The sequence below is a fragment of the Mycena indigotica genome (assembly GCF_014461135.1).
Source record: "Mycena indigotica strain 171206Taipei chromosome Unknown Mind.scaff0003, whole genome shotgun sequence".
Lineage (NCBI taxonomy): Eukaryota > Fungi > Basidiomycota > Agaricomycetes > Agaricales > Mycenaceae > Mycena > Mycena indigotica.
The window spans coordinates 351,557-488,512 of NW_023503002.1; the positions used below are offsets into that span (position 1 = coordinate 351,557).

General features: G+C 50.8%; 19 protein-coding genes across 19 annotated transcripts; 13 read left to right on the top strand and 6 right to left on the bottom strand.

The window, feature by feature from the left end:
* Window positions 1–909: 909 nt before the first annotated feature.
* Window positions 910–2,822, bottom strand: MIND_00296800 (uncharacterized protein; the record flags this gene model as incomplete). The annotated part of the gene is made up of 5 exons (XM_037359830.1): window positions 2,670–2,822; window positions 2,363–2,615; window positions 2,049–2,315; window positions 1,888–2,000; window positions 910–1,842 (listed from the first exon to the last, which is right to left on the bottom strand). The coding sequence occupies exons 1-5, from the start codon at window positions 2,769–2,771 to the stop codon at window positions 910–912; spliced, it is 1,668 nt and encodes a 555-aa protein (XP_037222715.1). The 5' UTR covers window positions 2,772–2,822.
* Window positions 2,823–30,861: 28,039 nt separating this feature from the next.
* Window positions 30,862–32,031, top strand: MIND_00296900 (Secreted protein; the record flags this gene model as incomplete). Its single annotated transcript, XM_037359831.1, has 5 exons — window positions 30,862–31,075; window positions 31,124–31,428; window positions 31,481–31,813; window positions 31,856–31,918; window positions 31,966–32,031. The coding sequence occupies 5 exons, from the start codon at window positions 30,862–30,864 to the stop codon at window positions 32,029–32,031; spliced, it is 981 nt and encodes a 326-aa protein (XP_037222716.1).
* A 75-nt stretch (window positions 32,032–32,106) lies between these two features.
* On the bottom strand, window positions 32,107–33,137 carry MIND_00297000 (uncharacterized protein; the record flags this gene model as incomplete). The annotated part of the gene is made up of 3 exons (XM_037359832.1): window positions 32,107–32,147; window positions 32,196–32,953; window positions 33,004–33,137. 3 exons carry the CDS (start codon window positions 33,135–33,137, stop codon window positions 32,107–32,109), a joined length of 933 nt encoding a protein of 310 aa, XP_037222717.1.
* A 67-nt stretch (window positions 33,138–33,204) lies between these two features.
* MIND_00297100 (BetaGal-dom2 domain-containing protein) lies at window positions 33,205–37,388 on the bottom strand (the record flags this gene model as incomplete). The annotated part of the gene is made up of 15 exons (XM_037359833.1): window positions 33,205–33,352; window positions 33,400–33,453; window positions 33,508–33,955; window positions 34,007–34,037; window positions 34,086–34,185; window positions 34,233–34,287; window positions 34,340–35,382; window positions 35,435–35,652; window positions 35,699–35,728; window positions 35,773–35,859; window positions 35,902–36,056; window positions 36,105–36,521; window positions 36,596–36,767; window positions 36,819–37,041; window positions 37,096–37,388. 15 exons carry the CDS (start codon window positions 37,386–37,388, stop codon window positions 33,205–33,207), a joined length of 3,474 nt encoding a protein of 1,157 aa, XP_037222718.1.
* A 464-nt stretch (window positions 37,389–37,852) lies between these two features.
* Window positions 37,853–38,886, bottom strand: MIND_00297200 (uncharacterized protein; the record flags this gene model as incomplete). The annotated part of the gene is made up of 3 exons (XM_037359834.1): window positions 38,709–38,886; window positions 38,511–38,658; window positions 37,853–38,444 (listed from the first exon to the last, which is right to left on the bottom strand). Exons 1-3 carry the CDS (start codon window positions 38,872–38,874, stop codon window positions 37,853–37,855), a joined length of 906 nt encoding a protein of 301 aa, XP_037222719.1. The 5' UTR covers window positions 38,875–38,886.
* A 683-nt stretch (window positions 38,887–39,569) lies between these two features.
* MIND_00297300 (uncharacterized protein) lies at window positions 39,570–40,535 on the top strand (the record flags this gene model as incomplete). Its single annotated transcript, XM_037359835.1, has 4 exons — window positions 39,570–39,732; window positions 39,781–39,928; window positions 39,980–40,239; window positions 40,288–40,535. The coding sequence occupies 4 exons, from the start codon at window positions 39,570–39,572 to the stop codon at window positions 40,533–40,535; spliced, it is 819 nt and encodes a 272-aa protein (XP_037222720.1).
* Window positions 40,536–41,073: 538 nt separating this feature from the next.
* On the top strand, window positions 41,074–42,185 carry MIND_00297400 (E3 ubiquitin-protein ligase hel2; the record flags this gene model as incomplete). The annotated part of the gene is made up of 4 exons (XM_037359836.1): window positions 41,074–41,316; window positions 41,373–41,697; window positions 41,743–42,011; window positions 42,060–42,185. 4 exons carry the CDS (start codon window positions 41,074–41,076, stop codon window positions 42,183–42,185), a joined length of 963 nt encoding a protein of 320 aa, XP_037222721.1.
* Window positions 42,186–42,649: 464 nt separating this feature from the next.
* Window positions 42,650–45,116, top strand: MIND_00297500 (p-loop containing nucleoside triphosphate hydrolase protein; the record flags this gene model as incomplete). Its single annotated transcript, XM_037359837.1, has 9 exons — window positions 42,650–42,813; window positions 42,865–42,908; window positions 42,955–43,003; window positions 43,049–43,391; window positions 43,439–43,687; window positions 43,732–44,088; window positions 44,135–44,250; window positions 44,297–44,477; window positions 44,526–45,116. The coding sequence occupies 9 exons, from the start codon at window positions 42,650–42,652 to the stop codon at window positions 45,114–45,116; spliced, it is 2,094 nt and encodes a 697-aa protein (XP_037222722.1).
* A 5,996-nt stretch (window positions 45,117–51,112) lies between these two features.
* MIND_00297600 (uncharacterized protein) lies at window positions 51,113–52,657 on the top strand (the record flags this gene model as incomplete). The annotated part of the gene is made up of 4 exons (XM_037359838.1): window positions 51,113–51,219; window positions 51,271–51,541; window positions 51,604–52,302; window positions 52,352–52,657. 4 exons carry the CDS (start codon window positions 51,113–51,115, stop codon window positions 52,655–52,657), a joined length of 1,383 nt encoding a protein of 460 aa, XP_037222723.1.
* Window positions 52,658–53,426: 769 nt separating this feature from the next.
* On the top strand, window positions 53,427–54,947 carry MIND_00297700 (uncharacterized protein; the record flags this gene model as incomplete). The annotated part of the gene is made up of 9 exons (XM_037359839.1): window positions 53,427–53,528; window positions 53,579–53,730; window positions 53,780–53,864; window positions 53,909–54,040; window positions 54,088–54,151; window positions 54,199–54,225; window positions 54,276–54,411; window positions 54,458–54,746; window positions 54,798–54,947. 9 exons carry the CDS (start codon window positions 53,427–53,429, stop codon window positions 54,945–54,947), a joined length of 1,137 nt encoding a protein of 378 aa, XP_037222724.1.
* Window positions 54,948–65,519: 10,572 nt separating this feature from the next.
* MIND_00297800 (Succinyl-CoA ligase subunit alpha) lies at window positions 65,520–67,531 on the top strand (the record flags this gene model as incomplete). The annotated part of the gene is made up of 3 exons (XM_037359840.1): window positions 65,520–65,921; window positions 65,968–66,353; window positions 66,397–67,531. 3 exons carry the CDS (start codon window positions 65,520–65,522, stop codon window positions 67,529–67,531), a joined length of 1,923 nt encoding a protein of 640 aa, XP_037222725.1.
* A 3,300-nt stretch (window positions 67,532–70,831) lies between these two features.
* On the top strand, window positions 70,832–72,690 carry MIND_00297900 (uncharacterized protein; the record flags this gene model as incomplete). Its single annotated transcript, XM_037359841.1, has 3 exons — window positions 70,832–71,259; window positions 71,310–72,309; window positions 72,364–72,690. 3 exons carry the CDS (start codon window positions 70,832–70,834, stop codon window positions 72,688–72,690), a joined length of 1,755 nt encoding a protein of 584 aa, XP_037222726.1.
* A 6,040-nt stretch (window positions 72,691–78,730) lies between these two features.
* Window positions 78,731–79,504, top strand: MIND_00298000 (uncharacterized protein; the record flags this gene model as incomplete). Its single annotated transcript, XM_037359842.1, has 2 exons — window positions 78,731–78,880; window positions 78,941–79,504. The coding sequence occupies 2 exons, from the start codon at window positions 78,731–78,733 to the stop codon at window positions 79,502–79,504; spliced, it is 714 nt and encodes a 237-aa protein (XP_037222727.1).
* Window positions 79,505–81,408: 1,904 nt separating this feature from the next.
* MIND_00298100 (Cytochrome P450) lies at window positions 81,409–83,543 on the top strand (the record flags this gene model as incomplete). Its single annotated transcript, XM_037359843.1, has 12 exons — window positions 81,409–81,679; window positions 81,728–81,860; window positions 81,915–82,103; window positions 82,155–82,300; window positions 82,350–82,456; window positions 82,510–82,638; window positions 82,689–82,878; window positions 82,931–82,995; window positions 83,044–83,060; window positions 83,110–83,223; window positions 83,278–83,421; window positions 83,471–83,543. The coding sequence occupies 12 exons, from the start codon at window positions 81,409–81,411 to the stop codon at window positions 83,541–83,543; spliced, it is 1,578 nt and encodes a 525-aa protein (XP_037222728.1).
* Window positions 83,544–91,513: 7,970 nt separating this feature from the next.
* MIND_00298200 (uncharacterized protein) lies at window positions 91,514–93,234 on the bottom strand (the record flags this gene model as incomplete). The annotated part of the gene is made up of 9 exons (XM_037359844.1): window positions 91,514–91,534; window positions 91,587–91,777; window positions 91,835–92,080; window positions 92,132–92,193; window positions 92,250–92,303; window positions 92,357–92,647; window positions 92,702–92,810; window positions 92,866–92,969; window positions 93,023–93,234. 9 exons carry the CDS (start codon window positions 93,232–93,234, stop codon window positions 91,514–91,516), a joined length of 1,290 nt encoding a protein of 429 aa, XP_037222729.1.
* A 232-nt stretch (window positions 93,235–93,466) lies between these two features.
* On the top strand, window positions 93,467–94,852 carry MIND_00298300 (uncharacterized protein; the record flags this gene model as incomplete). The annotated part of the gene is made up of 1 exon (XM_037359845.1): window positions 93,467–94,852. The coding sequence occupies one exon, from the start codon at window positions 93,467–93,469 to the stop codon at window positions 94,850–94,852; it is 1,386 nt and encodes a 461-aa protein (XP_037222730.1).
* Window positions 94,853–95,000: 148 nt separating this feature from the next.
* MIND_00298400 (uncharacterized protein) lies at window positions 95,001–96,804 on the top strand (the record flags this gene model as incomplete). The annotated part of the gene is made up of 3 exons (XM_037359846.1): window positions 95,001–95,362; window positions 95,412–96,405; window positions 96,457–96,804. 3 exons carry the CDS (start codon window positions 95,001–95,003, stop codon window positions 96,802–96,804), a joined length of 1,704 nt encoding a protein of 567 aa, XP_037222731.1.
* A 4,281-nt stretch (window positions 96,805–101,085) lies between these two features.
* MIND_00298500 (uncharacterized protein) lies at window positions 101,086–101,673 on the top strand (the record flags this gene model as incomplete). Its single annotated transcript, XM_037359847.1, has 2 exons — window positions 101,086–101,321; window positions 101,373–101,673. The coding sequence occupies 2 exons, from the start codon at window positions 101,086–101,088 to the stop codon at window positions 101,671–101,673; spliced, it is 537 nt and encodes a 178-aa protein (XP_037222732.1).
* A 17,779-nt stretch (window positions 101,674–119,452) lies between these two features.
* MIND_00298600 (Ferric/cupric reductase transmembrane component 1) lies at window positions 119,453–121,473 on the bottom strand (the record flags this gene model as incomplete). The annotated part of the gene is made up of 4 exons (XM_037359848.1): window positions 121,113–121,473; window positions 120,089–121,064; window positions 119,644–120,044; window positions 119,453–119,580 (listed from the first exon to the last, which is right to left on the bottom strand). Exons 1-4 carry the CDS (start codon window positions 121,465–121,467, stop codon window positions 119,453–119,455), a joined length of 1,860 nt encoding a protein of 619 aa, XP_037222733.1. The 5' UTR covers window positions 121,468–121,473.
* Window positions 121,474–136,956: the final 15,483 nt, after the last annotated feature.

The window sequence follows — 136,956 nt, forward strand, 5'->3', positions numbered from 1 at the left end:
ATTTTCTGTGCTCATAGTGTGCAGACCTACCATATAAGGCAGGAGACCATATCAAAGTTGGCTATTTAGTATTGGCTAAGTTACACATTTCTGCCACAGGTGTCACAGGTAAAATTGAACAAAATACTATAGTATTCGATTCAGTTATTCTGTCTCAAGCATACAATATCTGATGTCTGCCCAACAAAGATAGTGACAATTGGTATCATTACCAAGGAATGGCTAAAGGCCAGTTGAACAAATGGTAATGACTCCTTAGAGCTCACATTCGAGATCACTACATTATATTTGAATATATATTCATATCATATTGAATATCTCAGAGGAAATATGAATATAATATACTACAAATATAATATTCTTCCAAGTATGCAAGCAGCAAATATGATATGAATATAATATAATATGTCAATTCCATATTATATTTGTATTTGGCCAACAGGTACCTGGAAATCCGGTCGTCCGGTCTCCTGCCAGTTACTGTTCAAGTCCTCTGGATGTCCAAATGCAGCTAGATCCAACTCAAGAATATCATAGGATATTTAAGCTAGTTACAGATGTGCCGAGTAGGCAGTCACGTGAACCATCACCCGTCTCTTCTTTGCCCTCATCTCGCGTGTCGTCTCTCTTTTTCAGCTCGCCTCAAACCGCGACGGTCTGCGCCCCGCAGTCACTCTTCCTTCACAAACGGTCACTTTGCGCCTGCTAGAACACACATGCTCCCAAGGAGGCTCGAAGGAGCTCAGTGCTCAAGTCTCTTCCTCTTAACATTCGGCTAGCTTATAGATCATTCTACCTGCCCTTAGACTTACAACACAAAATCAAAAGCACTTTTGGGTCATTCAAATCGATTCAACGTCAGCGCGAGTACTAAACGCGTACTATACTATACAAAAACCAAGCCATTACTCAAACCTTCTCGTCCGCATCCGTCTTGACATCCCTGCCTGCATCGAGCGCCATTTCCCGCTCCGCAATATGCGCCTCGCGGGCCTCGCGTGTCGTCGCGCCAAATATGACGTCCATATCCTCGAGCGAGCGGCCCTTGGTCTCGGGGATGAGCAGCGAGAAAACCGCCATCGCGCCGATGTTGATCGTGCCGAAGAGCAAAAAGATCTTGTACCCGAGCGAGGTGATCGCGCCGGGCGTGACCTTGGCCTGCGCAAAGTTCCACAGCCACTGGCTGCCGCTGGCGACCGCGAGCCCGTAGTGCCGCGTGCGGGTGGGGAAGATGTCTGCGGAGTAGACCCACGGGAGGGGACCCCACCCAAGCGAGTAGAAGCAGACGTAGAGGTAGAGCATGGCGGCCATTGCTTTTGAGGCGGGCGGCGGGTCGGGGTTGGCCACGGAGCTGGTTGCTGGGGGAGGGAAGCTTTTCAGCAAAGCGCCGATGATGTAGAAGAAGATGCCCATGCCCATCGCGGACACGAACAGGCAGATCTTGCGGCCCCAGGAATCGACAAAGCCGAGCACGAAGATGGCGGTTGCGACGACTTTAACCACCCCGTAGATCCCACTCGCGAGCAACGAGTTTTTGGGGCCAATATATCCAATATCTGCGAATATCTGCGGAGCATAGTAGCCAACCGAGTTCTGTCCGCCCCATTGTTGGAGGAAGAAGATGAAGAAAGCGATTAGGAAGCGGATGAAGTTGCCTTTGCCGAAAAAGGCCTCGCGCCACCCTAGTCCACGACGGGCATCCCGCTCTTCAGCGATGGCACTCTCGATTTCGGCGAGCTCGTGGATCACGGCGTCAGAGGTGGGGGGCAGGCGGCGGAGGTACGCCAACACCTGAAGCGCTTCTTCGTTGCGGTCACGCGTGGCGAGGTAGCGTGGGGACTCCTGGAAAGGCTTCAACAAGAAAAAGCTGCGCGGAAAGATGCATACCTTGACGGTAAACAGACCGAGGAGCATGAGCCCGGCGGGGACAAGCTGGAAGCCAAAAGGCAGCTGCCACACGGCCTTGGAGTTGGCGAGTTTCGTGTTCAGCGCAATTCCATCTGGCAACCCGTCAGCGCAGGCAAAAAGAAAAACAAGAGACAACGCACAGTTGATAAAGTAGGAAATCATGACGCCGGTGGCCACCGTAATCTGGAAGAGGCCCGTAATGCGGCCTCGTGCTTCTTTAGGGCTGCACTCGCTGACATATGCGGGTGCGACGGCGCTAATCGCGCCAATCCCGATGCCAGAGATGACTCGTCCGGCGTAGATGAGGGCGAGGCCATTGGAGGGCTTTGAGGCAACCGTGGTTAACACCGCGCCAACAGAAAATATCACGGTGAACACCACAAGTGTCCACCGACGGCCAATCCGGGCTTGGCAGCGTTAATATACCGGTCGGAGAAACAACGGGAGGACACACCAGAGATTGGCGCGCTGCCTAGAGCGCCGAAGAAAGCACCAGCCTGGAGGACGGAGACGACGTTGGAGGAGATGGCGTTGGTCTTCGAGGTGATGGGCTTCCCATCGGGGCCGAGCAGCCCAAAGTGCGCCCGGAAAAACTTCTGTGAGACGACACCGCCTGCTATACCGCTTGGGGTCAAGTCCAGATGAGTACAACGGAAGGAGCAAGCAAGGGAGGCGACATACGTGTCATATCCGAACAGCACGATGCCCTGCAAGTCCCAGCCTCGTCAGCGTTTTCTCCCAGCTTTCCTCCAGCTACTCACCCAATAGACCACAAACGCGCACCAATACACGCGTATATTCTGGAACATCCCGCCCCCGCCTGCCGACGTGGGTCCCTGCGCTGTTTTTGTCGCGTCTGCCATCGCGCTTCTCTTCTCGTGCGTCGTGCGTGGGGGGACGTGGGGAAGGGAAGAGTGGGGCGCGAAAAAAAGGACGGCAAATCTCCGCGTCTCGTGCCATGGCGATTTATATAACGCTGATGTCAGGCACCGCTGATCGCTCTGATCGCTGCCACGGGGTAGGGGAGCGGATGGCGCGGGCCGCCCGATGCGCGCGGCACGACGGGCCCGCGCGGGCAGCACAATTAAATGTTTCCTGGTAGCGACGCGGTCCGGGAAACCCGGTGACGTTTAGGGCTTAGACAATACAGTGCTAGCATGCGCTTGGCCCGGGAATACCCCGCGGCAGAAAGAGGTCAAACATACCAAGCACGGTTATGATTTATTTAATTGGTTTAATGTTAGTGTTAGGGTAGAAAATTCTCATGTGTCATACAGATTTTCCTGTTCCAAGTTAAAAGGGGGTAATTTTATGTTTCTTTTTCTGTCTCAAGTATTTTTAAATCAATGTAACATTGTATTGACAAAGGTTCATGACAATCTTTAGCACACTATAAAAGAGTTCTGGGTGCTGCATTCAGTCTGGGAACCTCCCTTTTTGCCCCGATTCTGATTCTGCCCTCCCAACGGTCGCCCTGGGACCTTGTTGCTGCATGGCCTTTGCAACTGCACCTAATAAACTTATTGCTTCTAGCCAAAACCATGCCCTAGTTGTCAAAAGGTCCTGAATATCAAATAGGAAGTTCTGAGTATCTGGTGTGATATGTTTGATCCAGTATACAGTACAGTATCTGAGATATGATGGGATATGATTCATAATATCTAAGTTTAGTTCCTTATTTGATTTATATGATGTTGGAATTTTACAGATATTGAACTTGAGCTCTTTCAATAATATGCGTACAACTCTGTGAAGAACATAAGCTTGAGCTTTTGTTGAGCTACAGCTGAAATCTGGATTGTGAATCATGTGTGGTAGTTGTTGTGCAAACTCCTTGAATGAGAGATGATAAACCTGCACAAGACTGGTGGTATCCTCCAAATTTGGAACAGATATCACAGCACTCAGGCCCATCAGGCACCTGTAAACTTTTTCCTCTCTCATATCCAGTAATTTGGCCAGGCTCAAAAATATTAAGTACCATATAAAGGATATTGAGTTCTCTTTCATATTGATCCTTTCTCCAGTCTTCTGTCTGTGCATCTGGTTGCTTGATAGCAGATACCATAATATTTAAATAGAGTGCATTGAGATCTTGCTGTCCTGTTTGCATATTGATCAGATATTCTGCTTGCTCATCCCAGCTATTTTGACTGTCATAACCATCAATGTATCTAATGAAGGTGGCTGCATAAATGAACAGCCCTGCAGAATGACTTGATATGTAGGTGAGAGTGGAAGCTGCCTTTGACTTGTCATACCAGTTGGCTGATGCAAGGGGAAGTGAATGGTGAAGATACTTGTCAATATCTGCTTTGACAATATTCTGGTCAAGCTGATCAAGTTTTATTTCCAAAGCAGATTGCCTTAGAGGACCAGACATGATACTTGCAGGCACTTGTGGCCTTCCAGTGAGAAGAAAGCGGACATTGCTAGGAATATTGTCTCTTGCAGATGTCAGCCAAGATACAACTACCTGGCCCTGATCTTGTCCACACTCATCAAGAGCATCTAGACAAATAATCCAGAAGGGCTGAGGGGCAGGCAATTGTAACTGGTTTATAAGTTCTATAATCAACTTATTGAACTGGTTCTTAGGATCTTCACTCAGAACCTGAAATTGATTCTCCTTGTCAGGGGAACCTCCCTTTCGGCCCCTCGGAGACGCCTCCGATTCCGGTCCGATTCCGGTCCGACTCCGGTTCCGACTCCGGTCCGGCCCTCCATCTCGCCCGCACAATCACCGATCCGTCAACGCCCTCCCGACGGTCGCCCTGGGACCTCGCCTGCGATGCCGCCCAAGCCTTCTGTGCCCGACAGCGGCAGCTACGGACAAGCAGTATATAGTCAGCTACCTAGCAGGCGGACCCTTAGAGTTTCTTCTCTTTGGATCCTCCCCTGCTAGGTCAGCTTCATTTGTATTCGCTACCAATGTTCACGCCTTTGGATCCTCCCCTGCTAGGACCTTGATCTCAGGCCTCCGGGGTTGCCCTTACAGCAGAAGAAACTCTCTATGGGATCAACCGGACAAGATTGCCAGGTTCGGGCGCTGACTCAGGCTCGGAGTACGAGTCCGTTCCGCCCTCGTCACCGCCCCTGCCACTTGTCCCCATCCTCCTCTACTCCTGTGGTCCCCGCACCCGTTATGCCGTCCGGAGTCACTCCTACCGCAGACGCCCGGCTGGACTCACTCGAGGCGAAAATCGATAGCCTAACTGAGGCCCTTGCTTTACTCACCAACCAGGCTTCCGCTGCCGCTGCCGCCGCCAATAATGCTGGCGGACCCCAAACACCATCGCCGGAGACGTCGATTCCGACTCCGACTCCGGTCCAGGGCGACTCGAAGCCCTTTTTGGCGACATCAACCTCGCCTCAAAATTGGTCTTGCGACCAAACCCCCCGTTCACCTTCAACGGCGACCGGAAACGCCGCGCGTTCCTCTACGCGGTCCGCACCTACGCCCGCCTTGCCCCTGAGGCCTTCGTGGTCAACGGAGAGGCGAGCGAGGAAAAGGCTGTCCGCTATGCCATGTCGTTTATGGCAGAAGGACCCGCTCAGCAATGGGCGGAGCGCCACGGAAGCAAAGCCCCGTTTCCGTTTCCGTCCTGGGGCTCGTTCGTTTCCGAGTTCCGACTCCGGTTCGTCGAGGAGAATGAGCAAGATCACGCTCTCTCCAAGCTGGAGACTTCCGCCTATCACATGGGTACAAAGGATGTCTACCAGTACACCGACGACTTCGAGGACCTGATGGACCTCGCCGGATTGAAGACGCGCTGGTCAAGGTGACCAAGTTCCGCCACGGACTTGACCCCCTGATCAATAACGGAATCACGTCCTCGAACGACCCCCCGGACCTCCGGGATTACCTTAGCTGGCGCACCCGGGCCTTCCGTCAATACGAGGCCCTGGTCCGGGCCAAGCTGATCAAGTCAGCCGCCCCCAAGACGCCTGGCGGTTTGATTCGGACTCCGTTTCCGGTCAACCGCATCCCGGCTCTGGCCCCTTTCCGCCCGGTGGCTCCGGTCGTGCCACCTGCGGCCCGCGCCCCCGCTCCGGCGCCTCCAGCTCCCGTCCCTATAGAGTTGGATCGCACCAGGGCTCGGGGTGCCCCTCGTCGCGCCTGCTTCAGGTGCGGCGACCCAAACCATCTCGCCCGGGATTGCCCCCTCCCCGCCGATGTCCGCTCAATGGACATCCTCGACGAGGTGATCCAACAACTCGGTGACGAGATGTTAGCGGAGTTGATCGCCCGCTACACGGACACAGCTGCCCTGCCGGAGACGGCAGCGGAGTCGATGGCCGGAGAGGATTTTGTCCCCCCGACGAGTGACTGGTGTGCCCTCGTTCGCGTCTATAATTCGTTTTGCCTCTTTGTATGATGAATGCAGTTCCTTGCCCTACAATGAGCCCGAAACGAAAGACACACCCTCTCCTCCCCCCGCCTCGACTCCGTCTCCGACTCCGCCCGCGACTCCGGTCATCGTCCTCCGCCGCCTCACTGCCTGGGAAAAGAAACTGCCCAAGCAGTACACCGTTGCCGCTGCCCCTGGGGCGAACTCCCTCCACCTCCCGTTAGAGCTCGAGTCCACCACCAGCGCTGAAGCTCTCACTCTCTGGGCTTGTAGACTGTGGTGCCACCTCCGACTTCATTGACACGAACTATGTTGCTCGGAATGGCATTCCAGTCCGCACCCTCGATCAGCCGATTCCGGTTTTCAATGTCGATGGCACCCCCAATGACACTGGCTCCATCAAACAGATCGCGGACTTGGTCCTGCGCTACAAGGGCCATGCCGAACGAGTTCAGCTGGCCGTCACCCATCTTGGCAAGCAAGACCTCATCCTGGGGTATTCCTGGTTGCGGAAACATAACCCAGAGATCAATTGGGAAACCAAGGAGGTCAAGATGACACGGTGCCCCCGCAATTGCTCGACCTGCCGTGAGGAAGAGCGGGTCGAACGGACCAAGTTGCGGCGACTCCGGTCGCTTCAGAAGCGTCTCCGCTCCGGCCCGTTCCCCTCGGTCTGCGCCATGGACCTTTCTGGGTCTGATGACGGAGACGATTCCGTCTCCGGTGACGACTCCGGCCTGCCTGATCTGACGCCGGACTCCGACGACGACGATGACGATGGTCAGCTTGAAGATGGTGACCGCATCTTCTACACCTCGTTCCGCCCCTCGGAGGAGATACCGCTGGCAGTACTGTCTCGCAACGCCTGGCCGAAGCCTTCGCCAGGAACTCCGCCCCTCCGCCCTCCGAGATCCCGGACTGGGCTAAGGAGTTCCAGGACGTCTTCAACAAGGAGTCCTTCGACACGCTACCGGAGCGGAGAGCCTGGGACCACGCCATTGAACTCGTCCCCGACGCTAAGCCCACCAACTGCAAGGTGTACCCCATCTCGCCCCTCGAGCAACGCGAGCTCGGCGCGTTCATCGAGGAAGGGCTTTCGACGGGCCGGATTCGCCCCTCCAAGTCTCCGATGGCGTCTCCGGTCTTCTTCGTCAAGAAGAAGGACGGCGGACTCCGCTTCGTCCAGGACTACCGTGCTCTCAACGCGATGACTGTCAAAAACCGGTACCCCCTTCCGCTGATCAACGACCTCATCAACCGGCTCAAAGGCGCTCGTTACTTCACCAAACTCGACGTCTGTTGGGGCTTCAACAACGTCCGGATCAAGGAAGGTGACGAGTGGAAAGCGGCTTTCCGGACTGACCGAGGCCTGTTCGAGCCCTTGGTGATGTATTTCGGCCTGACAAACTCTCCCGCGACGTTCCAAACGATGATGAATGACATTTTTCAGGACCTCATCCTCTCCGGAGACGTCATAATCTACCTTGACGACATCCTGATCGCCCATTCCGACCTCCGGAAACACCGGCAGATCGTCCAGGAGGTCTTACAGCGACTCCGGGAGCACAAGTTGTACCTTCGAGCGGAGAAGTGCGACTTTGAAAAATCGTCAATTGAGTACCTCGGAGTCATCATCTCCCACAACCACGTCGAAATGGACCCCGTCAAGGTCGCAGGCGTCTCCGCTTGGCCGACTCCGGAAAACAAGAAGGACATTCAGCAGTTCCTTGGGTTCGCTAAGTTCTACCGCAGGTTCATTCGGGACTTCTCGACCCTTGCGCGCCCTCTTTTCGTGCTCACCAAGAAGGACCAGCAATGGACTTGGGGCGACGCGGAGGCCTCCGCGTTCCAAGCGATCAAGGACGCAGTCACCTCGGAACCGGTCCTGGCGATTCCGGACGACGCACGGCCTTTCCGACTCGAGGCGGACAGCTCTGATTATGCGACGGGGCGGTTCTTTCACAATCCGCCCCGGACGGGAAGTGGCACCCTGTAGCATTCTATTCCAAAAGCTTAAATGATGTCCAGCGCAACTACGAAATCCACGACAAGGAGATGCTCGCGATCATCCGCGCACTCGAGGAGTATAGACACTTCCTCGAGGGCGCCGCGCACCCTGTCGAGATTTGGACTGACCATAAGAATTTGGAGTACTTCAGGAAGACGCAGCACCTCAACCGGAGACAGGCCCGGTGGTCTCTGTACCTCTCCCGGTTCGACTTCACGCTGCACCACAAGCCTGGCCGCGATATGGGTCGGCCTGACGCCCTCTCCCGGAGACCCGACCACGGAGTCGATTCCGACAACTCCGATGTCGTCCTTCTGCGGCCTGAACTCTTCCACGTCCGCGCACTCGAGGGCGTTTCCGTTCCGGTCCCGGCTCTGAACTCCTCCGTGACATCCGTGATGCCCTCTCCGGTGAGCCTGACCTGGAGGAGCCCATCGCACTAGCGGCCCGGCAACTTCTTAAGGTTCAAGGTCAAGCTCGAGGCCCCCGCTCCTCACGTTCTGACGAATGGGCCGTCTCCGGCGGTCTTCTCCATTTCCGAGGAAAGATCGTCGTACCAAAAGACAAGGACCTCCGGAGACGCATCATCGAGCTCTGCCATGACACCCGAGTCGCCGGACACGCAGGTCGTTTCAAGACCCTGGAGTTGGTCTCCCGGAACTACTGGTGGCCTCAGATGTCTCGCCATATCGGCCGGTATGTTGCGACCTGTGACTTGTGCTGTCGCACCAAGGCACTCCGGAGACTGCCCCACGGAGAACTGCACCCCACGGAAACGCCCCGAACGGCTGGCATACCGTCTCCGTCGACTTCATCGTAGAGCTTCCCGAAGCCCATGGGTACGACGATCATGGTCGTCGTTGACACCCCTGGGAAGCGCGCCCACTTCTCAGAGTGTCATACGACGGTCGATGCAGTAGGGGCAGCCCGCCTCTACTACCGGAATGTCTGGCGGCACCACGGGACTCCGGAGAAGTACGTCTCCGACCGCGGCTCGCAGTTCATCGCGGACTTCACCCGAGAACTTTGGCGTCTAATCGGCATCAAGCCCGCCACGTCCACCGCGTACCACCCGCAGACAGACGGTCAGACAGAGCGCGTCAACCAGGAGCTGGAGCAGTACTTGCGGATCTTCACCAACTACCAGCAGGACGACTGGGATGAGCTGATTCCGGCCGCGGAGTTCGCCTACAACAACCACGTTCACTCCTCCACGCAGCAGGTCCCCTTCATGACGGACACGGGACGGCTCCCGCGCATGGGCTTCGAACCCGGAGTCCGTTCCGCCATGGAGTCAGTGAACAAGTTCCGCGACCGGATCGCCACTGGTGTTGCTGAAGCCAAGGCCGCGCTCACTAAGGCCAAAGAGGAGTACAAGTGCTACTACGACCGGAGACGGACTCCGTCTCCGGAGTTTAAGGTTGGCGACCGTGTTTGGCTGGATGCCTCTGACATCAGGACGACTCGCCCCTCAGAAAAGTTCTCCCATCGCCGCCTTGGACCGTTCAAGATAGTCCAGGAGATCAGCAAAGGTGCCTACAAGCTCGACCTCCCTCCGCGCTACTCGAAGCTCCACCCGGTCTTCCCCGTCGTCAAGCTCGAGCTCGCTCAGGACGACCCCCTTCGACGGACGCCCCGGCTACGACCAGCCCCCTCTGGACCTCGAGGACGGAGTCCCGGAGTGGGAAGTAGAGGAAATCCTGGACGCAAGGGTGAGGTATAAACGGCTGAACTACTTCGTCAGATGGAAAGGCTACGACGCATCGCACGACCAATGGGGTCGCTTCGACCCGTCTTCGCCCGGAGAAAATTGCGGAGTTCTATCGTAAGTACCCTGGGCAAGCCACGACACATCGCCTCCGCGACCTTCGACTCGATTCCGTTCCGGTCTATGCGTCGGGACGCCGCATTCAAAGGGGGGTGATGTCAGGGGAACCTCCCTTTCGGCCCCTCGGAGACGCCTCCGATTCCGGTCCGACTCGGTTCCGTCTCCGGTCCGGCCCTCCATCTCGCCCGCACAATCACCGATCCGTCAACGCCCTCCCGACGGTCGCCCTGGGACCTCGCCTGCGACGCCGCCCAAGCCTTCTGTGCCCGACAGCGGCAGCTACGGACAAGCAGTATATAGTCAGCTACCTAGCAGGCGGACCCTTAGAGTTTCTTCTCTTTGGATCCTCCCCTGCTAGGTCAGCTTCATTTGTATTCGCTTACCAATGTTCACGCCTTTGGATCCTCCCCTGCTAGGACCTTGATCTCAGGCCTCCGGGGTTGCCCTTACACTCCTCCAGAAAGTTCCCTAGGAGTTTCCTGAACTCTGAACTGTATTGTGCAAGTTGACAAGCCAGAGCAATAGGTAAGCCTTTATGATCAGTGATCATAAAGGCTTACCTATCGCTGGCATTGATCACTGCGTCCAGGAAATCTATATGAGAAAAAGAATGAAGCAGCAAGCACAGAATGCATTTTAATCAATTTGGCAGTCACACATTACACTGCCCATGAAATGCCAAAATTTTTTGGGCGGTCACACACAATAGGGACAAACACCGAATTAACCTGGCAAATCAACCATTTTCAGCTAGCGTGGCCCTGCAGGCTACGCCGGAATACACCAAAAATTTTCGGCAGTCACACACGGAGGCCTTGGATGCTGAAAATGTCAATTCGGCGCCGATGTCACACACATTGTGGGCACCGAATTGATTGAAATGCTACAGTATTCCCGAACTCCTGCAGTGATGTGACCGCCAGGTAGCAAGGTGATGTGACCGCCAGGTAGCAAGGCCATCTCGGCGGCGATCGGCCTAGCCAGCGCGAGCATCACCGGATCGTTAGGAGTCGGGACCTGACCAGTATGACCGTGTTGTCCACATTTGAGTGCAGTCACTGCTCTTTGGCATTGACCGCTCTGATGCAGTCTTGTCCCACACTCCCTCCGCGCTCAATAGAGTTCAACATAAGTTACTTGATCATGGAAGAAACTCAATCTTATGTAATGCATCTCAAGATTAGGTCAGGTAGGCGACATTTAATTTTATCGACCGTGATTGATGGACACAGCCATGCATGAAATTCTCAAGAGAGATTTTGAGACTGCACTGTAATAGCCAGAAAACACCAAATAAACCATTAAATTTTTGGGGGCCAAAATTATGACGTGTGAGCGAGTGATGTAACACTGTCAGCTGGTGTGACCTGCATGATAATCAGTCGGAAACACATTGTACAATGCCTCCAGTCCTCACATTGGCCCAGACAACAACAGAAAAGGCACGATGGGTGGTTCTAATGCTGCTAGCCATCATCCAATATGTGGTTTTTGGCATTGCCCTCTATATTCATCCACAATACTGCAAGACAGAGCTACATACCTCAGCCCTTACTGGGCGTGCATGGCTTGATGAGCTGCTAGAAGGACATCCTGACCGGATTTATATATCTCTTGGCATGCGTCGGCATGTATTTCTTGCACTAGTTCTCAAGTTACAAGCCATGGGCTATCTGGAATCAGAACAGTCTCGTATCCAGCTTAATGAATCTCTGGCAATCTTTCTTTACACGTGTAACTGGTCTTGGGGTAGATCATGTTGCTGAACGCTTCCAGCAATCCCACACCACAATATCAGAGTCTGTATATTTTTTTTGGTATCAAATAATCTGATTTATCTGTTTTAGACACTTTCGGAAAATACTTGATATCTTATCTGGTTCCGTGTTCTATACAACCTATGTCCGCCTCCCCGGCATCAATGATGAGCCACCAGATGCCATTCGCAACAATCCCAAGTGGTGGCCCTTCTTCAAAGATGTTCTAGGAGCCATCGATGGGACACATATTGCATGTACACCATCAGCTGAAGATATTCATGCTGCACGAGACCAAATTGAATGTGTTTTGACAAAGTCATGCCAAGCAGCCAAGTTGGAATCGTTGACACTAAAGCCATGCTCATGGGAGTACTTCCAGCCTGAGGCTCCAACATATGTGCCTTGCATGACAGCGAGAATAGCATTGAACAGCTTCCGAAGCTAAACACAATGGATCAGTACCGACAGCAGCTATCAATAGGTAATGAGAGTATACATACAGCTTGCCATTGACCAGAGACAGAGGATGGAGTCTTTGGAAGCCCATGTGAAGGAGGACCAAAGCTGTGAATGTATGCGACACACTCATTGAGCAGTGTCTTGTCCGGATTGCTGCCGTGACCAAGCCGTTTCCTCTCACGATAGAAGAAGAAGACAATGTGTGCAATGTCCTCGGGACACTTTTGCCATTCACACTGGCCTCTGGCCATGTGGGCTTTGAGGACGAAGAGAAATAAGGGAGAAACGGAATATTTCGAGGCGGCTGACAGTGTTACATCACTTGCTCACACGTCAAATCTATTTGATTTGGTATTTTATTTGAGCTGCCGGAGTGGCTCTAAGTTCTTTACAGTCTCATGTATGACGGCTATTGACAGGGATATCACGTCGGATGTGATTACATATACATGACAATCAGTCATGTGATGTGACATGTAACGCGCGAATATTTTCAGATCCTTAAGATGAAAATGCTCAGAAAGCCAAATAACAGCCAGAAAAAAAAATAAGGAATAATAAATAAAAGAGGAAGGTATAACTTCATATTGGGGACAGATACAGCAAATCTAAAACCTACAATCTGCTCAGGCTACTAAATGCTTCATTTTCTAGGTTTTAAAATTTCTCTAAGTTATTCCCTCATGACAGAGTGAGGATGTCATGGATTTGATGCCATCACTTGATGAAATCAAATGTCGCCTACCTTAGGGCTAATTAGGACCAATCATTAAGCAACCCCTTTTTAAAGACTACATTACAGTCATATGAGCTTAAATTTAAGGGCATAAAATGATTAAAATCCTATAACTTGGTGAATGGTCATCTGGATCATATATAGATGTTAAAATTATATCAACTGATCATCTGAATTTACTTGATCCGACTAAGTACTCCTAGTATCCCAAGGGGATTTATTCAATTTTTTTTCCCTAATCATTGACCAAATCCTAAATTACTGTACTATTTTGGTCAAATGTGAATGTTTTGACTTTGAAACTTTCTTTGAATTGAGATGATTTTTCACAAGGAGTTTTCTGGTAAATATAACATATAATGCAGATGCTTGATTGAAATACTGGTAAGTAGTACAATATATTTTTTCTTGTATTGGATGCAAAAAAAAAAACACAAAAAGAAAAATCTATCAAAAAAGCAGTCTTGCTCGGGTTGTACTTTAACCTTGTGTGTGGAACTTGTCCTTGCATTAGTTTTTGCTGCATTGAAACAAGTTTTTTTTTTTTTGATGAGGCCGAGGTAGGGGGAGCTCCCTTGATCCGAACCATCATGTCGCGTCGCGACCAAAGACATGACGGGCCAAGGGAGGGCTCGTCAGCTTGACGTAGCCAGCCAGCTGCACAGGTGTCCCCCCACCCAGCTGTGCTTAAGCCTTTAGAAGGCGATGGAGGCATACATTGCTCTCTTGCGGCCCCCGAAAGGCTCGCCATTGCTTATTAATTGTGTTATGTCCCGGCGTCTCCGAGGTATTGTTTGTCTTAAATTACCTTTGAGCTTCGACATCTCGCCGACTGACCCTCTTTCGCCCTCTCCCATGTCAACGCAAACAAATGCTCAACTCGGTCCGACTATGACATCGACCCTTGGAGAACCAATTGTACCTGGGTGGACTACAGATCTCCTTCTCGAAGGACACCCTCCTCAGACTAAGCAACTGGTCATGGATCATTGAGGTGCGCAACGACTAGAGAGAAGGAGCTGACTCACCTGAGAGCCCCCTTGCAGATGTAACCATAGCGGCGGTCGTGGTTATCAGCGATCGCCACTCTCGACTCCAGATGCATGACGCCGTAATTGACGCATTACTGGAGAGGTCCCTTTTTCCAGGCCATGACTACCAACTAGTGGGCGACTCTTGCGATACCAACGACGAACCTTTGAACCCACCCCTCAGCATCTTCGTCTTGGGCCTGAACGAGAGAGTGCGACATCAGCTCCTCCATTCAGTGGTGTCGACATCCACACGTCACTGGAACCCGACAACTATGTTTTTCCTCCCAGCAAACCCCCAAACTTCGACCTTCGTGGCTGCCTTTGTCCATGTTGACTCGACAGTGCCTGATAGCGACTTTCGCCAGGCGTTGCAGACCGCAATGCTGAACAACAGGGCTCTTGTTCAACTACTCCAGGCAAACTGCTCGGGCGCGGCACATCCCTGATTGGGCTGTCTCACTGCCATGCCGACCACAAGACTTATCCGCACGCTGGTTCGGCTTGCAAGCACAGACACAATGCGCTTCGCTCAGCGATTACATGGACAAAACAGAGTCTCAGTTTCTACACAGTATTCGGCACGACGACTCTACATGCCCTCACCGAGATTCGTTCTTCCAGAACATGCAAATCGATTTTACGACATCCTTTCGTCGCCAGACTTCCGTCTCCGATTGCCTGGAGGTTCTGTGGCTAGGCCCTGGTGCGGGAGTATACCTCATCGGCATAAAAATATGGTTTGCTCCGAATGTCTGGGAGACGATCATTACCGTCCCCAATGTCCGATAACGGGTTCTTTGGAGCACAAACTAACACATGCATAGCCAAATTTCCATACACAATAGTACTCTTGCCAATTTGGACGCGTTATTTTGCGAAATCGTAGCAAAATTGTAGTGAGTAATTCAAAAGTGAATCACATTCGCCTGTGACGCGGTGACGCTGCCACGTCAGACACTCACCATTACTGAGACCTTGCCCCGGAATCGAAAAAACACCAGCTGAAAGGCTCGGCGAATGCCCCTAAGCGAGATCCAGTTAGGCAGAGCACAAAGTCTATCAGGCACGATGATACGGCCAGTCTCAGCCGTCCATATACACAAGCAAAAAAGACAAAACAAGGAAAACAAGATCGAGTCTCGGCCGAGGAACTCAAGAACAAATGGAATAGGGAAACAATATGGGCGCGTCTTGTTTGACCTGTAGCTTATTGCAACTGACGCAAACGAAAGCAGGACCCGAAGTCCGTTACCTTTCGACAAACCCTTCATGACATCCACTCCCAACTCTGCTCAGAGCCCGTCGATGCTACCCCTCAATGGGCTCACTATCTCTGATGCCTTAACCCTGCTGTCCCCCGCACCGCCTCCCTCAACCGCTGATATTCACATGGACGCTAGTCTCAACTCGGCAGCGAATAGCATCAAGCCATCGCAAATGCAGTCTTCCTCGACCAACCCATCATCCCAGTCTTTTGCGTCGACTAATCCGATAAACACCGCTTCCTTGCCTGCTATTCGTACAGCGGAAATGACCAAAAACCTTCCTCAGCCTTCAGAAGGACCAACCGCCGCTGCCGAAAACGAGAGCACAGACATGGACGACACAGCGGATGCTGACAACGACATAGTCAATGACGTCGACTTCATGTACTTGTACAAGGGCGAACTAGACGCGCCAATCGAACGCCCTGGTGGAACTCTCGTCACGGCCGACCTTGAAAAACAGCAGCCGGTCGAGAATCTTGAATTGATGAGAAACTTTCCTGGTACGCTCTAACACTTGGGTATGTTATGGAAGCTTACTTCCTTCCAGAGACGACACTGATGGCGCGCATCACCGGACCTTGCTGGGTCTCGCGTCATGAAGGAAGTGATCGTCTTCAGGAAGTACTAGCCACCTACCCCGGTGGAGACAAGGCCTTTGTTCTGACCCCCTCGTGCCCCTCTGACGACCAAAGTGATCTTCGTCGCCCGCCTTACTTCTATCCTATCGGCGACGTCGAACCTGAGCTCCGAGACCATCTCATTTCGAAAGGTCCCTCCAATGCGTGTCTGGGGCCCTTGGGCACAACTGCCTCAGCGGGTTACGGAGGCGATGTTCGCTCATGCGCTAACTGAGGAACTACTTCGAAATCCGACCATCACCAATCGCCTGTTCGCCATTATCACGTCTAATAATTCACTGCTCGAAGGACGCTACACCGTCCGTGGCCTGGTTGACAACCTTATAGCCCATACTCCCATTCGCATCCGCACCTATCGCCCTCATGAATCCCAACAGACCGAGCGTCTTTTCTTCGCATATCCTCCGGCTCTCACGACTGACCCCGTTGTGTGGCACAAGCTAACGGCTCTTATCTGTCCCTTGAAGATCTGCGTCCCCCGTTGTGGTATGGCTTGTCCTTGGCGCGGGACGGGCCATGTGCAACGTATGCGGAGAGCTGGATCATTACCGACAAGATTGCCCGGTTACGAAACTGGAGGCCTACCAGACTATCCACGATTCGGCAGAGAAAGAGCCTGATGATTTTGGTCTCACAACAATTCAGACCGAAGCGCTGGGTACATCCACTAGTTCCGGAAACTGAGGCCGTGGTGCCCCGGCTTATCGGGGAGGCAATGATCGCCGTGGAGCTTGAGCTGGTTTTAGCGGTGGAGGTTATGGTGGCCGAGCAGACTATGGGTATGGAATCAAAGGACGTGGTCGTGCTTAGTATTTCTTGTCTTCTTATGTGGCCTGTGTGTTCGTTCTGCCCTTACTATTACGTTTATCTCAAATTGTATTTGTATATATCAAGCCTACTGTCCTAAAATCATATTCATAACCAACTCATGTTTTGCTGTGACTAAGACTTATCTAACATATCTTCTGTGTATAAACAAGGTAAATTATATATTCATGCTTGTACATATGGTTTATAAACAGAAGCGAATAGCTTAGCTGCTATTCTGGACGGCGGTCCTAAATCACAACCCCACCAACCATGCAGACACAACAAAAACAAACAGAATTTGGTATAAGCTGTCCTGATGAACTAAGTTTGGGGGACAGTCACCAGGGCGTGGTACCACCCTCGCGCGAGCGTGGCGTGTGGCTCGTTGGACTTGACAGGTGTGAAGGCACCAGCACGAGTCGGGGAACCTTGGGGTCAAGCCCCAACTTCCCAGACCCCCCCAGTGGCAGTTTCTCTGCAGCTCGGGCTGTCCTGAACCAGTTAGAGCAGCAAATACCACACCCTCTGCAAATATATTGACAGATCAGATTACACCTAGGTTCACCCAAGGAACCTTGATGTTTCCAGATCAGCCAGATAACTTTGCAGATGGTTCTGAGACTCCAGAAGCTTCTTGGAGTGTGTCGGGAGTTGCAGGGGTGGCAGATAATTCCCGTACGAAAGGAAAAAAGCGTGTTTTTGATACTTTATCAAATGATGATGACAATAGTCAGCAGCACTCAAAAAGAGTTGCAAATTTTTCGGAAAATTTGAATCATGTATTAGCCCAAAATGACATTGGTATTTATGATTGGGAAAGTGAAAATATGGAAATATGGAGGAAAAATAAGTCATGTCCCAAAATCAAATCAAATAAATTCACATGGTCTGCAATTGTTATTGGAACTTTAAACATTGATGGACGTGAGGCTTCTAAATCCATGAGTCATCATAATCACAAGTTCCGGCATGTTAAGCATCTTATAGATGAGAAAAATATAGCTGTATTAGCTGTACAAGAAAGTCATATGGACAGTGGAGCTGAAAATGAATGTCAAAGTATATACCAGAGGTGGTTCAAAATATTTGCCTCTAGTTATTTAACTAAACCTTCCTCAACGGCAGGAGTGGCTTTCTTCTTGAACAAGAAATATATTGACACCGAAAATGTGATCAAATATGACCTTATTCCAGGACGTGCTTTACTTCTTATCATACCGTGGCATGAGGACTACCCGTTGGTAATTTTAAACATATATGCACCTAATTCTAATGCTGAGCGGGCAAAGCTATGGTGTGACTTATGGAATATTTGGAAAGCAGATATCTCCTTACCCTTTCCTGATATGTCATTAGGAGATTGGAATTTTGTGAAAGATCCAAATGATAGAAACAACAATACTTGTGATGCAATTCCAAATTCTTTTAAAAGACTAAGTGACCTTCTCCGCTTAAACGATGGCTGGCGGTCCACTTTTGAAACTGAAAGAAAATATACTTGTACTCAAATTCGAACTGATAAAATATCTGGGGAAGTACATATATCATATGCTAGATTAGATCGAATAGAAATTGATAGTATTTCATTACTAAAATATCGAAACTGGAAAATACAACCTACTGCAATCAGAACAGACCATTGTTTAGTTACTGTCCAATTGGTTTCCAGAAATGATATCAAACATGGGAAAGGCAGGTGGTGCTTACCTACATACCTATTAAGAACATCCAAGTTCATGAACTTTGCTAATAGGTGTGGAGTGGAAATAGAGAAAGAAGGAAATGATTTGAATCCACATACTAGAGACCCTCAGGAGAACTATCAAACATTGTTGGAAAGATGGAAAGATGAAATTATAGAATATGGTAAAGTATGTACACAGAGAAAAGTAAATATAACAGATAAAAACATTAGACATTTGCAAGTCCAAATGGACTTGATCTTACATGATGAATCTCTAAACCAAGATGACAAATCTTTATCAGCAGTAGTTCTCCAACAGAAGATTCAATTGCTTCTACTGGAGGAAGCAGAGACAAAGAAATTACATAAAGAGGCTACATACCATGCCACAAATGAAAATTTGAGAACTTCTAGCTGGACTAAGTCCTTAAAGGGATATGAGCAGAGAGATGAGATATATGAGTTCAGGAAATTGAATTCTCAAGAGGAACCAATTGAATATGTGTCTGATCCTAAACTTATGAGTGAAATGGCAAGGGATTACCATAATTTCATCCAAACTGCTGATATTGATTTAGATGATAGAGGTTATAGTAAACTTATGAACACAGATATTGTTCTGGAAGATTGCACAGTACATCTTTCCGAGGATGAGTATAGCAAAATGGATATAGAATTTAATAAACCTGATGTCAAACTAGCTCTTAAACTCTCCAATAACAATAAGTCACCAGGTTTAGATGGGATTCCTTATGAGCTCTATAAGATGTTAGATATTAGATATGAGAAACTCAAAGCTAAAAGTCTTCCAGCCTTTGATATAATAGCCTTCTTAACAAAAGTATTTAAAGATATTGAACAAAATGGAGTAAATAAAGGTTCAACTTTTAATTCCGGATGGATGTGCCCTATTTACAAGAAAGGTGAACGCTCTATTATCTCCAATTATCGCCCTGTAACTTGCCTGAATACTGATTATAAATTAATGACTAAAACTTACTCTTTAAGGCTGATGAATGTTGCAAGTAATCTAGTCCACCCAGATCAGGCTGGATTTATGAAAGGGAGAAGAATTGAAGATCAAGTAAAATTAGCCAAATTTTTATTAGACTATGCAGATATAGCAGCAGAAGATGGAGTATTAGTGGCCCTGGATCAAGAGAAAGCATATGATAGAATTGACCATGAATATCTTAAAAAAGTCTTAATTCATCTGGGCTTTCCTACCCGGTTTTATAACTGTGTTCTAAATTTATATACTAGAGCAAAGACAATGGTAATAATCAATGGAGAATTGAGCTCACCATTTATTGTAACACGAGGAGTAAGACAAGGCGATCCCCTATCCTGCTTATTGTTCAATCTCGCAATTGAGCCCCTAGCATGTATGTTAAGGAATTCAGAGTTGGAAGGAATTAAAGTGCCTGGAACAGAACGTAGATTACTAATCTCATTGTTTGCAGATGATACAACTATATACTTATCTAATCATGACTCCTGGACATTACTGTGGAGAATCCTGGATACATGGTGCAAAGCATCAACTGCCAAGTTCAATGTTGCCAAAACTGTTATTGTGCCATTTGGTCAGAGTAAATATCAAACAGATGTGATAAATGAAAGAAGAATCAATTCAAATTCACCAAAAGGTATTATCCCAGGATCAATGAAAATCTTGCAAGATGGCGAAAGCTTTAGGATGTTAGGTGCACATCTTGGAAATAATCTGAAAAGCTCTAATCCTTGGCCACTAGTACTAGAAAAAATTAGAGGCGATTTAGGTCGTGCTATATAGGCTAGTCCCGGGCTGGAGGGTAAGCGACATATAATAAATATGAGTATTGCAGGACGGACACAATATCTCACACGTGTTCAAGGAATGCCAGATGAAATTGAAGCAACATTAGGCAGGATGCAACATGCATTTCTATGGAATGATGAAAAGGCAAAAGTGGCTCATGATACAATACGGCTACCTATTGAGGCAGGAGGCAGAAATATATTTGATCTGGAAACCAGAAATGAAGCAATTGATTTATGGAATCTCAAAATATATCTTTCTCAAGGGAAAGAAAGACCATCCTGGTATTTCTTGGTTGATTGTCTAATAGATAATGTTTGGACAAAAAGTTACCTTCAGAAACCTGAAGGGACTATGATTAATCTATTTCTACAATCAATGAACTTACCTATTTCTAAATCTACAAAACTACCTGAAGAAATAAAAAGAATGATCAAGTCTGCAAAGAAATATAATTTTAAGATAAGTGGACTACAAATTGATATGGAAGTGAAATTACAGATGCCTCTCTGGTATCATATTTCTCTGGATGAAAAGTCTTATAAAGCTTTATTACGACATTATACTATAATTGATTGCTTAAAATTAAACCATGGTGTGCAAACTGTGAAAGATGCATTGATGTTGGCAAACAGAGAGACTATCACCGGTGGAGTGGGGCAAGATGGAGAAGAGAGAATAAGATTAGATAGCACGTGTAGAATCAGCCCAGCGGGCGCCTTGAGGCAATAGCACTCATCATACGACCTCCATCTACCTTCAGTCTGACCTATTCAGCCGTCTCCATCTTGGTGACGAGAGCGAAATTCGAACCCAGACAGTGAACGAAGTGACACTGAAAGACGGCTCCCAGAGTTAAACACCGACCGCTACATTGCACCAACACCGAAACACACGACAAACACGAGGCCAGCGAGGAGGCCTATAGACAAAGTGCCGCCAAAAACAGTGCAACCAAGAGGACCAGACGGTCGATATCTCCCGAGAAGTCGTGAGCCAACAGGACTCACAACACCACCGGCGACAGTATACACTGGAATTGGAGGAGGTTGGGATTCAATCTCGGCAATACGCTTCACACCAGAGTCCATTCCGCTACCACCATCACCCTCCGCAGACTCCGAGCCATCAGCATCGAGCCAACTTCCACTTCCACTTCCACTTCCGCTCCCAGTACCGCCACAACCCCGACCGAGAACAAGGCCACGACCAAAACCTACAGCAGACGACGACGAGATGCCAGACACAGACGTTGTGTTCTATGGCGATGCCCGACCGGGGGAGAACCCCCAAGATTTTTTAAAGGCGATGAAGCGGTTTTTTTTTGAAGCGCACGACCGCGTTCACCGATGCGCAAAAAAGTAGAGCACTTTGAGCTCTCAGTTGCATCAGCAAGCCAGGCGGAGGACTGGTTAATGGCGCAGAAGGCGACAGCTGCAGCGGCAAACCCGCCGGTAGCACTTTCCTGGGCAACGCTAACAACCGAGTTCGAGAAGCGCTGGCCACCACGCGTTCACGTCAAGGCGACGGGTGCGCAAGCAGTCAGGGAGCTTATGGAGGAGGCTGCGAAACTGAAGGCAGAGGACATCGGGGCCAAGATCCAGGATGGAGGAGTTGAGCAGTGGGGACACGTTGTGTGGGCGAGACGAATGAGGGAAATCGCAGAAAGAATCCCAGACACGGCGGGTCTATTAATTGACCAAGTGCGAACGAAACTACCACTGGTAATGCAAGAATTGCTGGAACCAGGGACAACATACGCAGATTGGCAAGCGTTCCAAACCGCGTGTAATGCGCTACCCATCGCCAAAATCGAATTCCTGAAACAGAAGCAGCAGCAAGGTATTCCGAAAGTACCTACGACAAGAACATATTCGACGCCACCAGCAAATACACTACAACGAATAGTTCAAGCCCCGTATCCATATGTCTTCGCTGGGCCTGTCAATGGGGCGCCATATGCACGAACTGGAATGGCGCAACGGCCAGTGGTGATGGCACAACCACGAGTCAATCGGCCAGCAGCGGAGCGGCTAGCGGATCTGGAGAAGAACGTCCCGCGACACCACGAGAACGACGAGGCGGGTCGGCAAGCATACCAAGCGCAAGTCCAGGATTGGCAGGCAAAACATCCAAACGGACGCACGAACGAATACCAACCATATCCCCTCCGTCCCGGCTCTGCTGCCCTAAACGCACGCGGAGCATGCTTTAACTGTGGGTTCACGGGACACCTGGCAACAAATTGCCAGAACCCATCGATGCCGGAGCTAGAAAACAAGTGGCGAAGAATTGCAGGCAGCATATATCGAGACGCAGGGCAAGCGCAACAGGAAGGAGGTCGAGAGCCAGTCCCGGTTCGGTACATTGCGGTACCTGAACATCACAACAACGCATATCCGGCCCAGCCAGTGTACATGTTCGCACCGCCGGGCATGATACCTGGCATGTATGATACCTACGGCCAGATTTCGGGAGAGATGTACGGAGAGCAGGGAAAAGGGGAAGGGCCGTCGGCTTAGAGCGTGCTCAGCCGGTGGCCCAAACCATAAACATTGCTCAATGCTCACAGGTCCCCGAGGTCACGGAGGCTCGTCTCGGGGACGAACTGGCGCCCGATTTTCTTAGTCCGATGGAAACTATGTACTCACGCGCGAATGACAACACAATTGACTTGTACGCGGTGCGGGACGTAAGTGTGGAGAAGCAAAATTCGGTACCATTCGTTTATCAAACAAAGCTGGCGGGACCTCAGGGGGAGGTTGTACGAATCAGGGCAGTATTCGACGATGGAGCAATGATAAACGCGCTCGACCGTGGAGTTTTTGAACAGGTGAAGCATCGGCTTCATCCAGCAACAACATCAACACGAACATTGCGCATGGCTGACGGGAGGATAGTCGCCTCCAACGGAATGTGGCAGGGGATGGTCGAGGTGGAGGGGTTGAAGCAGCATGGCACTTTCGAGATCTTCGATAGCAGGGGCGCGTGGGCCATGTTGTTTGGAAAACCATTGCTGGAAGCATTTAATGCTATTCACGACTACGCGACTGATGTCTTATGGCTCAAGAACGATAAGCAAGAGCAACAATCTATCAAGAATCAGTTCGCAACTTGGAACGCAAGCACCAAAAGTCTCGTTGGATATACAACAGATGTCAAACAGCGCACAATGCTTCCGGGGGGTCTTTGCGCGCCCCCCGCGAGGCAAGTCTCATACAGTACATGCATTGTCGAACCCAATGATAAAATACTGGCAGGAGTGCTGACACGTAACAAAGGGGAATCAAAAGCGAACACAATAACGAGTTTAGAACTCGAGGGGGACAGTTGTGTGTCCCCCGCGAGGCCAGTGGAATTTTACGGCACACAGGACAAAACTGACACTCAAAGAGAGCAGGAGCATATAGGGGAGTTCAAAACGCACAAGATACGACAGCGCGTGAAACCTCAGGGGAGTCAACGCGCACTCCCCGTGAGGGAAGTAGAACACAACGCAACAGAGATAATGAGTACCGCTGATGAAGAATTAGACAAGGTGCAGAGTACCGCCACAATACAAGAGCAGGAGCATGAAATATACCAGGGGGACAATACGCAGTCCCCCGCAAGGGAAGTTCCTTATCGCCCGCCGGCCAACACTATCCCTCTCGATATTGATTCAGCATTGCATAGTGCGGCGAATCAAGGCGATGTATGGAATGTAACCGAGCACGAGGGAGATATTGGGCAAGAGCAACCAATTCGGCGTCGATGTTCAAGACCCTTCTATCCTGACACGGAAAACAGACCCGTTCAAGCCTGCGCGTGTCGAGGCGATTATGAGTCAGATCCGGATCGGCAATGACCTAACAGCAGACGAGCACAAGCGTGTGGAAGATGTTCTACGCTCATTTGCGGATTGCTTTGCTCTATCCATGAGCGAAGTACTGCCTGTTGAGGGTGCGGAACACCGACTCAACATACCAAACCGTGACAATGTCAAGTTCCGAACCAACCCGCGTCAGCGACCATTAACAACACCTCAGCGACAATATCTATACAAGGCAGTTGACAAAATGCTAGACGCTGGGATTATAGAAGCTATCAACCATCGTGACGTGAAGTGCTGTGGAATGACGACTCTAGCAAAGAAAGCACATGATGGAGGGGGATTAACTCTAGAGGAACTACAGCAGCGCGTCAACGATGAATGTGTGGCGAATGGATACCCCGCCATCTTCGAGGGCCTACCTGAGCGCACGGAACAAGACGCAACAGTGTCGACAGCCGCAGCCGAAGACCCAAAATGGCGTATATGTCAAGACTTCAACGACCTCAACAAGGTGACGGAAGTGCCGCGGATGCCACAGGGAGACATCCGCCTCAAACAGCAGCGTCTAAGTGGCCATCGATGGCTCAACACGTTCGACTTCACATCTGGGTTTTATGCATGCGCAATCGCGCAGGAAGATCAACCGTATATCTGTTTCTATATTGAAGGGCGAGGGTTCTTTAAATATCTTAGAATGCCTTTCGGCTTGACAGGAGCACCTTCAACATTTGCGCAACTCACAGCAGATGCAATGGGCGATCTGGTAGGACTGTTGTTTGAGTTGGTGGTTGACGATGGCGGTATGGCGGGCGACGACTTTGAGCAGATGCTTCAAGACACCATGACACTGTTGACACGCGTACGCGAAAAGAACTTGTCACTTTCGGCAGCAAAATCTGGGTTCTTCCTATCGAGCGCAGTGTTTGCGGGCGGGAGAGTCAGCCAAAATGGGATCGCACCAGACTTCAAAAAGCTCACAGCAGTCGTAAACTGGGAGCGTCCGCAGAATATTCAAAATTTAGGCGCTTTCTTGGGGCTCACAGGATATTTCCGCACCCTTATTAAGGGCTACGCGGCGATCGCGCAGCCACTGACCGACTTATGCAAACTGGTCCAAATGCCAAAGCATGGCAGCCAAAATGCGTATCGAAACGCAATGCAGCAGTTCAAACTAGATAGCATCTGGCAGCGACAACATACACATGCATTTTTGCAATTAAAAGCGGCACTCACCAGTGACCCCGTATTGAAGGGCCCGAAGTTTGATGGCACTCCCTTCATTGTCACGACAGATGGATGCAAGACCGGCTTTGCAGGAATGCTGTCGCAGCGGTTCGAGACAACGGACAACAATGTCAGGGGAAACCCTGATGCCGTCACTTGATCCCATCAAGCGCCGCGTCTCCGCTCGCGTCTCCACGTCTCCGCTCGTGTTTCCGTGTCTCCACACCCTGACGCTCTCCCTCCACTGCCCGCACCACATCCCACATCCAGTAATCCCTAGTCTTCGACTTCCCTGGCCACCCCTTTCCGGGAGCCTCTCCGGAGTCACCATCAGGGATCACTAATGCCATCGGAGACCTCTCCGGATGTGGATGCACCACTTCCCTCTAGACCTTGAGCCTATGGCCTGCCAGCCTCTCTGGGCTGTCACTTATCAAGGTCTCCCTACGATCTCTAGCTGCTGGACCTCTTAGGTGTCTCCAACCTATGTCAGCGTTCGGGCTTACGTTCGGATGGCTGAGCCTTGCCATGGCTCCGCTTCCCACTCCGCCACCACGGCCCCCGTCATCGGGTCTCCCTTTGGGTGAGGCCTACTGCCGTTAAGGCTCGTGCCTACCGCAGCGCCCCAGGCTGCACGCCCTCACACCCACCTCTCTGGAGACGTCCGGGGACGTCTCCGAGTGACCCTCCTGTCGCTACCCTCCAGTGGTCATGGCTGGCCGCCATTCCCATTGGTCCTCTCCGACACTCCCCGGCCCTTGGGCTAGACCAGACTCCTTCCCTTTCCGCTCCACGCCTTCCCTCTCTGTTTCCGGCCGTCACGTCACGGTCACACACCCGGAGTCGATTCCGATTCCGGTTCCGATTCCGGTTGTCACGGTCACGGTCACAAGCGGAGACGCTCAGAGGCAGCCTGGACCTCCCGAAGCCCTTCTTAGGCCTTCTAAGGATGCCTGGGCTCCTCCCTTGGCATCACGGTCCCAAACCTGCCTCTCCGGAGCTTCGAGGGCTACTCGACACTCACCTAGGGTCCATTAGCGACACCTGACTTCTCCCATGCGTCGTTCGTCGCTATGCAGTCACTCTATCATTACTCTGGTCACTAGTATATAGTAGTGCACCTGAGCAGAGGGCTCCTTGGCTTGTTCTCTAAGGATTCCCCCTCTGCTCAGGTGAGTCTGTAGCGTCCCTTCCTGTTGTAGTAGTTCACTAAGGATTCCCCCTCTGCTCAGGACTCTGATTTCGAGCCTCGCGAGGTTGCCCTTACAAACAAGGGCAGAACAGTTACCCGAGCTCATCCCGTGGCATTTGCGTCTAAGAGAACGTCAGCCAGCGAAGAGAAGTACAAACCATTCCTGCTTGAGTTTGCGGCACTCAAGTTCAGCCTCGACAAGTTTGCAGACATCATTTGGGGCTTCCCAGTGGAGATCGAAACGGACTGTCGTGCCCTACGAGACAATCTGCTCAACGAAAAACTCAACGCGACCCACGCACGCTGGAGAGACGGAGTTTTGGCATATCACATCATCGACGTGAGACACCGACCAGGGCTATTGAATCCAGCAGCAGACGGGCTCAGTCGACAGTATGCAGATAAGGCGGTAGAACAAGGGGATGGTCACGAGTGGACAGTGGCAGAGGACTGGGAAGCACGCACCCACCTTCAGCACGATATATTTGCCATCGCGACAGAGGCACTCACCGCAGATCAGCAAGCACTCCGCGACCGCTTCAAAGACGAGAAGTTATTTGCACAGGTCATTGATTCGATCCTGGAGGTGGAGCGTGGAGACAGTTTGCAAGAGAAGAAGCGGGCGCAGCATCGGGCAAAAAGCTACGTGATTATGGACAACAAGTTGTGGCGAGTACCAGGGTACAAGTCAATTAGAGCGGAGTCGCGGCAGGAATGCATCACGCAAAAAGAGGCCAAGGAGATGGCCTGGGACATCCATCGCAAAAACGGTCACTTTGGCCGGGACTTGATCAAGATTCAAATGCTCAGCAAAGTCTCGAGCCCAAGGCTCGACCAGTCAATCATTGCCGCAATCAGTGAGTGCGGAAAATGTAAAGGGTTTGGTCCGGCGCATCTACACTCACTACTAGAGCCAATAACGCGAAGACACCCCTTTGAGTTAATGGTAACGGATACACTGTCCATGCCAAAGGGCAAGGGAGGTTTCACAAAAGTCTCACTGTTCATCGACGTGTACGCGCAGCGCGTTTGGGCAAGAAAACTCAAGACAGCAGCATCGGGGCGAACTACCCGGGCAGCACTCGAACATTTGTTCACGGAATATCCAGCACCCGAAACACTAATGTCTGACGGCGGGCCAGAGTTTGACAACATAGAGGTACGAGAGTTCTGTGAATCAAAAGGGACAGTGCTACATATCACCCCGGCGTACTCTCCCTGGGTAAACGGACTGGTCGAAGGGATGAATGCGAAACTCCTGGCAATCTTGAAACGAATGTGCGCACCTGATCTTGGGGAAGACGCAGGATGGGAAGAACTCCCCGAAAAATGGCCTGAATACCTGGATGGGGCGGTAGAGATCCTAAACAATAGGATACTGCCGCATTTGCGATACTCCCCGAATGAGCTTCTATTTGGACTAGTGGTCAATACTCACCGCACACCAACAGATATCGCTGGTCAACCGCCTAGCAACGAGGAAGTGGAGATCCAGATGGCCTACGTAGACCAGCAACGACTCGACGGATACAGCCAGATAGTCCAACATGCCGAACAGAGGAAAGCGAAGTTTGACGCACGCGTCCAGGCAAGAGCACCACGGGAGGTCATCTTTGGCACGGGCCAACTAGTACAGGTCTATCGGAGCGACCTCGAGCACACGGTCAGTGCGGAAAGGAAGATAGTGATCAAATGGTCAGCACCACGACGAGTGAAGGACCGAATCAGAAACTCTTACATCCTCGAAACCTTGGAAGGATTGCCGATACCAGGACGGTTCCACGCAAGACGGCTACGGAGATTCATACCGCGTACAGGAACAGCGCTTGCAGAAGTCCAAGCAGCAGTTGAAGAAGAGCTGGGTCTTGCGGCTGAAGTGGGAGACAAGGAGGCGGAAGAAGGGGAGTTTGTTGAGGAGGAGTCGATTTTGCGCAACGAGGACGTTGCGATTTGAAAGGGTGGGCAGATGGAGTGGGGCAAGATGGAGAAGAGAGAATAAGATTAGATAGCACGTGTAGAATCAGCCCAGCGGGCGCCTCGAGGCAATAGCACTCATCATACGACCTCCATCTACCTTCAGTCTGACCTATTCAGCCGTCTCCACCGGACAGAAACCACATACAATGAATCTTTCTGGTATCTCTAGACAAAACTGTGGTTGTGATGCATGTTCATATGATAGGAAAACACTAAGATGTGATCATCCAGGAAAATGTATTAATATATGTCAAAAATTATTGCTATGTATTGATGATAAATGGAATCCTCTCTGTGACACAAATGATAATTTCTCTCTCACAGAAGAAGAAAGATCACAAAATTTGCTCCCATTCACTACTGAATATAGCAGAACTTTTGATGTGAATTACAGATCTAATAAATTGACTGAGGTGTGCCAAATCTTTGTAGATGATGACACCTTTATATCCTCTCATCCAGCAAGAAGACAATATAAGGAGAATAATAATACTTTAGATATTGTTAATATATTCATAAATACTAAGGTTGTCAGTCCAGGTGAGTATAAACCTAGATTACTAATTGCATTGAGAATGGAATCTACTCAAGAGTTTGGTGATAATAAGAAATTTGAAATACAATTTACCAATTCATCAATACCATTGAACTTTCAAACAGCCTGGTTAGGTGCACTTATGCTGGTGCTTGAACTTGTTGGTCTTCATTGTATTCTGAACATTTGCACTGCTGACTCTGTGTTGTCTGATCTGTTGGTTAAAAAATGTGCTATGCTTGAAAATGACATGTCAAATCCTATTTTTTCTTTGTTTACTTCTTGTCTTTCTTATATGAAGGAGAGGACAGAGAAAACCTACTTCACAAAAGCTCTTGAGAATAAAGCCAGTTTGGGAACTGATGGTCCTTTTATTCCATGGTTGATAGAAACACAACCTGATATCACTTTTCACATACCAGGTATGACACTACAAAGTGGCTCTCAAAGGATATTTTCAAAGATTATTAAATCAAGATATAAAATACCTATACGTAAATCAACTTTTATCAATATAGAAAGAACTCGAACAACAATAAAGGAGATAGCACATTACGAACCAACAGATGCTGCTATATGGAAATCAATTAGATCAATGAACTTTAGTGTTAAAATAAGAGATCTACTATGGAAAACAATGCATAATACATTCAAGGTAGGACTATTTTGGGATAATATTCCTCATCTACAAACCTTTGGTGAATGTCCTCTGTGTAAGGTTCCTGAAACTCTAGAACATATTATGCTAGAATGCATAGCCATAGAGAGAATATATATTTGGAAACTCACTGAACTACTGTGGAGTAAGAAATTCAATAAATGGCCAAATATTGAGTGGGGGTTGGTACTGGGATGCAATCTAACCAAATTTCATACTAATAAAGGTACTCCCCAACCTCACAAAGATCGGCTGTTCAGCATTTTAGTTTCAGCTGCATGGTATATGATTTGGAATATGAGAAATGAAAGACGTCTAAAAAGTCCTGGTAAGATATTCCAAGTTCATGAAGTACATAATCGATGGTTAATGATGATAAATTTGATACTTCAACGGGATAGAATTTTAACTAATAAAAATAAATTTGATAAACTAGCTATTGACTACCAAGTAGTACTAAATACTTGGAGTGGACTTCTGCTGGATGAAGACTCCTTGCCGGATAACTGGATATATGAAAAGGGGGTTTTAGTGGGTATTCTACCCTTGAAGAAAGGTGTTGGATAAATCACACCATTGTAGGAGTCCCACACTGGTTTTAAATCGTGCATAAAGGCATTTCCCCCTGAGCTTACTTCCCGGCATTTTACTGGCAATTTCCAGTGTACCCAGCGGATGTTCTTTGGAATGCTTCTGCAGACTGAAGTCCATTACTTCAAATGCTACAAAAAAAAAAAAAAAAAAGATAAGGCCGAGGTAAGATCGGACTTATCGGACACCGACATCGTGACTGATGATCGCACAGCCAATCGGCGGTTGTCTCCGTTCCATCATCTTCTCGACCATTGCTGGCGTCTGGGTTTGTGGGCTCTTGGGAACGATGTGCAAGAGAAACCTTCATCCCAATTGTCAGTCCCACAGTGAGCCCCACCCGATCAGAATTGCTGATAGGAAACGCTGCCAGTGAATAGTTTCTCCGCCGACTTAGATTCAGAGGCAGAAGCAAAAAAGACTCAAAGTCGACGGGCACGGGACGTCCAGGAACGTATGAGCCACGTGAAGGCCCCGTTCATGACAAGGTTTCCTGCCTCTCATGGGACGAGCAAGTTGGCTACCACGCCCACCAATGCCGCCGGCGCCACCTGAGGTCATTTGCCCCCACAGAAGCACACAATATGAACGTATGGAGGCATATCTGTCAATCGGTTACCAAATGGCTTCTGCATCCATGGCGCACAAATAGGCATCGACGATCACCGAATAGCTCAATGCTTCCCCACATCCTCCCCCTCCTGCAGCTGAGCGCTCTATTTCTCCCAGCATATGGGCATAGAGGGCCTCCCGCTTGGTATACGCGGAACAAGAACACAATCCAAACCATCTACAACTGTACGTCTCCCATCACCAGTCCTTGCCCTTCATTCTGAGACCTACCAGTAACAATCTATCCCGCAAACGCTGTTATTATAACCCAGGGCGCTGCCGCCGTCCCTCCGGGGCTCTTTGCCACCAATGCTACAGGACGTGTGGCTCCCGTCGGCGAGTTCGATGGATTTCAAGATTCCATAGAGTACTTTTGGGGTCTTGCACCTTTACCCAACACCGGCGGCGTCATCGTCAGCGCGACACTCCAAGAGTTCACATCCGGCTGCCCCGAGGTGGCCGCAAGCACCGTCTACCTGCGAATCAACTCGGTCAACGATGATGGGTCTGATGCTGGATTTCTGACCACCCTCAAACAGGTGAGCGCGTCGGTCAACTGTCCCTACCCGAAACGATGACGAGCTGGTATAGACTGCGTTTTGGAATTTCGACTCTACGGGTGCCGTCCAGCGGTACGATGCGTTCATTCCCAATCTCGATCCATTGGCCAGCTTAACCCATGGGTTTGGAGATAACGTCGACGCTGGGGTCGGCTTGTTTAGCCCTGCCGGGATGGCAAAGCTTATTGGGGCTGTTTGTGAGGCGCAGGCGCAGACCTGCGTTGGACCAGACCAGGTCTACTCAGACGCCAACGACTGTATCGCAACGCTGTCTGCAAAACCATTTGGACGCTTCGACGAAGCATGGGGCGACAACGTTGCCTGTCGCTCAATCCATGTTCTCCTGACCTCAATTCGCCCAGATGTAAGCTTCTGCTCTTCTAGAACTGCACTAACCATGCAATAGGTGCATTGTGCGCATGTGGGACCCACGGGCGGAGGAAAGTGCATCCAGAAGCACTACACAACGGCGAGTTTCATTTATTTCCATGATTCTGGGATACTAACCGTATGTAGGATTACTTCGATGATACCCAACTATTCGGACCCAAGAAGGTTTTCAGCTGCGAAACTTACTGGTAGTGCCAATCAATATACGGTACAGCCCATAAACGCGAATACTTGGAGTGTTTCTCGGGCCCCCCTTATGTACTTGATTCAAATTATTGGATGAGGTGTATAAAGTGCATAATTGTCTTCTGCGAATTGTCAGCGCGTCCTTTGTCTTCTCGCTGGCTGTAACTTACTGTCAATTGTACCAGCAATGCGTTTCTGGACGAAGTCTTCCGCTTGCATCCAATAATCGCCGCTTCTATTCATCGTAGTTCCGTCGCTCCAGTTTCGTGCCCAGAAACCTATCCCATCGGCCAGAAACACGAAGCCCGGATGCCTTCGAAGGGCAAGACCCAATCGAAGCTCCTTCGATCCTCCACCGGCAACATAACGGATTAGTGCAAAAACCTGAAGCCCGCCCGCTGGGAAGAGGGCGGCAACAACATGGTCTGACATCTGCGATGGGAGCGCATTCCATTGGTTGGTTGAACAAGCGAGATGCGTGAGCGACGGCAGCAAAAGAACGTCCTGCCAAAGGCGTTCGTTATCTGCGGAGGATAATGAAACTTCGTCGAGGAATTCGGCATGGGTCAGATGCGCAAGACACGGACGATGTGAGATTTGGTACTGCAATGCAGCCAGGTCAAAGAAGTCGCTCAGGCGCCCCTGGAAGACCCTGAGGCCGCTGACCGGATCGAGCGCCCCATGGAAGGAGGCGACTGCGAAAACCATGATGCGCCGCAAACCCGTGCAGATTTGGAGCACCTTGGTTATCTCTGCCGGACGCAGACTGCTCAAGAGAAGATGTTGTACAGTGCGAGCAAGCCACGATCGGCCTTTCAGCTCGACGACACGATCGAAAGTCTCAAAAGTGATTAGCGGGATGGTTGAGGAGATGCTTCCCAGTGGAAACGGTCCAATAACGATGGCACGGTAGAGTAGAGGCTCAACCCTGAATGCAATGCAATATGAGTCTGCGTCATGGATAGAACATGAATTCACCAGTCTTTGACGCGCCACGCGACCAGCATAAGTACGCGGATGCCGTCCGGGTTGCTGTTGACTGCAGCCAGTCGAAATATCAGCCGCTCCAGGTCGGGCGGAAAGTAAGGCTCGTGAGCTATTTGGTCAGTCATGGCCGCAGGGAACAAGACACGGTGTGGGAATGAGGTATGATTGTGATCGGATAAGCACTAATCACATTCACAGGTATTCTCGGCCTACATTCGACCACGGTGGATTGTCGCTTGTGATGCCCTCTAATGCTGAATCGTACACCTGATCGACAATGAGCCTGAGCTTCGGCCGAACGGGTACATCCTCCATTGCCCATAATGCTACGGCGACAGTGCTGTAACAGTTTAGATCAAGACGACATGAGGAACAAGGCAACCATACTTTTGCCCTTGGTAGTCAAGTATTCCTTGGTGAACGGGGAACTTGGCCTGCGGGCTGCAATGCAAACACTTAGCGTGTTCTGCTGAAGAAGTTGAAGGAGTGGCATACCCTAAATTCGCAATTCGTTTGCCCATCATCCACCCATTGACGAACAAATACGCGCGGTACGGCTGGCCCAGTGTGTCCTCGAAGTGGAAGGACAGGTGCACATCGAGGAACGGCTGGATGCTCAGCGTGAAATCCGTTATGAAGAAGGCAATTCCAGCTACATCTCCCGGAATGCCCAGATCGAGTTCGCGCGCGAGCCAGGAGGACGTATCGAAGCCAGGAAGATGCCAACCACGCCGCTCACCGAACAGACCGCCTTCGTTGAAAATGCCGCGTGTTTTGTCGGGAAATCTATCGGTGGGTAGTTTGAGCACCGTCCTCTCTTGTCTTGGGACTACTTGCCCTGTGTATCCCCCAACTTTCCCTTGCACCTTCCATGAGCCAAACTGTCCTCGGTCGAGGGAGAAGCCGCGAATGCCGCGCGGATTTCGGGAGCTATCAGCATTATCTACATGGAAACTCTCAGTAATTTGACGGGAATCCGGCGTCACATGCATACTGCCGTCAGTCTCGTTTAAACCCATGTTGTCCTAGAAGATAAGTAAGTATGAAACACAAGCAAATGAACTACAGCTTACTTGAACAACGGTAACGACATTCTCCCCTGCTCTCAACGAATTGCCAGGTAGAAGGAATTTGTCGTCTGTCTCTTCTATCACATTCATATTGTTCGTCGAGCTGAGATGCGTTTAGAACAATGAAAGCACCATGGAGAGCACACTTACTTTCCGTATGATGTCCCCAAGAAGTTTTCATTTAGCCACACACTGGCCGCAAATGCTAGATATTCAAATAAGATTCTGGTGAACAATTAAGTGGTCAGAGTGAATACCTTGGCCGCCGTTGATGGATAGATTAAGATGCGTAGGTTCATGGCCTTGCGCAACGTTGAAGTGTCCGCGCCATAACACAATATTCTCGCAGCTGACGGCGATCAAATCGACAGAATAGGATAAAGTAAGGCACCCACAAACCGTAATCGCATCCGTACAGAATGCGCCCATCGCCATACAGCATCTCTTTTGGGGGACGTTTGTCTCGGTCCTATTCGCCACAGTCCACTTGGTATCGTCGAAGTTAATGTCTGCCTCCGGAAGGCTGTCTGCATATCGCCATCCGGTCAGCTCCGGGACGACGACGGAGGTAGCCGAAGCACGGATTGGGAGACGATATGACTTGATGCTTTCGTTTGAGGTTAGAGAGTCTGGCGCTCCGAGTGGGATCCCATTCCATGATATGCGTCGGATGCTAGGCGGGAGGATAGCCGTGAAGCGAACCTCTGCCGCCAAATCGCCCCTCAAAGCAAGACTTGTTCCGTTGTCCCCCAGAGTCGCGCTACGAACGAGGTATGGTCCACCAACAAGTACACTCGAGTTGGTGCCAATACCCCAAAAGTTGCCGAATGGATCGGTGTTTGAGGAGAGACCAGGAGCCCAGAAGGTTTGTGCAGTCTCGCTATCCGCGAAGAGGACGAGCTGAGTGTCGGAGTCGTGGATCGTTATGAGACCTCCAGCCGTTCCCGAAAGGATTGATATCACCGTCCCCAAACGGCCATCCGCTAGAACGACATTATATTTTGCCTCCGGCGCATGGAACCACGGATTTGGCACCCCAGTCATCGTCATCGCAAACTCGTGGCTTTGGTCGGCTCTGCCATGTAACAAGAGCACATCTCGATTGCCGATGGTCCCCGCAAAGAATATTCTAGCGGTAGAGTAAACGAGCAACGAATCTGGGCGTGTGCCGAAGTGGTAATCCGTGACAATCGTCTTGGCTTCGCGGCCAGACAGCGTCAACGCTGGCGCAGCTAGAGGAACCCATAGATTTCCTCCAGCGGTCAGCGTTTCAAGCAATAACTTGAAATCGACGGTAAGACTGCGAGATATCAGTCGATATTTAATGGTAAACAGCAAGTTTTGACGCATACTTGGATATCGAGTTTGTTTGTCGTGCTACCCAAAATCCGGCACCGGAGTCGGGGTTTTGGAGTTTTGTGACGAAAACAGCGGGGTTGCTTGACACGGTCAAACCAGTGCGCGAGTCCGCTACCCACTCAGTTTTCGCAAACTCCGGAGATGAGCGAATAAACATCCCTTGCAGCTTGAGCTCGTCGTATTTCGACGTTAATGCACGGGACTCAGATATCTGCTGATGATTGAGAAACAATAAGAAACAAGCCACAGCTATTTACCGCAGCCCCATAGTCATACGAGGTATAAACCTAGTCGAATGAGTGGAGAAGGCAAGCTGACAATATATACTGACGCCGCTAACATCAGTGTTGTTAGCAGACGGAGAGTAAGTGAGACGGGAAACACTCACGGGAAAGGAAGGCCACCCCAACTCGTCCCACTAATTGTTGCTTAGCTCTTTAAGATATTGTTACCAGTTTACATACCCGTAGAGCATATAATAATTGATCAGTTTCGCGTTGCTTGCCCAAAGATCCATATTGAAAACCGATTGAAAGTCCGGTCCAGTAAGAACACCACAAGGTCCATAACCGGGAGAATTGGGTCCCCAGGCGTCAAACGAACCTGCTTGGAACTCTGACGCAGTGTCAGAGGGGAGAGATAGAGAGAGACGCGAAAGCCCACCAGGAATATACCATGGCTGAGATGGATTCACTCGCTGGTGGTATTCATGATAGTTGTCCACAACAGGTCGCCAAGTTGAAGGATGCGAGCAGTCGAATCGTTGAGGGTATGAGTCAAGTCTTGCCATCCAGTTAGATAATAGCTGACAATATGCTCGCGGTACTTCACCCGTAGAGATCCACAGCACCCTTCGCAGGAAGATGATTAGGCGGAAGGAAACGAAGCCAGATGCACGCACTGTCCCGTTGATGAAGTTTCCAGCTTGATTTGGGTCGTTGTAGGTCAGTGGGACCTCGATACCACCATTACGAAATGCAGCAAGGAGTTCTTCGTAGTACTCTCCGTGTCCAGTATAGTTTTGAGTAAACTCGTTATCTTTGAGAAAGATGAGCAGAGAGGGCCTTCTCTGTTGCGGCCCTTACCAATTTGTACGGCTAACGAGGGACGTCAAAAGTGCGCCGAGGTACGCGAAAAAAGAAGGGGGGAAATACCAATAACGGGACCACCACGATGAATCTGATATGCCGCCGTTTCGCGGACAACAGCTTCAATATACTTCGTCCAAGCTTGAGACCATTCCGAGTCATTCGTCCGTAGCCGACCTCCAACCTCCGTCGTCACCCAGTGCGCTATCCCTCCTGCAGACGTCTCGGCGTTGATGTACTAACAAGAGACAAGGTCAGTTTGGTATGAACCTGGCAATTGACCACACACCGGTCCGGGTCTGACAACAACCCACAGCCCCGCCGCCATCGCGGCTTCGTACAATGGCTTCAGAGCCCTGAATCCCTCGAAGTCCGTAACGCCGCGTGACGGGTTGCTGAGGCCCATATGAACGTAGATGCTAATGGCGCTGAGCCCCGCAGCTTTGGCCTTCTCCAGAATGTCTGGCCATAACGAAGGTACCGGAAGCCTCCATGTATGGAATTCACCGGAACTGTGCAGAAGGTTCCAGTCAGTATTTGAAGCTGTGAAAGGCACCAGGACACACTGTAAGAACAACCGCTGTCCTCTGACGATGAGGCTATAATTGTCGAACTTGACATCCTCCGTACGGCTGAATTCATGTGTAGCAGTCTGTTCTAGTCGGTGGTCGTGTTGGTGGAGGAAGAACTGCCAGGACATCTGGGCTATAACGCGGTTGATTATGCAGACCAAGCGCACCTTGTGGAAGACTTGCAGGCCAAGAAAGAGTAGGAAGAGAAGGAAGAGAGTTTTCGGCTCCGCTGGTAGCTTTTGCGTTGCCGGACGATGTACGTCGTGTCCGCCGACGCGTTTGCTCATCGTCGAAGGCAACGCCAAGAAGGGTGATTGCCGTTGCCGTCCGTGACAGTCAACGCGATCCCGTGATCAACATCTTCACGCATGCAATCATGGGGCCTGTGGCTTTGTCGCGGAGTCGAACGCAGGAGGAGCTCAGCTGTGGCACTCTATGTAACCCGAAACTTCCAAATGCCTTCCAAGTACGCGTTCAAGCTCGTCACGATCAACGGTCTCGTCGATTAATAATAATAATAAGGCCATCATGATCAGAGTCTAGACCCTTGTCACGGAATGACACATTTCTTCGACGCCAACCACGAACACGACGAAATTTGAAGCTCCCAAACGACAGTAAAGCCTTCTACTTATGCGCTATCTGGCATCTTACCGGGGACTCATAGTGCCCTCAAATTGAGCCAAGATTCCATTGCGAGGGAAAGCACCCCAAGAGACAGTATTTTTTTTGGTTCCAACTTCCGAGTCGGCTAGACATCCATTTCGACGATCCGCTGCATGGCTACTGGCTCGCGCATCCGTAACTCTGCTCGCGGTGGCACAAGCCCCGATACGGAATAACAACCCGCCGCCAGAACCTCCGGCAATGCGACGAACGGGAACCAGAATGCCTCCTTATTCTGGCGCGGCGCATCTCCAATCGTCGCGATTAAGAATATCTCCCTGACCAGCAACAGGAAAGAGATGACAATCAAGATATGCATCCCATACATGTCACCAAAACGGCGCTGGGGGTGAAGACCAGCCAATGGAATTGGAGGGCTCGGGTAGAGCGGCGTGGCGGAAGGTGAGTGTCCTTCTGCTGCGCTTCTTCCAAAGGCTAAGCCAGTTTGAAGCGCTTGGATGATCGTCAACACGAGGAAAACGATTGTGCTCGCCCGCCGCAGTTGCGCTCCAGTATGAGCTTTACTGGGATTGCTGCTCGCTGCGTCAATGGTTCCGTTGACACCGAGGATGATGCCCACTATCAACGCCACCCTGAAAATGCGTCGGTCTCGAGTCAGCCTCATGATGAGTGGGAATGAGTCTCTTGTGGGACTCCGAGAGGAGGACATTATTTCCCTGAAAATGAATATTGTCCCTGGTGAGTGCTACTACTAGGTGATGCATGATATGCGATGTGCTCACCGGTCCAAAACTAGGGTGTATGCTGAATACAGCAAGGCGAAGAACCCAACGCCGAAAAGAATCTCATCCGCAATGAAGATACCAAGCTTTCCGTGCAGTGACCAGGTTGCTGCCAGGATTGCGCGGATAATGAAGGCTGCGACGCGCACTATCAAATTCACGTTAGAGACGCTCTGCTTAGGGCCTGACTTTACGCACGCAGACAGAAGATGGTAAGGACGATATAGACATACGTTGTGTTTTTGACCGACTGACGCACGAACCACAGGCAAAGTAGGATATAAACGGCTGTAAACAGAGCCGGCCCGACCACATAGTGGAACTGGAAGATGGCGGCATAGTCCGGGTCTGAGCTTGAGCTCATGCTGGAGGTCTGACTCGGAGTTGGGGATAATCTGAGGTGCGCAGGTCGTTCTGTACAAGGCCCAGTTTTATAACTTTTTTATGCAAACGCCCGCAGGGCCGCAACAAGTCTGTCTCCGCGACATGCCATATTCGCTTGCTGTGCCTACCGTTTGCCGGGGCAACTGCGCGCAGTCATTGCTTTTAAATTTAGCGAGACAAAATGGTCAGTAAAGTCTTCCAAAAATAATCGCTTACGAGGTCTGCCAGTTAACACCACTATCCTGGAGTCCGACGTCTGCTCGGGGTGGCTTCGCTACTCCGAGTATCAATAAACGTCCAACGTCATATTTATCGCTATTTCGAGATGACCCCAATGGCCGAAGTTTTCGGGGGTCAAACTTGAAGATGTGGAATGTTTATATCGACCATTGCCATGGCCGCCAATGAAAAGCGCCTCGAAATTCTCGATCTCGGTGGATAAGCTGGAGAGAAAGAGAAGCCCAACTTCGACATACATCGCCCGGGCCAACCAAATGTCTCCGACGGAACATCAGCACCGACGGAACAATTTTCTCGCCGGGACAGGCCCGAGCTACCTCACGATCATTGCGCCGATCTTGATTCTAATATTAGGCGAAGCTGTATTGGAACCCACGTTCCTGTAGGTTTTAAAAGACAGGTGAGCTTCTGGTATCGTCACGCTCTCTCACCTCGATGGTCGCTACTAGTATCAACTACGCAGCGTTTTCTGGGATCCATTCGACTGCAGCTGCTATCGTGTTTGCTGCCGTATATGCTCCCCTCGGCCTGTGGTTCATCCGCCAGTCGATCAAGAATACGACGTATGTTTACATCGTCCTCACACTCTTTTGTATCAGTGCGTGTTTGCGCCTCTATCGGAGATTTTTTAACTGACGCTCTTCAGTGAGAGAAGCGGCATTCGTTCTTCGGGCCATAATGGCGAACTCAGCTGGGGCAGGCTCGAACCTCAGCATGTTCATCGCAGATCAGGTTCTTTTTGGTGTCGGGTTCTTTGCACTGCTTTATAGTGCATACTCCCTTGTCCTCGACCGGTTCGTCTGTTGCTTGTGCATTTCAAGTTCTTGGTTCTTGATGCCACGCAGCCACGTCCTTGCAGGTGGAGAGCCACCTTCCGCGACAACCCCCAGCGTCTTCCGCAACAGCCATCTTTTCCGCATCGCGCTCATGGCGGGTGTTGCCATCGGCATTGTGGCCACTATCGACACAACCAGCTCGAACCCCCACAGTGCTTCAACAGGCCGCACCCTCCGAAAAGTCAGCACGGCCATTTTCTTCGTCCTCACTGTCATCCAAGCAGCGCAAACGATTTGGTTCTTCAGAGAAGCCGATGCTGTCGCCGGCGGTGCGCGGTTCATTTGGAGAGTCTATTGCGGGACTGACATGGTGACAGGCTATTCTAACCGTCGGAAATGGGGCGACCGAAACGGGCGCTATTTGCTGGTTCTCATCGCCGTTCTCCTGCTCGTGCGCGAGGTCTTCCTGATCGCGACGATTAACGACACGGCGAAGCAGAGCAGAGAGGAGCTGTGGTACCCGCTCGTCGCGCTTCCCGAGCTTTTGGCTGTTGTGTGCTATGCCGTTTCGGGGCTCGTGCCAACAAGGGTCGCGATAAAGAAGAAGGACGCCGGTTTCAATTGAGCCCGTTTAACTTGAGCGTTGGGCGCTGAAGTCTTGATCGCATCTATAACTACATGCATAATCTGCTGTTAGATGACGAATGCACTGAAAGTTGAGCCGGGTCCACAAACTTCAAGTTGAATCGTAAAATGCCGCAATAAGTGTACAGTACTGTCGCCAAGGGTCGTAAGGGGCGTATGACTATTCATACAGCGTTCAACTTCAAGCCTCTTCAGCGAAAAACTTCAATCTTTGTCGTCAACAAGTATTTACTATTACTTACTTCCTGTCCACACGCGGAAGCTTGAAGACTCGATCACCGTGACTAGCTCGAGTCACGCAAAAGGACTCCTCCTCGTTTACCACTCGCTACATTGGACTCCGACCTTGGGGGCGGGCATACACCGAAGGACGTCTTATTCTCGTGCAAAATCCCCCTTGCGCCACGTAAGATGTGCCGACAAGTCGCCTCCCGACGGCGGCAGTCTACCGAGATTTTGCCTGCGTTTTCAAGAGTATAAATGACGAGGTCTGGCGTCGTGGTAAGTTTTGACTTGCAATGTGCTGTGTTTCTCTCTTACTCACCTCCATTCTTGTTAGCCTCAGGGCGGTATGCGGGAATGTGCTCGAAAAATCATCGAATGTCTTATATGACGGTCGAGCACCGTTGACGTTGACTGCAGACGATTTGGATAACTCGAATGGGCCATACTTAACGTGCGTGCCTTTTCCCGCACAAGACACTCATGATGCTCATTTTGACTTTAGCGCTGTAAAAGGGCAGAACGAGTCTGCTTCCTATGTGCGCTTTCTCCTCCGCTTCCAAGACCACCCCCACTTATCCCTCCTTGCAAATAGTACACAAAGTTCCAACGCTTCGCTCTCCCCACTCCGCTGCACAATCTTCCGTTTTCTTCAGAGCAAGTTCTCGCTATTTCCATCGACAACACCTCTGTTTTCGTGCCTGGAGGTGGGCCACCGCAGCTCGGATTCAGGCGGACAGAGCTCATCGCGCAGGTGAACAAGAGCTCCTCCCTGGCGGACAGTGTCATGGAAATTGGGACTACGACGTTTCATTTCTCCATCCAGGCAGATATCCTTCATCCCCTCAACTACAAGCATGAATACCAAATCGTGTTCATTGAGCCAAGCGACGGGACACATGTCTTTGGAGTCCAACTCGGTGAGCTGTTCTTCATCTCCACTCTCGTTTTATTCAAGCTCTTAGGTTCTCCGTTTACCAACCCCACGGGCCCTCTCCCCGCGCCAAACGCGCACTCCTTCAAGATTCTGGACCATGCCCTGAATGTCCTCTTCTCCACACCCTTCCTCCCGCTTCACTGGCACAACTTTGCAATCACCGTCGACTGGGACAACAGAACGCTTGCCGTTGCCTACTCTCTCGACGCCGCGCCGCTCAAGACCTTCAAACCCGCGACCCCGAATCCGACAGTCGCGGCGGGTGTCTCTGGCGACTTCCATTTCGGCGTCCTGAAGGTGTGTGTTTCGTGTCATGCCGTTTTTCTGCATGCTAATGAAGAGTAGCTCCCATTGGTCGACCCCAAGGATACGCTTGCCAACCAGGGTGATGTGGTGCACCATGGGATTCAGGAGGGAACAACGGAAGCGTTATTGTATTCTGGTGTTTTTGTGACAAAAGGCAATAAGTAGGCAGGTTGCTTTGCTTTGCCTCACTTTGTTTTCTGCATTATAAGCTTGATTCTTGATACTGAAATTAAGGAATGCAAGCTAAACGAGTACGTTCCACATGGGAATAAGGCCAGACAATGAGACTCTGCAAAGCTGGACAGCCATGCTGCGGCGCTGGCGTTAAATCACTCTTTTTTGCCCCCGCGCTGATTGGCGGGCAAAATGATTTATCTTTTGCGCCCGTCACACAGCCTCGCAAATTTCCACAAAACGCGAGATGACTCCCATTATACCATCCTCCCTTCTGCCTCCACGAGGACGTGCCAGTGTCGAGTCACGCTGCGGGGCCGCCCCAGTCAGTTACCGTGTCAACGTCGAGGGGCTTTCCTTTCTCCTGCAAATTATAAAGATCGAAGTCGGGGCGCCGCATTCGACACTTGCCTCTCTTTCTCCCCTCCCACCACCACTACCTACCCCAACCGACCATGCCGGGCACCGTTGTCGCTGCCGTCCAACGGCTACCACTACTCTCGGGCGAGTCATGGAAGCGCCTCATCCGCGCACTTGTCCTTCTCTTCAAGCGCTCTTTGGAGAACCCACAGGTGGCGGAGCTATTCAGATTCATCTTCCTCGGGACTATTGTCGAAACGTGCGTTGTCAACTATAACCAATGCTCGCATTTGTGCTGATATTCTTCCAGGAGCCGCGTTATTGGCGTAAAGATGGTCTCCTTTGTGAACAGCTGTGAGTAGCAGATTCATCCCCTCGCTTTCCCTGACCGTGTCTCCAGTCTTCCTCGTCAAGGCATCCTTCAAGCAGGGAGAGTTGTCCTACGAATGGTGTGTCCCCTTGCCCCCCCTTCTCTCCCTACTCATCTTGTCCAGGGTCTCGGCATACCTCGAGCAGCACAAAGTCTGGAACAAGTCGCGCACCTTCCGCGTCATCGCCCGCAACGGCAGAAACATCACCAACCGCGACATGGCCCTCGCGGGTAACGAAGACGGCTACCCAGACCCCGTTTATGAGCCCAGCGTCAGCGAGCCCGAGCTCTTCTGGTGGCGCGGCCGCCACTGGATAACGATCAGCAAAGACGAAAAGGAAGGCGCCTCGACGCTCACGCTGCAGGTCTGGAGCCGCAACAGGAGCGTGCTCGACGAGTTTATCAAGGAGGCCAGAGAGCAGTATAAAACCTCGCAGACTCCCCCACCCAGGATAGATTATGACTGGGTGCGTCACTTACATTTGGAATTTCGCCTTATTCACAACAATTCCAGTCGCAGTCGCTCATTGTGGCGCACTTTAACCAGGCGGACTTCAGCTACGACTGGGTCCTGGACTATCTCCAGTCCGAAAATGTCATGGCAGACGCAAACGAGTTTACTGTCTCCACAAAACAGAACGATGTTGGCTGGAACCGCGAGGACCCCAACCAGCTCGTCCGATATGTCCCTTCGTCGAACACAAAACAGCGCTTGTGTTGGCGCGGGAATTGGATGCAGGTCGAATTCGTTATTGGTTATGAGGTAGGTTAATTTTTTTAGAGATTTTATTTGCTGACTCGTTGTAGGACAGCAATGGCCGTACCTCTGGTGGCTCCATCAACATCACCTTGCACTCTACCGACCGCACTCTCCTCACGACTTTCATCGACGCCGCTCGCGTCCACTATACCCAAGCGAGCATCTCCCGCGTCACTGTCCATTTGACGGACAACTACGGTAGTTGGGCACGGGCAGTGACGAAGAACAGGCGCGCATTCAGCACACTCATCTTACCGACTGGGGTCAAGGAAACATTGCTGGCGGACGCAAAGGAGTTTTTGGCGAGCGAGGAGTGGTACACGTTTGCGGGTGTGCCCCATCGGAGGGGGTACTTGCTGTATGGCGAGCCGGGGACGGGGAAGAGCTCAACTATCCATGCTATTGTGAGTGCTGTCGTCATCACAGTGCTGGTTACTAAGATAAATGCAGGCGGGAGAACTTGGGCTGGAGATATACTTCATATCTCTTGCTGCTCCTGGAATCGACGATTATACTCTGGGTCGCCTCATTCGCGATACTCCTTCACGGTGTATCCTGCTTATTGAGTAGGCCCTTTTTGCTGCCGAAGACGTTTTACTGATTAGTTTCTAGGGATATTGACTGCGCTTTTCCTTCTCGCGAAGAAGATGAAGACGAGGAGCCACTGCTGGACTCGAAAGGCAACCCTATTCCCCGAGAGCCAGTTCCTCCGCGTTCACAGGTCACGCTTGCTGGCCTACTCAATGTGCTCGACTCCGTGGCAAGTGAGGAGGGCCGGCTGACATTTGCTACGGTATGTTCTTTCTTCGACTTACATCTTTTTCCTTACTATCATCTTTAGACAAATCACATCGAAGCACTAGACCCCGCGCTCATCCGCCCTGGTCGCATGGACCTCAAAATCCAGTATGGCCTCGCAACGACAGAGCAACTGGAGCAGATGTTCGACCGGTTCTACCCATACAATGCCGAGCTCGCGGACGATGCGGGCCCCGCAATCGGATGCTACTACGACTCGAGCGTTGCGCCTCCGCTGCCCCGCGTCCGGCTGTCAGCAGAAGCGCTGCTTTCGCTGGGCACCCAGTTCGCCGCGGCGGTCCCGCCGAGCCGGTACTCGATCGCGCAGCTGCAGGGGTACCTGCTGAGCTGGAAGAACGACCCGCAGGCGGCGCTGGCGGGCGTGGGCGGGTGGATGGAGCGGCAGCAGCGCGAGAAGCAGGAGATTGAGGAGATGAAGAAGCGCAGGAGAAGGGAGGCCGCGGCGAGGCGGGAGGCGGAGGAAAGGTTGGAGAGGGAGGAGGAGAGGAGGGCGGCGAGGGGCAGTGGGCAGGCGAGTGAGGATGGGGAAGTGGTTGTGGATAGTAAAAAGAAGGAGGAGGACAGTGGACAGACGTCGCCGGGGCTGGGTGTCCAGGAGATTGTTACAGGTTAGATATACTTATGACTTGAAGCGCTTTTACTGTTTTGTTATTGTGTTGGAAATGTTCTTGGTAATGGAAACATGAAATCATTTTACACCTTGACCACATTTTACAGTGTCAATTTTTGTGGATACATTGGTTTTTTGACAATAGAAACCTATTAAGTTATGTACCTTTGAAATTTACACCAGGTTTGCAAGAAATAGTTCCTCAGGAGGATTTATTTTCCACTGTCAAAAGCCCTGATGAATGAAAAGAAAGATGAAACACACTCAAAGTGGCCCATTCTTGTACTACAACACTTAGTGTGAATGATTACCAGGATATATAACAGACTAAGGTAAAAAAAATGGATAGTCCATTTTTTAAAATGAATAACGGGGTATCAATAACATATACTAAATAATTGGGGAGCCACAATATATGTTGCTCAGTAGCAGTATTTGTAGTTTCCTAAAAATTAAGGGAAATTCTATGAAAAAGGAAAGAGGTATCAGGGGAACCCCCCACTTCAGCCTTCTTCAGATCGTTCGAGTCCATCCACAGTGTGTCCAACTGGTGCTCCCTTGGACGCTCTGACCTACCCCGACCATCGTTCATGGCCTCCTTTGCCTGCACAATGACTAATCCATCAAGACCATCCCAACAATCATCTTGTTCAGGCCCTCTGCACTCTATGCCAGCAGTTACGGACAAAGAGAGAGGTAGCCACACCTCAAGTAAATATATTCATGCTCTTCTTACATGCAAAATATTCTATTCTCAAATGTCTATTTGTCTGGGCGGCGCACGCCGTTTAATACATGAGACATTACATGTGCGTGTGACACTATACTGGCAAGAGTTTCCGCTTTGGAATATCCTGTCGCTCCGGAACTTGGTGATGGCAAATACTGAACCCAAATCGGGATTTTTTTTGACTGGGCTTTGCCCGGTCCAAGGCCGGTCACCATCACAGAACGTCACATCTCCTTGATTCAGGGGCTATCCAGCTCACTGGAACCTCTGGTGGTCAGTATATACTGCAGTTAGGCTGTAGCTTAGAATCTTTACTAGCTATGCATGACACAACTATTTCTTACCATCTGCATTGAATCTAACAAATAAAATCAAGCTTAAAAATCTATATTGCCAAAGTGGCTCTGTAATAAAACTGGAAGTGGGAGGAGCAAAGTGCAGTTATCATAGGAAAGCCTGTGGCTAGCATAAGCCACCCTCTCAAATTCTCTACCCTGTCAAAAAAAAAAAAAAAAAAAGTGGCCAGCGGCGCAGTTGAATGCAGGCCTCCGAGAATCACGGAGGATCAAAGTCTGGCCCAAAACGGATATTCGCTGATGACAGCATCACACCATCACTATTACTGCAGTATTTGCCCACAACACTAGTCTCGTCCCCAGACATTCCAGTGGACTTCGAAAATCTCCGCAGGGAAATTTCGGAACAAGCATCAATGATATCAAAAATTTCGGGTAAGATCGGGCGATGGGAAGTCCACTGGAACGTCTGGGGCATTTCGTACCGTAGGCCGAGGATCTGTCACAATGTCACGTACTGTCACAGGCCAATAAATCCGTCTTTCCCTCCTTCTAGCAGGTTTGCGCTAGTGAGGACTGCGTTATGCATGGCTGGATGATATCAGTACCCAATATGCATCATTATCACGAAGAAAAATGGCTGAAAAGGCGTGTTCGACCGCGTCTAAACGCCGTCAATGGCCCTATATAGACCCTACAAAGTTCACCTCAAATGTACCACAAATCCCACATTTTTTCATGCAAATCGAGTTCCAGTGGCTGTGGAAGCCTCCCAATGCCACACTCCATGCCATTCTGGGGCTGAAGGAGCACAAGAAGGCTGAAAATAGAGGGCTGTGACAGACCCTCGGTCGCCTGTACGAAATGCCCCAGACGTTATAGAGGCTTTTCCCGCATCACACTTTCACAACAATTTTTGATATCACTTGAGATTGACAGATTTTGATGATATACCATTAGCCTGGTTCTATCTACTAGGATGGTGATGCGGAAAAGCTGCTGAACGTCTGAGAACGAGACTACCACAACACCAGTATTTAGCAGGATTATTGCACCTCCAATGCAGATTCTATTTCCCACAAATTTCTGTCTTATTTTCTGTGTTCATGCCTTTGTATCAACCTTGCCTTGGCCTGCGCTTAGTCAGACTCCATCCCCGCTGCCATCAGCTTGTTGTGAGCTAGTCCAAACCTTAGTCGGAGCCCTCAGCCCCTGGCAACATCTTTGTTTTGGTTGATGTCAGCCAGTAGGCTTGGTGCAAGCACATCCACACCGAGGTTTCAGCCAAAAAATGGTCCCCTAAGCAGAATTTACATATAAGAAATAGTAGTCCAAAACAACATCATTTTTTTGCTGCTTTAATTAATATGCAATATAGGTTGCAAAAATTGGATCTGATTTACAAGAAATTAAGTTCTGCATTGAGGTATCAAATATAGCATATTGTGACTACCCCCTTCCTGACCATGTTTTGTAGACAATAAGTGCACCCCATTTGAGCCCAAATATTTATCAAAAAATAGTGTCACATTTATTATTATCCCAATTTATCATATATAAGGGTGATTTGTCATATATAATGGCAATTTGTCACTCATTTCAAATATATCAGGTACATTTTGGTGCTGTCCCTGATTTTTTGATATATATAGTCTTATATCTGGCATATTTGGTGCATTTATTTGCTACAAATTGTAGCCACAAAATTGTCAGCTGATATTGGCTTTGAGTTGAGTCCAATCTGATAACTTAATATACACCTCAATTTCATACAAATCAAGTCTACTTTTCTGGCGTTTTATTTGTTATTTTTCCAAGTCATTAAAATATATATCTTTTTTGTCTATTATTGATCAGAAATAAATCCTACTTTGGGGCCCATTTTTGGGCAGAAACCCAAGTGTGATCACCAGGTCATATTTGTTATGCCAAACACTAATGTGAATAGTCTTTTTGTTATTCTTATATGCCCTGTGCAAATATAATATGGAATATTAGAACATGTCTTCACTTACTAACTGTCAACAACCATACCAACTTTGTCTACTCACATCCTCTAAATTTCTATTGTGCATAATAATAAGCTTCTTAAAAAGCTTGTATGAATTTTATTATTGAGTAGAAATGAGAGACAAGATTGATATCATTATTTATAACATAGAATCCAATTGGTTACATTTATAAGTAAACAAATTCCCTCCTACGATGGACTCAAAACCCTAGAAAATGGCAACCCAGTGCCAACTGTTTCTATCACTGCATATTTTCCATCTGTTTTCTGGCAATATATGTTCCTTCCAGTAAACAGTGTAAACCCATCATTCATTCTCAGTGGGATAGATTGTTCAATTGCCTCCTCCAAGGCATGTTTCCTATCTGACTCCAAGTCTGAAATAGTGTTGGAGCTTTCCTGTTGACAGTGCATAGGAATTGTAGGCAGTATTGCAGCATGTTTTAACATAGGCAAGCTGCTGATTGTCGATAGAAATTTCTGCTGTAAAGAGACAGACAATGAGTTCTAGATCTAATGGCACTAGAGAAAAAGCTTACAATGACAACATTGATCTCATCATCAGACTCTGCATTAGCTTTCACTTCCTTGCACTGTAAGTTGGCAGCCTTCTGCTCGACTGTGGTATGTGGGACCAGTTCTAATTCTTCTATATCCACACTCATCACAAGTGTCTGCAAGGCAGACAGTTGACCAACAATATCAGCATTGTGGTGCCCAAAGCTCCACTGTCCTACATATACTGCAGTCAACTTCAGGACCTGAAGTGAGCCAGCATGATGAGGAAGAACTTTGTGGAAGAGATCATGGACATGTCTTGACTTGTATGCTTCTTCATCTTCATCTGAGTTATAATCATCCTCAATCAACTGTGTAGTGTCAGAGAGATCTGTGATGACCAATACTTCAAGCCCAGTATATGACAAAAGATAGTCAACAAGCCCATTGTATAGCTTAGGCACATGGAGCTCCTTGAGGTGAATGGTTTGTTTGGAGTCTGTGAGTGTCCTCCAGAAGTGGAATTGGTGTTTCCTGTCTTCCGCAGCATAATAGGAATTAGTCCAGTCACTTGCACTTGTTTCAAATTGAGTCTGTGGATTGATTTGCAATGATTCCACCGGAAGGAATGTCAGTCCACGACCATGGAATGAAAACAGAACTTCACTGGCAACCAGTTTTCGGAGGTTGCCAAGGTCAGACCAAAGTTGTGAGTCAATAGTGTCACCATTTATGGTGAGGCAGGAAATGGCTTCTATTGAGCCAGCATATGCAAGGTAATATGAAAGAGTGCTCAGTGCATATCGTCGTGAGCTCTCCAGTGTCAGTGACTTCAAGTATTTAAATGTTGGCCAGTCAGCCCTCTTCTCCAGAGAGCCATGAGATGCAGTGATCCGGAAGCTAAGCTCTTGAAAGTTGGCACCTGATGCTTCCAGATGCTCAAGGATGGCAGTAATGGTATCTAGTGGCAGGTCCAGTGTAGCCCATTCAAAGCTGTACAAGTATGATTCAGTCTGAAAGTGAGTATGGATGGGTGTACCTTGCCGAGCGAGTGCCGGGCAATACTTCCAGTGCCTGCTTTAAGATTGGGCAGTTACGCTCCTCATTTTCCCATCGCCTATCAAGTAATGCATCCCGTAGCCGCCAGCCCTCCCGTTCATACTCGCGAAACTCTGCCGAGTAAACATCAGCTTCAATGGGAGGTCGCCAAAAGGCGGCCTCTGAATCGATGGTGTCCCGAAGCACGACTCGTATGCTGCGTGCCCACTTGCCCCAGCCTGTTCCGCCACCCACCACTTCCTCTAGCATTGCTCTAGTGCCGTCGAGAAGGCCCTCTGGGGAGAGCATGATCAGCAAGCAGCGAGTATATACGAGAATGGTGGGAGTGGGACTCGTGCCAGTCCCACTCCCAGTGCTATTTGACATCGGTTAGTGCATTTTGGTGGGACTTGAGCCATCAAACGAAGGTTTAGTGGGACTCGGTGGGATTAACATCAATGTGTCGGATCACTGTGGAAGTAAGTGTATTTGATGAGGTTGCGGCGCCGGCCGCGACGGCTGGGGTTTTCCACCCCGGACCCCGACCAGGGCTTTGCCCTGGACCTACCCTGCCGGGGGCTTCGCTCGCCGCGTGGCCCGCTGCGCGGAGCGTTGATTATTTTCCCTTGATTTTTTTAGGCTTTTCCCCCGAGTTTGAGGGTTTTTTTGATTGCGGCGCCGGCCGCGACGGCCAGGGTTTTCCACCCCCAACCCCGACCAGGGCTTTGCCCCGGACCCCACGCTGCCGCGGGCTGCCGCTCGCCGCGGAGGCTCGCTGCGCGACACCGGCCAAGTCTCTTTTCTGATCTTGCATCAGGGGACCTTGGAGACAATCACAGCAACCGCTTACGAGTCCCACTGTGTGATGCTTCAGTCCCACAGATCGGGTGGGAGTGGGACTGGCACGAGTCCCACTCCCACCATTCTCGTGTACCCTCGCAAGGAGCTGAAGAACGCCCGCGCCATGACCCCGTTCATCATCTTGTTGACGCCACGAAGTGTTGAATGCTCGCCTGGGCAATAGGCAGTGATCTCAGAGAGGAGCTCAGCGGGGAGCTTGGAGAAGGACATGGCCGCGTCTGGCAAACGTTAATGAGGGGTGACAATAACAGGCAGGCCACCTTATATACCTATTGCCCACAGCCACAATGACTCCTTGTGGACGCAGGATGGAGAATAATAACTGCCTTTCGGAGTCATAAGGACGAAGTCAGCATAACAAGAGCTCATCAAAACTGAAGTCCACACTGGCTACATGTCTGTGCGAACGATCATTTTACACATTACTTGCGGGTTGTAAACACAAGACTGGACTTCCCTTAAATTCTACCAGACTCACGATACGACCTGGTCAAAGCTTCGAAAGGAAATCACACATTCCATCATCCGTGGCGCCGTCACACATCTCTCTTTCCTCTTGTCCACCATGTCGCACGACGCGTACGAAAGCGACACTGGCGATCGCGACATACCCAGCGTCGACAACTTCCTCACGAACACGCCTGTCGAGCGGCGCATTTTCCCCGCCAAACGGTGAGGCTTCTCACGCTTATCATCTCCCCGCAAACTGAGCACAATGAGCAGCAAAAAGGCCCTCAACCGCCGTGGCCGCGCGATCTGTCGCATCGCATACGCACATGACTTCCCCATCGCGCAAATCGCGCGCATTTTCGGTGTGGCGTACCCCACCGTGGACCACACCCTGCAAGAATTCCGCCAGTACCACCTGTACGACCAGCCCGAGAACGACTACTACTACGCCGGTGAGGAATGGGCCAAGGCATTCCCGCGCAAGGAAGAGGAGGTCGAGAAGGAGCGGAAGAGAAAGTTGGGAAAGCGGCAGGGCGAGAAGATTGTGAGTCGCTCTTTTTTTCTCTCTCTTTTGCTCCCGGGCAGGAAGGGGACTAAACCGAATAGTCACTGTCAACAGGACGCAGGGTAGGCAAGCGGCCACGGTATTCTTCTCCGAAGAGCGATCCAGACGACGACGAGGGTGATTCAAGTTCGGCCTCGGATGGCGAAAACGACTGGGACACCGACTCTGGCTCCTCGTTGTCTGCATGTGAACGGTCCGACGCGGATGAAAACCAAGACTCTATTCCCGACCCCCCCGCTATTCCCAAACCCCCGCCCTCGTTCGTTACGCCGCTGGAGCCAGATAAACCGAAGCGACCAACTGTGAAGAAGCCATTTATGACAGGCTACCCGTCGCCTACCCCGTCCTTCCGAGAAACTTCCGCTGGGACACAGGCGCCAACAGGTGGCAGCAGCTCGCAACAAAGTCCAAAGCCAAAGCTTATACGTCGCCTTCCTGCAGTAACTCATCGCCCACCTGCCACCTCCGCGAATGACGGCTCTACCCTGACGGACTTCCTCTCCCGCATCACTATCCCCGGGACGAATCTCAACACGCCTGCGCACATCGAGCTCTTCACCTTGCAAGGGCTGACCATCGATCGACTGAAAGTGATAGCCCGCTGGCCACGCGACGACCTAACAAAAGGACTCCGCCGACTTTTGCTGCGGGGGCCAAACGACGCTGCTGGGACGAGGCTGGACGTGTTTGAGGTGGCAATGCTGGAACACGCGGTTAGAAAACTGGCGGGATCTCATGAAGTGGGCCTTCTCTTCCGTATTTCTTTTTTGTGCTCATCTTCCTTTGCAGGCGAAACCCTTCCCATTAAGCAACATACACGACTCGCCGTCCCTGCAGCACTTCCTCCACTCAGTCTACGCGCTCGACCTTTCCGCACACCTGCAGCTTTTCGTGGCGAATGCATATACGCTCGAACGGCTCAGGGCACTGAGTGTTGCTTTTGCGGAGTCGTCGGCCGATGAGCTGGGGAGCATCCTTGAAAGCGGACTCGGCCGTCGACGAAATGCTGGCGCCTCGGCTGGAATGGCGCCTCTCGAGTTACTTGCACTGGAATTTGCGTTGCGGAGCACCAGCGCGGGCAATATTCAATCTTGATGCTCGAGGTTTGGATTATTACTAGAGAAGAAGGGAATGGTTTGTTCTTTCGTTATCATCCGCTGCATTGGCTGGCTACATCATTGGATTTGTACATTCCTAGTAAGTTGTGGATTGTTGTTGTACATATACTCGATGTTGAATACAGAATTCTTCTTGGGACAACAAATACTCGTCGGAGGGCAGTACATTCAAATTCTTCGATCCTGTGTTCCAATACTGAACGCGATGAGCGAGCGCTACGCGTAAAGTTCGTGCGCCAAAATTGTCGCGTCCTGTCGACGAGGAATGAGCACTAGCATTCTCCAAGAAAGGGAGCTCACCTGAACATATGGATCCTTGTGCAGTCCGAGCTCCCGGGCGGACTCCGCCGTGTTCCCCAGCACCAGCAGTGGGGCCGCGTTTACGTGACCCGCGGCAAGGAGTATCAACAGGCAGAGAGTACCGCGCAGCATTAAGATCTCCCCGTCTGGCGCGTTCAACGTTCCGAGGGGAATTCTTCTTGTAAGAAATCGACAAAGGGATGAGGAGGGGGGGAGGGGACTCGGATAGGCGACCTGGCCTGAAATCGCTGCTCACTGACCTGACGACTTCCTTAAATGACGGGATAGCGGGGAGGCGGCGGGTGTGTTCGTGTTGACGGTTGTCGTTGTGGTGATCATCGTTCCCGCGGGACACGTTGTCCCACTTTCCTCAGTGACGCGTACCACTGTGACTACTAGCGTGACTAGTAGCTCGTGACTCAGCGGCTTGGCGCTCTCCTTTTCCAATGGGCAAACGAAACATCCGCGGCGACCTGAACCTCTCCCGCCTCACCCCCATGTTCCCCGTCACCTCGAGTCGCTCGGCAGCCTACGTCCTTGGTCCCCAGGTGCGTTCCCCCTCCTGCGACGGCAGTGATTCGGCGCTGACAGGCCACAGCTTACGGGTGCATGCATTGGCGCGCTCCTTACAGGCGTTATCGCGCACCAGTTTTCCCGGTACATCGTGCGCTACCCTGCCGAGCGCCGTGGGCTCCGGGCGTATGTCGGCCTGCTCATGCTGGGTACCGTGGCAACGACAGTTCTGGACTTGTACGTTTTCACCGCTTGGTCGCTGGTGTTTGAGTCCCATTTCATGCAGCCTCGGCTCGTGGCAGAAGATCGTCCTCGGCGCAGTGTTCTTCGGGACGCCGGACATACAAATCACTGGGTCCAACTCCATGCTTGTGCGTTCGTTTGCCCGCTGTCGCTGTCCCTCACCTACCGCTAGCCCGCATTCTTAGCGATATACGTCCAGAGCTTTTATCTACACAGACTATACCGGCTGTCGAACCGCAACTGGCCGCTCGTCGGCCTCCTCACGGGCCTCCTCGTTCTCGCGTTCTCCTTCAGCATCGCCGCAGTAAGTGGTTTCTTGTGCTTAAAGCTGTCAGTATTCATGCGACCCAGGTCAGTGGGCGTCTAACTCCGACGGCGATGGCTGCAGCTGATAATGCGAAGAGTTTACGCCTCTGTGCGTTAACCTGATGAAGAAAGAGTTAGTGCTGATCAGTACATTAGACAACCTGCATCTTGCATTTATCCTTGGTGTGTCTATTGTTTTCTCAAACCAAATGGGACTGACTAATATGCACCAGTGGGCGACTTTTTGCTCACACTCACAACGGTAGGATACCTGATCTACTACCGCAAGCGCGTCCTCCCGCGCGGCGCCTCGCTGATGACCACGCTCATCCGCGTGACGTTCCAGTCCGCGGCGCCTGCCACTTGCTGGTCTGTTACTCTTTTCTCTTCCACCGCCCGTTACTGACCTGCTCAGCGTGATCGTCGAGTTCGCCATCTCCATCAGTTTCCCAAACCCCGCGTATGCACCGGTGGCCCGCGTCTCCGCTGCCGTCGGCACGAACATGGCGCTGTCCAAGCTGTGGGCGGTGTCCCTGCTCGGCACGCTCAATTCGCGACCTGCCGCAGAGCCGCGGAAGGATGCGAGCGACACGTCAGTTGGGTGGCAGAGCCTCGGTGTCGTCGGCCGCCGCAGTCGAAGCAGCAGCGCGGCAAGTGCGAAAAAGGACTTTCGTCTTGAAATACGGACGCATACGACGTCCTCGGTGCGTGTCACCAAACTTTCAATTTTTGGGACGAGGCTGACAAACATGCAGGTTGTACGCGATCCGGTCGTGCAAGTTTCATCGCCACCGGCAATGCCAGCCGCAGAGAGTCCGGATAGCAGTCCGGCAAGGCGATTGGTTGTGTTACCTGGGCCACCGGTGCAAGGCCCGGGCGAGCGGGAGTGGGCGAGCTGGGAGTGAAGCGAATTTGGAGCTATAAGTGTATGATTAGTTTTGTAGTACTAGTGCTGGCCAAATACAAATATAATATGGAATTGACATATTATATTATATTCATATCATATTTGCATACTTGGGAGAATATTATATTTGTAGTATACTATATTCATATTTCCTCTCAGATATTCGATATGAGATGAATATATTCAAATATAATGTATTGATTTCAAATGTCTGCCAAACTCACCTTTAGCCATTCCTTGGTAATGATACCAATTGACACTGTCTTTATACTTGAGGCAAAAAGATACTGTAGTATTTTGGTCAATTTTATGGGCCAGTGATCTGTGACACCTGTAACAGAAATGTGCAACTGTCAGGGGAACCCCCGCTTCGGCCTCCTTCGGACCCTCCAAACGCATCCGAGGCGCATCCGACCGGCGCCCCCTCGGACGCTCCGACCCACCCCGACCATCGTCCACGGCCTCCTTCGCCCGCACAATCACCGATCCGTCAAGACCCTCCCAACGATCACCTTGGGACAGAGCCTGCGAGCCGCCCAGGCCTTCTGCGCTCTACGTCGGCAGTTACGGACGACCAGTATATAGTTGGCGCCCTAGCAGGCGGACCCTTAGAGTTTCTTCTCTTTGGATCCTCCCCTGCTAGGTCGGTCCCTCCGTGTATTTCCTGTAGTCTTATTCACGCTTTGGATCCTCCCCTGCTAGGCTTTCGTCGGAGTCTCCAGGGTTGCCCTTACAGCAGAAGAAACTCTCTACGGGATTAACCGGTCAAGATTGCCAGGTTTGGTGCTGACTCAGGCTCGGAGTACGAGTCCGTACCCCCTCGTCACCGCCCCTGCCACTTGACCCCTCCTCCTCTGCTCTTGTCGTCTTTACGCCCGCTATGTCTACCGGAGCTGCTCCGGACGCTGACGCGCGCATGGACGCCACTTGAGGCGAAACTAGACAACCTCACCAATATCCTCACCCACCTTGCTTCCCAGGCTTCCGCTGCCGCACCACCTCCGGCAGCTCCCGAACCGCCTTCGGCATCTCCGAATGCCCCCGACGCGGATGCGTTATTTGGTGACATTACTGTCGCCTCAAAACTGGTCTTACGACCAAACCCCCCGTTTGCGTTTAACGGAGATCGCAAAACGCGGCCGCGCCTTCCTATACGCGGTCAAAACCTACGCTCGGCTTGCCCCGGAGGCCTTCGTAGTTAACGGAGAGCCGAGCGAAGAAAAAGCCGTCCGCTACGCCATGTCCTATATGGCGGAGGGACCCGCTCAGCAATGGGCAGAGCATCATGGGAGCAAAAACCCCTTCCCCTTCCCTCGGTGGAGCCAGTTCCTCTCCGAGTTTCGCCTTCGGTTCGGTTCGTCGAGGAGAACGAACAGGACCTCGCGCTCGCTAAGTTGGAAAGCGCGGGTTATCACATGGGAACGCGGGATGTCTACGGATATACCGACGACTTCGAGGACTTGATGGACCTCGCTGGCTTCAAGACGCGCGTTGGTTAAGGTAACCAAGTACCGCCACGGACTTGACCCCTTGATCAACAACGGCATCACCTCTTCGAACGACCCCCCAGACCTCCGTGACTATCTGGGCTGGCGCACTCGGGCCTTCCGACAATATGAAGCCCTGGTGCGAGCGAAGCTCATTAAGGGAACGGCTACCCCGCGGACCGCTTCGGGAGCTCCGCGCAGCGCCTTCCCCATCACTCGTTCGGCAACTCCGTTCCCCATCCGCCCGGTGGCCCCGCCTGTGCCACCCGCGGCCCGCGCCCCCGTCCCGGTACCTCCGGCTCCCGTCCCTATGGAGCTGGATCGTACTAGGGCTCGGGGTGCCCCTCGTCGAGCCTGCTTCAGATGCGGCGACCCCAGCCATTTGGCTCGGGACTGTCCGCTCCCCGCCCGACGTCCGCCATGTGGACATCCTCGACGAGGTAATCCAGCAACTTGGCGATGAGATGCTGGGAGAGCTGCTTGCGCGGTTGTCCGATACTGCGGCCTTAGCGGAGGCGCATTCGGAGGCTCCGGCAGAGGATTTTGTCCCCCGCGACGAGTGACTGGTGTGCCCTCGTTCGCGTCCATAAATCGTTTCACTTGTTTGTATGATGAATCAACTCCCTTGCCCTACAACGAGCCCGAAACGAAAGACGCACCCTCTGCCCCCTCCGAAGCCCCCGTTCGGATTCGCCGACTTGCCTGGGAGAAAAAGCTACCTGGCAGTTATACCATCTCTGCCGCTCCTGGCGTTAACTCGCTGCACCTCCCCCTTGAACTTGAGTCCACTGCGAACGCGCTCAAGCTCTCCCTCTCGGGTCTGGTCGACTGCGGAGCTACCCGGACTTTATCGACACAGAATATGTCAACCGGAATAATGTGCCAGTCCGAAATCTCTCAGTACCCATCCCGGTCTACAACGTCGACGGCACCCCCAATGATGCTGGGTCTATTCGCCAAATCGCGGACCTCGTTCTACGGTACAACGGACACTCCGAACGCGTTCAGCTGGCTGTAACCCACCTTGGGAAACAGGACCTGATACTCGGATACTCCTGGCTCAAAAAGCATAACCCCGAGATCAACTGGGAAACAAAGGAGGTGAAAATGAGTCGTTGCCCCCGCATCTGCTCTACCTGCCGGGACGAAGAGCGGACCGAAGCGCGCTGAGGTTCGGCGGCTCCGACTCCTTAAATCACGACTACTTGCGGGCGCCTTCCCCACTGTTTGCGCTATCGATATCGCTGGCCCAGATGATGCTGACGACGAGCTCGGAGCTGCCTGGACCCTCCGGAGCCCTCACCAGATCTCGACGGCGACGAGCATCTTGAAGACGGCGACCGCATCTTCTACACCTCCTTTCGCCCAGTTGAGGAGATCCCGCTGGCAGTACAGTGTCCCAACGCCTTGCAGAGGCCTTCGCCCATAACTCGGCCCCTCCGCCTTGGAGATCCCGGACTGGGCCAAGGAGTTCCAAGACGTCTTCGACAAGGAGTCCTTTGACACGTTACCAGAACGAAGGGCTTGGGACCACGCTATCGAACTCGTCCCCGACGCGAAGCCCGCTAACTGCAAGGTGTATCCGATCTCCCCCCTCGAACAGCGCGAACTTGACGAGTTCATCGAGGAAGGACTTGCCACAGGCCGTATTCGCCCTTCGAAATCTCCGATGGCCTCCCCCGTCTTCTTCGTTAAGAAAAAGGACGGAGGGCTTCGGTTTGTCCAGGACTACCGCGCCCTCAACGCAATGACGATTAAGAACCGGTACCCCCTTCCGTTGATTAACGACCTTATCAACAGGCTCAAGGGCGCTCGTTACTTCACCAAACTCGACGTTCGCTGGGGTTTTAATAACGTCCGGATTAAAGAAGGAGACGAGTGGAAGGCGGCCTTTCGGACTAACCGAGGGTTGTTCGAACCTTTGGTGATGTATTGCGGCCTGACAAACTCCCCGCGACGTTCCAAACGATGATGAATGACATTTTCCAGGATCTCATTCTTTCAGGCGACGTTATGATCTACCTCGACGACATCCTTATCGCACATTCGGACCTCCGCAAGCACCGCGAGATCGTCCGGGAGGTCCTTCGGCGGCTCGAATGCACAAGTTGTACCTTCGCAAGGAAAAGTGCGACTTCAAGAAATCGTCAATCGAGTACTTGGGGGTCATTATCTCGCACAACCATGTCGAAATGGACCCCGTTAAGGTCGCCGGAGTCTCCGCATGGCCTCCGCCCGAAAACAAGAAGGACGTTCAGCAGTTCCTGGGGTTTGCTAATTTCTACCGCAGGTTCATTCGGGATTTCTCGGCCCTAGCGCAACCTCTCTTTGCGCTCACCAAGAAAGACCAGAAATGGACCTGGGGAGACGCCCGGCCACCGCCTTTCAAGCCATCAAGGACGCGGGTCGTATCAGAACCTGTCTTAGCGATCCCGGACGACTCTCGGCCTTTCCGACTTGAAGCAGACAGCTCAGATTATGCGACGGGGCGGTTCTTTCACAACAATCCGCCCCGGACGGGAAGTGGCACCCTGTAGCGTTCTATTCCAAAAGCTTAAATGATGTCCAGCGCAACTACGAGATTCACGACAAGGAGATGCTCGCGATCATCCGCGCACTCGAGGAGTATCGGCATTTCCTCGAGGGCGCCGCGCATCCGGTTGAGATCTGGACTGACCATAAGAACTTGGAATACTTCCGAAAGGCGCAACACCTTAATCGTCGGCAAGCCCGATGGTCGTTGTACCTTTCCAGGTTTGACTTTACGCTGCACCACGTCCCAGGTCGCCAGATGGGCCGTCCCGATGCTCTCTCCCGCCCGGCCTGACCACGGTATCTCCGACGACATCTCGGATGTCACCCTCTTACGCCCGAACTGTCCCGTCGCGCGCTTGAGGCCGTCACTGTCTCTGGGCCTGGCTCCGAACTTGTCCGCGACATCAAGGAAGCGCTATCCGGTGAGCCTGACCTAGAGGAGCCCGTCGCGCTTGCGGCTCGGCAACTCTTGAAGGTCCGAGGTCAAGCTCGGGGCCCCCGCTCATCGCGTTCGGACGAGTGGGCCGTCTCAGGCGACCTCCTGTACTTCCGCAGCAAGGTCGTAGTCCCCAAAGACAAAGACCTGAGGAGGCGCATTATAGAGCTCTGCCACGACACGCGTGTCGCCGGACATGCCGGGCGGTTCAAGACCCTGGAGTTGGTTTCGCGCAACTACTGGTGGCCACAGATGTCCCGCCATATCGGACGCCACGTCGCGACCTGCGACTTATGCTGTCGTCACGAAGGCCCTCCGAAGGCTTCCGCACGGGGAGCTACATCCGACCGAAGTCCCCCGAGCGCTGGCACACCGTCACTGTGGACTTCATCGTCGAGCTCCCCGAGGCCCATGGGTATGACGCGGTTATGGTAGTGGTTGACGCCCTCGGGAAACGCGCTCACTTCACCGAATGCCATACGACAATAGACGCGGTCGGAGCTGCCCGCTTGTACTATCGGAACGTCTGGAGACACCACGGAACCCCCGAGAAGTACATTTCGGACTGCGGTTCGCAGTTCATCGCTGACTTTACGCGCGAACTCTGGCGCTTAATTGGCGTCAAGCCGGCTACCTCTACGGCTTACCACCCGCAGACCGACGGACAAACCGAACGCGTTAACCAGGAGCTCGAGCAGTACATCCGAATCTTCACCAACTACCAACAAGACGACTGGGGACGAGCTTATCCCTGCCGCTGAGTTCGCCTATAACAACCACGTTCACTCCTCCACTCAACAGGTACCCTTTATGACGGACACTGGCCGGCTCCCCCGAATGGGTTTCGAGCCGGGCACCCGCTCAGAGTTGGAGTCGGTGAACGAGTTTCGCGATCGGATAGCGAACGGCGTCTCCGAAGCGAAGGCCGCTCGTCAAAGCCAAAGACGAGTATAAACGGTACTACGATCGGAGACGATCGGACGCTCCGAATATTCAAGTTGGTGATAAGGTTTGGTTAGATGCCTCTGACATCAGAACAACTCGGCCCTCCGAGAAGTTCTCCCACAAGCGCCTCGGACCGTTCAAGGTGCTCGCAGAGGTTAGCAAAGGTGCCTACAAGCTCGACCTCCCCCGCGTTACTCCAAGCTCCACCCCGTCTTCCCCGTTGTTAAACTCGAGCTCGCTCAGGACGACCCCTTCAATGGGACGACCCGGCTACGACGAACCGCCCCCGAACTAGAGGACGGAGTCCCCGAATGGGAAGTCGAGGAAATCTTGGATGCCAGGATAAGGTATAAGCGTCTTAACTACTTCGTCAGGTGGAAAGGCTACGATGCTTCGCACGACTCGTGGGTTCGGTTCGACCGTGTCTTCGCGCCAGACAAAATTGCGGACTTCTATCGGAGGTACCCAGGTAAACCACGGCACATCGCCTCAGCGACCTTCGACTCCTTGCCCTTCCGAACTATGCGCCGGGACGCCGCATTCAAAGGGGGGGTGATGTCAGGGGAACCCCCGCCTGGCCTCCTTCGGACCCTCCGAACGCATCCGAGGCGCATCCGACCGGGCCCCTCGGACGCTCCGACCCACCCCGACCATCGTCCACGGCCTCCTTCGCCCGCACAATCACCGATCCGTCAAGACCCTCCCAACGATCACCTTGGGACAGAGCCTGCGACGCCGCCCAGGCCTTCTGCGCTCTACGTCGGCAGTTACGGACGACCAGTATATAGTTGGCGCCCTAGCAGGCGGACCCTTAGAGTTTCTTCTCTTTGGATCCTCCCCTGCTAGGTCGGTCCCTCCGTGTATTTCCTGTAGTCTTATTCACGCTTTGGATCCTCCCCTGCTAGGCTTTCGTCGGAGTCTCCAGGGTTGCCCTTACAGCAACTCAGTCAATAGCTAACTTTGATGTGGCCTCCTGCCTTATATGGTATGTCTGCACACCATGAGCAACAGAAAATTTAGAAATTTCCCATTTGGGGCCAGTTTAGGACCTTGGAAACTTGTTGTTGTGACCTGTGACTGGCACAAGAATTTCAGTTAAAAATGTTAATGTGACTATGACAGGATTAATCAATCAAAATAGTATACTAGATGTTCCAAAGATACACTAAAATCAGGAATAGTTAAATACTTGAATATAATTGAATATTCTTAGGTGGTAATATAATGTATTCATAATATATTATATTATATTCAGGTATATTAATATTCAAGGTCTCCACTGATATCATATTATATCCATAATATTCAGAATATATTCAATATTTATTTAAAGATATTTATTTATGGCCAGCACTATTTTGTACTATGCAGGACCTCAGGCTGTGCGGATAAGATATTGAGTTTCATATCGACTTGGGATGTTTGCAGCACTATGGAGAATTTATGAGAGTTTTCAGTGGAAGCGGGCGAAGGAGGCCGAGGACGAGGGTCAGGGGTAGGTCAGAGCGTCTGAGGGGGGCACCAGTCGGATACGCCTCAGATGCGTTCAGATGGTCCAAAGGAGGCCAAAGCGGGGGTTCCCCTGACAAATACCCACTAAAACCCCCCTTTCATTTATCCAGTTATCCGGCAAGGAGTCTTCATCCAGCAGAAGTCCACTCCAAGTATTTAAAACTACATGGTGATTAATAGCTAATTTATCAAATTTATATGTATTAGTCAAGATTCTATCTTGTTGAAGTATTGAATTTATCATTGTAAGCCATCGATTATGTATTTCATTGACTTGAAAAATCTTACTAGGATTCTTTAGATGTCTTTCATTTTGCATATTCCAAATCATATACCATGCAGCTGATACTAAAATACTAAACAGTCAATCCTTATGAGGCGGAGGAGTACCTTAACTATTATGAAACTTAGTTAGATTGCATCCCAATCCTAATCCCATTCAATTTTTGGCCATTGGCTAAATTTCATACTTCAGAGCAGCTCGTTAGTTTCCAAATAGGTATTCTTTCTAAGGCTATGCATTCTAGCATAAGATGTTCTAAAGTCTCTAGGACCCTACATAGGGGCATTCACCAAATGATTGTAGGTGAGGAATATTATCCCAGAATAGTCCTACTTTAAATGTGTTGTGCATCATTTTCCACAGAAGATCTCTAATTTTACTACCGAAATGCAGTGATCTGATTGATTTCCATATAGCTGCATCTGTAACTTAATAATCAGCCACTTCCTTTAATATTGCTCTAGTTCTCTCTATATTACCAAAAGTTGACTTTCACATAGGGATTTGATAATTAGATTTGATAATCCTGGAAAATGATCTTTGTGAACCACTTTGTATTGAAATACCTGGTGTATGAAAGGTAACCTCAGATTGTGTTTCTAAGACCCATGGAGTGAAACATTCATTAGTTAGTAAGCTGGCTTTATTATCAAGAATTTTGCTGAAGCAGGTTTTCTGTGTTCTCTCTTTCATATAGGATAAGCATGCAACAAATAAATAAAGTATAGGGTTCGCCATGTCATTTTCAAGCAAATGACATTTCTTAACTAATAAATCAGACAGCAATGAATCAGTAGTATAAATATTAATTGCACAATGAGGACCAACTAGTTCAAGTACCAGCATTAGTGCCCCTAACCAGGCTGTCTGAAGGTTCAAGGGTGTTGATGTATCAGAGAAAAGAATTTTCAAATTTCTTTTTATCACCATAATCTTTAGCTGAAATCAATCTCAATGCAACAAATATTCTAGGTTTATACTCTTCTGGGTGCATAACTTTAACATTTATAAATGAATCAATATCACTGAAAGCATTTATAATCTGTGTCTCTTGTCTTCTAGCTGGTCTTAGGGACATGAAAAAATTATTGTCCACAAATATTCTACACACATTAGCTAAATCATCTGTCTTGTAATTAGGGTCAAAGGTACATTTATATTCAGTTGTGAATGGGAGTGAATTATGTAATTGCTCTTCATCTGTAAGACTCAATTTATGAATAACATCACAGAGAGGATTTCATTTATCATGAATACATAATATGAGTTTTTGGGCTATATTAATACATTTTCTGGGATGATCACATTGGAGTATTCTCCTGTCATAAGAACATGCATTACAGCCACAATTCTGTCTTAAAATACCTGACAGATTAATTGTATGTGGTTTTTGACCTACTATAGTCTCTCGGTTTGCCTCCTACCTTTTTCACTCTATGATTAAAATTTAAGCAATCAATTCTAGTATAATGTCTTAGTAAAGATTTATATGAGTTATCTTCCATAGAGATATGATATTATATAGGCATCTGCAGTTTGACATCTAGATCAATTTGTAGTCCAAATATTTTAAAGTTAATTTTTTTTGCAGACTTAATCATTCTTTTAACTTCTTCAGGTAGTCTTGTAGTTTTGGAAATAGGCAAGGTTATTGATTGTAAAAAGAGATTGATCATAGTCCCCTCAGGCTTTTGAAGATAACTTTGTGTCCTAACATTATTTATCAAACTGTCAACAAAGAAACACCAGGATGGTCTATGTTCTCCTTGAGAAAGATATATTTTAAAATTCCACAAATCAATTACTTCATATCTAGTTTCAAGATCAAATATACTTCCACCTCCTCTCTCAACAGGAAGTCTCATAGTGTCATGAGCCACCCAGAGAAATGCATGCTGAATTCTTTGCAATGTTGATTCAATTTCTTCTGGCATACCTTGAACACGTGTTAGGTATTGTGTTCGACCTGCAATGCTCATGTTTATTATATGTTGTTTGCCCTCCAGTCCAGGACTTGATAGCAAAACAGCCTAGGAACAACTGTGGAAGAAGCTCTTATTTAGTTTTTCCCATATCAGCCCTCTGCTATCAAAGTCGTGATTTCTCTATAACTAAATGTAGGATCGTCCTGAAACAAGTCCAGCTGAATAGAGACCTTTCTTTTGATACCCCATACATCATGATGGCGTAAGATTTAATGGGTATCCGGCACTAAAAAGTTATAATTTTGACAAAGTTTAGATAGTTTCTGGAAGGAAAAAATTCCCTCTTTCCAGCTGTACACTTAGTTTTTATCATTCCTATGTACCAATTTTGAGTAATACAAGTTGTCAGCTTTGATTGTCCGCAACTGTAGTATATAGTTGGCACCCTATAGCAGGTGGACCCTTAGAGTTTCTTCTCTTTGGATCCTCCCCATGCTAGGTCAGCTTCATTTGTATTCACTTACTAATGTTTACCCTTTGGATCCTCCCCTGCTAGGACCTTGATCTTAGGCCTCAGGGGTTGCCCTTACAGTGTCGTGATATTGGGGCAGAACTCAATGTTGCAGCCCCATAGCCGGGGGTATATAGACCAGCCCATTTCACATTCTGAAGCCATGATGTTGTTCTCAGCCTTTGGGTTTGCCCTCTTCCCATAGCTTGATGCCCTTCTCCTCCATGGCCAATTCGGCCTGTCGGATCAAATCCAGTAGATCGTCCCCCTTGGTGTGTTTGAGCATAAGCATGGCTCGGATCGTGTGTTTCTTGAATAGCCCTGATGGTATTTGTTCTCCAGCAGCCAGGCCTCTTAGATATCAAAGAGCTTTCAGCCTAAGAGGTTTCTTGTCTCCCCATGCATAGGGTCAATCTGTCTTGAGTATTCATGTGCATTCACTTTGCTCAAGGCCCTCTTCTTCATCACTCTTACACTCCCCATTGGTTGCACACATACTTTCAGGACCCTTTCATCATAAAATTTTATAAATTTCATTCAAAGACTACTTTCTTTTTCAACTAACCTTTGACAGCTAAAAAAATCTACTAGTACATTCCAATGTGATATTTCAATTCCATTGCCTTAACAGCTAATTGCAAAATGTCAGCCACAAAGTCAGTCACTGATCATTAGCAAATCTATGCCTCCAAGAATCATGAGGGGTATTTACTATTTACAGATAAGTCTTGAGTATTTACTATTTATCCGATTTAGCTAGATTTGAATCATAACATTGTCCTCGATCCGTGTGAGCACCAGCTGCTCCAGACGCCGAGCGCGCCAACCTAGGGTCGCACCTTCGCCAACCACGTCACTCTGTCGGCCGAAACGACCCTCGCGACGGGTCACACGATCGTTCGGGTATTTAGGCCCGACTGGTGGTTGTCTTCTCCCATGTATCGCTACCGCCCCGCACACCGCCAGCTTTCGCGCGCATCGCATTCCTCCGCGTATGACGCGACACTCGGAAACCTGCTCGTGGGGCAGCACACGCGCGTGATATTCCAGGGCTTCACGGGCCGGCTCGCGAGTGTGAATGCGGCCGAGTCGCGGGCATGGGGGACCAATGTTGTTGGTGGTGTTTCGCCGCGGGTCGGGTTCCACCAGCACCCGGAGCTCGCGCACTTGCCGGTATTTGCAACCGTCAGGGAAGCGGTGGAGAAGTTGAAACCGGATGCGACGGGCGTGTATGTTGCAGCGGGGCAGGCGGCCAGCGCTATTGAGGAGGCGCTCGAGGCGGAAGTGCCCCTCATCGTTGCGGTGGCAGAGCATATCCCGCTGCACGACATCCTCAAGGTCCTTTTTGAAAATTTTCCCGGCTACCCGCTGATGACGTACGCAGATCCACGCAATGCTCCGCTCGCAGTCCGTGTCCCGGCTCGTCGGCGCGAACTCTCCGGGACTCATTTCGCCCGCGGGCACGTGCCGCATTGGGTTCCAGCCACTGCCGTGCTTCACGTCCGGCACAGTCGGCGTTGTCGCCCGCTCGGGGACACTTTCTTACGAGGCGGCTGCGGGTCTCACTGCCGCGGGGCTCGGGCAGAGCACCTGTGTCGGGGTTGGTGGGGACGTTCTCCCGGGGACAGACATTGTGGATGGATTGAAGTTGCTCAGCGAGGACCCGCAGACAGAGGCAATTGTGCTCATTGGTGAGGTCGGCGGGGAGCAGGAGATGCGAGCCGCTCATTGGGCAGAGGGGTATAGGAAGGCGAAAGGCGCTGAGGCAAAGTGCGTGTTCTTCTGGTCTTCACTTACGGGCTGACCAATGTAGACCGATTGCTGGACTCGTCGCTGGGCGGACAGTGCATCCCGGGCCAGACCGGGTGATGGGCCACGCCGGGGCATGGCCTGCGCTGGGCGAGCCAACAGCGGACGAGAAGTTCCATGCGCTAGAAAGAGCCGGCGTCACAATGGTGGACCATCCAGTTAAGTTTGGGCGCGTAATGAAAGGCCTGCTCTCCGGAAAGCGGGGATATCACACCGGTGCCCGGCGCGCGCTACACGTGCAAGCTGGACCACTCGTCGACGGGCTACCGGGCCTGGCCACCACCGATGTTGAAGCGACGCACGAGCTTGAACTCACCGTAGACCGAACAGCGGGCTCGCCGTGCTTTATTCTTGCACGCATCTCCCCAGTCTCCCAAATCACGCGCTTCCCATTCGCCTACCACGCCGCGGCCCCTCCAACAAAGGACATTGCAGGTATAGCTGACTATCTGGGCATGCCCCAGCGCGACGTGACTCTAGCGCGTCTACTGCACACTTTGCACGACCTGTTTATCCAACACGAAGGTGTCTCCCTGCGTGTCAGCCTCGCTATCGACAACGGCAGTCTAGCGGTTAAAGACCCCAGATTCGTATTCGATGACGCTGCCTTCCGCTCCGCTGGCCGGCACGCTGCCCTGCACTCGTCCACTGTGTCTAACCCAGACGGGATGGTCTACCTCCCGCTCGGCCCTCCGAAATCCCCGGAATGCGCCATCGGGACAGTCGTCAACGGTGCCGGGCTTGCACTCAACACCGTCGACGTGCTCTCCTCCGTCGGGGCCCCCATCCAGGCAGCAAACTTCCTCGACACGGGCGGGAAAGCCACCGCCGAAACGATCGGTCATGCGTTTGGCCTGCTGCGGGCCGATAACAGAGTTAAAGTGGTGCTGGTGAATGTCTTTGGCGGGCTCACGCAGGGCGCGGTGATCGCAAGGGGCGTGGTGGCCGCGGTGCGGGAGCTCCGGGCTGCAGAGGGAGATTCGGCGGAGGCGATGCCGGTGGTGGTGCGGATCCGCGGGACGGGCGAGGAAGAGGGCGCACAACTGCTGAGGGAAGCGGAACTGAAAGGGGTGTGGGTCGAGCCGGATTTTGATAATGCGGTGGAGCGGTGTGTAGAACTTGCGAGGGAGCAGATGTGAGTAGTGAAGGACGATGGTTTTGTGACTTTTGTCATGCTTGTGATGACAAATTGACAATGACAGCTCAGTTAAACTTAATACAAGGCTTGAAGCAAGGGGGAGTTCAAGATTCTTATCAGGCACATGGGCAGGGGTAAAATATGCTAGCTGGCAGGGAAGCATTGCTTTGTGCGTCTTTGTGGATTCGGAGGACAAGATCAATGCTGTGGTAATTTTTTTTGCTTGATATTCTCTATTAACCTCACTCACAAATTCCACAAAGCCTGAGGATCGGTTCATTTCAACCATAACATGGCTTCAAGTTCCTTGCACTGCAGCACGCCACACTTCTCCCGATGCTTTCACCCAAACTCTGGTTCTCCTTTTGGGGGGGGACGCCACCTCATCGAAATACCGTGCACGACAAGGAATCGAGGCTGCCGTGGGACGAGCGGCGGTGGTACGCGGCAGGTGTGCTATTTGAGGACCCGGGAAGCTCCACCAAAGGGTGATTCAAAAATTTGGGTTTTTGAGGCCCAAAAATCGCGATTTCCTTGTCCAAAAGATGGGTTTTTGAGACAAAAATTCTGAAAACCTTCTTCAAAATATGGGTTTTTCAGGCCTTGGGGAGGTTCGCAGGAAAGTTTTAGACTGGCCTGTGCACCACCGAGTACCAGATGCCTTTTGAGAGGAAAATCACCCCAAAGAGTGTTAGTTCAAAGGTAAAAGCGGCGCAAGACACTTTTTGACACCTGCAAAAATTACCATTTTTAGCAAGTGTCACACAGTGACATGTCACGATCCTTCTTCAAAAATGGGTTTTTGGGGCTCAAAAAAATGGGTTTTTGAGGCCAAAATCTGGAAATTTTTTGAATCACCCTTTGGTAGAGCTTCCCGGGTCCTGCTATTTGCAGGGCATCACGTATATCGCCGGCAGCGGGACGGCCGGTATGTCGTGGCGGAGAGGGTTGCAACGATGTGGCCTTATTCACAGGTACCGCCGTGGGTCCATCAGGAAAATGACAAAGCCTTCTAGGGCCTTCTTCAAGGACCTTCTGGGACCTTGTGGGTGGGGTCATAGCGATGTTCGTCAGGTCGTCAGGTCCGCCATCTTCGTCAGGTTGATGGGGATCTTCATCAGGTGTCTTACTTTCGTCAGGTTGTTTGATAATTGATCAGATTTTGAGGAATCATCTTACCATGCCGTGTTGATGGTTGCAGCGCCGGCCGGGGTCTTCCACCCCGGACCCGACCAGGGCCTTGCCCTGGACCCACCCTGCCGGGGGCTTTGCTCGCCGCGGGGCGCTGTGCGGTGCATGTTTCCCTTCTCTTTTCTTTTTCCTTCCATTTTTTCTGCCTTTTCACGTCCTCTGTGCTCTCAGTTGCGGCGCCGGCTTTCCACCCCGGACCCCGACCGAGGCTTTGCCCCGGACCCCACCCTGCCGGGAGCTGCTGCGCGGAGCCTGGTAAATTCAACATCTTTACCATTTGCTTGGCAACTAACGAAAATCAGCCTAAATCAATCAAGGATCTGCATAAAAATGACACCTGACGAAAACCAGCGACCTGACGATCTGACAAACATGAATTCCGCCCCCTTGTAGGCAGACCTTGTAGAAGAGTCTTCTACAAAAACTGTGCAAGGCCTTGGAAATCCAAGGCCAGACAAGGAAGTTGTAGAATAGGTAATAGTCATAAGCATTATAATGGTAGTCCAAGTGCAGTGTCTTGGTCCACATTCCATTCATACTTAAGCAGAGTCCAACTTAAACTATGATCTAGTTGTAATGCCAGAAAACATTAAAGTTTACACATATTTCAAGTCTAAATACCACAGACATGCATGAGATATCTCCCAAACATTAATGGCAGTTGAGAACTTGAGTAACGGCTCGAAAGTCGAGCGGAGAGTGATAACGAGATTAAGCTGACAGCAATGGCCGGATCTTCTCCGTAGCATCAGGAAGCCAGTCACTTTGTGACACATTCCACTTTTTTTTCTTCCCTCCTTTCCCCCGTCGCGTCGATTGCCCGTACGTGCGAAATCCGCCATTTCCCCCGCCTCATTTAAAAATATAGCTCCACCGTTTGCTGGGAAGACTGCCGAGACTGGAAGCACACCGAGTGAGTTGCCCAGAGCCAAGGTGTGTGTTTGTGAACGCTTTGGCACCGCTCATCTTGCTACTGTCAGTGTTGTGCACCGACTGTTTTCAGGCTCGGTCGCAGGGTAACGCATGGCGGCGCGCCGCTTGGGCCGCGCTGTTGACAAGGCCAGAATGGTGAGCCGTGGACTCATTTCTCCATCGTTAGAGCTGAAATTTAGACGAAAGGGAGCGCCAGCGCGGCTCTCTCATCCCTCCAGGAGAACGGGTCGGCGGCTGGGGTCTGCGCGCAGCGGACGGGCCGTCTGCGAGGCCCGAGGATGGCGGGCCATTGCTTGCGTCAACGGTGGCGGCGCTACCTGGCCGCTGCGTCCATTGCTCGTAACAAGCGGCCGCATCGGCCAGTCTCCTCATCTGGTGAGTTTATGGACCAAGCAGGACTGGAAACTCACTTTTTCTACCAGTGATTCTGTGCATGTGCCGACGCGATGTGCGCCTCATAAACCCTATCCGCCATCCTTGCGCCGAGTTGACATGCGAACTTGCCACAAGTCGCGGGACACGTCGGAGAATCGGCGCTCTGGGCACATGAGTTGTACAGCGCGACCATGGAGTAGTGGGTGGCTTTCAGATCTTCGTGAATAGAGTATTTATTACCCATGTAACTTAGCCAGACGACTATGCAACACATTTTTCTCATTTCTACCCCGTCTGTGTCTGCATAAAAGCCTTCCACACATCCTTGTACATGGCCTTGTGGAGGGCCTTTGATGGCCTTGTAGGCCTTGTAAGCCTTCTACAAGGATGGGACATGACTTGTAGAAGGCCTTCCACAAGGCCGGCCTTGTATGGCCTTGTGGATGTCATTTTCCTGATGAGTCAAGGTTGAACAATGAAGAGACATCCAGCGGAAATCTGAGATAAATATATAGGTTCAAGACTAAACAGAACATTCTAGGAGTCAACATTTATCATCGATGATAGTCTCCAGGTCCTGTAAACCCACCAAAACCATTCACCCATCCACACGTTGATGTGCCAACAACCAGCATCTTCAAATTCGCCGCCACCCTTGTTTGAGAAGGAAGGTTATTGTGTCCTTATCCATAATGGGCAATCGAATGCTGCGTCCACACATGGGAGTCATTGTGGCTGTGAGTATTTAAGGCTAACCCCCCCGTTGTTTTCCCATAACAACCCCTTGACAGACACCACCATTATGTCCTTCGCGAAGCTCCCCGCCGAGCTCCTTTCCGAAATCGCCGCCTACTGTCCGAGCGAGCACACCACGGCGCTGCGGGGCGTCAACAAGATGATGAGCGAGGTCATGGCACGCGCCTTCTTCGGCTGCCTGCCGCTAATGCTATCGCCGGAGGGCCTCCGGGAGGGGACCAGAGCGATGCTGACGGCGGTGGCCAGCGGGAAGACGGGGTGGGGCAGGTGGGCACGGCATATCCGGGTCGTGCTACGCGGTGCCGACGCGCCAGTCGTCAACTATTACGCGCTGATCAACCTGCGTGACCCGGCAGCGCTGGCCGCGCAAGACGAGAGGGACGCGTTTTTCCAGCGGCAATGGGATCTAGAACAGGAAGATGTTCCGTTGCTGGAGCGCGCGTTTAATGTGATGCCCAAGGCAAGCTCTGCGAGGTACGTGGCCCGTATGCAGTGTGACTCGAAGAAATGTGACTCATAATCAGCTTTGAGTGGGGCACACTGGACTTACCCCACGGCGTCAACTACGCCATCCTGCAACATCTAGGGGCCGCAGGCGCTGATTTTCATGAGCTGAGCATCCACATTACTGCGACACAGGGTTGGCTGGACAAGCGGCCTGATCCTTCCTGGCCCACCTTCGACAATATGCGGTCACTGACGCTTGAGACACTGGCCCCCCACGCACTGTCGACGCTCGCTTACTACCTCTGGGACGCCGGGTCGACGAGGGCGCTTTCCTGTCTCAAAATCAACGGCGATGCACTCACCTCTCACCGAGTATGGAACCAACTCAACAACTGGAACCCTAGTAGCATCCGCGAGTTTTGTGTCAACGAGACCTCGTTATTCGCCTTTGGTAGCGTCGCGCTGGAGGGCATGCATACGCTCGAGTCGCTCCATATACTCCCGCGACCACGCAGACCGTGGGCCGAGCGGCGCCGGTGGGCGGCGCAGCTGACTGACAACGAGAATGCGGCACGTGGGGTTAAACTGTGGACGGCGCTCGCGGCCGCTGCGGACACAGACCTGCCAGCGAAACGGATTCGGCTCAAAGAGCTCCGGGTGCCGAAGCTTTACGAGGGATTGGCGCAATATTTGCTGTCGTATGCGGGCCTGGAAGTACTGATGATCACCAGTGCCTCTCGCGCCGATTTGCCGATAACGATCGCCGAGTCGGACACCGGCGCCGACGATGAGGATACGGCCGGCATCGTCACACTTTCGGCTTCGACTTCGGCTGCGGAGTCCCAGACCGCCGAGGCGGAAAATTTCTTCCACCGCGTCCTGGCAAAACACGCCGGCACACTCCGCGTGTTGCGAGTGACCGCACCGCATCCAGGGCAATGGAGTTTTGGCCGCCACAACGCAGACGCGATACGTCAGTTGACTAACGTGCAAACCCTGATCATGAGCGTGGATGTGGACCGCGTGGGCAATACCTTGAAGGCGGCGTTGGACAGTGAGGACAACGTCAATGCCGTCGTATGTGCTTTTACTTGTTTCACGGTAGAGGCAACTGATGAACTGACGACATAGGACCGTTTCCTCGCTACGATCACCGACCTTCCCGACCTGCGCCGCGCCGCGTTGCTCGGGACGGTCCCCTGGCGGCGGCGGCGCGAGGACTGGGAGAACGTTGTGTCCGCGGGGTGCACGAATCGGACTCTGCGGGCCATCGAAGCGGCCGTGGAGCAGGCCGCGCCAGGGCAACTAAGAGATGGGGTAGCGCTATTTGCGGGGCGCAACGTGTATTGTCAGAAACAGGATGGGACGTATGGCGTGTTGGAGACACTCAGCACTGCGAATGTGGGGTCCTCAGAGGCCGAGATGCCGCTGTGGGGTGGAATTTCCTTAGAACTTTGACATACCTTGGCCGTACATTTTTTTCTCGTTGATCATGATAACATTTGACTAGCAGAAATGTTAAAAAAAGCACCTGCAATTTTTTCTTGCTATAAACTACCTGCGAAAATTCGGAATTATTGTTCTAGTTTTTTTCTCTACATATATATAGTCAGGCACCTTTCTTGGTAATCATTAGGTAAAAGAGCTCAAGTTTTTTCTTCTCATATTTCTCAGGCAAAAGTTGCCAAAAAAGGGTGAAATTTTCAATTAGAAAAAATTTATTCAAAAATTTCAAATTTTCACATGTGTAAGGGCAACCCTGGAGAGATCAAGGTCCTAGCAGGGGAAAGGGTGAATAAAAGTTATGGAAATGTATAGAGGGACCAACCTAGCAGGGGAGGATCTAAAGAAAAGAAACTCTAAGGGTTCACCTGCTGGGAACCATATACTGGTCGTCTATAACTGCTGACATAGAGTGCAGAAGGCCTGAGCAGCATCGCAGGCCTTGTCCCAAGGTATTCGTTGGGACAGTCTTGACAGATCAGTGACAAGGGGGGTTCAACATCCAAATCGCAGATATAGGGTCGGAAAGTTTTTTTCCGACCCTCTGGGGACCCCCCCCTCCCCCCTCCTGCCATATAGGGTAATATGCTCCCACGATTAACATCATGTGGGTCATCATCGTCGTCCGAGTCCGGTGTCAGATCAGGCAGGCTGGAATCAAGACTGGAATTGGAATCGTCTCCGTTGTCAGGGCCAGAGAGGTCCATGGTGCAAACCAAAGGGAACGGGCCAGAGTGGAGCGGAGACGTTTCTGAAGCAACCGGAGTCGCCGCAGCTCGGTCTGTTCAACACGCTCTTCCTCACAGCAGGTCGAAGCAGTTGGCACTGTGTCATCTTGACCTCTCGGGTTTCCCAGTTGATCTCTAGGTTATGTTTCCGCAACCTGGAGTACCCCCAGGATGAGGTATTGCTTGCCAAGATGGGTGATGGCCAGTTGAACTTGTTCGGCATGGCCTTTGTAGCGCAGGACCAAGTCTGCGATCTGTTTGATGGAGCCAGCGTCATTGGGGGTGCCATCAACATTGAAAACAGGAATCAGCTGATCGAGGGTGCGGACCGGGATGCCGTTCCAAGTGACATAGTTTGGGTGCCACCTCCGACAAGCCCAGAGAGCAAGAGCTTCAGCGCGCTAGTGGTGGACTCCAGCTCCAGCGGGAGGTGGAGGGAGTTCACCCCAGGGGAGGCGGCAACGGTATACTGCTTGGGTAGTTTCTTTCCCCAGGCAGTGAGGTGGCGAAGGACGATGACCGGAGTTGGAGATGGAGACGGGGCAGGGGCAGGAGAGGGTGTGTCTTTCGTTTCGGGCTCATTGTAGGGCAAAGAACTGCATTCATCATACAAAGAGGCAAAACGATTTATGGACGCAAATGAGGGCACACCAGTCACCTGTCACAGGGGACAAAATCCTCTCCGGCCATCAACTCCGCTGCCGTCTCTGGCAGGGCAGCTGTGTCCGTGTAGCGGGTGATCAACTCCGCTAACATCTCGTCACCGAGTTGTTGGATCACCTCATCAAGGATGTCCATTAAGCGGACATCGGCAGGGAGGGGGCAATCCCAGGCGAGATGATTTGGGTCGTCGCACCTGAAGCAGGCGCGACAAGGGGCACCCCGAGCCCTGGTGCGACTACATACTACTTGTCTGTAGCTGCCGCTGTCGGGCACAGAAGGCTTGGGCGGCGTCGCAGGCGAGGTCCCAGGGCGACCGTCGGGAGGGCGTTGACGGATCGGTGATTGTGCGGGCGAGATGGAGGGCCGGACCGGAGTCGGAACCGGAATCGGACGCGTCTCCAGGCCGAAAGGGAGGTTCCCCTGACACAAGGTCCATCAGGTCCTTGATGTCGTCGGTGTACTGGTAGACATCCTTTGTACCTATGTGATAGGTGGAAGTCTCCAGTTTGGAGAGAGCGTGATCTTGCTCGTTCTCCTCGACAAACTGGAGTTGAAACTTGGAAACAAACAAGCCCCAGGACGGAAATGGAAACGGGGCTTTGCTTCCGTGGCACTCTGCCCATTGCTGAGTGGGTCCTTCTGCCATAAATGACATGGCATAACAGATGGCCTTTTCCTTGCTCGCCTCTCCATTGACCATGAAGGCCTCAGGGGCAAGGCGGGCTAGGTGCGAACCGCATAGAGGAATGCGCGGCCGCGTTTCCGATCACCATTGAAGGTGAACAGGGGGTTTAGTCGCAAGACCAATTTTGAGGCGAGGTTGATGTCGCCAAAGAGGGCTTCGAAGTTGCCCTGGACCGGAGTCAGAGTCGGAATCGACATCTCTGGCGATGATGTTTGGGGCGTGCCAGCATTATTAGCGGCGGCAGCGGCAGCGGAAGCCTGGTTGGTGAGTAAAGCAAGGGCCTCAGTTAGGCTGTCGATTGTTGCCTTGAGTGAGTCCAGTCGGGCGTCTGCGGTGGAGTGACTCCAGATGGCATGATGGGTGCGAGGATCACAGGAGTGGCAGCCCACTCAGTTAGGTTTGCTAGCAAAACCTGGCCCAAGGCCCAAGGGTCATAAATGTAACACTTTTAGAAAAACTATTTGATTCATGTTTTAGGGTTAGATCATAGTATTGATGATGATAGTGATGGCATTAAGATAATGTCATTGATGTGGAACGATTTTGAATTGACATCAGTATTTTGATGACTATGTCAAGATACATCAATTTTTGCCTAATTAGGATGTATACCTTTGCCCCAGATCACAAGCCTACAATGATCAAGGTGCTGCCAACATGCACGGATCGGTGGGACCCGGGTCTGAGTCTGGTGGGCAGCGTGCAGGTTGTGGAGATATAGGGGCAGCTTATGGTATGTGTGCCAGCAAAAACTGCATGGACTGTTTGTCAGATTGAATATATGTCCCGTTGCGATTTGAAGTCTCCGGAAATTGCATGACAGCTAGTATCTATGGGCTGGGAATTGGAGTGGTTGAGGATAGGGAAGAGTGCATATTGAAGTATCTCCACATAGGGAGTGGCACAGATATACTGACCCATTTCGTTCAATTCAGCGGGCCTGTGACCCGTGACCGTTTGGCCGAAATGTCTAATTTTGTGACCTCTTACCTAAATAGTAAATTCCGCCAAAGGCGCAAAATTTTTTGAGATTCTTCCAAATCGGGATGCTTTGGGACCAAAAGAATGGGCTGTGACCTGTGACCGGCCGAAATATTTCAGCCAAAAATCCCGATGTGACCGTGACCCGCTGAAATGGGTCAGTACCCTTGGGTATGTGGGACTCCATCCGTATCTATGCTGGCTGTGTACCCATATCCATGGATACGGATACAGATATACCTATGGATTGGAGAAGATATTACATAGAAATTTTATCAAGGTAGTACAAAAATGTTTGTACGCCTACTAGTATGTACCATCAAGCCAATATGTAAGAACTTCTGTTTTAGGCTGCTGGAGTATATTATCCCCCCTATTTACTGTACTATTTTATTCAATTTGTCGGTCACACGTCACACCCCAGCTGATCCAACGAAATTTTTTGTAAGTCACGCAGCCACTGCACGACTGACAAAAGGTACAGTTTGTCAGGGTGTCACGCGCAAGACCCCTGATGAACTGATTAAAATGGTACAGTACCCTCACACCTTCAAGGGTTTACTTATCCATGATACTCATAGATATGAAAAGTTCTATCTGTACCCATATCCATATGGATAAAATCGGTGTATCCGCATGGATTGCATATATCCCTGCTTATATATATCATAATTTTCCTCCACTTATGCTATAACACATGTTTTAGCCAAAAAAAAATGGTCCCCTAAGCTGAATTTAGATATAAGAAACAGTGGTCCAAAACAATGGCCTCTTTTACTGCTTTGATTGATATGCAATAAAGTTTCAAAAGTTGTACAAGAAATCCAGTTCTGTATCAGGGTGTCAAATATAGCATATATTATGACTACTCCCTTCCTGACCTAAGGGGCAGGCATGATGGCATCAATGGACATGATGTCAGTCAGTGGGTCCCCCCTGGCAGCCTTAATTCTTTTTTCTGGTAGTAATTTTTCGTTGTATCACATAAGTATAATACATCTAAGAATATTTAACACTGTATTTTCATGTGATTTGAGTCTGTATAGCCAGCCCTTACTTAACCAGTGATTGCCTGAGTGCCTGAGGGTCCTATGAAAAATAAACCCTCAGGGCCCTATCCAGAGGCCCTCAGGTCAACAGAAACTAGTTAGAGGGCCTTAATAGGCCCTATTGATTGGATCATATGTGTCATCATAAATGTGTCATGATCATCTGTCAATGAAATTTTTATCAGTCTTCTTCTTCACACTGCCCACACAGCCAATCTCTGAGATTGGTAAAATCCTTCTATGTCATAGCCAAGGCAAACACATCACACTACCACAACTACTGCAAAGTAACCGACATGCAAGCAGAGGCTAAGTATCTAAATGATCTTGCAGATGCCACAAAAGATACATAACTTGATGATGGAGCCATTTACGATGGTGATTATATTGCATAATTTGATTATTAAATAACTTCCTTTTTTGGTAAAATAGGGCCCTAGGGCAATCACTGTGTAACTTAACCCCTCTGCAAATTACCATATTTGGTAGGATTTGTCATGTATTTGTGACACTTCTCCACCTCTGTTGTGACATTTCAATGTGGAGATCATAAAGGAGGCTTTTTTACAAGACTATTCTGTGTGTTAAGTAGTAATTGGTTGGTGTCACAGTTGGTCGGTCCCCTGTCTGAGGCTTCCTGATGTGTTTCTAAATTTTATTTATGCCTCCCCCTTATCCATGTTTTATAGACAATAAGTGAAAAATGGTGCTGCATTATTAGTCACTATTACCCACTTTGTTATATATGGTGATTTGTCATATAAATATATATGGTCTTCTATCTTGTGGCATATTTGGTGCATTTATTTGCTACAAATTATAGCCACACTCACTTTGAGTTAAGTCCAATGTGATGACTCAATATGCTGCGATTTCTTAGAGAATCAGTCCCCATGAAAATCCATGAAGGATTGAGAAAACAAAACAGATTTTCAATTGCAAATTATGATGTCCATCGTCGTACTGACGGGTCCTTCAGTCTTGCTTCCGTCAGAAGCAATCACCTCCGGCGTACTGGCATAATTGTGTGGGATCGTGACACATGTGCTAAGTAATCCTCAACTGATCGGATTATTCTGTAAGGTTGCCCCACGGATTGCCCACGGGCCGATCCTGTATCCCCTTTAGTACAACGATTACGCGGCCGGACAGGACACGACATGGCCCATCACTTCGTCATCCAGGTTGCCACATGCATTCGGGCCGATTCCTCAAAATCCGCTACCGTGGGAGTAGAATTTCCCTTGCTAGAACGGCGGCCGTTGGGCTAAGGAACGCAAAAGCAAGCAAAAAGGGACATGTAGCTCATGTCGATGCACGGTCTGCTATGTGGTTTCTTGATAGTAAGTAAGTGCTTATTGGATCAACTTCCTGGGTCGCGCGATCTACTAGTACTCAGCCTGACTACGAGTACCTTGCTTTTTTCGATCATTTCGGTCCGATTACAGCCCATTGCACCAATCTCGGCTGCTTCACTCCTACGCGCACATGGCTAGCTAGAAATGACCAGATCATTGTGATGGGCAATCGTGGGCAGTGTTGTGCGCGTCGTACCCTACAATTGCCTGGCTAGGCTCTAGCTAGGTACTTTAGAAGCTTATCGCCAGAACTCCTTCCTTGCGAGACACATACGACTGTACTCGCATTCGCCAATGATTGACGTTGACGTCCGAGGAATTTGATCTGTTGTCCCCACCAATGGGCAAACGCCGTTGGTTGCTACGTAAGCACCGCAGCACTGGACCAGCGCCCATTCCAAAGAAGCCACATCAATGTCGGGAGTGGGATCAATTACGGGACCTATCGACGCAAATCGTTTGTCCTGCCGATCGTTTGGGGCACGTATATTAAGAACAAGCACGCGAACAGCATTTTGTCCTTTACTCGCTATGGCTTCCCCGCCCTCCTCTGTTACATCGTCCTCTTCCTCTGCGGCTTCTTCCCCCGAGCCGCGCTCCGCCAGTGCGGCTCGCGTCAGAAACTTGAAGCCCAAGCCGAAACGCAATGCCTGTTATAATTGCCGACATTCCAAGGCCAAAGTACGGGCTTTTTGACATCGCAAGGGGCTTACCACTGAACTTGAACCCGTCAACCCATAGTGCATACCAGCCCGCGACAAAAATGTCGATCCAGAAACCATGCCCTACGTCCTTGTGTCCTGCACGCGCTGTCGGATGAGAAATATGCAATGCCAATACCCTTCTGGGCCACCGTACATCATCCCCAGCTACGACCATCCCATGTGCCGAGTGCTGATACCTCTACAACCCGCCGCCCAACCCCCAATGATCGCGGTATCGAGTTCGTCCGAATCATCCCGCCCGCTTGGGGGCTTGCTTCCGTCCACGCGCGCGCCTCCCCGAGACTTTCGGCCAAGATACGGTGACCGCACATCCTACCCGTCGTTGGCACTCGTCCCCACCTCGGACGATTTTGGTCTGTTTGCCCCCTCACCACTGGCAGCGACAATCCGCCCGTCACCTACTAGCAGTCCGCCATCCGCGTCGCCAGGTGAAATCGAAACTCCAACAGGCGATTTCACCGCGCAAAGAATCGATTGGGGAGCACTGGACCTGGCAGTGGAGCTTGGAGCGACTGGGCCCGCCACATTCGACAGTCAAGCCGCCGATGATTGGTGTGAGCTCATGCTTGGTCATTACTAGTTTGGTGTATTGTGTCTGTAGATTTGCGAAGAGTGTATTACAATGATAATGAGGCACTCACCGAAAGCCTAAGCACCCGCCCGACGTATGAGGACATGTACTCTTCATCGCATGACTTGATGAGTAACGCTACGCTGTAGTGCTTTGAGATGTGGCTAGTACTTAGCTGCCAGAGTGCTTCGAATCCTGAGACGGCGAAATGTGGCCGATGAAGTCCACATCCTGGAGGGAAATACGTTCCGCACTATCGCACAATCTCCGCATGCCGGGGATCAGGGAACCGTTGGAGTCGATCAGCTGCCTATCCACAAATGAATGTTGGCTGAGTGTGGCACTGGTCATGATGATTCTCCGACTGCGCTTTGAGCTTACTGAGCTGGCATTGCCACGGGAAATTTTATCCCCACCTGGGACAGTTGGTAAGCGGGATTCCATGCGCCAGCTGTAACAATGAGTCAAGGGCGATGGAGGCTCTGTGGGAGAAAGACATTTCGAAACTACCATACTAGTCCAAACAATAGATGATTTCCGGTCTTGACACGTCAGACTAAGAGAGAGTGGAAAAAAATGTATTGACGCAACGCAGAAAGACGACAGAATGTTGCTCGAAAGGTAATAGAAAGGTGGGTCCTATAATTTTACGTCTGCGGTGTAGCGCTGGAACCGGATGTAGTCATTGATTTGGAGCTGAGGAAGGTCGCGTCTTGACAAGTCTTGACCCTTGGCCAGTGGTGGATCGAGTCGAGAATCAGAGCAAGTCATTTGCAAGAGGTCTATTCCAGAGATGGGAGACCGCGTTAGTTCACTACATGTTTCTTGACAACGAACGAGCTGTGTGCTAGGCGTGGAAGGCCGACCAAGATGTGTGCGGTCATAACATTGTCGAGCAAGTCGTGATGTCTAAATGCCACATTTCGACGAAAGAAGAACGGCGCCGGTCATGACTCCATATCCATACTGACGGTGGAGCATGCAAGAGAACGTTGTTGCGCCGAAACATCGTCAGAGCCAAAATGGCGGACACTACTTTCTGCGCCTCCGTGTATCGATGTTGACTCTGTTGGTTAGGCTCGCTGGCGACTCCACTGATGGTAGTTTGCTGAGCTTGCGCAACGAGTGGACGGCCCCCTCTCGGAACTTGAAGGCCACGGCGGAATTGTTGACGGATAAAAGTCAGACAGATTCGTCAGAGTTGGCCAAGAACGCACTTGGAAGGGCCTGTAACCCGCTCAAACTGCTCTCCTTGCTCAATCCACAGTCTATCCATCTCCCCCCGCCAGCTCGGATCCCGACAAACGGAGTTTGAGGCGTCGTAAACATCTAGGTATCGACCCGGACACCCTTTCCCGTGTTTGCGGGAGCCTGGACCGTCTCCCGCTGTGGCCGTGGGTGGAGCTTTCGCGGAAAGGACGGAAAGTGGGGGTGGTGATGACAATCGGAAGCAAGGGCGACGACGTGTCACGGATGTCCACGACATTGCTTTTGACCACCATACCTGGAACTCGCCTGTGCTCCTCTCCCGTTTCAAATGAACGGCGTCGCAATAGCGCTAGTGGAGCTTCAAGTCCGCCCCCCTACATATCATGGTCCATGCCGAATCAACGTCGCATTTTTGCGACTGCCGCGCCGCACGCAATATGCCACACAAAACTCCAAGCTAACCCGCTTTTATATGCTACAGCTCTGGACCCTCTCTACCCAGCGAAACAACAGGCAGTGTCATCCAACGGGCTAGTGTAATGCTAGTATTTCACTTTTCCGCATTGGGAGTTGTTTGCGGAGAGGCGCCGGGCGGACGCAGAAGACTATATCGGTCCCTGATTGAGTTGGCCTGTCTATCTCTCTCCGTGTTCGCACTAATTATAAAACCAGACCGGTCTTCCACCTACTCTGAACGAACAACCATGTCTCTACATTCGCTCGCAGCAGGTCTCTCCAACCTTTCCGTTTCCCCCTCCGTCACCCACCTGCCGCAAGCGACCATTTTGCATGCAACACCATCGTACATCATCCCGGCTCTACTGACAATAATCATTGTGTGCAACTTTTACAAAGGGCGAGGCAAACAGGGCAAGAGGATACCTGGTCCGCGAGCGTTGCCATTACTCGGAAACTTGCTGGACTGGCCTAGTCACCACCAGGGCGAACGTATGGAAGTATGGCAGAAGGTATATGGTGCGCTCGTTTCTCTCCCTAGATCTATCCTGTGCTGAAGCATCGTAGGCCCCATTACCCGCTTATCCATCCTGGGCAAGAACGTTCTCTTCCTCACTTCCACCAACATTATATCCGAGCTCTTTGTCAAACGTAGTGCGGTGTTCTCCGACCGACCTCAACTCGTGTTCTCCCAAGAACTGTATGTGCTATTCATTACCGCCGTCCTTCGCTCTCAGTGTCAACCGGTCGGCAGATGCGGCATGGATGTTCTCCATCCGATGACCCAATATGGCGCGGACTTTCGAGAGCAGAGAAAGTTCATGAAAGAGGCATTGGCCCCAGAGGTTCAGCGACGCCACGAGAGTCTACTGAACGAAGAAGGCCGTCGTCTCCTGCGTGCAACGTATGAAGATCCTGAGGATACTGCTCGACATTTACGCCGGTAAGTCTGGTACTCCGGTCCACGCAGAAGCTAACCACCACCCGTTGACAGCTTCTCAACGTCGTTCTCCCTCCGCATGGTATATGGGCTTCCTGCCCTCGAGGTAGACGACCCGCAAGTTCTGCTCGCCGAAGAAATGATGGCCTTGTCGGAGTATGCCCTCACAGGTGGCTGGCTGGTAGATTTTTTACCCATTCGTGAGTCCTTTCGGCATTCAAACCAGGTTGACCACACCTTATCGTGTAGTGAAGCACCTCCCATCTTGGGTGCCTTTTCACAGACGTGCCAGGTATTTCCGTGCGAAGATCAACGAGATGATGTCCAAGCCATGGGGCGAAGTCAAGGAACAAGTAGTGCGTTACACGTTCATTCATCCTGCCACTCTAGGTTAATCCTGATCTGTCAGCATGCTGGCACGGCGCCTGACTCCTTCTGCTCTATTAATATGCAGAAGTTTGACGATGGGAAGAGCAAGCACACCGAGACGCTCATCAAAGCCACTGCTGCAGCGATCTACGGCGCGGGGGCGGACACCGTATGTTTCCAACGTTTTGTTCCGCGCACCTGTTTCCCACCGTCAAACAGTCTGCTGCTTCGTCTTACTCTTTCGTGCTCGCAATGCTCCTCCATCCTTCGGTGCAATCTCGCGCGCAAGACGAGTTAGACGACGTTGTTGGCCGCGACCGCCTCCCGTGTTTAGCAGATCGACCCAAGCTGCCTTATCTGACGCGTGTCCTGTGGGAAGTACTTCGTTGGGCACCGCCAGTCCCAGTTGGTGCGTGATGCCGTTGGGAAAATTACAATTATCCTCATCACCAAATATCTAGCCATACCGCATAGAAACCGGGAAGCCGTTGAGTTCGACGGATACATGATCCCTAAAGACACTATGGTGAGTGGTCCTTTGCTTGCGTGAGCCTCAAATTGAATGTGGCAATAGCTCATGGCTTCGATATTGTGCATTTGGTTGTTTTCTCCGGTTGCGAAAAGCCTGACAAATACTTAGCTCCCTTTCTCGTGATCCCGAGGTCTACGCCTCCCCGGAGACATTCAACCCCGACAGGTTCGAGGGAGAGCGGGGCGAGCGTCTCCCGCACCATGCTTTTGGCGTCGGTCCTCGGTACGGAATGCTTCACTGTATGCCGCCAGATTGGCTGAGCTAATGTTGAAATAGTCGCTGTCCTGGTGCGGATGTCGCATTCACACAACTATTCCTTCAAGCTGCATACATCCTCGCGTGCTTCCGCATCTCTCCGCAGCGCGATGTGGCGGGCAAGGAAATCATTCCAGAGGTAAAGTTCGGCGGCGGGATGGTTCGGTGAGTCAATCGCTGAGAGACCACATGAATTATATAACAATGCCCTTAGAAATGCGGAGGAGTTCCCATTCGTGATGCAAGCTCGGTGGGATGGGGTGGAGAGGCTATTTTCCGATGCCTAAGTTGATGGTTTTTGATCATCATTAACCAGGGACCATGACCATGTGTCTCCAGGGGCCATCGCAACCCGGCAGACTAGTTTATAAAATATCTGTAAGATGTACGCTGAGTCTTAACACACGGGAAATTCCCAAAAAATTCTTTTCTGTTTTAAACATGTGTTAAATGTATACACATTTACTTATATCCATAATTCTATAGACAAGAAATATAATATATCAATTTTTCCATGAATGTCTATTCTTTATGAAGCTTTCTGTAAGAACAAAAAGAATGTCTTTGGCAGGGATAGAAAAGTTATTGGAAAGATCTTTCCATATGCCTTTCAATCCCTGTCAGGGAACCTCCCCTCTGGCCCGCCGATTCCGACCCCGATTCCGGTCCTCCGGTTCCGGCGATCACATCATCGCCTCCACTAGATGCTGGGACCTGGCTTGTAACATGGTGTAGGCAGACTGCTTGAAGCAATGGTATATAGTTCAGCTACCTAGCAGGTGGACTGTTTCTTCTCTTTGGATCCTCCCCTGCTAGGACACTGATTTCGGGCCTCCAGGGTCAGTGTTGCCTCTAATGATAAGCATTAGCTTGAAATTCAGGGTTATTTTTATTCTAAGTTAAGGGCTTAGATTGAGCTGGGAACTTTTCTAAGGCCTCATCTACCCTTATCCACCTGCGACCTGGTGTGACCTGGTGTGACCCACATGATAGAGGCGGATATCAACTATTGTCAGGCTGCACTAACAGAGGGAGGGTGTCTAATGGAGCTTCTACAGGTCAAGAATAGCAATAAGAAGCTGGATATTAGTGCTGTTGAGAGCTCTGGTGATGATTTTGATGGATAAATAGTTGAAAAATAATTTTTCCTTTTTTTTTAGGAAATAACCCTTGGAAAAACCCTTAGAATCACACCCTAAATAAGGGTAAATAAGTATCTAAGACCCTTTAATTTTAAAAGCAACCATTATTTAGAGTCTTATAAACAATACTGCCCGGGGTTGCCCTTACAATCCCCCTTTCTGCGTAATATAGAGGATATATTTCTGCTCATTTCATAAATAAGTTCTTTAAATTCATCTTTATTTGTTGTTGTCCAAAGGAACATATTTCTGCAATTTTCAGAAAGCTTTTCTTTATATACACCTTTGATAGCAAAGAACATTGTTCAAAAAAAGAAGAAAGGTGTGCTATTTGCTTGCATGAAAGAGGAAAGGAAACATCATCATTCTGACTTTGTCAGAAAGATCCTCTTTGTTCTTGTAGCAGCGTGTAACGTGTGACCAACGAAATAAATAAAATAGTACAGTATATAATATTTCTTCTTTATGGAAAGAAGTATTATTGTTAAATTCATGTTTTAATAGGGAAAGAAAGTTTGGAATTTTCCCTGTGTAAATCCTGATTTTTATGATTTGTGGTATATAAATGCCTGCATACATATATTTACTTCCAACTTACTCTGGTATTATCTTGAAAACTAGTTGATTAAATAAATTCGAACTTCAGCCTCTTAATCTCCTTGTATCAGTGGGAATAAATCAAACAGAAGGGAGGGGTAGGTCAAATAAGTGTTTACAAGTGTTCATTACAGTTCTAAGACAATTTATGTATTATTTGGAATAACATACTAGTAATGTGGACACATGATTGAAATGGTACAGCAAACTCTAAAGAAATTTACAGGCCCTGTAAATGGTTTGAAGGTTCCAGGTATATGATATAATTTCATTGCAGGTCCCTCAAACTCACCAGTCTGGGAGAATATCTTATATAATATTGTTAAATTAACATTTAAGAAAATTATTCTGTGCCAGTGAGTGTTAGCTATAGGATTGCAGACAATCACTAATTGTAAATTGAACAAGAAAAAAAGTCAATGATACAGTTGCTACTGAAAATATGATGACTGGTCTGATTTGACTGAATATCAATACCAATAACGAAAGTGTCCATTGAGACCAAGTCTTGAAAACTTTAAAGCAATCTAAGTCTCTGTCACTCTGAAAACAGAATCTTAATGTTCAAAAACAAAAAGGGAGGTATGTAAATATTAGTAAAAGTCCAAAACTGCTCTGCTAGGCTGCCAGTAGTGAGACCAATATCTGGTGAAGTGTGAATCGGCAGCACAAGTCCGCCGGTTGTCGCCGGGAAACTCCGAAACTATTGCCCGCCATATGCACACATGCATGGCGAAGGAGAGCCGCATACTGGGCATGGATATGTGTAGTACCCCTGCATTGCGCCCGCATAGTTCGGCTGGTAATAGGCGCCCGGCGGTGATGCAAGCTCATCTGCGCCGGGATATTGCATTCCCGATCCGGTTGTGCTCGACTGAGCCGGGTAACCTTGCGGTCCTTGCCCGTAGTAGTTTATATGTGATGCAGGCTGCATCGCTTGCTGTTCCTGCGAAGATGGCCCCACGGCAGACAGTCCGGCCTGCCCCGCCGCCCTATAACGGCTCTGATCGTGATGGCTATGAGCCGTTGGCGCCGGACTCCAGGGATTCTGACCCGGAGGCATAGAAAGTGCCACGCCGGGCCCGAAACCGGACTGAGACATTGCTCCGAAGTCGTTTGGCGCGCTGGGCTCCGGTTCGTCGCTGTCTGAGTCGTCGGCCCCAACACGCTTGTACACACAGGCGTCAGGCCGGTGCAAGTGTTTGCAGCGCTCGCAGGGGCCAGTATAGTCGCTGCTGATGCACTGGGAAGCTTGGTCAGTATAGGATATACCTGGCTCAAGGTCGAAAATTCATAGCACCTTTCTTTTGCCCTTCCGACAATGCTGACACGCCATATAACCCTTGGTTCGCTTCTTGCTCGCCGTGGTCGACGGAGTATTAGACATTGAGAAGGTATTAGCGTTGGGTAGGTGGGATCAACGTCCGGAAGCAACTATATGCTTTAGTAGGCGTAAAATTGTATGACGGTAAGAGAGGGGAAATACGAGGCGATCCAGCGCTTTCGTCCGGGCAGTCTGAGACACTGACACTGAGCAGAGAGCCATTATATGCCGTCGAAAGCACCGTCAGTACAGCCGCTGAGTTCTGGGCGAACCCGCAGCTAATAATCTCGGAGCAACCACCGTAGTCCGAGTCGTCATCAGAGTCCCTCAGTGCGGGCCTGTGGGAGCACGAAAGGTTCTTTAGTTGCCTAGGAAGACCAGGTATATGGACGCCGAGCTGCAAATGAGGAAATATCGGGTTCCGCCAGGTGGGGATCGCGACTCATCGTTTGAAGGACCCTGATGTGGTCTGTGCGGGCAACCGCGAAGCCTGACCTTCTGGAGGCGCAGTCCGATCTTGATGCAATACCAGCATCCACATAGATTTCGTGCTCGAGTTGCTAGCCCTGTTGCAGATGCTGAGATTGAGGGCAACGCGTTTCGGGCTATACCAAGACACCCAGATATGTGAGATGCTGTCAGTTATAACCTGGGAACTTGAAGGACCTCACTCCCAATTCATGTGCAGTCCGGACAGGTTCTAAGATCGGCGTCGTAGATCGCCGGAGGTAAGCCCTGCTGGAGCTTCAGCCGCGATCCGCTGGGAATGTAAGAACATTTCCGGTGGGAAGGGGATAGCCTGATATCTGATTTCGATGAATTTGCTTGATGTAAAGAGCGGCTACGCCAGTTTAAGCGCCCATTCAATACAGTATGCACCTGTAGTACGCGCTTGCATGATGAGTTCATAGCTGTGTTGAGATATATAGAGTTTGAGCGTACGGGTATGAAACGGCGCTCGGAGAAATGGCCTTGAACGACACCTTCATCATGACTCATGAGTCATGGCCCAACCAAATCGTCCCTAACCAAGTCAGTGATTCGGAAGGGTTGCCTTCAAGAAGTCGGGAGACACATTGTAGGGGTGCATTGTCGAAATAAAGTCGGTGGGGCCCCAATGGGCAATTCGCACCAACTTGAAGCCTACCCGAGTGGTGCTGTAACCGAGAGCGCTGGCAACGACATCATTTGTGGTGCAGAACCCAGCCAGGAATATCACGTCAAACACCGAAGGCGTCAGATCGACGGTTTCTCCAGGTCGGATATACCAGTATGGAGCTCGGAGAAGTAGCATGGCTGAAGCTATCGGAGCCCGGGTGTCGTCTTCTACCAATCGAGCCGCAGAGGGAGGAAAAAGATTTGTATGGAGAGAAGCTTTAAAGACATGTCGTAGAAGCTCGCAAGTGCGACGTCGAAACGAGAACGGTGATAGATTCCAAACACTGCCGCAGTCTGAAAGAAAACTAAGAAGAGCATCATATGCAAAGTGTTGCGCGTCGATATAACGACGAGATACTGACATTCTACGACATAAGTAGATTCGTCATTTGCTCGAGATAGAATAGTTACATACACGGTTCGAGAAAGTACTTAGGCGCCTGCATTGCCCCTCAGGCCCGAGTCGGAAACTCGGAGTCCAGGACAGTCCTCCCAAGCGAAAGCCGTACAGAGCCCGCGTTGAGGAAACTTGCTAAGAAGTACCAAGGATGGGCAATAGTCATCGAGGCAGCTTGAGACTCGGGGCTTGAAAGTGCCGGATAGGCGCTTGAGCGAGGAGACCCGCGAGCAGTGCAAGAAAGAGCAAGAGCAGAACATCGCGTCGAGAAGTATAAGCGTGTTCATCACAACAATCTTAATGTGGGTTTCGCCGAGAAGAGCGTTGAGGAGTCGGCGGGGCAGTCGCGTCGATGTGCATTGTGCAAGTCAGAAAAATAGCGGCAGTTTCGAGTGGGTGACATACTACTTTTTACATCCCTGGCTTCCTTTGGTTTAGGACAGTCCATATGCTTACTCGCAAGCTATATCGGCCCAGCAATTCCACCTAGACGCGCGTCATTTCGAGTCGTATTGTGATAACATGCGACGGAAAACGACAATGCTTGAAGTCATGAGGGGGAAGGCCGGGGCTTGAGCGTTCGTCTGAGGGGCTGCTACGTGGCGTTGTATATGCATGGTAATGATGATGGTATGAATGGCGCGACCTAAGGGCAGAGCAGAGCAGAGGGTGCTCATGGCCAAGAAGGAAAAGAAGGGGGCAGTGCCATTACGTCACATCAAGGGAGAAGATCTTCTTCCGAGTTGATCCCTTACAATTATTGTTTCAGGACGAATCCTTGGTGTCACTATCGACTACAAACAAGCCCCGTGTGCGAAACCTCCATGCATCACCAGCGCCTGAAGAGGTCTCTGAGTAACTCCGCGCCCGGGACGTCGGTTGTCATCCCCCCAACTTGAATAGTTTGCGCGTGTCCAGCCGGGACACGGTCCGGGAAATACTGTAGCATTTTATTCAGTTCGTATGTCACGTGTCACAGTAGCTATAAAATTCGAAATTTTTTCGTATGTCACACCATTTTGCTCAAAATCCTCTCCCAAAAAGGCAATTTATGACATTTCCGGGCGCCTCCGGCGCCAAGAGTTTCCTAATTAGGAAATAATTCGAATTGATATTTTCGTATTGAATGTCACACCACTTTTGGCATTCGAATTGAATAAAATACAACAGTACCACTCCGGCCCAACCGCCGAGGAGCAGACCGTGCCGTTCGCAGGCACCACATCGGCAAAAAAGTCCTGTACGAGCTTCATAGTACATGGTGTCGGGAGGGACGACGAGCAGTGCTACACAAAAAAAAGATTAGTTTGTATTATGAAACAGAATGCTGATAATGTAAGAACGTACTCCAGGCCCGTCTTGAATGACCAGTCGCGAGGAGTTGCCCATGGCACGGTTGAGTCGCAGACCCGACTCTATTGGGGTGATTCTGTAAACAAATTTAAGTATGCGAGGAAAGACAGTAAGCCAAGCATTACGGATCCATCTGGTCAATTGATAGTTAACAATCACGATGAATTGAGAAATTAACGACTCACGGTGTTGCTAACGATCAACAACGACACTTCCAAGCTCGCATTCCACGGGCCCGCAAACCGCTCCGGCTCCCGCCCGGCCGTAGGCCAATATTCACACCCGCCATCCGGTTCATTGAGCCACAAACTGGCGCCAAAATGCGGGCTTATGGCTAACGCACGCATGTATTCCTCAACATAAGTTCTGGAAGTAGGGCAAAATACTGGTGTTGTGGGCAGCCGAAAGAAGAAAAATAAAAATTCCTAAAAAGGAAGGAGGGAGGAAAGGAAAAGAGAGGGATTTAAATAGATATCTGCATTGTATTCCTACTGTTTTTACATGCAAAACAAGCCTCTCTCAAGAGTGAATTTCTCTGAGCGGCGCCTGCGGCGAGCAGTTTGATCTGTCACACATCTCATGTGAATATCACAGAATACTGTCAACAATTTCCATTTTTGAATATTTTTGCCGCGCGGCACCCGTTGATGGCAAATACTGAACCCAAATCGGGTTTTTCTGGCCGGCTGTTCCCTGGTCCGATGCCCGTCACGTTGTCGTCACGCCATACCCATCAAACAGTAGTATGGGCAGTATACTGTATCAAAAGTTTTAGTACAACTTCTACCCAAAACAGTGAGAATTTAGGTACAACTTTGATTTTATTCAAAACTCAATGATACAACTGGTTGTTTTTGTGCACAACTTGCAACTTTTCATGCACAACTTCATGGCTGACAACTATTACTCCCTGCAGCAACTTGACAGGAACAACTTGCAACTTAGCACTCCTTATTGCAACTTTGGACATGCAACTTACAACTTTAGAAAAGCATGTGCAACTTGCAATCTCTTATACTGCAACTTTCAACAAGCCTGGTGCAACTGTCTTTAAAACTTGACTCTGATATTAACAAAAGCTAGGAATTTCTAGTAGAGAGTTTTATTTATTCATTTATGTAATATGGGAGTTCAATCAGATCATTAAATTTATTTCCATCATTAATTGGAATCTCCTGGGAGTCAGACTATTCAGAAACAAGCACAGAGCCTAGGCACAGTCAATTTTCTCCGTTTGTCTGTTTCAGTTAGCTAGTAATTTGTTTTGTTAGATTGATGATGTCAGGTGAGAATGCCTAAAATATGACAAATTTCTGCCAGCTCTTTCTGAACGTGTCAGATGAACCTCCTGTTCCAATCACCACCACTGTCTAGTAGTTGCAGTCATACTCAGAGTAACAATCACTCTTGGTGTAGCAACAGCATAGTATATAGTCAACTATCTAGAGCAGGTGCACCCTTATATCTAGTCTGTAGAAATTAATTTTGGAAATTCCCTGGCTTTCAATTCCTGTAATCAGACATATGGAGGATAAATTACTGTCTCTACTGACATAAGACTTGGCTTGATTGCAATATATAATATGAAAGTTGTAGTTGTGGCAGAAGATTTTGCAGCCAATTACTTTGAAGTTGTTCTGCATATTGAAAACCTGCAACTAACAAATTCAAAGTTGTAGTTGCTCTGGAAAGAAGTTGCTATATGAAAAGTTGAGATTGTAGTTGAGAAAATGAAAGATGTTGTTGTAAATTACAAGTTGTATTAATCCCTCTGGCAGTTGTTTTAGCTGGAAACACCTTGCCTGGAGTTGTCCCTAAAAAGTCTGAAAAAAAGAGTTGAAAGTTGTGAAAAACTTTTGATACAGTATACCGCCCATACAGTAGGGCAGCAGCTCTGCTCACCTACAGAGAGGTAAGTGGTTGGGAGCATGGTCCAAGAGTATAGCTTCAACAGGCTCCCTGCTCTCTAGACCAGATATTAAATTATTTACTCCCAAACATACATTATTGTGTCTATTTGATGCCTTGTGCTGTTCCAGAAGTAAATAAATTATGGAGCAAGCCAAGGTTCATGGTACAGTTATAGTAGATAAGCTAAGTCCAGCACAAAGCCCCACTTGAATCAATTATTGTTACAAAAATACAACAGAAAAATCGGGCAAAAGTGTACTTGAACGCGGGCCTCCGAGAATCACGGAGGATCAAACCCCATCCCAAAACGGATATTTGGTGATGTCAGCGTCACACCGTCAGTATTACTGCAGTATTTGCCCACAGCACCAGTATTTAGCCGGAAGTAGGCAAATTCTGTCGCGCCGACTAAGATAAGCAAGTTGAATCTGGAACTAGGAACACATACATGTGAATCAGCCGCTGGCTGGTCGGCACATGTGACGCCCGACCGCGCGAGGTCGTGGTATGGCGAGTTAGAGTGGCGCGGCGCCACTAAGAAGTTGTGTAACAGAGTACCGTTGCCAGCGATGGCGCTGCCGATCGCATGTGCGGCTGAAGACCATTGGGTGGGCTGCTCAAGGTACATCAATACCAGTGCTACAGCCGTATTCAGCATCCTATTTGGTTCTATGAGAAAACGAGAGACAGACGCACCCCTTGCAGCGCCAGAGGTCAAATACCCCGCTCTTGCCTTCCCCAACCCGATTACCGGCATCGGCGCGCGCGCCAGACTGTCGAAGAATTCCTCGAGTCTTTCTTCGAGGACCACAGGTGTGTCCGATGTGTGTTGAGCAATTGGGCACCCTAGTGGACCTGCGGCAGCGCACATTTCCAAGAAGAATCGGTACGTCTTTTCGGTCGAGGCCAGCCAGTTGGCTGGCCATTTGTGTGCGGGCTCCGCTAAGACCATGATGAGATCAACACCCGAATCAAAAAAAGGTGGGCCCTCACACGACCAACTCATGGGATCCACGATGCCGTCAATGACCACACGACCAGCGCGATCCGGAAGCCTGTGTGGGCCGTTAGACATGATTGAAATAACGATGAAGCGCTGGTAAGAACGCACATGTTAACGAGATATGCGCCAATGATTGAGCCATAGGACCCGGTGAACAGATTTCTGTGTAGTATAGTCAGCATGATAATCTGCCTGTCTTCCGCCAAAAGACGCACATCTTCGAGCCTTCCCCATCCAACACGTCCGCCATGAAAGCGAGGTCCCTTACCACTGTTGTTGTGCCCATGTACTTCAAGTCCTCGCCGACATTTTCCGCGCACATCGCTGCTTCAGCCTTCTTCAGTGCGACGAACTCACGCATCTGCCGCTCGAGCGCCACCTCGATCTCCGCCGTAGGATCGGCAGAGCCGTCTTTCGAGGAGAATGGCAAGGTGAAACTTTGCTCAAGCACAGTGTTGGCTTTGAAGAGTGCATAAGACGAATTAGGGAAGCATTTTACTTGGGGGCTGTTGATTCTGGTCGGGAAGGAAGGCGGAAACAGTTGGATACAAGTGACTCACATCGTGCGATGTATTCCTCGGGGGTCAAATCCAACGATATCCCACTCGTTAGCAAGATACTGTGCCAATCCAGGTGAGGCGCCCCATGTCCCTGGCACACCCGGTCCACCTGTCGGTCCATGTCATCAGCACCTCACTGTTAGATGGGCAACGTTTGAGCGCACCGGGGTTGACGAATACTGTTCCTTTCTTTGTCTGAGTCGCACGGACGCGGGAGATGAAAATGGTGGCGCTTCCAGAGGAGGGATTGAGGTAATCCTTGGGCACGCTGGGGACTGAATTGAGAATCGGAGAACACAAAACTCGAAGGTCAAAACGCACACAATCTGCCCGCATTCCTGTCCCGGGCGCTCACATTGCAGACTCCACGTCACGGTGCCAATAAGCGGTGTATGTCGGCGCTCCACCCGAGTTGAGGTGTTAAGGATGCCGATGGAGAGCAAAGCCGCAAAAACAAGCACCGCTTTCGCTGGCCAAGTTGAGGGTACCGGGGCCCCAAGCGGTGGAAGCGGTTGCTTTTCAAGCAGGGTCATGGTAGGAGGGAAGAGGAATGCGCAGCGCCAGCTGCCCAAAGTGCGCGGTCGCGGCGCGTGTGAAGATGAGGGTCGAAATTAAGCCATCCGATGGTCATTAGGTAAGCCGCGTCGGTCGCGAAAATTTGACGTGGGAACATCGCGGTTGTCAGTATGTCCAGACCGTCATAGAGATCATCACGTCAAGCGCGTAACGTCACCCCCGACTTTTTTTTCCCTTTCCCTCCGCCCCATGACCTTCCCCACGCTTCCCCTCGCTCAGCGCCTCTCCTACGAGACGCTGGGGCAAATCTTCCTGGTCCTTGTGGACTTGTCACCCGACTGGGCCCGGCTGCGTCCGTTAGCGGGCCCGCTCGCTTTGACCGGCGTGTGTGCTTCCTGGCGCGTTGTCGCGCTGTCGCTACCCATGCTTTGGAACAGCTTGGTTGTCGATTTCCTTCCCCCGGACAACCATCGCGTCCCCAGCCTCCGCTGGGTCGACTCGCGCTTTTGGATGGCGTATACTTGGCTGGCGCGGGGGCGGTCGCTAGGCCTCTGCTTGGACTTGAAAATCAGCTTGTGGAAGCCCACCGTGGAGCCCAAGGTGGAGATTCTGCTGCGACACTTTGCAAGCTCACTCGACATCCTTCGGCTGAGCACGGAAGGCAGCAGCCTGTCTTCAGAGAGGCGCAACGTGCGACTTGATTCCCCGAGTGGGTATCCTCGCCTGCGGGAGCTCGACCTCGCCATCAACAACGACTTCCAATGGCCACCTTCCTTTACCATCGCCTTCCCCCGCCTAGAGAGACTCTCCTTCCGTCCTCACATGCGTGCGAGCTCCTCCTACAAAAATCTCGCACCGGCAGACCTTCCAATCGAAAACTGGGGCCGAATTACACATTTACGGCTCGACATGTGCGGCGAAATTGACGAAATGTGCAAAACCGTCGAAAACTGCCCCCAACTACGAGGCCTGCACCTTGCTGGCTTTGGCATGGGGCCCCCCAGCGATCAGCCATTATCCCTTCCCTCCCTTACTTTGCTCAACATCGAGACCTCCAGTGGCTGGCCACTTGCACCGCTCCTCCGCTGGAAGCTACCAAAATTGCGCACCCTTTCTCTCGGCGAGGTCCGCGTCAACCAGCCACAACACATGATTACGTGGATTCAGGGCGTATTCCAGTCTGTCCCGTTCGAGCGCGTCACTTCCTTTGCCGTGGCATACAACTATACCACCCCGAACTTTTTCGAGCTCCTCTTGCCCACGCTTCCGCGCATGCGAAGGCTGCGCATCCCCTTTGACGCGGACTTCTGTTCCAAAATTGTCGACACCGCCAAACGGCTGCCGCTCGAGCAGCTTTGCATAAGCGTCGGCATTCGCCAGCAGCACCACGAGCTCGCTGGGCCGATCACGGAGGCAATGCGCGCGCTGACCGCGGCCCTCCATGCCGGCAAGTTTGGGCCGCGGATGAGTCCTGCGGCTATCATCTTCCTCGTCGAATGTTGGTACCCGCTGGACCCCGAGCCACAGGCACGCGTGGATCAGTTCCTCCGCGACGCCGGGCAGCTCGGCGTCACGGTGCACACGGGCCAGCCGAGCACGCTGCCGAAGCGTCTATTCCACGTATTCGACGCGTAATTTAGGATAGGTAATTATATCATCGCATTCCCGACCCGTAATTTCTCGGTAGTTTTCCTAGGTAATAAATGGTAATAAGGATCGGTCATCATCACCTGGCTACGGATCGGATCGGACCTCCTATCTACATCACCCTCTTCTTACACTCATGGCGCTATCGTCGCCCTTCCAGGGGCTCTACCCCGAGCTCATGGAGCAAATCTTCGCGCACACTACGCCACTTCTTGCATTCAACCAACTACAGCGGCTGCGAACTGTGTGCCGTGCATTCGAAGGCGCGTTGGCACCCGAATTCTTTGCGACATTCCAGCTCGTGATCGACAAGGATGGAGTGCTTGTAACAAGGGAGGACATGCTTGAAGCGATAGCCAGAGGCGAGACCGGGTGGGCAAGACATGCACGGACGCTCCGCGTCGTTGTTAACAACACGGGGAAATATGGGGCCAGTAAAGTCAATACCAGACTCTTGGAGTCTGCGCTGCGAGCACTACCAGCGACGCAATCCGCCAGGTGCGTTCCGTCTCATCCTACGCTCGCAAAGCCTGACCAGTTGCTCAAGCTTCCGCTTCACCACGCTCACCCTCCCCTCTCCCATCTTTTCTGTAATCCTTAGCCATCTCGCGATGACACCCGAATTCGTCTCCCTGCACGCAATGCTTAACTGCTCGTCCAACATCCGGTGGCGTCCATTTACTGCCCTCTTGGGAACTGCCCTCCTGGGATATGTACCCTGGCCTCATTTCCCTGGCCTGAAGACACTCTCGCTGGAGTGCAACGAAATATCCGACAACGCAGGCATGCTGGATCTCTGCGACGCACTAAAACGCGCAGGCTCTACGGGCCGCCTGACTGCGCTCTCCGTGCATGCCCCAGCCTTCACCAAATCTGCCATCCCCTCCAAAGTTCTCAGCCTCTCAGTGCTGCTCGGGCTTCTCCAGCCGGTGGGTCTGCAGCACCTCACGGTCAACCCCGCCCTCTTTAACACACTCTCCGCGGACTCCGCCGGCCTCCCGAAACTAGCCTCACTTTCGCAGCTTACCATCAGAGGTCTGTATCCCAGTGGCCTTCATGACCCGACGATGAATGACGGGGCATGGATGGCACTCGCGAAAGCCGGAGCGCGGATCAAGCGGCTGCGCGTTCCGGGGATTGACGACGGTCTGGCGAAGTATCTCACGACGTACAGTGGACTGGAGTTCATCGCCGTTGCGAGTGCGTTTGATGCGGGCCTTGGACTGCGATGGAGCGACGCACATAATGTCCATGACCCCGAGCTCGAGCAGCAGAAGATGCAGCGTCGTGCTGCCGACGTATTGCGCGTGGAGATGTTATACGACGCTTTTGTCGGTCACGCAGAGTCGCTGCGCGTGCTGTCCCTCCCAGCGCCGTACGCGGGTTGTTGGACCTTCCGGTCCCCAGTGGCCAAGGCTATCGGGATGCTGCGCGAGCTGCGTCTGCTGGTGATGAGCGTCGATATTGAGGCTATCCCCGATGCGATTTGGCCACAACCGGAGCATCGAGTGGTTATTGATGCAGACGGGGTGAATGCTGTGGTAATTGCACATATCCTGGCTCGCGTAATCAACTAGGCTAATCATTCGCAGGAATGCTTTGTCGATACCATCACGCGTCTGCCACACCTCACACATGCGGCACTTTTGAAAACTCTCGCCCCGGAACTGCGCTTCGCACGCTGCGGCAACCCAATCGACAACCACCAGAACAGGGCCCAGAAGGCCATCGCTACTGCGTTTGCGGAGCTCAAGCCCATGCCGGTATCCCCGTCCCAGGCTCGGAATGTGGGGACATCATCGCCGATCGTATACTCCGTCTCCAAGTTGTATTTTGCTCGGTTTGTGGAGGGAAAAGGCAAGTGGGAGGTGCTGCAATCGCTCCCTCACACCGGGGGTTGGAGTCACGACGATGGATTGCCAGCATTTGCAAGGGTCTGATTTAGCCTTTGATACTGTAACATTCCCCGGGGTGGATATTTTCCTGCATATTGTTATGATCTTGATTATCATTATCTTCATATAAAATTGTTTGATTTTATGCAGGGCTCACACAATACACCCACCAGTAACATCAGCTACAGATGATCCCTCTCCGAGTGTTGTTCATCGGCTCCATCTGTTTGATTTCTGTTTGTCAAGATTTAAAAAACGCAAACATGAACCTGTTTATGTATCAAATGTTTAAAACTACTCATTTATAAATGCTTTTGTTCCCACACTAAATATGAATATAATCATATAATATGCATTCCAGATATGATAGTATACTTACTCATATTCACCCATTGAGGAAGATAATATATTTGGAGTATATTATATTCATACTTGGCTGTAGATAATGAATATGATATGACTATATTCAAATATCACACAGGAATTACTCACAGCACCCTACAGGGTTCGACCCGCAGGAAATTGCTAACAGATTCAGATATTCTTATTGGATCTCAGTTATAATTGGGATATTGTTTAAACTTAGATAAACAATAGAGCAGATGGTTGAGATCGTGTGAGATTCTTGAGAGGAGCAATATGGCTCAACTCTCCCTAACTTGACTTGACTTGACTTAACCTAACTTGACTTAACCTAACCTGACATTTATCTTAACCTGATGATATGTGAAGTGTGACAAAACCCCACTCATGTGACAATGGTATTAGTCACACCCAGGGGGCTAATCTATTAATCTAGGGTTTTACAGGCCTCCTTATATACTACTCTCAAATTAATTACTAGCAACCTTTGAGCTGTAGGTGGAGACCTTTTATCAAATTCTGTATAAAGGCTGGGGCCCAGCTGAGGCTTGGCATGAGCTAGAGCTTCACTGGCACCAGACGTGAATATTAGCCAGAAGCCAGAAAAGCACCATAAACTAATTCAAAAGATTCTCCGAGAAGTCGGCCAGGAGGACGCAGGCTATCACATTAGTATTAGTGTGACTTGTTTGTTCATGTTTGTCCCCGACATTTACACTTGTTTGGCTGATGGAATTTCAACCAGATGGGACCTTGTGAAGCAAGGTAACATAATCCGTGATGATGTGACCTGATCCGCTGATCCGGTTCTAGAATGCTCTAGTTCAGGCGTCTGGAAGGTTCTGATATAGGTCCTGGGTCAGACTTACCAAATATAGTTGGTTCAGGTCAGAGTCTAGACTGGTCCCTGGTCTAGAGCAGGCCTAGACCTTGTGGCCGGGTGTATACAGATTTGATTCAAAGGTTTACAACATTTATTCTGAGATTCTCCATATGTCTGCATGACTATTGTGCATGAAAATGAATTTATGGGGTCCATATATGATTATTCATATAGTGGTCATATTACTGCCATCACAGATCCGTCAACACGCTCCTGACAGTTGCCCTGGGACCTTGCCTGGGACGCTGCCCAGGCCTTCTGTGCCTGACAGTGGCAGCTATGGACAAGCAGTATATAATCAGCTGCTACCTAGCAGGCAGATGCTTGGAGTTTCTTCTCTTTGGATCCTCCCGAGTACTATATATATGCAGCGCACACACACATTTGATGGCAATGTGTATGTGTTGCTAATTCAAATGAAAATGACATAGCTTATGGAGTAGAATGAAATAATAGAATAATTTGTAAGATGGATTGATCATTTGGATTGTGGCGCTGGCTGCGACGGTCGGGGTTTTACACCCCAGACCCCGACTAGGGTGTTGCCCTGGACCTACCCTGCCGGGGGCTTGGTTTCTTTTCCCTAAGGTGTTTGATGCAATATTCCTTTGGGATGACTTGGTTGCGGTGTCGGCTACGGCGGCTGGGGTTTTCCACCCCAGACCCAGACCAGGGCTTTGCCCCGGACCCCACGCTGCCACGGTCCGGGGCTACCGCGTGCTGCTTGCCAATTGTTTTGATGGGAAAATCACTTCTGTTGGTCACATCAAGTACCTGAGATATGATCAAATGTGCCGCAGGTCACCAATGTGCCGTTGATGCTCACATTTTCTGTAAGGGCAACCCTGGAGACTCCAACGAAAGCCTAGCAGGGGAGGATCCAAAGAGAAGAAACTCTAAGGGTCCGCCTGCTAGGGCGCCAACTATATACTGGTCGTCCGTAACTGCCGACATAGAGCGCAGAAGGCCTGAGCAGCGTCGCAGGCTCTGTCCCAAGGTGATCGTTGGGAGGGTCTTGACGGATCGGTGATTGTGCGGGCGAAGGAGGCCGTGGGACGATGGTCAGGGTGGGTCGGAGCATCCGAGGGGGCGCCAGTCGGATGTGCCTCGGATGCGCTCGGACGGTCCGAAGGAGGCCGAAGCAGGGGTTCCCCGGACATCATTTTCTGTGTGATTTCCTGGCTGATTAATCCAATGTGCCGCAGGTAGAAGCCAAGTGCCGTAGATATAATCAATATGAAAGACTTACAGAATGTGTATGTGTCCGCCGCAAGTATGTTATCCTAGATCCTCCCCTGCTAGGTCAGCTTCATTTGTATTTGCTTACCAATGTTCACACTTTGGATCCTCCCCTGTTGGACCTTGATCTCAGGCCTCCAGGGTTGCCCTTACAGTAATTCTATAGGAAAATCCATGGCCTTGATTTGGATACAAACTGCTGACCACATTTGACCCTGTTTACCACAAAAAACTCTTACTTCAGGCCCCTGTTTTTGCCCAAATCTCTGCTGTGATTACCCCCAATTTATCATATTTAAGGTGATTTGTTAGATATCATGCTTACTCATCATCATCATAAGTAACAGGTAATTTTTTGAGGACAAGCTTTGTTGGGTTGGTCACTATTGGTGAACTCAGATGCTTCAGCATGATTGACCTTTGCTTACTGACAAACTTGGTTTAGAGAAATTGTGCTGCCCTAGAGAGATACACACACCTTTTTATTGGCCTTAGATGTGGTCTTTTTGTGCTTGGTCATTGAAAACAGGGAGAGAAATGCTTATCACAGTGTTACTTGACACGAGACAATGAGAACGACAACAAACGCCAACACTATTCTTCAGGGAATTGTCAGCAGTACCTTCCCAATACTATTCACTTGCTCTCTGTTTTTATTCTGGCCCGATAGCTGTTGTGATTGTGAAGATATGGATGTTTGTCTGCCGGAAACCAGGCATTTCCCAATATCATTCATTTGTTGGTCAATTCTCTTAGAAAATGATACTATTGGAATTGTGCTTGTCGAGCACATTCTAAATATACCAAAATTTATCATAAAATATATAGAAAACAGCCGTAAGTGTTACTTTGTGTCTGGCACCATAATTTTAAAAGAGGTTTCAGAATGCTTCAAGATGAAAATAAAAAATGATTTTCAGCACTCAACAAAATCTAACTGAAGCTGCTTTGAACAGCAGGCAGACCCCTTGAATTTCTTCTCTTTGGATCCTCCCCTGCTATGACCTTGATCTCAGGCCTCCAGGGTTGCCCTTGCACTTTGAATCTTCAGAAGGTGATTACTTACTATGATATATATCTGATTTCACTAAACTGCTGTCTGATACCCTGTAATTCAACTTGACAAGGGGGAGGTACAATAGTATTAGTGGATATGATGCATACTATGGTATCTGAAATCTGCATACATATTCCATCAGCATTAGCTGTGACTGTGTGTAAAAGTTGCGCGAGGCTGAAATGTCACGCAGCTGAAAATAAAATGTGTCGCTAGCAATGTGCGTGATTTTTCTGCAAGGTTTGACATAATTTTTATTGCGCTACCAAAAATGTGTGAAGAAATTGCGCAAAACACCAAAAATGTAGAAATATATGTCGGGGGAATATTTCCCTAAAGTGACAACCATACGTATGGACTGGTAAATCGGGCCCAGGCGGCACTGGTTGAGTGTTAAGAGGTGCCAGGCTTCGAGATGAAAATAAAAAATGGGGCGGCTCTAGCAATCGAACAGACGCCGCTTTGAACAGCGCCGATCAAAGTCATGAAACGAGTTACGACGGCGCCGCGCATCAGGCAACCGCTTCCTTCCTTCGATCAAATGGCGCAACGTCTCGCAATGTCCGTGAAATTTGCAAAGACCGTCAAGACGCGGACCCTGGGGGGACAGCGAGTGCGCTGTGCAGCTGCGCTCCAGCGTCGCGGGGTGCGGCGCTGACGGTGCGGTGAAACGCCCGCCACGCCCGTGATGTGATGCTGATCGGCGGTGTCACCGCCACGTCGTGATTCTTAAGCGCGGCCCTGGCGTTATTGTCTCCCACCTCTTCTTCTCTTCTCCCTCACGATGCGCACGACCCCCTTCACCACCATCCTCCTCTTCGCCTCCCTCGCCTCTGCTGCGATCCAGTGCGCCCCGACGGACAAGGACGGCACCCCGCTGCAGTCGTCGGAGGGCGAGGGCAACTTTGTGCGGTGCACATATGAGGGCGCGGGCCCGTGCGAGTACTTCCCCGCCAACGGCAGCTTCTCCAGCGGGTCCAGCCAGTGTCCCGCCGGCATCGCGCAGGACACAAGCAACACGTGCGTCGTCACATGGCTCCCTTCTTTCCTTGTTGCTGACGAGTAGTGTAGGACGCAGGAGGTCTCCAGCGTCGGGTCAGGTGGCGCCCAGCAGAGCCCACCGGCGTCGGGCAGCCCGGCGACGTTCAGCAGCCCGCCCATCACGCTGCAGTCCACCCGCCCGCCCGGCTCGTCCTCCACGGCCCCGCCCCCACCACCACCTGTCTCTTCTCCCCGGCCCAGCGGCAGTCCCGCCGGAAGCCCCGCGCCCTCCAGTTCTAGCACCGGCGCCGCAGCCCCCACATCCGTCGCCAACTCCGCCGGCGCGATCGTCTTCGTCGGCGGGGCCCTCCTAGGCGCGTGGTTGCTCTGAGCGACGGGCCTTGGCAAAATATTATTGATGGCAGGCGGGCCCGGGTCTCGGATGTGGGTATGCGCCGTCTGGACGATGTAGCCCGCATGTTTTACGTTCATGAATAACTTATCTGCGCTTCTCCTGGGCTGATCTCGTCTTTTGAGGTGTGCTACAAGTGCAGCAACTGACACTAGTGCTAGCGCTATACTGACAACGACCAGTCCGCCGCTCGCTCGATCCGAGGTCTGCGCTTATATCCCCATCATGCATATACTTTTTCTGCGCTTTGCCTCCCTCGCATGATTTCGCGGCCATCCGTGCGCGGCCCCCCACAAGCCCGCTGTTCACCCTTGTGCACCCACCAGACGTCAATCTAAGATCAGCAGGTGGTGGGTCTGTGGTCGACGCAGGCCGGGTGGTCGCAGAAGGCCATGCTTTGCTTTTTCTTTTCACATCTTGGTTTGTTGTGCGCTGAGTGCGAGACCATAACCACCATACCACCGGCTTCGCGATTCTCAGTGATGCTGTGCTTTTGTTATACGATTCTGCAGCCATCTTCAGGCGTGTGCCGCGGCCGGCACCAAGTTCCAACAGCCCACTGCGCACCCCGGTGCACCCACCTCCGTTCACGATCAACTTCGCTGGCATGTGGGTCCGCGGTCGACACAGGCCGGGTGGGCGTAATGCCAACGTGCAACTGTGAATTCCTTTTTTCTCTGGCTCAGTGCCAGTGGTCAACCGGTTCCGCATGTCGCCATCGTCAGATCCCTCTGCTTACCGCAGCGCGGATTACCCCTGTCGAACATACATAGGTACTGCAAAATGCCAGAGCACAGCCCACTGGCACCTTGGTGCACCCACCATGCATACGTTGCTACGCATTCCGGCAGCTGGGGCCGCGGTCGACGCAGGCCGGTGTGGTAGCTGGACCCAACCGCGTGTGGTCGCTCGCTGATACTATCGATCGTGTGACTACGTGACACGATCCGTCTACTGATCCGGCGTCGGCCTCCCATCACAGGTGCCCCCTTTTTAAAATGGCGGCGTCCTCGTCGCCTGCGTCGCCTGCGTGTCCTCGATCCGCCTCAACTCAGCTTCCGTGTCCGCTACTCTTTTCCGCTCGGCCATCTCGCCCTCCCTTTCCTTCGCCACCCTTTGTGTTTCGTCATAGCCTTTCTTCACCTGGATGTTCCGTAGTGCGCTAATAAACTCGTTTTGCTCCTTTGCCAAGTCCGTTCCGCTCCTTGGTGAAAATCTTCTTAGTCTTCTCGCGCTGTAATATCCCGATACTGCCACCCCTTCCAGCGTCTCCAACTCGTAAGAGTTTACCCTTCTCGTTCTTACCCTGTGTGGATCACTCCACGGCCCTTGGATTTTGCGGTCAGCGCTCAGAGTCTTCATGCGGGCTGTGTCGTATACCTGCACCAGCTCTCCTTCTTCAAACTCCACCTCGCCTGCCCTCGAGTCCTTGACTGCTTTATCGAATAACGCCTTACGCTTGTTTGCGTGGTTTAGCCGGTTGTCGTAGGCGTCTAAGCGTTGCTGCTCCGCATATCTCATATGGGTGTGTATGTCGTACTCTGATGGTTGCGTTGTTGCTACGAGGTGTGGGTGTTGGCGGTGTATTAACCGCTCTTGCGAATAGGATTTCTTTTGGCGTGAATCTGATGGACGGCAGTATTCGCTGATTGAGAATGTGCAATGCTTGCCTGAAATACCTCGGCCACGTCGCCGGCAGGTCTTCTGCTCTCGTGTTCCTCCAGCCGTCTTCCCCCAGTTTCGGTGCACACAGTCGCGCAAGCACGAATATGAGTAGCTTGTTAGTACCTTCCACTAACCCGTTTACCCATGGTGAATATTTTGGCACTGGCATAAACTGCGTTCCCCACTTGTCGCAAGTTGCTTTGACCGCCTTGTTGACAAAGTGCGACCCGTTGTCTACCATCAGCGTCTCGGCGGGTAGATAGTCTCGGAATAAGTTGTCCAACACCTCGACCGTGTTCCCCCCCGTCCCCGCGCCCTTGTATATTTCACCCCATACGTGTTGCGATGCCACATCGATGTAGAGCCCAGTTGTCTTGAACCCATCCTCACTCAATGGCAACGTCATGTAGTCTGCGGCTATTAGTTCGAAGGGGTGTCGTCGCGTTATTGGTTTCAGTAAGGCATGGATCGCTGTCGGGCCGAAGTTCTTGCACTCTGCGCATTCCCGGATTGCCGCAATGATCGAATCGTCCATCTTGGGGCTGTGAAACTTGTCCATGAGTGCAATTTTAATGTGATCACGATGGAAATGTCCCCCTTTTGCGTGCACCGTTGCTGCTTCCTGTTTGGCCTCCTCCCTCGTAATACATTCCCTTCTTGCCCTCGCCCTACCTCCTGAGGTTCCCCCCAAACGCCAGAGTTTCCGTTCCTCGATGAAATATTGCGAGGCGCGATGTCGCGCCCTTTTGCGTTCTCGTTCGCTTGTCCCGAAGTCTAGTTCCGTGATAGCACCGATTACCTCCAAGTACACCGGCTCCTTCTTGAACCTTTCTCTGAGTTCGGCTGTTCCCTCCGGCACTGGTATTACCAGGTAGTCCCCATCCGCTCTTCCCACTGTGAATACATTGTTCACAATTCCCGCCCTCGCTTCCCAGTCCGGAGATACTGTCCATTCGCTTCCGTCGTGATTTCCTTTGGGTTTCCCTTCGTCTGCCCTCGACAACGCGTCTGCAACCACATTATTCTTGCCCTTGATGTGCTCTGCCCCGACGATGTTGTACCCCATAATGCCGTCTCTCCAACGAGTATGCGTGACGTTGAGCTTTTCATTGACCATTATGTCGCGTAGGGCTTGGCAATCGGTTTCTAGCTTGATTGGTTGACCCCAGATGATGTCCGAGAATTTATCTAGCGAAAATTTCAGTGCTGCGAATTCAAGCAGATGCGGCTGATATCTCTCCTCAGATGATGAGGTCCTCTTTGACGCGAACACTATTGGGTGGCGTCGTACTACCTCTTTTCCCGCCCGGTAGTATCGTCGCCATCTTCTGTGACAGCATTCCCGCAAATGCCTCCTTGCTTCCGTCGGTTGTCACGATAAACGGGTATTCTTGCACCGTTTCATAGTTTGGAGCGCGTAGTACCGGTTCGCTCAACAACGTGTCCTTCAACTTGATGAACGTTTTGGTGTGTTGTTCCGTCCAGACCGGCGCCAGCTTGAAGGCCTTCATCGTTGCTTGATACACCGGCTTCTTGGCACCTGTTGGTATCTTGACTTTAGCCAGCAGGTCTCGTAGTGGTTTTTCCAACTTAGCGTAGTTCTTGATCAAGTCCCTAAAATACCCTGTTAATCCCAGGAAGGCGCTCAAGTTTGCTGCGTCCTCCGGTTTCTCCCATCGCACGATGGCTGTTAACTTGGCAGGGTCCGGTGACACTCCGTTTGGACCGACCCGCGCGCCTGCGAATATGGCTTCTGTCATGAAGAGCTTAGTCTTTGCTGCTGACAGCGAGAGTTCCTCCTCTCGCATCCTGGTGAATATCCGCCTCAGCTTCCTCATCATCTCCTCAAAACTGTCCGCTGCCGACCCACTGTCGTCCACAAACAGCTCCATGATCCTTTCGACCAGCAGATCCGACAATTTCGTTGCCGCCATGTGCGAGAATTCTGTCGGCGCGCGTCTGTCAAGCCAAACGGCATACGCATGTACGCGTAGTAGCCTTGGCCCGGTACAAACATCACGATGTATGGTTGTATATCCTCCGCTATCTGTACAGCAAAGAACCCAGATGCAAAGTCGAACACTGACACGTACCTATGTCCTGATAGCCGCCTTTGTTTCTCGCGTATGTCACCTTGAGGCATTGGAACGACCTTTAACAACTCGTTGAGCTCGTGGAAGTTCTGACAGATCCGCCATTTCGGTTGCTTCTTGGTGTCAGATTTTTGATCCGTGTTTCCCGTTCTTGGTGGCAGATCGTAGAGCGGTGGAAACCCTTCTTTAACACATTCGTCGTTCAGCGTGTGCTGGAGTTCTTCCAGTGTCATTCCTCCTCCGTCGTGCTCCTTCTGCGGGAGCTTTATCGGTGAGACGCATTTGACGTCCCTGGGGTGGATCGGTCTGATTATGCCCGCTTCCTCCAACAGCTTGACTTGTTCTCTTAGGTACTGCGCTTGCGGTTGCGACAAGGGCTTTTGGTGTATTTTGGTGCTGAACTGGTGGTCCTTGGGAATATTCGGTGCGTATTCGGCGTCTTTTACTGCATTCACCTCGCTTACTGCCAATGCGAAGATGTCCGCAAACTCCGCCACCAAATCCTCGATCTCTCCCCTCTCCTTCGCGGTCACGTCTGGTCCTATTTCCACCGCCTTCAGGATTCGTTCCACTCTGGCTGGGTTAAAGGGGTCTGTTTTGCGAGTGAAGATGTTGGTTGTGTTGGGTTTTTGGTGCGTCTTTTCGTTTTCTGTCTCCACGGTTTGTATCTCCCGCACTGGTCCTTCTTCCTCTTCGTCCTCGTTCATTCCCAACGTCTCCATTGCCTCTCTAGCAATGGCCCTTGCCGTCTCCACCTCTCTTCCCTCCTCTTCGATCTCTGCTGTTTCCTCTTCATCATCTTCTTCCCGCTCAGTCCATGTTCCTTCCTCCTCCTCCTCCTCATCCATGCTTCTCTCCGGTTCCACCTTCTGTACCTGTGCACCTGTTAATCCCACATATCTCTTCTAATTAGAAGTGAGGCTACGCTGGGGTCTCAATTCTAATTAGAAGAGATGACTGCAAAATAGCTATGCTGCAATAATTCTCAAATATCTTGCTACAGCATAGGCTCTAAGTCTCTCTCTATGCTACCAAGTCCTATCCTATGCTGCTATAACTGCTATAATTCTCCTAGTATCTAGGTCTAAGTCCAAGTGTGACAAAATCGTGCATTTGTCACGTTTATCACTCTGTGTGACATGAGTAACATCCACCCCAAGAAGGAAATTTTCCAGGTAAGTAGCTCAAAAGTGACTGGTAGTTACATATCTCACAAAAATGAAACTATTATGATAACTGTAATATATATAGAGTGATAGGTATGACAAATGACCAAAGAAGGAAATTGTCAGAGAATGTCACAGATTGTCACAAAATCAAAGTTGCATACTTTGACTATATAAACAACTTCCATGAAGTAACCCATAGCAACAGCTGAATAGTTATATCAATTATCAGCTGATGTCAAACTAATAAGCCTCTCTCTTATGATATAAGTGCTGTCAGGAACATCCTTGAGAGTATGATGAGTGAACTATGGTATTTGATCCTCATCATATCATATGATTATTGTAGTGACTATTCAGTCATAGCAAAGGAAATCTTTGGTACTCCGACATTATGAGGTAGATGATCTATATATCTAGAGATTTCAAATCAAGGCTCTAGCATGTCCATCTTCAGTCTGAAGTCAATATTACTCTGAAAATCCCCTGAAACCACTCATCAGGGGTATTTGATCTCCATCAACTGCTAAAGATATCTATAGATCTCTTGCTGGTTAGGTGGATAAAGCCGGAAAGATGCTCATTTGAAAGGTATACGATCCTACCATTATCTTGTGTATCTCGTTATCTCATCTGATACTATCAGATCAACATATTAACTGCCAAGCATGATTGAATACTGAGTTAAGGAGAATTTTGCTGATATCTTGGGACCTACTGCATGGAATCTTGTGATCCAAGTTGATATAGGTCCACAGGATGGTCTCCTATAGTCCTACTCATTGGTGATCACACAGCAAGTGTTAGGGTCAGTCCATTCCTGGAGACACTTGGTGCTATATAACCCAGGATGGAGATATGCTAGAGAGCCAGGGTCACCACTTTTTGGGAGGTGGACTAAACCCCTATTAGTAGGTATGCTCAGATTTCTCAGACTCACAAAGGCCATGTCATGGTACACCCATCATTTTTGGGATAGATAACACTGATAATGGTACTGTGAGAGATCCAGGATAGCTATAAGGTTGATTCAAGTGCTGAACAGGTTCATTTGAAGGTATCTACAATCCCCAGTCTAGGTATCGTGTCATACTTGAAATTATTTTCTGACCAGTTGTAATAGCGAAGACACTCTCTTTTGCTCTATGGGTACCTACCCTGTCTTCAGCTACCTCTAATGACACATACCAGACCTACAACTAATTACAGTATAGGGTCCTAGTACATATTCAAACACCCCCATACATGCATCTCAATGTCCAGTACTTAGTCTATAGACCCCATTATTCATGTAAACCAGTTCTACACGCAACCTGTCTTGGAATGTTCACCTCAATTCATCCTCTAAGGCTATATAGAGACCAATCAGAGTATGTGGGTATCTATATATACCTCATTAACTGAACTTAACACATTTTGATCCATAATCAACCAGCAGATCATGGCTGTATTTTCAATATCTTGCGTCATAGGAGTAATATGTATAATAGCAAATAACAAGAGATTTCATGCATAAGGCATAATGAGAGGCATGACATCCTCCAGGGGGACCCCTCTGTATGCTTCCTACCTTTATGTCATTGGGGATCCCTTATCTCTGAGTGAGTTATTGGAAGATTGGAATAACAGGATATATGCCATATGCACAGGTATGTAGGGTGTCTAAAAATATATATGTCATACAGGGCCATAACAGAGCTCCATCTGCCTAGAACACAGCTTAGATCATGATTATCCATAAATTCCCTAGCGAGATATCAAGTCATCATTATGCCTGATCCAATTTGAAATAGAAAAACAATGGAAAAGTGATATGGTAGCACAAGCCTAAGGTATAGAACCAGCTCACATCGGAGCATATCAAGGCTAGGTAACTACATACCTGTCAGTAAAACAATCATTTGAATTCATCAAGGACTGGTGGAGATCTGGCTAGATCAATATGGCTGATGGATGATCATTAAGTAGCATAGCTATAGTAGCAGTATTGTATGGGCAACAATACTGGTATTACTATTCAGGCATTCTCAGTACTGCTTAAATCGACTCTATAGCTATTCTAGTTATTATAATATCATCTTATTAGTTGTACATCAGCTAGTAATTGACCAGGATTGACACAAACATTGAGGTGTTACTATAGGTTACTTCATGGAAGTTGTTTATATAGTCAGATTATACAACTTTGAATTGTCACGATCTGTGACATTCTCTGATGATTGTATTGTCACAGGGCAAATATTTCCTTTTTTGGCTACTTCTCATACCTCTCACTGCATACTACAACAGGTTCATTTCCGTGACATATGTGACTACCAGTCAGTCTTTAGCTACTTACCTGGAAAATTTCATTTTGGGGGTGAATGTTACTCATGTCACATAGTGTGACAAACGTGACAAATGCGTGATTTTGTCACACTTGGACTTAGACCCAGATACCAGGAGAATTATAGCAGTTATAGCAGCATAGGATAGGACTTGGTAGCATAGAGAGAGACTTAGAGCCTATGCTGTAGCAAGATATTTGAGAATTATTGCAGCATGGCTATTTTTTGCAGTCATCTCTTCTAATTAGAATTGAGACCCCAGCGTAGCCTCACTTCTAATTAGAAGAGATATGTGGGATTAACAGGTGTACCTGTGCTGTATCATCTATTTGGAATACATTGTCTTGCACTTTCCTTTGTGTGTCGTCTTTGGCCGCCTGTTTTCTCTCTATCCCTTTTTTCTTGACCCTGTTCCGCTGTGTTTGATTCTCCAGCATTGCCTTCGCGTTCTCCACCTGTATGCTGACCTTGTCGTTCTTGTAGTCGTGTATGGCGCCGAACAGTGCTTGTAGTGGCTTTCCGAATAAGACTTCCCATCCCCCTCCGCTATCGAACACTTCCAATGTGATTCGCTCTCGCACTCCTTCAATGTTCGCTATTCCGGTCCATTTGCACACTGAGGGTATGAGTTGACCGCTCGCCATTCTTAGAATTGTTGTCGACGGTCTTCCTGCTCCAAGCTGCTTTAAGTTTCGCTCCCATAATTCTTGTCCAACACTCCTACTAGGGCGCCTCCATCGAATAGCATTCTAACGGCAACTTCGCCATTTACTCCCCTGAGTTTTGCTGAGTGCTCAAATGGGCTGCATCCCTCGCTTCCTTCCGTCGCTGCTCCGTACATGTCAATAATGTTGATTCGCTGATTCGAAGTCATACACGTCGTTCGTACGTTGCTGGGACCGAGGCATTTCTTTGGCCGCGTTCCCCGGACCGTCCGTTGGCCACTTACTCGGACGATCCCTCCCCAAAATCCTCTTCCCTCGCCTTGTTCCTTTTATAGTCCTCAAATCGTAGCGCTAAGTAGTTGACATCTGCAGTTTGTGTAGCTTCGCGGTTTCTTGCGATTCCCAGTTCCCGGCTACAGATCGCCCTGAAGTGTCGTTCTTCTTTCGGCACTTTTTCCGCATCGCAAGCGCTAGACCGGTGTGGCGGTACCGACAGTTGTCCGCACTGAAAGCATTCTCCCGAGCAGACCGGTGCCGACCCTGGGGATAACGGGTACCCTATTTGCTCGAGAGGTGGTCGCTTCTTGTCCCCCCCAAATTGCTGGTTCCACTTGTCGATTTGCGCCTCGTAGAACCTCCTTCCATCTTCGTTGTCTGGTGGGGGTTTCATATGGGCTGCTAGCTGCCGGAGTCGCTGTTTTCCTTCCGCCGTGAGCGGTTGGAACAGGTTGCCTCTTCCCTCTTCTGCCCCGAAGACGTCTTGTGCGATTCCGGCTTGGCCCCCTGAGCTCCCGCGGCGTGTTTAGATTCGTTGCGACCAGCTTCGCTGCCATCTTGGAGACTGGTGTGGTTGGCGCGGCCTTGCGTTGAAGCTCTGCGATTTTCTTGTCTCTCTCGGCATCCTTCTCCGCTTTCTCCTTGGCTTCTTTCACGTCTTCCCGCAACTTGGCCCTGTCGACCTTTTTGATTGCATCGGTGAATTCTTTCCAGTTTGCCGGTTCCCTTGGGAGGTGTTTGCGGAGGGGTTCTGGAATGGCATCCCGCACTTGATAGATGTAACTGGACGTGGCTTCGACGCCTGCTTTCTTTGCCGCTTCTTGCAGTTTCTGCGCGAATCGGACGTGGGTTTCTACTTCTTGACCCGCTACCTCCACTGTGCTTCCCAGCTGCTGCAGCGTGATTTTAGTGTTCACCAGTTTCTCTTGGTGTTCTTGCTTCGTTGGCTCCGCCTCATCGAAGGTCGGGAACTCGGTTTCGAATTCCTTTGCGAAGTCCGCAAACTTGGTGATGGCGTTTTGTTTCTGGCGCTTGCTCCACTACTTGGCTGCCGGTGATTTCCCCGGGAAGTAGTCTCCGACCGCGTCTATTCTCTGCGCATCGCTGTCTCGGTTCAGGTCTCTCATGCGGATTCTGAACTTCCGCACGAATTCCTCCGAGTTCACTTTGTTTTTCTCATCTCGTTCATCCCCATAGAATGTAGGGACCGCATTTGATTCGTTCATTGCTGCTATGTTTGGCTGCGCGGTAGTAGTAGTTGCGTTGGTGACTTGGCTGGTTGTTGGGGCAGGTGACGTGGTTGTCAGCTGGTTGGTTTGCGATGATGCCGACGAGTTCGGCGGGGTCACCGCGTCTTCCGCCTCTTCGTCTGAGTCCTCGGGTTTGTAGACTTTCAGTCCTCTTAACTCCGCTAGTCTTGCGAGTATTGGTGAAGTCTCCGATTTTGTGTATCGCCCTTTTTCGTCTCTAAATCTGCTCGTTGCCAGCTTCTCTGCGCTGTACTGCTTGCTGCTACTGCTTTCTGGCTTCGTATTCCGCTCTCGTCACCACAATGTGGTAGCTGGACCCAACCGCGTGTGGTCGCTCGCTGATACTATCGATCGTGTGACTACGTGACATGATCCGTCTACTGATCCGGCGTCGGCCTCCCATCACACCCGGGGTGGGCGTGGTGTATGAGACTGTGTACATCTAGTTTTTTTTTTTTTCTGGCTGCCTGGCTGGCTCCTCCGCGGGCCAAGTGGAGCGTTCACGTCTGTCCCCGTCCAGACTCCAGGGAGCCTGAGGGAGGCGGCTCAAGCCTCATGTCGATGATCAGTTGATCCCGGGCCGTAGAGTGCGGACTCCAGCGCAACCGTGCTGCTATAAGTAACTAGTCCTTGGCAAGGCACCAGCCCACGAGCGCACTGGTGCACCCACTAGGCATCCGCATTAACGTGAGATCCGTCGGGTGGGGCCGCGGTCGACGCAGGCCGGGTGGGCATAGCCAATACTGTAGTAATTAGACCACAAGTTCGCGTAATGTGTAATTGGGCCAAAAAACATAGTGTTAAAATTCACCTAAAATCAAAAGAAAAATTTTTGGCCCTCTTGGGCATGAAAAAATTCAAAATTGATGAACTTATGGTCTAATTACTACAGTAGTGAACCTTTGCATTTCCCTTTTGTCTGCCGTGGCTCGGCGGTGGTCGGTTCCCGTCGCGACCCCGGCCCGCGTGCTAGACTGCTAGTGGTTATCGATACCGACGGTCCGACAATCCAATCTCGCCCGACTCAGGGCCGAGTCACCCCTGGGCAAGTTGTTTTAAAAGGAATTTGCGGACTCGTGCAGCGTTTCTCGGTACTCGCTCCTCCCGAGCCGAGTCGTCCTCCCCCAAGGCCGGCGGACCAGGGTACGCCGCCCAACAGCTACACAGTCTGGGAGCGGAGGTCGCCAAAGAAGAGGCGGTTGGCCAACAGACACAAGATGCACAAAGAACAACAGGAATACTAACTTTGCACATAGTTATCTTTGCTCATGAGACAGTGTTACTACACAACACATAAGCATTACTTTTATTGTATTGTGATATTGTGCAATGTGAACAACATGTCTGCACATATCTAGTATTTTTATCCTATAATAGCTATTTATTTAGCTTTGCCAACTGTCAGCGTCGGGCTTGGGCCGTTGATGAGTGTGGAGTACGGACAGCAAATGACCTCTCTAACCAAACTAACCCACAAAAACAACCAAACTCCACTTATTGTAGAGAGAGATATGTATAATGTTGAGTAGGAAAAGTCACAAAACCCAAAAATTGTCTTCTGCTTGTGCAAGAACAGCCCTGTGAACAGAGCCTTGGCACAGATGTGTAAGGTTGTAGGGTAGATACGAGTTTCCTTGCGAAAACTTGGATTTTGCATGCCCCAAAGCGTACTATCAACGAAACTCCGCAATAGAGAAGCACCAATATGATGCCCGGAGAGTTTATACTTGTTGGGTCAGGAACTAACTGCCTTAACTCTCGACCAGCAACCGGAACCCAATATGCAGCAACCGGAACTCTTGTATTCAGCAACCGAAACGCTCAACCGATAAATCCTTTGACACAATGATACTATTTCGAAAGAGCTAGCAAAATAGGGCCTGGTTTTAAAACAAATTCTAGGTTATCAAACCTGTTTTATAAAAAACCTCCTCAGACCCCTGTTTTTAAACCGTTTTTTAAGTTTATAAACACCTTGGCCGAGATCGCTGAAATGAACCAAATTTTCCATATTAGGATAGGTTTTTGCCGAAAATATCTGTTTTAGTATTCATGGTGCCTTATACAGCCCTTCCAATATCTGTAGGTGGGTGGTGGAGTAGTTTCATCACTCAGAGTTGTTGACGTGTATTTAGCACTTTTGAATTGAAATTTCTCGTAACCCATCCCAAACAGTCTCAAAAGTGGAGCAGAAATACCTCAAAAGGGAATTTTTCGACAACACACGTCAACAACTCTGAGTAATGAAACCGCTCCACAACCCACCTACAGTTTGTGGAAGGACTGTATTAGCCTACAAAATCCTATCAAAAGGCTATTTTTTATTATATGTCAAAGTTTGATGGTCTTGATAGTTGTTTGATCATATCAACAGCGGTGGATAGCACCCTCTCCTTGTCTGTCAGGGGAACCCCTGCTTCGGCCTCCTTCGGACTGTCTGAGCGCATCCGAGGCACATCCGACCGGCGCCCCCTCGGACGCTCCAATCCACCCCGACCATCATCCACGGCCTCCTTCGCCCGCACAATCACCGATCCGTCAAGACCCTCCCAACGATCACCTTGGGACAGAGCCTGTGATGCCGCTCAGGCCTTCTGCGCTCTACGTCGGCAGTTACGGACGACCAGTATATAGTTGGCGCCCTAGCAGGCGGACCCTTAGAGTTTCTTCTCTTTGGATCCTCCCCTGCTAGGTTGGTCCCTCCGTGTATTTCCGTAGCTTTTATTCATGCTTTGGATCCTCCCCTGCTAGGCTTTCGTCGGAGTCTCCAGGGTTGCCCTTACATTGTCCTACATGGTGAAGTTTTTGATATTTAGACAAAATCAGGACAATTAGTTCTGATTTGGCCAGAAACATTGTCAAGAGTACTGTTCTTTGCCGCTCTCGGAGTCGCCGTAAGACCTCCTGAACAATCTGCCGATGTTTCCGGAGGTCGGAATGGGCGATCAGGATGTCATCAAGGTAGATCATGACGTCTCCGGAGAGGATGAGGTCCTGGAAAATGTCATTCATCATCGTTTTGGAACGTCGCGGGAGAGTTTGTCAGGCCGAAATATATCACCAAGGGCTCGAACAGGCCTCGGTTAGTCCGGAAAGCCGCTTTCCACTCGTCACCTTCCTTGATCCGGACGTTGTTGAAGCCCCAACGGACGTCGAGTTTGGTGAAGTAACGAGCGCCTTTGAGCCGGTTGATGAGGTCGTTGATCAGCGGAAGGGGGTACCGGTTTTTGACAGTCATCGCGTTGAGAGCATGGTAGTCCTGGACGAAGCGGAGTCCGCCGTCCTTCTTCTTGACGAAGAAGACCGGAGACGCCATCGGAGACTTGGGAGGCGAATCCGGCCCGTCGAAAGCCCTTCCTCGATGAACGCGTCGAGCCTCGCGTTGCTCGAGGGGCGAGATGGGGTACACCTTGCAGTTGGTGGGCTTAGCGTCGGGGACGAGTTCAATGGCGTGGTCCCAGGCTCTCCGCTCCGGTAGCGTGTCGAAGGACTCCTTGTTGAAGACGTCCTGGAACTCCTTAGCCCAGTCCGGGATCTCGGAGGGCAGAGGGGCGGAGTTCCTGGCAAAGGCTTCGGCCAGGCGCTGTGAGACGGTGCTGCCTGCGCGTATCTCTTCCGAGGGACGGAACGAGGTGTAGAAGATGTGGTCACCATCTTCGAGCTGGTCGTCTTCGTCATCCGAGTCCGAGTCCAGTATTAGATCAGGCAGGTCGGAATCGAGACCGGAATCGGAATCATCTCTGTCCTCAGGGCCAGAGAGGTCCATAGTGCAAACCGAGGGGAACGGGCCAGAGCAGAGACGTTTCTGGAGCGACCGGAGTCGCCGCAACTCAGTCCGTTCGACGTGCTCTTCCTCACGGCAGGTCGAGCAATTGCGGGGGCACCGTGTCATCTTGACCTCCTTGGTTTCCCAATTGATCTCTGGGTTGTGTTTCCGCAACCAGGAGTACCCTAGGATAAGGTCTTGCTTGCCAAGATGAGTGACGGCCAGTTGAACTCGTTCGGCATGGCCTTTGTAGTACAGGACCAAGTCCGCGATCTGTTTGATGGAGCCAGCGTCATTGGGGGTGCCATCGACATTGAAAACCGGAATCGGCTGATCGAGGGTGCGGACCGGAATGCCATTCCGAGCAACATAGTTCGTGTCAATGAAGTCGGAGGTGGCACTGCAGTCGACAAGCCCAGAGAGCAAGAGCTTCAGCGCGCTGGTGGTGGACTCTAGCTCCAACAGGAGGTGGAGGGGGAGTTCGCCCCAGGGGCAGTGGCAACAGTGTACTGCTTGGGCAGTTTCTTTTCCCAGGCAGTGAGGCGGCAAAGGACGATGGCCAGAGTCGCGGGTGGAGTCGGAGACGGAGTCGAGGCGGGGGCAGGAGAGGGTGTGTCTTTCGTTTCGGGCTCATTGTAGGGCAAGGAACTGCATTCATCATACAAGGAGGCAAAACAATTTATAGACGCGAACGAGGGCACACCGGTCACTCGTCGCGGGGGACAAAATCCTCTCCGGCCATCGACTCCGCTGCCGTCTCCGGTAGGGCAGCTGTGTCCGTGTAGTGGGCGATCAACTCCGCTAACATCTTGTCACCGAGTTGTTGGATCACCTCGTCGAGGATGTCCATCGAGCGGACATCGGCGGGGAGGGGGCAATCCCGGGCGAGATAGTTTGGGTCGCCGCACCTGAAGCAGGCGCGACGAGGGGCACCCCGAGCCCTGGTGCGATCCAACTCCATAGAGACGGGAGCTGGAGGCGCCGGAGCGGGGGCGCGGGCCGCGGGTGGCACGACCGGAGCCACCGGGCGGAAAGGGGCCGGAGCCGGGATGCGGTTGACCGGAAACGGAGTCCGAATCAAACCGCCAGGCATCTTGGGGGCGGCTGACTTGATCAGCTTGGCCCGGACCAGGGCCTCGTATTGACGGAAGGCCCGGGTGCGCCAGCTAAGGTAGTCCCGGAGGTCCGGGGGGTCGTTCGAGGACGTGATTCCGTTGTTGATCAGGGGGTCAAGTCCGTGGCGGAACTTGGTCACCTTGACCAACGCGTCTTCGAATCCGGCAAGGTCCATCAGGTCCTCGAAGTCGTCGGTGTACTGGTAGACATCCTTTGTGCCCATGTGATAGGCGGAAGTCTCCAGTTTGGAGAGAGCATGATCTTGCTCATTCTCCTCGACGAACCGGAGTCGGAACTCGGAAACGAACGAGCCCCAGGACGGAAACGGAAACGGGGCTTTGCTTCCGTGGCGCTCCGCCCATTGCTGAGCGGGTCCTTCTGCCATAAACGACATGGCATAGCAGACGGCCTTTTCCTCGCTCGCCTCTCCGTTGACCACGAAGGCCTCAGGGGCAAGGCGGCGTAGGTGCGGACCGCGTAAAGGACCGCACGGCCGCGTTTCCGGTTGCCGTTGAAGGTGAACGGGGGGTTTGGTCGCAAGACCAATTTTGAGGCGAGGTTGATGTCGCCAAAAAGGGCTTCGGAGTCACCCTGGACCGGAGTCGGAGTCGGAATCAACGTCTCCGGCGATGGTGTTTGGGGTCCACCAGCATTATTAGCAGCAGCAGCGGCAGTGGCAGCGGAAGCCTGGTTGGTGAGTAAAGCAAGGGCCTCAGTTAGGCTATCAATTTTCGCCTCGAGTGAGTCCAGCCGAGCGTCTGCGGTAGGAGTGACTCCGGACGGCATGACGGGTGCGGGGACCACAGGAGTAGAGGAGGAGGGGACAAGTGGCAGGGGCGGTGACGAGGGCGGAACGGACTTGTACTCCGAGCCTGAGTCAGCGCCGAACCTGGCAATCTTGTCCGGTTGATCCTGTAGAGAGTTTCTTCTGCTGTAAGGGCAACCCCGGAGGCCTGAGATCAAGGTCCTAGCAGGGGAGGATCCAAAGCGTGAACATTGGTAAGCGAATACAAATGAAGCTGATCTAGCAGGGGAGGATCCAAAGAGAAGAAACTCTGAGGGTCCGCCTGCTAGGTAGCTGACTATATACTACCTGTCCGTAGCTGCCGCTATCGGGCACAGAAGGCTTGGGCGGCGTCGCAGGCGAGGTCCCAGGGCGAACGTCGAGAGGGCGTTGACGGATCGGTGATTGTGCAGGCAAGATGGAGGGCCAGACCGGAGTCGGAACCGGAGTCGGACCGGAATCGGGCACGTCTCCGAGGGGCGGAAAGGGGGGTTCCCCTGATAGTATCAGGTCGTCGGGTCGTCTGACTTCGAAGAGGACGTCAACCTTGAAGGGGGGGTAATGTCAAATCCTGGGTTCAAAAACCCTTTTTCTTCGCCCTTTAAACCTTTTTTTTGGCCCTGGTTGATAAGATAAGACAAGGAGGAGATAAGATGGACGATAAGATGGTGATTGGATAATCAGATGTCGATGCTGATGTTGATTGACAGCGTGGAGTTGGACATAAGGCAGACAGCACCTAAAGGCATGGCATCGTAAACATATGGTAGTAGTGTATATAAGTAGAGTAGATTTTATCTTGTACCCCAGTCTCCGAATTTCATCATCTTTATGATATCTTTTCACGGTGCTTCTTGCTAGCCTTCACTGGTTAACTATCATCCTCTGAATTGGTATTGTTTGTGACACGGTCACTTGGGAAATAGGATCAAATCATTATCAATAATGTGAAAAATATACAAGTTTGGTAATATTAAGTATTTTTGACTTAGGTAGGGGTGCTGGCTGGGGTTTTCCACCTATCTGTATAGCCTACTATACACTGTGAATTATTGGGTCCGCCATGGTGGGTTGAACCCAATAATTCATGGTGATATCTGCAAGACCTATGCAAATAAATAATCTATAGCACATGGGATGAATAATTTCAAGTTTCAACACTTAGGTCCATCCAAGTATGAATGACTATGAATAATTTGAGTTGACAATGTATGACATTCTCTGATGATTGTAGTGTCAAATAGTAAAATGTCCTGTTTGGGAAATATATTACACTTGTTACTTATATATGATATGGAGAACGGCATATATAAGGCTAAAACTAGCCTTTGATCATTTATATATATATATAAAATAACATATATGAATATAATAAATATCACTAGTTTCTGTGACATGTGTGACATGTTGTCACTGGATGAGTATTTTTAGATGAAATTAGCCCACAGAGTTCCCAAGAGTCAAACAGAGCCATGTCATCATCATAACATGCAAGTGGCAAGTGGCTCCTTGGTCAATCCAAGGGTGGGCAATAAGGATAATAGTAGTGCATTGATTATTTTGTGTTGTTCATATGCCTTGGCTGTAGAGGCTTTGCTGGTGTCCTGTAGTGGGTGAACAGAAATGGTAGAGAGGACTCTGGATGTATGGGCACTGGGTAAAGAACACTTGCAGACAGGACTGAAGGCCTTAATGAGTAATGTGGAATGGGTCCATTCAAGTTGTAAGGGCAACCCCAGAGGCCTGAGATTAAGGAGGATCCAAAGAGAAGAAACTCTAAGGGTCCACCTGCTAGGTAGCTGAACTATATACTGCACTCTTGATGTGCCAAATGTGATTGTTGCTCTGAGCAGTATGGCTTTGTCACAAGCCATGTTCCAGGGGGATCTCCAGGGCAGGATGGTGATGCGCCTGATGGAGGCATGATGTGATCACCAGAACCGGACCTATGGTACACCACATTGTTTCCGATGATGAAGACAACGACGATGAAGATTTTGTTGATATCGACAGGGGTAAGAGTGAGTGTCAAACAGATGATTTAGATGCTGGTGTGTTGGATAAGGGGAAGGGGAAGTGCCTTAAGCATAGTGGGAGCGGACATCTGCCATACTTGATTCATGTACCAAATATACTATAAATGCACCTGTACTCTATTATGAATTCAGGTGAAATGTTCACATGAAAGCTCAGTGTTTCAGTTCATAATCACCCTGAGTTCATCCTGAAATGACCAGAATTAAATCCCTGGAATTGTGAAAAAATCATCCTGAAAAAATTCCACCTGAATTTTAGAAATTTCATGTCTATTCCAGGTCATTAATACATGGATTACAGGTATATTTAGTACAAAATTTCTATGTGAAATTCAGGCCAATCTCGAACCACAGTGCAAATTGCCACATTGGTGATTGAATTTTGCAGTCTTCTTAGAGGGCAAAAGCAAGGCAAAAGAAAAAAAAACTCACTTGATTGAAATAGTTTTTGGGTGGTTTGAATCCAGTAGCTACTGTAAGGCCGGGGCTTCAAGCTGACATCCTAAATGTTGAAAGGTGAAACATCAATGAATTCTTTTGGTAATCCTTCCATCATCACATCATCACATTCTATCACACGTCACACGTCATCCACGTCTTCACCCAACCACCACTTACGCGTTCCCGAACCCCTCCACATGCAGCACGACGCTTGGCCCGCCTCGGACGACGTCGCTGAACCTGCTGATCGGGTTGGACAAGGCTGAGCGCACGCCCCGCGCGAGCTCGGCGGTGCCGCATACTGTTGATCATCGTCAGAGAGGAAGGAGAGCGGGAGCAGAGATGCAGAGAAGGAGGCACGAACCATTGACGCTGAGCGCCCCGCCTTTCATGCGTGCTATTTCGCTGGTTATAATGCCGTCCACGTCGGGCCGGCCGTGGACAAGCTGCACTCCGGGGGTCTTCTCGGCCTTTTCATGGTCTGGCGCTGGGGTGGCGTCGGACGTAGAGCTCTTCTCCGATACGTCGCTCTCCTTCTCATGCTCCCCCACCTCGACGTCCTTCGTATCGGTGTCCTGCGTGTATTCCGGTGCCGCGGTCACGTGCACCCGGACCTCCACATTCAACACCGCGTCGGGCGAAGAGCCGAGCGCATCCAGGGCGCGAGAAAGGGTGTCCTGGATCCAGTCGACCTGCGCTGTCTCACGCACAGCCCAGACGAGGATAGCCCGTGTGCAGCGTGGGTTTCTTTGCTGTGTTGCGGCACTGGTGTTTGTCAGCACTCATTCTGTGACCAGAAAAGGGCTTACTGGATCAGATCGAGAAGTAAAGGCAACGCAAAAGACACTCCGGAGCCGCCGCAAATGAAGAGAACAGAGTCATACCCCCGCAGGTCGGGCGGGGCGCTGTAGGGGCCGTCGAGCAGCGCGGGAAACGTCGCTTGGCTTGGATTGGGGGCAGCGAGGACAGAGTCGCGCAGCTTACGGGTGAACCCGGTGCGCACGCGGATGATGAACAGCAGCTTTTTGGTTGACAGCGCTGGTGTCTTTTCTTCGCTCTCCTTGTTGATGAGCAGGGCGTCCCAGCCGGGGACGTTCGCAATCGTGAAGGGGTGCGCCTCGAGAATGCTGCCGGGGTAAGCACCAACAAGGGTGACATACATGCTCTGCCCGGGGCGCCATGACGTCAGCGGGGGCGCGTCAACGAGCACGCGAAGGAAGCCCGGGTTCGGGAGCACTGTCACGTGCGCGTCACTCGTCAGTCTCCGCGGGGTACGCCCCACAAGCTGCGAGTTCAAGATCCCTATGCGAAGGAGACGGAGCACGCGGTCGAGGCCCCAGACGAACATGGCGGGCCACACGAGCTCGGGGTAGCCCCAGCGGGCGCAGTGGATGTACGACCCCGCGAGCCCGAGGACGCCGAGCGCGGCATGGGCATACATGAACGCCTCGTGGTGGCGCACGCGGGCCGGGCGGACCGACATCAGCGCAAGCAGAGTCAGCGCCGATGTCCCCGCTGTCCCGATGCGGAACCAGTACTCCTCCTCGAACGAGCCGTGTGGCAGTCTGACGCGGCCGATGCCGTGCACCCAGAACATGAGGATCAGCACGCGAGCGGTCGCGCGGTGGAGGTACTCGAGCTTGTCGAAGGAGACGCCCGTCAGCCACGCGATCGGGTTGTTCTTCATGCCGAGCGCGGCCATCAACGGCAGCTGCGCGGCCGCGATGTGCGCACAGCGGTTCGCCCAGTATTTGGGGTCGTATTTCATCCCCTTCGAGTTCGTTGCTTTAATATTTTTCTCAGATCAATATTTCGGAGAGAACGGCCACGCACTGTTAACGAACGTCCAGCAGAACAGCGCAGTGAAGTACACCCCCGCGAGCATAAAGTCCGCCACGTTGATGGTGTACGTCCCCCAAAATTCAACGTTGAGCGTCCAGCGGAACACCACTGTCCGGTAGACGTTCAGCAGCGCGAGCGGCACACGGCGCCAGCTCCACTTCCCCTTCTCCAGCGGGGCGGGCGGGCGGTTCCGGGTGAGGCGCGCGTGGAGCCGGGCGACGAGGTGCGCGGCGGTGACGAGCGCGATGAAGGCAGCGACGAACCACGCGACCTGCTTCGGCGTCTCCTTCGAGAGGAAGATGCGCCGTGTGCGGTCCGGGTCGGGCTTCTGGGCGAGGACGGACATGTGTTTTTCGTGTTAAGTTTTCGTGTCTTTTCGTTGGTTTCGTGGGGATGCAGAGGGGGGAGCGGGAGAGGGGGGGAAGGCTGAGGGGGGTGAGGGAGAGAACGAAGCCGTTGGCGGTTACGTACGCGGACGAGGCTTATGAGCACATGGGCCTGGCGAGAGGTACGTGCTTCCCGGCCCCGCTTCCGCATCTCCGGATGAACGCATCGCCCAAAACCCAGCAGAGATCAGACTGCCTCGCTCCGTTTTGCTCCCAGCCCAGCAAGTTGACCAGGCCAGCTCTACCCTGTCCACCGAGCCCGCGCAGTGCCGCCCGCAGCGCGGATGGCCAGGAGGAAAGAAACCCAACAGAGAGAGGAAAAAAAGAAGCGCTCCACCGCCTGCCACGCGCCCGTTAATCAGATAAGAAGCGGGTGATACTGATAAGATGTCACGCTGCAGGCTATCAGATAGCGGCGCGCGCGATACGTTTTGCCGGAAAAAAGACACGCTGTCGGCCCTTGGAACAGCATGCGTGCGTCCGCCAGCGCCCGCCCCGGGCTCAGCGGGAGCTGGAATGCGTGGTGGCAGGTGTAGCGCCAAGCCCGTGCGGTGACACTGGGCCCTGGCCAGGGACAACATACAACGTCGACGGACTGGCGACGTCGAAGCACGAGCGCGGGAAGCGCGGACGATCGAGCCGATCGCAATCGCGCGGGAAACAGAAAAGACCTGGGATTGGAGTGCAAGACTGTGCAAGAGAACAAGGAATCGGGTCGCCGACTGGCAGTCGGAACCATCTATTATAATGCCACAGGCCACGCATCTGCGAGAACCTCCGCAGACACCGCGAGCGACAGAGCGTGGGAGCGCCAAAGCCGACGAGGCACAACTACCGGCCGCGGCCCCTGTATGGGAGACATACTGTAAAAAAAGATTAGAGACAACTTAGGTAAAATACAACAAAAAATATGCTACAACTTCATATTGACTACAACTACATGTTTGTCAAATATAACTTTAGCAATAACATATACAACTTGTCTGAGTACAACTTTCCATCATGAGATGACTCTTTTGAGAGCATGTACAACTGTAGGGGATGCAACTTTCTTGGAAGCATGTACAACTTTCAGAATCACAACTTTTCCAGAAACAACTTTTCATTTAGCCAAAGACAACTACAACTTCTAATAAGACATCTTTGGCCCTAATTCAGGTACAACTTTTTCCTGGGTGAGGCAACTTGAGTCTGGCTGTAACAAGTCCAACTTGGGCAAAGACAACCTGTCATTGCATACAACTTTCCAAAGCACAACTTGTTCTGAGTACAACTTTTTTGGGGTACAACTAGCCAATTGGAAAACTTTTTTTAGTATACCTTTAATTCTGTATACAGCTTATTTGGACGCAACTTGGACCTTTTTGGCCAGCCATCACTGATATCATCAGATATCATTAGTGTATCAGAGAACCAGATTAAATATGCTTTACTCTACCTATGTTGGCTAGCAAGTTTACATTGTGATGTAGTACTATAATACAATCATGCCAAATGATTTCTGAATAAATCATGTATTTTTTTAAAAATTGATTGCCGTTGATGGCCGCTGATAGCAAGTGATGGAAGAATGGAAGTTGTACCTTGCCTGAAACAAGTTGTATCTAGGCCCACAAAAGTTGTACCAGAGGCCTTGACAACATGTATCTTGGAAAGTTGTGATTTACAAAGTTGTGGCATTCTAAGTTGAAGTAGCTCTTGAGAAAGTTGTACCTCAGAAAGAAAGTTGTACTTGAAAAAAGTTGTACTCAAAATGAAAAACCAAGTTGTATTTAAGAAAGTTGAAGATGCTGCTGGAAAAGTTGTCTGCTCATTATAAGTTGTCAATAGTCAGAAAGGTTGGACTTGGTGAAGTTGAACATGTCTTCGGGGGGGTTGTCATTAAGTATAAACATGTCACCAGCAAGAGTAAAACATGTCGCCAGAAAAGTTGTCTTTGGGGTTGACTTGTACATGTCCACAGGGTGAAAAGTTGTATCTAATTTTCAAAGTTGTATGTGAAAATTGTAAAAAAGGCAAGTTGTATCTCCGAAAAGTTGTATTCATTTCAAAACATGTATGAAATACTTTTTTTACAGTATGTCCCCCATACCCCTGCGCAAGAGTTGAATTTGCCCATAACTCGGTGAGACAACAGTAGAACTTATATACCATCACTGTCATGCAGTGTGGACATAAGGACTGCCGCCCAAGACTGAAACTGAAAAAACACCGCCGCCATTGTTTTTTCTGTATGCCCAGTGGCCATGGTCGACATGAAGAGCTGGGTTCAAGGGGGCCCAAGATACAAAATTCAGTATACTTGGGTACTACAGCGAACTGGGAAGAGAGACGTACTGAGAAGCGAGACATAACCCTCTCATGTGTCAATCAGGATGAAATTTGAAGGGGTCGTAGATCTCATAATGGAGAGTACACAGAAAAAAAATTAGAGGATTTTATCTAGCACAAGCCGTGAAATAAGGGAATTGGTCATTTTGTCACATTTCAGACTGCTCCGAAAGTTTGACCCATTCCATGTCAGCCAGTGTATAGATTGAGCTGAAACTTTGCTGGAACGTGGGTAGAGGATACTAGATGGTATCTAGGCCTTCATCTGTGCAACAAGTACAGCATAGTGCTTATAAATCTCACTTGTCTCACTTGTCAGTACATACCTAATATGGTAACTGAAAGTAAGCATTCATATCTAAGGGAATCCTGGACCAAAATATCTCATAACCTACATATATATCCTTGATCCTAATCTGCGTTGGTCCTCCAGGTCTCGAATGTGGGAAGCTCTGATTGAGCTCGCAGTGGCTGTCCCTGTAGAGTGTCTCTCTTCCCAGTTCGCTGTAGTAATAGCTTACACGAAATTCGGCCGGTGGCCGAATTGAACATTTCAGCCAAACAGTCATGGGTCACAGGCCTGCGAAATGGGTCAGTAACCCAAATGTGGGTTCAGTCTGGCCTGGTTTGGGTTTGAGCTGACTTTCCAAACTAGATCTGAGCAGCACTACTTTGGACTTATAACAAGTGAAACAATAATAAATAAATTGAGAAGTAGATGATGTCACAAAGGGATTTATTAGAAACTAGACATAGCTGGGCAAAAATGATATTATCAATTAGCAAAGATGACTGTCTGTAAAGTGAGTGTTTCTGTTTTTTGTGACTCTTGTGTCAAGTCACGGAGCAGCCTCCGTGAGTTGAGACTAGGAATGGTTGGTGGACTTGTCTGAATAAGTTTAAATTATAAATATTTACCTTGCAAAAAAAGAATTGGCATAAACTAATTTAAAAAAATCAGTTTATCATAGTAGTCAGTAGTGAAACATCTAATTACGTCGTGCTTGAACTGCAAACACTGCAACCCACATGACTAGAACTTATGATCAGTTGAAAGGTAGATGATATTGGTCCACAGACAATTATGTGGCATCACATGAAACTTTTGAAATGTTAGCCTAGACAGAATCTCAATATAGGACAGATCAGGCACTCACGCAAACTAGTGTAACAATTGAACCAGTACTTTAGTCATGGTCAAGGACAGAGGATGAGCATAATATAAGTCTTACCTTGTTATAACTCCAGTTTCTGAATGGTTTAGGAACACAGTTTTTAGAGAGAGGATGTGGGTGTGATCATGTTATTGTACTTACCAATTGTCCACATAACTATCCTATCAACAAGCATAGTTGTCCTGTAGATGGGTATTTTACTTTACATTTGACTGATAGTAGTAACTTACCGTTTATGGCCTACATTCCGTTGCACCCACAGGAAATAGACAAGTGTTGCAGTGATCATTAGATCCTGCAGTGCACTTACCGCCCAAACAGTGATTCCTAGTGGCTGCCACTGGTCGACAAGCTCTACAGTTGTCTGTACATGTAGTACAATTATGAATAGCGCTATCCCAGTTGCCAGCCGTCCAAGCAACAAAAGGTAAATGAAGAGGGGGATGATGTGTGTATGGGAGACATACTGTAAAAAAAGATTGGAGACAACTTGGGTAAAATACAGCTAAAAATATGGTACAACTTTATATTGACTACAAGTACATGTTTATCACATACAACTTCACTAATGACATGTACAACTTGCTTGAGTACAACTTTCCAACATGAGACAACTTTTTTGAGAGCATGTCCAACTTTAAGGGATGCAACTTTCTTGGAAGCATGTACAACTTTCAGAATCACAACTTTTCCAGAAACAACTTTTCATTTAGCCGAAGATAACTACAACTTCTAATAACACATCTTTGGCCATAATTCAGGTACAACTTTTTCCTGGGTGAGGCAACTTGAGTCTGGCTGTGACAAGTCCAACTTTGGTAAAAACAACCTGTGATTGCATACAACTCTCCAAAGTACAACTTTTTCTGAGTACAACTTTTTTGGGGTACAACTAGCCAATTGGACAACTTTTTTTAGTACACCTTTAATTCCGTATACAGCTTATTTGAATGCAACTTGGACCTTTTTGGCCAGCCATCACTGATATCATCAGATATCATCAGTGGATCAGAGAAACATAATAAATATGTTTCATTCTCCCTATGTTGGCTTGCAAGTTGGTCAAATAGACAATGTGCTGTAAACTACGATACAACCATTCCAAATGATAACGAGTACCATGAAGGCTTTGGATGGTTTTGACTTCAATGAAGAGGATGGGCAGCATGGTATCAATGTCTACCTTAAGGCAGTAGTTCAAGCAGTAGCCTACTTTTCAAATATGTCTTAATAAATCATTTAATTTTTAAAAATTGATTGCCATTGATGGCCGCTGATGGCAAGTGATGGAGGAATGCAAGTTGTACCTTGCCTGAAAAAAGTTGTGTCTAGGCCCAGAAAAGTTGTACCAGAGGCCTTGACAACATGTATCTTGGAAAGTTGTAATTTACAAAGTTGTTGCAGTCCAAGTTGAAGTGGTATTTAAAAAAGTTGTACCTTAGAAAGAAAGTTGTACTTGAAAAAGTTGTACTCAAAATGAAAAACCAAGTTGTATTCAAGAAAGTTGAAGATATTGCTGGAAAAGTTGTCTGCTTATTATAAGTTGTCAATAGTCAGAAAACTTGCACATGCAGAAGTTGTACATGGCTCCAGGAAAGTTGTCATCAAGTATAAACATGTCACCAGCCAGAGTAAAACATGTCACCAGAAAAGTTGTCTTTGGGGTTGACTTGTACATGTCCACAGGGTGAAAAGTTGTATCTAATTTTCAAAGTTGTATGTGAAAATTGTAAAAAAGGCAAGTTGTACCTCTAAAAAGTTGTATTCATTTTAAAACATGTATCAGATTCTTTTTTTACAGTATGTCCCCCATATGTGTGATTGACCCAAGACAGAGATACGATAAGCCCCAAACCCCTGCACTAGTAAACCAGAATGTCAGGTTAAGAAAATGCTACAACCAGACCGAACTAACCAACAACAGCAATTATGGGGGTAAGCAGTGATGCCCCTAGAATAAAGCGAGGAGGGCGGCCAAGGATAGAAGCCACATTGCCATAGTCACTAATAAGTAGTGTCCACAGGGTTCCTGTGATACAGCCAACATGCACAAGCTCACACACCCTGTAACAAGCTATCTCTATGGGGCAGATTTAGGTTGGTTTTCAACCTATAGAACAACCTAATGTAGGCTGGAAACATACCTACCTTAGGTTACAATCCATCCTGTTTAGGTTGTTTTGCAAGGCGGTATTTCAACCTAAGAGGAGGGTGGAAAACCGTCCTAAATCGGCCGAATTTAACCTAAGGCTTACAAGGGTTATAATAGGTTGTTCTTACACTGCCAGCATTCTGTAGGCTCCCGGTTTCTCGGGAGGCTGCAGGCACCACCAGCTAGTTACACAGGCTACGGGGTGGCTCCCCAACGAAGGCCCTTTGTTAATCCTTTGTTGGGGAGCCCGGTAGCCTGGCAAGGTGGCTTAGGGTGCCCGTAGCCTCCCGGATTTCCGGGAGGCAACAGAATGCTGGCGGTGTTAGGTTGATTTTTATGATTAGTAATGAAAAGATATCTTATATTTACTACTATATATTACTTCATATTGCTAGTACTTTTAGTAGATTTATCGAGATACTAGACTAGAGATAGGTAACATTTGTAATATAATTAAAGATGACAAGTCTAGGATTTGAACAGGCAGCCTTAGCACTTACACCACAATAAGTAGTTAACCACTAAACTAAGAGAGATCAGAAAGATGTAAGGGCAACCCCGGAGGCCTGAGATCAAGGTCCTAGCAGGGGAGGATCCAAAGAGTGAATAGAAGTAAGCAAATACAAGTGAGGCTGACCTAGCAGGGGAGGATCCAAAGAGAAGAAACTCTAAGGGTCCGCCTGCTAGGTAGCGGAACTATATACTGCGCTCTTGACGCGCCAAGGTTGATCGTTGCTCCGTGCAGTATGCCTGCACCATGTCGCAGGCCAGGTCCCAGGGGGATCGCCAGGCGGGGGCGGCGATGCGCCTGACGGAGGCGGTGATGCGATCGCCGGAGTCGGAACCGGAGTCGGACCGGAATCGGAGTCGTCTCCGAGGGGCCGAAAGGGAGGTTCCCCTGACATCACCCCCCCCTTTGAATGCGGCGTCCCGACGCATAGACCGGAATGGAATCGAGTCGAAGGTTGCAGAGGCGATGTGCCGTGGTTTGCCAGGGTACTTACGATAGAACTCCGCGATTTTCTCCGGGGCGAAGACGCGGTCGAAGCGGACCCACTGGTCGTGCGACGCGTCGTAGCCTTTCCATCTGACGAAGTAATTCAGCTGTTTATACCTCACCCTTGCGTCCAGGATTTCCTCTACTTCCCACTCCGGGACTCCGTCCTCGAGGTCCGGAGGGGGCTGGTCGTAGCCGGGGCGTCCGTCGAAGGGGTCGTCTTGGGCGAGCTCGAGCTTGATGACGGGGAAGACCGGGTGGAGCTTCGAGTAGCGCGGAGGGAGGTCGAGCTTGTAGGCACCTTTGCTGATCTCCGCGACTATCTTGAACGGTCCGAGGCGGCGGTGGGAGAACTTCTCCGAGGGGCGAGTCGTCCTGATGTCAGAGGCATCCAGCCAAACACGGTCGCCAACCTTAAACTCCAGAGACGGAGTGCGTCTCCGGTCGTAGTAGCGCTTGTACTCCTCTTTGGCCTTAGTGAGCGGCCTTGGCTTCGGCAACACCAGTGGCAATCCGGTCGCGGAACTCGTTCACGGACTCCATAGCGGAACGGACTCCGGGTTGAAGCCCATGCGGGAGTCGTCCCGTGTCCGTCATGAAGGGGACTTGTTGCGTGGAGGAGTGAACGTGGTTGTTGTAGGCGAACTCCGCGGCCGGAATCAGCTCATCCCAGTCGTCCTGCTGATAGTTGGTAAAGATCCGCAGGTACTGCTCCAGCTCCTGGTTGACGCGCTCTGTTTGACCGTCTGTCTGCGGGTGGTACGCGGTGGACGTGGCAGGCTTGATGCCGATTAGACGCCAGAGTTCTCGGGTGAAGTCCGCGATGAACTGCGAGCCGCGGTCGGAGACGTACTTCTCCGGAGTCCCGTGATGGCGCCAGACATTCCGGTAGTAGAGGCGAGCCGCCCCTACTGCGTCAACCGTGGTGTGCACTCCGAGAAGTGGGCACGCTTCCCAAGGGTGTCGACGACGACCATGATCGCGTCGTACCCATGGGCCTCCGGAAGCTTCGACGATGAAGTCGACGGAGACGGTATGCCAACGCTCTGGGGGCGTTTCCGTCGGGTGCAGCTCTCCGTGGGGCAGTCTCCGGAGTGCTTTGGTGCGACAGCACAAGTCACAGGTCGCGACGTACTGGCCAATATGGCGAGACATCTGAGGCCACCAGTAGTTCCCGGGAGACCAACTCCAAGGTCTTGAAGCGACCAGCGTGTCCGGCAACTCGAGTGTCGTGGCAGAGCTCGATGATGCGTCTCCGGAGGTCCTTATCCTTAGGTACGACAATCTTCCCATGAAAGTGAAGAAGACCACCGGAGACAGCCCACTCGTCGGAGCGCGAGGAGCGGGGGCCTCGAGCTTGACCTTGGACCTTTAGGAGTTGCCGGGCCGCTAGTGCGACGGGCTCCTCTAAGTCAGGCTCACCGGAGAGGGCATCGCGGATGTCGCGAAGGAGTTCAGAACCAGGGCCGGAAACGGAAACACCTTCGGAGCGCGGACATGGAAGAGTTCGGGCCGCAGAAGGACGACGTCGGAGTTGTCGGAATCGATTCCGTGGTCGGGTCTCCGAGAGAGGGCGTCAGGTCGGCCCATGTCGCGGCCGGGCTTGTGGTGCAGCGTGAAGTCGAACCGGGAGAGGTAGAGGGACCAGCGGGCCTGTCTCCGGTTGAGGTGCTGCGTCTTCCTGAAGTACTCCAGATTCTTATGGTCAGTCCAAATCTCGACGGGATGCGCGGCGCCCTCGAGGAAGTGTCTATACTCCTCGAGTGCGCGGATGATCGCCAGCATCTCCTTGTCGTGGATTTCGTGAGTTGCACTGGACATCATTTAAGCTTTTGGAATAGAATGCTACAGGGTGCCACTTCCCGTCCGGGGCGGATTGTGAAAGAACCGCCCCCGTCGCATAATCAGAGCTGTCCGCCTCGAGTCGGAAAGGCCGTGCGTCGTCCGGAATCGCCAGGACCGGTCCGAGGTGACTGCGTCCTTGATTGCTTGGAACGCGGAGGCCTCCGCGTCGCCCCAAGTCCATTGCTGGTCCTTCTTGGTGAGCACGAAAAGAGGGCGCGCAAGGGTCGAGAAGTCCCGAATGAACCTGCGGTAGAAATTAGCGAACCCAAGGAACTGCTGAATGTCCTTCTTGTTTTCCGGAGTCGGCCAAGCGGAGACGCCTGCGACCTTGACGGGGTCCATTTCGACGTGGTTGTGGGAGATGATGACTCCGAGGTACTCAATTGACGATTTTTCAAAGTCGCACTTCTCCGCTCGGAGGTACAACTTGTGCTCTCGGAGTCGCCGCAAGACCTCCTGAACGATCTGCCGGTGTTTCCGGAGGTCAGAATGGGCGATCAGGATGTCGTCAAGGTAGATCATGACGTCTCCGGAGAGGATAAGGTCCTGGAAAATGTCATTCATCATCGTTTGGAACGTCGGGGAGAGTTTGTCAGGCCGAAATACATCACCAAGGGCTCGAACAGGCCTCGGTTAGTCCGGAAAGCCGCTTTCCACTCGTCACCTTCCTTGATCCGGACGTTGTTGAAGCCCCAACGGACGTCGAGTTTGGTGAAGTAACGAGCGCCTTTGAGCCGGTTGATGAGGTCGTTGATCAGCGGAAGGGGGTACCGGTTTTTGACAGTCATCGCGTTGAGAGCATGGTAGTCCTGGACGAAGCGGAGTCCGCCGTCCTTCTTCTTGACGAAGAACACCGGAGACGCCATCGGAGACTTGGAGGGGCGAATCCGGCCCGTCGAAAGCCCTTCCTCGATGAACGCGTCGAGCTCGCGTTGCTCGAGGGGCGAGATGGGGTACACCTTGCAGTTGGTGGGCTTAGCGTCGGGGACGAGTTCAATGGCGTGGTCCCAGGCTCTCCGCTCCGGTAGCGTGTCGAAGGACTCCTTGTTGAAGACATCCTGAAACTCCTTAGCCCAGTCCGGGATCTCGGAGGGCGGAGGGGCGGAGTTCCTGGCGAAGGCTTCGGCCAGGCGCTGTGAGACAGTACTGCCAGCGCGTATCTCCTCCGAGGGGCGGAACGAGGTGTAGAAGATGCGGTCACCATCTTCAAGCTGACCATCGTCTTCATCGTCGTCGGAGTCCGGCATCAGATCAGGCAGGGCGGAGTCGTCACCGGAGACGGAATCGTCTCCGTCGTCAGGCCCAGAGAGGTCCATGGCGCAGACCGAGGGGAACGGGCCGGAGCGGAGTCGCTTCTGGAGCAGCCGGAGTCGCCGTAGCTCAGTCCGTTCAACGCGTTCTTCCTCGCGGCAAGTGGAGCAACCGCGGGGGCACCGTGTCATCTTGACCTCCTTGGTTTCCCAATTGATTTCCGGGTTATGCTTCCGCAGCCAGGAGTACCCCAGAATAAGGTCTTGTTTACCAAGATGAGTGACGGCGAGTTGAACACGCTCGGAATGGCCTTTGTAGCGTAAGACCAAGTCCGCGATCTGGTTGATGGAGCCGGCATCGTTCGGAGTGCCATCAACGTTAAAGACCGGAATCGGTTGCGCCAGGGTGCGGACCGGAATGCCATTCCGAGCGACATAGTTCGTGTCGATAAAGTCGGAGGTGGCACCACAGTCAACCAGGCCAGAGAGCGAGAGCTTAAGCGCGCTGGTAGTGGACTCTAGCTCCAACGGGAGGTGGAGGGAGTTCACTCCAGGGGAAGCAGCGACAGTGTACTGCTTGGGCAATTTCTTTTCCCAGGCAGTGAGGCGGCGAAGGACGATGACCGGAGTCGCGGGCGGAGTCGGAGACGGAGTCGAAACGGGGGCGGGGGAGGGTATGTCTTTCGTTTCAGGCTCGTTGTAGGGCAAAGGAATTGATTCGTCATACAAACAAGCGAAACGATTTACGGACGCGAACGAGGGCACACCAGTCACTCGTCGCGGGGGACAAAATCCTCTCCGGCCATCGACTCCGCGGCTGTTTCCGGCAGCGCAGCTGTGTCCGAGTAGCGGGCGATCAACTCCGCTAACATCTCGTCACCGAGTTGTTGGATCACCTCGTCGAGGATGTCCATTGAGCGGACATCCGCGGGGAGGGGGCAATCTCGGGCGAGATGGTTTGGGTCGCCGCACCTGAAGCAGGCGCGACGAGGGGCACCCCGAGCCCTAGTGCGATCCAACTCCATGGGGACGGGAGCTGGAGGCGCCGGAGCGGGGGCGCGGGCCGCGGGTGGCACGACCGGAGCCACCGGGCGGAAGGGAGCCGGAGCCGGGACGCGGTTGACCGGAAACGGAGTCCGAATCAAACCGCCAGGCATCTTGGGGGCGGCTGACTTGATCAGCTTGGCCCGGACCAGGGCCTCGTATTGACGGAAGGCCCGGGTGCGCCAGCTAAGATAGTCCCGGAGGTCCGGGGGGTCATTCGAGGACGTGATTCCGTTGTTGATCAGGGGATCAAGTCCGTGGCGGAACTTGGTCACCTTGACCAACGCGTCTTCGAATCCGGCGAGGTCCATCAGGTCCTCGAAGTCGTCGGTGTACTGGTAGACATCCTTGGTGCCCATGTGATAGGCGGAAGTCTCCAGTTTGGAGAGAGCGTGATCTTGCTCATTCTCCTCGACGAACCGGAGTCGAAACTCGGAAACGAACGAGCCCCAGGACGGAAACGGAAACGGGGCTTTGCTTCCGTGGCGCTCCGCCCATTGCTGAGCAGGTCCTTCTGCCATAAACGACATGGCATAGCGGACGGCCTTTTCCTCGCTCGCCTCTCCATTGACCACGAAGGCCTCAGGGGCAAGGCGGGCGTAGGTGCGGACCGCGTAGAGGAACGCGCGGCCGCGTTTCCGATCGCCGTTAAAGGTGAACGGGGGGTTTGGTCGTAAAACCAATTTTGAGGCAAGGTTGATGTCGCCAAAGAGGGCCTCGGAATCGCCCTGAACCGGAGTCGGAGTCGGAATCGACGTCTCCGGTGGTGGTGTTTGGGGTCCGCCAGCAGTGTTAGCGGCGGCAGCGGCAGCGGAAGCCTGGGTGGTGAGGAGAGTAAGGGCCTCAGTTAGGCGGTCGATTTTCGCCTCGAGTGCATCCAGCCGAGTGTCAGCGTCAGGAGTAGCTCCGGAAGGCATGACAGGTGCGGGGACAACAGGAGTGGCAGAGGAGGAGGGGACAAGTGGCAGGGGCGGTGGCAAGGGCGGAGTGGACTCGGACTCCGAGCCTGAGTCAGCGCCGAACCTGGCAATCTTGTCCGGTTGATCCCGTAGAGAGTTTCTTCTGCTGTAAGGGCAACCCCGGAGGCCTGAGATCAAGGTCCTAGCAGGGGAGGATCCAAAGAGTGAATAGAAGTAAGCAAATACAAGTGAGGCTGACCTAGCAGGGGAGGATCCAAAGAGAAGAAACTCTAAGGGTCCGCCTGCTAGGTAGCGGAACTATATACTGCGCTCTTGACGCGCCAAGGTTGATCGTTGCTCCGTGCAGTATGCCTGCGCCATGTCGCAGGCCAGGTCCCAGGGGGATCGCCAGGCGGGGGCGGCGATGCGCCTGACGGAGGCGGTGATGCGATCGCCGGAGTCGGAACCGGAGTCGGACCGGAATCGGAGTCGTCTCCGAGGGGCCGAAAGGGAGGTTCCCCTGACAAAAGAATTCAAATCATAAAAGTTATATTGCTGGTACTATTTGACTTATGGTATAACTTCAAGTATTAGAAGATTTGTACTAGAAACTACATATATATGTTAACACCCAAGATTCAACCTAACCCTTAGGTTGAAAATCTACCTGCATATCTACCTAAATTCAGGACTTGTAATTTTTTTCTCCTTGTGGGCTATGACCTGTAGCCTGTAGGTTGATTCTTGACTTCCTTTGGGTTAAATAACATTAAGTGACATCAATTAGTGATAGATAGAGATATATATAGTTGTTTCATAAACTACTGAATAGATCTGTGTGTATCAATCATTCAACCTAAGCAGGTAGTCTTTCAACCTAATTAGGTTGTTGGTTGATATTAGTAATGAAAAACAACCTATGTGTTAGGTTGAAAAAATAAATCATAAAATCTTCACAGAAATAAGGAGTATACAATCGACCTATATACAACCTAAAGTAGGTGGAAATCAATAATATGTCCTAAGAGGGTGGAATTCCAACCTAAATCAGCCCCATAGTGATATATAGGACAAAGTAGATGATGATAAGTTTTAAGCATCTACCAGATAAGTAGAGCAGTGAGCTTCAGCTGCCACCTGTCTTCTGGGAACCTTGTACTGTACATATGCATCTGTGCAGTTGAAATTCCTGGTATATTCCATATGATTGAGATGACCAAAGAGGACAAAAATATCAATGTGACCATACCAAATAGTACCATTGAGAGCAAGGATCCAATAAGCAATGCACCTGATAAGATAAAGTAAGAGTATATCACCAATTGTTTCTCATGGCAAGTTGACTAGGCACTCACCGAGAGTAGTATCCAGTGTGGGTTCCATCATGATTGGTGGGATTGAGAGTTACAGACTCGGAGCACTGCAGTCTTGTGTCCTTATATGCAAGGTGTTGTGAGAGATTCTATTTGCACCCAAATCAAAGAAGTCGAAGAACCATGACCATCTTTGAAACATCATGATATCAAACAGCCTCTCAGGCTGATGCACCATGATGCATCAAACGCTGTAGTCAAAATAGCTTTATGGTGCTGGCTTATTGCAATGAGTAATTACATGTCATATAATTACTTATCAATAATACATGCTACATGTCGACCATCAGAGACTTGGTCCACTTCACCAATTGACTACATGGGCACCTGCAGCTGCCTATGTAAGTATGGCAGAGACAGTCTCATCGTACACTGTACACAGGATTCAACAGTTGGATGCGCTCGCGTGCCGAGCGGGGACAGGGTGGGGGCTGCAATGAGCGTGGGAGTGCCGTTTCGGCAGACAGATCGACGCGACACGGGTGGCAGTGGTGCATCTTGGCTAGCCATTCTGTGTTGGCTATCCGAACCGCCCATGATCAGTGATCATCCACTGGCCGCTGAAAAAAATTCTCAAGTGGTCAGATGAAATCGCCGATATCAATACCTACCCGGGCCGTCGGGGGGGGGGGGTCGATCACGATTCACGACCGCAGAGCGAGAGCAGGGATTGCAAACCCGGACGTCGGGCCGCGCGGCGTGGGCTTTCCTCAATGATCACCGGCATCGCGTATCACCTCCGACGCAGCAGCAGGCCGCAGGATGGCACGGACAAGGTCAAAGTGTGCGCCGCCGTGGACCCCACATGCGACGCTAGACTCATTCACTAGACACGGCCCCTCGGAGCCCCTCAGCCCCGGAGGAGCTAAGTACTAGCCAAAAAGAAAACTCCAAGATACATAACCGCCCACCCGGCCTGTGTCGACCGCGGCCCCACCTGCTAAAGCTCCCTCGATACCGATGCATGGTGGGTGCACCAGGGTGCTCGGTGGGCTGCTTCACTGGCACTCAGGCCGGTGTCGTCTGAAGCATCTGGGCGCCGCACAAGGCATGACCGCGCAACTTGATTCTTGAAGCCTGAGGACGGCACCATAATCATGCAACACTTTTCCCTACGCCGGCGGCGCCGAAGCGAACATGCAGCCACGCAGCCAACGGAAAAAGAGATGTCGAAAAGTCGGGAGGGGGGACGCCCACCCGGCCTGTGTCGACCGCAGAACCACCAGAGAATGATGATGGAGCAAGCGTGGTGGGTGCACCGGGGTGCGCAGTGGGCTGGTGTGCTGACGTCTGCCTGCGCAATGGGCCCCTGCCACCTAAACGGTACCCGTTGCGGGCTGGCCCGGGGGCAGCCCGTGACGGGCTACGGTGCTCCAGCCCAGAAAAAGTAACCCCCGGCCTGAGCGTTATAGAACGAACACAGTCCTCGTGTCGAACGAGCGACGCGTCGAAAGTCAACATGGACGATGGCAGCTGGCGGGGCCGTCTGTCGTTGTTTGTATCGCGCATGCGCATCCTCCCGAACACGATATATCAGTCAAGGGGAAGTGCAGATAAGTTCTTCATGAACGTAAGACATGCGGGCTACATCGTCCAGACGGCATCCGAGACCCGTGCCCGCCTGCCATCGATAATATTTTGCCAAGGCCCGTTGCTCAGAGCAACCACGCGCCGAGCCGTGCCCCGCCGACGAAGACGATCGCGCCGGCGGAGTTGGCGACGGATGTGGGTGCAGCGGCGCCGGTGCTCGAGCCGGAGGGCGCGGGACTGCCGGTGGGACTGCCGCTGGGCCGGGGAGAAGAGACGGGTGGTGGTGGGGGAGGGGCTGTGGACGACGAGCCAGGCGGGCGGGTGGACTGCAGCGTGATGGGTGGGCTGCTGAACGTGGCCGGGCTGCCCGAGGCCGGTGGGCTCTGCTGGGCGCCACCTGACCCGACGCTCGAGACTTCCTGGGTCCTAGACACTTGTCAGTAACGAAAAAGAGAACGAAAGCAGCGACGCACGTGTTGCTGGTGTCCTGCGCGATGCCGGCGGGACACTGGCTGGACCCGCTGGAGAAGCTGCCGTTGGCGGCCCAATGGCGGGGAAGTACTCGCACGGGCCCGCGCCCTCATATGTGCACCGCACAAAGCCTCGCCCTCAGACGACTGCAGCGGGGTGCCGTCCTTGTCTGTCGGGGCGCACTAAATCGCGGCGGAAGCGAGTGAGGCGAAGAGGAGGATGGTGGTGAAGGGGGTCGTGCGCATCGTGAGGGAGAAGAGAAGAAGAGGACAACGTCACCGCCGCGCTTAAGAATCACGACGTGGCGGTGACACCGCCGATCAGCATCACGGGCGTGGCGGACGTTTCAGCGCCGTATCCCGCGACGGTGGAGCGAAGCTGC